This window comes from Heteronotia binoei, chromosome 15 (genome assembly GCF_032191835.1).
Source record: "Heteronotia binoei isolate CCM8104 ecotype False Entrance Well chromosome 15, APGP_CSIRO_Hbin_v1, whole genome shotgun sequence".
In the NCBI taxonomy this organism is placed as follows: Eukaryota; Metazoa; Chordata; class Lepidosauria; order Squamata; family Gekkonidae; genus Heteronotia; species Heteronotia binoei.
Window position 1 is genome coordinate 46,257,039 of NC_083237.1, and position 142,639 is coordinate 46,399,677.

Here is a 142,639-nt window from a genome sequence, read left to right on the forward strand (position 1 = left end):
TTTATCTGCAATTTGCCACGAATAATGTTCTGAATCGTGTGCTCAAGAGGCCATGGATCGTTTCCCTCATCCTGACCAGAAAAGCCACAAACTCAGAAATCCAAAATAAACAAAATGCTCTAGAAGCATCTTAATATACTCCCTCTTTTTTTTTTTGTCATTTTGCTTGCATAAGCTTTGAATTGTTGAGATATTTGTTGAGGCAGCCACCTGTTTTAGCTCCGTGAATGTTATACTAAAGCCAGTTTCCTTTCAGTGCCATGTTTGTAGATTCTTAATTCTTTTTTAAAAGCAAGTTTCGGGTTCTTACCACTGTAGAGGATATACGCATGCTGCTTCTGCTTCATGGTCAAAAGGAAGTTGCATGTGCCTATTCAAAGAACTGGGGTGAAGATACAGTACATCCGACACAGAAATGATTCCCAGTGTATCTTCGCTCTTTCCCCTACTCTTTCTTCTTCGCCAGTCTTTGCCACATTGTTCTACATTTTTGTTTAAAAAATCTTGGAATCGGGTTATTTTATGCAACACAAGCATGTATAGACAAATGTTTTGCATAATTTCTTTTGCAGACTGTACATTTTCTTGGCATAGAACTTTTATTTGAGTTTGTTGAGGATTGTGTCTTGTGAATGTCAAGATGTCCAGCCCTATGTGTGGCCTTCCTGTTGTTTTGGGGTTTTTTTTTTGGCAAATTCAAACTGATTTTATGTTCCAAAGTAGTATATTTTTTAATGTGTTTGTGCCTCCATAAGAATAATTCGTCTTGAGGAAAATCTTACAATGGATCAGAAGTCCCCAACCTTTTTGAGCCTATGAGCACCTTTGGAATCCTGACACAGTGTGGTGGACGTAGCCACAAAATGGCTACTGCAGGAGGCATAGTCAGCCACAAAATGGCTGACAGAAAATGGCTGCTGCAGGAGGCATAGTTAGTCACAAAATGGCTGATACAGCTTATCCTTGGTCACACAGTGAAGATCTTTGTTGCCTTGGCAATAGTTACCACCATTGTACATTTTTAAAAATCTGCCTAACCAGTTAGAAGCCTCACCTGGTTACACCTGCATTTTAAAAACACTTGATGGGCACCAGGAAAGGTATCAGTGGGTTACCATGGTTGGGGATCCCTGTGCTAGATTTTCCCTATGCTGCTAGGGATGTTGGCTTAAAGCCTTCAGCCCAAGTTTTTGAGAAGAAGGAACTGGTTAAAAATGAAGTGTTGACTGTGGTTATGCTTTGGTTTCATGATTTTCAGACTGGGTCCCAGGGACACTTTCCTTGGAAGCCTGTCAGAGTATCTCAGTGAAAAGATCATTTATACTCATGTGAGCTTCTTCTTCTTCGCCACTGTTTGCAACTGTGCCATTGAAGAGGACTTGTGTATCTTTCCCAAATACGCATCCACTATGTGTGGATGCTGGCAGATATTGATGCCCAGTCAACCTGCCCAGTATTCTTCATAAACTGAATATGTACTTGTAGAACAAGCCCCTGGAATTGTTGGCAGCTCAGAAGGTTGACGTACTCCTTAGAAGACATGTTGGCATCCAAAGGGTTCAATGATGGCAGAAAGTTTGGAAAATCATCTGTTTAGTCCCTTATGACCTATTGGATTTGTGATGTAAGTGGAAAAATAGAAGTGGATTCTAGATCAAAATAAGACTAAACTCTCCTTAGAAGCTAAAATGACTAAACTGAAGCTATTGTACTTTAGTCACATTTTGAGAAAGACGAGTCACCAGGAAAAGACAGTAACACCAGGAAAAGTTGAAGACCGCAGGACTCAATCAAGGAAGCTGTAGCACTCAATTTTGCTAGACCCGAGCAAGGCTGTTACAAATAGCATGGAGGTCATTAATTCATAGAGTCGCCATCAGTTGGAAGCAAGTTGACAGAACTTAACGCACACAAAACCAATTCACTCTGTCATCTAAGTGGAAGACCACGTACTGTCTATCAAAGGATGAGTTTATACGTTTGCTATGTATTGTTTTTCTGCTGTACGTTATCTAAATGAGACATGCAGAACTGTTGCTTTCTCTCTAACATCCCACCCTCATCCTTGTTCCAAAGTTCATTTTATAGTAAAAGTTTTCTCTGGAACCCATTCATGGTTTTTCTTCCTTTAGGTGGTGTTTGTTGTTATACTTACATTCTGTCACTAGGGGCCACTATAGTGCCTGTCATTTTGACATTAGTGCCCTAGACACATTAGTTTCCTCCCTATCACCGATGGTTTTTTTGTCTCTTTTTTCATGTTAGGCTATTCAGTGAGGCCTGGCTGAACTTGTTTCATGTACATTAATAGCCATTGGGGTACAAAAACAGAAAACAGATCAACTTGAGAAGGACCTTCAATGGAAGGCGACTGTTCCAGTGTTCAGCGGTGTTCCCTCTAAGCTGAGTTAATGTGAGCTAGCTTAGCTCATAGTTTTTTAGCCTCTGCCTTACACTTTTTTGTCTTAGCTTGGGAAGGATGGCCCCAGAGCAAAACTTATGCAGTAACCAAATCACTCGCTCACAACTTTCAAGAGAGGAATGGATAACATGGAGCAGAGGTCCATCAGTGGCTATTAGCCACAGCTTATTGTTGGAACTCTCTGTCTGGGGCAGTGATGCTCTGTATTCTTGTGCTTGGGGGGGGGGGGCACAATGGCAGGGCTTCTAGGCCCACTGGTGGACCTCTTGATGGCACTTGGTTTTTTTGGCCAAGTTTCACTTCAAGTAATAGTGCTATGGCTGCAGCAGCTGATAATGCTTCAATATAATTTTTAACATAATCGCAGTGTACATATACAGCAATGGAATGTAGAACAGATAGTTCACATTTCATTTAATTTGGTTTTGAGAGTATTTCAGAAGAAATACCTTGTGCTATGCCTTGCATGTGCAGGAAGAAAGATTGTGGGGAATATGGTTTTCACTTAGCACAAGCAGACACCAAGGATTAATGCTTCCTCTTATAAAAGGATTGTTATATATGTGACAGTCTGTCATGGTATCCACCCCTTGGGTAGACTCATCCAGGGTACCAAAAGAGAAAAAAAATCTAACTATATTTGGACCCAACCAAATTTTCTGCTGGAATAAAAGTAAGCAGGCCTTGAAGTCAGCAGGAGTTCACAGGAGCACAGCTCCTGAACCTTTCTGAAGGTCCCCCCTCCTCCCCACCTGTCTTGTCCATTGAACAGTAGGTGCAGCTGTATAACAATCCCTGGATTAGGAGAGCAGCCAGCCGGCCGGCCACCAGGAGCTTTGTCACACCCCCATCAGCCCTCATTAACCCCTGGAGAAGCTGGAGCCACCCTTTCTCCACTTCTTATGTGATTTTGTGTGGCAGGTGGCTTGCTGGCCTTTTGACTGGGTGGGGTGGGGGTGGCCAGGGTGAGCCCCTGGTGAGCGAGGCCTGCTTGGGCTGGCTGGATCTCTAGCCAGCCCAAGCAGGCCTCTCTCGCCTGGGGCTCTCCTTTCTTGCATAGGGTTGCTTTTGGCTGGTGGGGGTGGGGGCAGCTTATGCTAATGAGCTCTGCCACCTATGTTTCTACAAAATGACCTTTGAAAGTAAGGAATTATCTCCTTTGGCCACTCAAAAAAGGCTGTCAAGAGAATCGTGGGACCTGCATGTATGAAAGTCATGTCCGACGGGAGTGAACAAGTTGGCTGGATCAGCCCCTCTGTGCTTTCTTTTCTTCCCCCTGGAGCAATAAGTAAAAAGGATCAAATGATACTTTCCTGTTAGCAAACTGGCAGCAAGACCTTTAATGGAATAGGAGATGGTTTTGTGTCCACAGCTCACACTGCTCTATAGCAGTCTTTGGATACCAAGCATGACCCTTTGAGCCCACAAAGGCCCAAGTTAATGGTTACAGAACTGTACATGCCTTGTTCAAATCCTGAACAGCATTTAAACAGATTTCATTTAAAAGTGGGAGAAACAGTGAGTTTAGAACGGGGCATCTTAAACAAAGCTGTGTGCATAATAAAATATACTAAGTAGCCTCTAAGTCTGGGTAAAAAGGGAAGGAAGTCCCTTTAGTTTAGGGGTGTCGAACTCATTTGTTATGAGGACATAAATGAGACCTTGCTGGGCTGGGCCATGTGTGTCATAAAATGTAATGTCAAGTAGCAGTGATGTAAACTTTATATAGAGAAACACAAAGGCTTTTTAAAAACTTAAAATCAAACATGCTTAAAACATTAGCGCTCATTGGTCTTTAAGGTGCTTCCTTTGTATCTCTCTTGTGCAATCCAGGGAACTGGACAAAGGAAGCTCTGACTCTTTCCTTCCTTCCCCAGGACACTGTGGGGAGGCACCTCAGCCAATAGAAGAGAGGCTTGGCTCAGTAGCTCTGCTGTGTGATTGAGAGAGCCTGGTAAAGCTAGCCAATCCTCCTCTTTCTCCCCAAGGGAGGAGCCTCAGCCAATGGAGAAAATAGAGGCTTTGCTCTGTAGCTCCTGTGCCATTGAGCAAGCCTCGCAAAGCAAGCTGTAATATAGAAGGAAGGAAGAGAGAGGGAGAAGGAGGCAGATGACAGCCAGTTGCTCGGAGGCTTGATAAGAGCCCTCGGGGGCCTGATTTGGCCCCTAGGCCGCATGTTCAAAACCCCTGCGTCTCTGGTGAACTCTCCTTCACAAACTCCGAGAAACCTCTTTTTCTCACAGTTCCCTCAGAAGATGTTCCATAAGGAGTCAGGATCAAAGGACCATGCCGGAAGATGGTCACACTTCTACCAACCGCGTTTCTCTGTCGCCGCAAGTTTTACTTCTCAGGAACATCTCTTTCATACATTCTCAACTCCCACAGGAGAAAAATGCCCCAGCTTCTCCCTTTTCTTTCTCCTGGGGGCCCTCTCCTTCTTCTGTGGTTGCCAGGCAGCCAGCTTCTCTGTACAAATCCCCTTCCTCTGAAGTAGAGGACCCCAAACTTTTTAAGCACCTTTGGAATTCTGACATAGCATGGTGCGCGCAGCCACAAAAGGGCTGCCATAAAATGGCGGTAGCAAGACATGGAGCCAACTACAAAATGGTTGCCCCAGCTTACCTACTGTCACACAGTAAAGATCCTTGTGCTGTGGTGGCAGCTGCTGCCAAAGCAGTGTTTTATAAAATCTGTACAATGAATCGGAAGTCATGCTGGGCAAAAGCCCCCCCTGCTCCCCCCCCCAAACTTTCTAAGGAGGTTTCAGAACAGGCAGTGTTTTCAGACCAGGACCTACTAAGCTGGTGGAAACCTGTCACAAACCTTTTACCAACAAATAAGCATTTTTGCCAGGCTTACATAAGAAACAAATGTTACATTTCCCATTTACTAGGCTGAAACTCATACTGTTTGGGCAGTTGTGCTGGACACTGGCAATGCATTTCGTTCCCTCATGAAACCTCCAACCAGGCTCATTTTGCTTGGGCCATCTAGGTTTGTGTCGCTTTAATATCCTTTCCCCCCTCCTCAGTACTGTGGTGAGACATCCCGCCCCTTCTCCCCCCCCCCCCCCATAATTCAGTAAGTACAATGTAATTATTTTATGTGGCACGGAATTGCTTTGAAATGAGTGCTGGAGCTCTTAATTTAATAGATCTATTTATAATACAAGTGTGTTACTGTATTGGAGATGTATTGCAGGAACTGGAAAGAACAGCAATGCCTGCCTGTGCTCCCTTCTTCTTCAAGAAATGACAGGGTGTTTGCCTTGGGCAGGAAGTGTGGGGTGGATCGTGCTTCAGAAGAGGAGGGAAACCAGCAAGCGGGCCATGAAGCTGTGGGAAACAGCTGCAGCACTGTAGTCTTGTACAACTTTAAGAATGGGGATGGAAATACTCATTTCAACAATAACTTAAGCTTTAAATGCCACCAGGATTTGCCACCCTTTTCAGTAAACTTCATGCTTCTGGTAAAGTAAGTTTTCTATCGATGTTCATATAAAAATAAGGTCGTTGATTGCTTTGTCTGGATTACTCCAGTGCAAAGCCACAAGTGGGGAATGTGGTTTCTGAATAAAGAGATCATGGGCTGGATCCAGCATGAGGACTGGGCAAGGATCCCTGATAGTTCTGGTTTTTCACTTCTGACCCTGGTAAAGTTTATTCCTGGGATCACAGGGCCCATGTGGAGTCATTTCAGTCAGGAGACTGCAGTGGGGAGGAGGCTAAATGGTTCTCTGTGGACAGCTCAGCTCTACTCACGCAAGAGGGGAAGCCTCATGACTTGCCATGGGTATTACTGCACATGGGTCCTTTTGCAGGGACAGTGGCTTAGTGGTAGACCATCTGCTTGGTAAGCAGAAGGTGCCAGGTTCAATCCCTGGCATCTCCAACTAAAAAGGGTCCAGGCATGAAAAACCTCAGCTTGAGACCCTGGAGAGCCGCTGCCAGTCTGAGTAGATAATACTGATTTTGATGGACCAAGGGTCTGATTCAGTATAAGGCAGCTTCATATGCTTCATATGATTTGACTTAGTGCTTCCAAACTAGTTACCCCACCTCCATCGTTTGTACACTGTCTCCTTGTATGCAAATAACTCTTGTAACCTAGAGCAACCAGAGCATAACTGCTGGTGTGCTTTCTGGGCTTCTTACAATTCTACCACAGACAGTCCTAAGTAAGAATTTTCTTCTCCTTGGACATTATTCATATCCTTGCTGGGTTGCCTTCCTATAAGCCCTTGTGGAGAAAAGAATATGAGAGCACAGTGTTTTTATGTGCTACAGAATTTCAATCCAAACTCTTAATATCTCAAAGTTGCAACATATGGGAGAGATATTTGGTGGCAGGTGTTTTGTTTTCTATGGAGTTCCAAGGATTTGCTTTCTCTGGGGAGGACTGACAGACAAGAGGTTTTTTTTTTCTTTAGCTCAAATGTTTCTGTTCAAACTTTTCAGCAAATCCTGAGAGAAAGTGTGTGCGTGCGCTCTTGAGAAGTGGAGGAAACAGCACAAGAGACACGGGTTCAGAACCTTGTGTTTTTATTCTAAAATTCTAAAACAGCCAGCTGCTTACGCCGTCAGCTGCCAGTTAAGTTCCAAGCTGCACCAAAAGACTTGTCTCCTCACATAACTTAGCTTCCTGCAGAACGTGGAGAAAGGAAATATTAGGAAGGAAGAAAAAGATATTGGATTTATATTCCACCCTATACTCTGAATTTCAGCGTTTCAGAGTGGTCACAATCTCCTTTACCTTCCCCCCACACAATAGGTGGGGCTCAGAGAGCTCTTGCAGCAGCTGCCCTTTCAAGGACAATTCCTATTAAAGCTATGGCTGACCCAAGGCCATTCCGGCAGGTGCAAGTGAAGGAGTGGGGAATCAAACCTGGTTCTCCCAGATAAGAGTCCATGCACTTAACCACTACACCAAACTGGCTCCTGATGAAAGGAAAATGACAACGTGGGTTGTGGGGGTGAGGGGGATGGACACATGATAGAAGTTTATAAAATGATGCACAGGGTGTAGAAAGTGGACAAAGAGAGCCTGTTCTTCCTCTACTAGCACTTGGTGGCACCCAATGAAGTTGATAGGCAATAGATTGAGTTCAGACAAAAAGTTTTACTCAATGAGTAATTAAACTGTGCAGTTCACTCCCAGTGGACATAGCAGTGGCCATTACCATAGATGGCTTTAAAGTGGAATTGGGCAGATAGGCCCCTTTCATATTACCGTTCTAAACTGGATGTTGTCCATTGTTGGCCTGGTTCCAAGTAAAGCGATACAAGGACAGAGATTCTGGACATCAAAATTCATTCCACTAATGAGCCATCTCTAAAGCGATCTGGCCATTTCAAACAGTGCTGCACTCCCTCCTGACCTTTGTGCCACACAATCTTCCTTGAACTTTTTTTGAATATTGAGCACTAAGTTGAGCACTGCAGCACAAGACCAATATAGCACTCCTCACTGTATCTCATGGTGCCACTGTAGCACTGAAACGCTATATTGCTCTAGCACTGTAGCAAAGATGAAGAGCGGGCGGGGGGAGTGTGTCACTATTGGAAGGTCTGCAGACATTTTAAACAGCACACTATAGTGATTCAAAAGTGCAAAGAGGTGAAAATGGAAGAAAGCAGTTTACCTCAAGAATAGCTCAACCACGCTTTGCATGGAAGGGGTAAAATGGAAGCAAGCAGCTTCGTATGAAAAGGTAAATAAAATCCATTAGCAGCTGGTTGCTAAAATGGTTGTGTTGGCAATGAGACAACAAATATGTAGGCATCCAGCTACCAAGATGGATTACAAAGTCCATCTGAAAAGGGCCACATTATTCACATGAAAGCTTACATTCTGAATAAAACTTTGTTGATCTTAAAGGTGCAACTTGACTCTTGCAATGTCCTAAAACATCACACTTGTAGAGCCACTTCTCTGTGAATTCTGTCTCCCCTCAACAACAACAACAGATATTTTTCTCTGGCTGCTTCCAAAAGACACCTGAGCTGGATAGCCCAGGATAGCATGATCTTGCCAGATTTTGGAAGCTAAGCAGGGTCAGCCCTAGTGGATATTTGGATGGGAGACCCCCAAGGAAGCCTTGGGTTGCTATGCATAGAAAGGCCATGGCAAACAACCTCTCTTCATCTCTTGCCTTGAAACCCCTATGAGGCCATGCTAAGTTAGTTGTGACTTGATGGATAAAAAAATTAAAAACAACCCAAAGGGTTTTAATTAAACCAGAGGCAGGAACCAGCACCAAAGGTACATCTGCACCTCAAAGGCTGAGCATTGGTAGAAAGATCCTCCCTGCAGCAGAAGGCACAGTCCTTGCCATGCCTAAAGCATAGGCCAGACCAGGGGTTGTTTTGTAGAAAAGTAGTTGGTGGAGCTCATTCAGGGATTGTTATGCAGCTGCACCTACTACTCAATGGACAAAGTGGGAAGGAGGAGCTGGAACTCTCAGAAAGGTTCAGGAGCTGTGCTCCTGAGAGCTCCTGCTGAATCCAAGGCCTGGGCCAGACCTTCCTTTCCTCTCTAAGCTGCTCCAGAGCTTTTTGATAGAGCCTAATGCCTAGCATCCTCGCACCAGGGGATGCAGTTGCCAAAAGAAACAGCTGGTCCCAAATGAATGTGGGTCAAGCTATCCCTCCCAATCTAAGGCAATCTTTGTGACATTTGCAAGAGAAAGATGGCAAATGTTTCTTGTTATGCCACAGATGCTCCCATTGGCCCTTTTTGTACACAGGGAGTATGTAGGTGTGACTGGAGAAGTCAAATACAGACTCCCACCATGATTACAGTATCACACTGTATATTGGGGGGTGGGTAGTGATTTATGCAATTGTTCTCATGCATTTGCTCTGATGCACAATTCTGTGAGCATGAATGTGTTACTGACTGACAGCATGTGTCTGAGAGAGGGAGAGTGTGTGGGTGAGAATATTCACACTTTCTATGTCTGTGGAGCAACTGGATTAATTGTGTCTCCTGTCTACTTCCCTATGCTGGAGCAAACGGCATATTTGCCGACTGAAATATATATACTTAAGCCACCTTGTGGAAATTTGGCCACATTAAAAAAGTTAATTGTCTATTCTAAGAACTTGCAGTATTTAACATAAGCAAATTGCTAATGCTTGAGGGTGTTAGCATTTTCTCTCCTTAGCAGCTAACTTTAATTGCCTATGGGCAGTTGTGTGCAGGCTGCAGCATGGGAATCCTTATGACAAGGCATTCAGTTCTTGCAGGCATGATTCCATTTCTTGATGAGGTTTTCTTATCCCTCAGCTTTTGCCTTGGCAGGTCTGTACAGACACAGACTCAGTCGTTGATGGATTATATGCACTGAATGAATACCAGAAAGATCAGAGACTCCTTATCCTGCCCATTTAATTATGACTCAATGCTTATGGTTTTCTCTCTCTGATTACTGACTGTCAACCCCTCCCCAAAACACTGTGGGTACTCTGCAAGATTTCCCCCCTGTCCTGTCTTCTTCTACATATACGCACCACACACACACAAAGAGAACCAGTTTTTGGTTGATCTGGATGATTCTTCATACCTAATTGCTGGGTGAGAGTAGAAAGCGAGTGCTTTTCCTAAGATACTTCCTTGAATTCTGCAGGGTTGAAAACAACCAAGGCCACAAATTAGTCAGTGATGATATTTAGCAGTATTGATATTTATTTAGATAGTTGTGGGAGATCTCTAGGCCCCACCTGGAGGCTGGCAACCTTACTGCCATGGGAGCTTAGGCCAAAACAAAATGGCTGCCATGGTAGGGTTGCCAAGTCCAATTCAAGAAATATCTGGGGACTTTGGGGGTGGAGCCAGGAGACTTTGGGGGTGGAGCTAGGAAACATTAGGGGTGGAGCCAAGATCAAGACTGTGACAAGCATCATTGAACTCCAAAGGAAGTTCGGGCCATCACATTGAAAGGGACGGCACACCTTTTCAATACCTTCCTTCCATAGGAAATAATGAAGGATAGGGGCACCTTCTTTTGGGGCTCATAGAATTGGGCCCCCTGGGGGGTATTTTGGGGAGAGGCACCAGATGCTATACTGAAAATTTGGTGCCTCTACCCCAAAAAACAGCCCCCCCAGAGCCCCAGATACCCGCAGATCAATTCTCCATTATTTTCTATGGGAATAAATCTCCATAGAGAATAATAGAGTTCTCAGCAGACATTTCCCTCCCCTCCCCCCGCTTTCTGACAACCCTGAAACAGGGGGAGGGCCTCCAAACTGGGGGATCCCCTGCCCCCACCTAGGGATTGGCAACCCTATGCCATGGGGCCAGGACTAATCACAAATTGGCTGCCACATGGGGCCAATTGCAAAATGGCTGCCATGGGAGCTGGGGCTATTTACAAAATGGCTGCCATGGGGTGCTGGCTAGGGTTGCAAGGGTCCAGGTGGGGCCTGGTGTTCTCTTGGAATTAGAGATTACTCCCAGATTACAGATATTAGTTCCAGGGGAAATGGCTGCTTTGGAATGCGGACTGTATAGCATCACATTGCTGATGAGCTCCCTCCTCTCCCAAAACTCCATCAAAATCATCTGGAATTTTCCAAGTCAGCACTGACAACAAGCTAAATATTTCCTACATCAGAGGAAGGTTTTCTGAGGGAGTATTCCCAGCAAACTCAAAGGTGCTGCTCTCTAGGTTCTTCAAAGAGCACCTCTGGCTCCAATGAGGTGGAAAAAAGCCAGGACTGGCTGTCCAGTTAGGGGAAGAGATGCTGCAGGGAAGACGTTAATGGCTTCAGGAAATAGGCTTGCCAACCTCTAGGCATGGCCTGGAGTTCTCCTGGAATTGCAATTAATCTTCAGACGAAAGAGATCAATTCCCTTGGAGAAAATGGCAATTCTGGGTGGACTTCATTGTACCCTATTAATTCTAGGTGAAATCCCTCCTCAGTTCCCTTCATAGGCCTTGCTTCCAAATCTCCAGGAATTTCCCAGGCTGGAGTTGGTAGCCCTACTAGGAAACCTATTGGTGAGCAGAATGGTGTCCATAGGTGCCAAGGTGGTGAGGATCACTGAATTATATCCTGCTACCCAGCTGGGAACTGGACAACAACAAGAAGAGTAGGTTTTCATACCCCACTTTTGTCTACCTTAAAGAGTCTCAAAGTGGATAACTTATTCCCTTCCTCTCCCCACAACAGGGACCTTGTGAAGTTGGTGGGCATGAGAGAGCTCTGAGAAAACTGTGACTGGGCCAAGGTCACTTGCAGGCTTCATATTGGAGAAATGGGGGAATCAAGCACAGTCCTTCAGATTACAGTCCACTGATCTTAACCACTACACCATGCTGGCTCCTTGACTATTTTAGACAACCCTTTGTAGTTCCAAATCTGTGAAAAAGCATCCTTTCCCTCTCCAGATTTACACTAGAGACAAAGAGGTGGCAACTTTTGTGCTAAGAGAAAGGTTGCAGCTGTACCATCTGCTTTCCCCCCTCTCTCCATCTGTGGGAGGCTTGTTGTCACTGCCGAGATGTCGTCGCCTGACTTTGGGGAGAGATTTTTTGACTCCGTTGACAAAGAAATTAGGGCAGGCAACTTTTTTTGCAATAATGAACAGGGAGAAGGAAGGGGGGGGAGATGAAGGGGAGCCTTTGCAACGTGACACATGGGATACAAACCCTGCATAGCCCCCGCCCCCACCCCTCAGCTAATAACAAGGTTGGAACACTTTCTCGCCCACACACGAGCTTCAGAAATTGCCCCACCGGATTATCACATTCTCCAAATGCTGAGGAAAAATTACAAAATTAATTGCGCTCCAAAGGTCCTGTTTTTATTTGGAAATGTAAAGATTAAACATCTACTGTGAGGACTGGGAAGTTAATTAACTGTCTTTCTTTGTTAGGCACAGAGCAGACTGACTGGTGTATTCAGTGTGTTTTTGTGGGTTTTTAAAAACTTTACGTAAAGAATCTGCTATTACCAGAAGTCTGAAGGTCTAACACACAAAGGATGTGTGCCCTTCTCTGGCCTATATCTCAATACTGCCATATGTTCTGGTAAACTCTTAATAGGAGAAATGCCCGATGTAGCATTGCCACCTCATACATTGCCTCACTTTCTGTGAGACACAACCAATGACTGCAGCTGGGACACAGAAATGCTGAGTGTGAGGATATCCCATCATGCTTTGTGATGTAAGGTGTTACCAGGCAACTGTGGACCACCAGCAATGACACTTCCCCTATAACTATCTCATTAGCCCTAAAATTAAACAGGACAAATCTGCCTTTGAATGTAACCTCTGACTTGAATGGCCTTCTCTCTAATCACCAAAATTGGGGCAGAAGAGAAAATGAGATGTTCTGAACGTGCTCAGAATCATTTACACTGACGCAAATTCCAGGAATGAGCTCTGTTCTCAAAACAAGGCAGCTAGGCGATCCTAGGCTGAAAGAAAGCAGCAAGAAACTGAAGAGCCATGTTTTTGCCATGTGTGGGACCTTTCAGGGAAACTAGACATACATGACACATCCACCAAAGGGCAACATTAGATTAAAGCCTTAGCTTCTATGCCTTGTTTGTTGAACCTCCAGGACAACTGGTTGGCCATTGAGTAAAACACAATGCTGGTCTAGATGGACCCCTGGTCTGTTCTAGCAGGACTTTGTTTTGCTCTTGAGGAATCTAGCAGGTATGGGTTTGGTCACTACCCAGACAGAAGATCTATGTAGGTACCTTAAATGCTATGAATATGCATAAATAACCAAATAAACAAATGACTTTCTCCCCTCACTATACTGTTTTAGGGTTGCCAGGTCCCCTCACTGGTCCAGTGGAGGAATTTGGGGGCATTCTGGGGGTGGGCGGGATGATGCAGTGACATCACCTGGAAGTGACATCATCACATCAGGAGATGCTCTGTTTTTTGGGCAAACTCTATGATTAAATTGGGCTTCAGCCACAGAGTTTGCCCCCAAACAGTGTCCCGTGTGTGACATTGCAGATGTGATAATGTCACTTCTGGGTGATGACATCACATTGGGGATGTAGTGTGGTGACATCCCTGTGTAGGGGAGGGGTTTCCACTGCCTGCCAGCTGGTCTGCAGTGGGGAGAAGCCCCCAAAACCAGGGGATCCCCTGCTGGGATCTGGCAACCCTATTTTTACATCAGGAGTCCCCAACCTTTTTGAGCCTGCAGGCACTTTGGGAATTTGGATACATGATGGTGAATGCAGCCACAAAATGGTTGCCGCAGCTGACAGACCTACTCACAAAATGGCTGCTGCAGTTTACCTTTAGTCATACAGTGTAGATCCTTGTGCTGCGGTAGCAGCTGCTGCCAAAGTAACGTATTTAAAAATCTGTGGAACCAATCAAATCTCCAATGCTCAGTCAGAAGCTTTGCTGGGCAACACCCTCCTGTCTCTGCCCCCACTTTCTAAATAAACTTGGTGGACACCAGAAAAGGTGTTTATTCATTCATTCATTTATTTATTGTCAAATTTATATCCCGCCCTCCCCTAACGGGCTCAGGGCGGCTAACAACAGTTAAAAACCACATCGAATATTAAAAACAATATTTTAAAAAATCAATTCCACACATTTTTAACCATAAAACCCAAGATACACATCGTTTCTGAATATCTGTCTTTGTCCAATGGGATTGTCAGTGCTGTGGGGCATGACATCTGCAGACACCATATTGGGCAACCCTGGTCTACTTTATTAATTAAATTGAATTTTTAAACTGCCCTTCCCTGAGGAACAGGGCCCAGGGTGGTGTATATCAATGACAAAAACATTCATATAATTTAATCCACAGAACACAATAAAAGACAATTATCCTAATAAGATGGCACTGAACTATCAAAACATGCCACTGTCTTGTGGCGGTGGGGGGGGGGGAAGGAAAGGAAATAGGAGTGTCAAACCAATGAAAACCATCACTGTCCTCAACCAAAAGCCTGGTGGAACATCTCTTCCTTACAGGTCCTGCAGAACTACATTAAAGTCCCGCAAGGCACAGATGTTGTTTGGCAGAGAGTTCCACCAGATTGGGGCCAGGGTGAGGACAGCCAGATATGTCTCAGGCCAGGGACCACCAATAAATTTTACACTCTTCAGGGGTATACCAGGAGAGGTGGTCCTGTTGTCCAAGTTGTGGATTCCCCCCCCCCCCTCCCGTTCCCCAATCCAGTGATGCATGTGCAGCATAGTGGAAAAGCTGCCCTTACAACCAGTTAGGCATTAGAATCCTTTTGACTACTGTGATTAGAAAAATAAGCTCCATTTTGAGAAATAGGACCAAAGTTCCACTTGCCTGCCAATCTAACTCAGATTGCTTCATGTCGTAGGTTGGCTTGCGCTCTCTGAGCCTCTTAAGGATGCCCTGGTTCTCCACGGTGATCCTCACAAGTTCCCTGTTCTGCTGCTGTCGGAGTGGACTGCAAAAACCCAAACAGGTCCCACTTATCAGATTCTGAGGGAAATTGTACAGAGAAGCCATGGGGGAAGCAGCGGGCAAGAGGTTGGCTTCGTCTGATGATATACAGGCAGACTGGCAACCTGAGGAGCACTGAAGGATAGAAGTTTGAGAAGAAGTTGGTTAAGAATCTTAAGTTTCTTGATGTATTGAAGAGCCAAGGATATGGAATGAAACAGTGAAATGAAATGGGATTTTTATGCAGTCATGAGCTTCCTGCCAGGGTTAAAAAGCACTTACATTTCTTACTGGTACTTTATCCCTTGTTGGGGACTCAAAGCAGAAAATGGAAAGTACCACTTTGGTCACTTTCTTACCAGTACTGCATAAGGGGGGGTGGGCATAGAGGTTTATAAAATTATGCACAGGGTGGACGGACAAAGAACCTTTTCTTCCTCTCCCAAAATAGCAGAAATTGAGGGCACCCAATAAGCTGATGGGCACCAGATTCGGGGCAGGCAAAAGGAAACACTTTTTTATGCTGCAAGTAATTTAAATGTGGAATTCCCTGCCAGAGGATGTAGTGATGGCCACAGGCAGAGATGGCTTTAAAACCAGATTGGACAGATTCATGGAGCACAGGTCTATCGGTGGCTATTACCCATGGTGATCAACAGTCAGCCTCTGAATTCCAGTGCCACGAAGCAACATCAGGAAGGCCTTGGCCTCTATGCCTCGTTCGCCCTCCCAAGGAACTGGTTGGTCACTATGTGAGACAAGATGCTGGATTAGACAGACCTCTGGTTTGATCCTGCAGTGTTCTCCTTATGTTCTTATATCAGCCCATACTAGCTTACTTTCACCCCAATTTCCAACCTGGATCCAGAAACGATCTGTCTCAGGATCCCTCATGTCTGTCAAGATTGACTCTTGCCATGATGTATTCTGTAACCTTTTACACTTCGAACTGCTTTACTTTGAACCTCTCTCTTGCCCTGTAGTAACCTCCCAGTCTCAGCTATGCCTACTATCTGCTGCATTCGGTATTGTAACCATCGCCTTTTCCAGACACTTCAAGGCCGGGGAGTCTGGTTCACAGAGATCAGCTTGCACCTGTGCTCAAAGGGAATGCTGGGACTGAATACTGGGGGGGAGGGAATGCTTTTTGGTGCCTAATGCTTGAATGGCCTAATGGTTATCCCAAAGGTATATGTAGAGGTGCTTTGCCCTCCAAAGCCAGTTTTAGTAACACTGGTCTAGCCTGTCATGTCAATATGCCAATAAATTGATTCTTTAACCTACTTGAGTTATTTAATGGAGAAGAACTTGCAGGAGTTGACAATGTCCTGCAATCCCAAAAAATATTGAGGCAAGTCTCCCAGAATGAGTGCAGTAACATTCACAGCTGTAGTTATTCTGAAAATCCACCTTACAGGCGTGAGACTGATGCCCAGATGTGCCATTTATGTTAAATATCAGATCTCTTTTTTGGGGGGGGGGGAGCTTTCCACGATTGCATCTGAAAGAATAAGTTTTATGCCACTTTTGTCATTTATGATGAAGTGAATAAGAATTTGTAGTTATGAGATCAATAATTCTGTCTATTGGCATTCTCATAAAGAGAAAACAATATCAAGAGGAGACGAGGGAGCAGTCTGTCAAGAAATATGGCTGTAGCATTCTTATGAATGGAATGTTTTCCCATCAAAAAGCTACAGAGCCTGATTTTCTGAAGCAGAGAACAGAAGAATATGCCTTCTCCCATACATTCTTGATTGGAAATTAAGTTTGCAGGAGGAAGCCCTCCTGAACATCCCGCCACAGAAGTTCCTCTGGTGGGTAATTGAGAGAGGGCCTTCTCAGTGGCAGCTCCATAACATGGAACAACCTCCCCAGAGAGGCAACTGAAGATGGTCTTATTTAGGCCTGTGTTTAATTAAAGCAGTCCTAAACTGTGATTTTAAATGTTGGTTTTATGTTTCTTATGTAATCTGTTTTATGGATTTTATTAATATCATAAGCTGCCTTTAACTCCTTGAGGAAGACAGGCAGCTAATAAATATTCTAAATAAGCAAATAGACATGGGAGATTGCTGGAGATTGGTGGGGCAGTGCCTGGGGAGGGCAGAGTTTGGAGAGGGAGTTTCCACAGAATGTATTGTGTATACTCCCTGGTTTGTCCTCCAAAGCTGCCATTTCCCCCAGAGGAGCTGTAGTCTGGAGATCAATTAGGGTTGCCAGCCTCCAGGTAGGACCTGGAGATCTCCCGCTATTATAACTGATCTCCAGATGACAAAGATCAGCTCCCCTGGAGGAAATGGCTGCTTTGAAGGGTGGACTCTATGGCATTGCACCATGCTATGGTTTCTCCCCTCTCCTCTCCTCCCCTCCCCAAACCCTGCCCTCTCCTGGATCCACCCCCAAAATCTCCAGGTATATTCCACCACAGACCTGGCAACCCTATGATCAGTTGTAATTCCAGGAGAACTCTAGGCCCCACCTGGAGGTTGGTAACCTTGCAAGGGGATGTGGCTTGGCACTGACCTCTTCTTTGCATAATCGTTCCAGCAGTCCACCATGCCTGACCCGCGATATATGTCAGCCAGACGTGCTGAGATGCCTTTGTTTTCTCTTTCAATCAGACTAATCCTCTTTTGGACTTCCTGTAGAACGAGATGCAGTCAACGGCCCAGGTTTTTTTTTTTTATGGTATCACACAAGCTCATTCTTCCCAGGGACAGGCATCATAAATGCTCATATTTTTTTTTGGTAGCCAAGTATTCTTGCAAGCAGAACAGTCATCTCTTCTTTCTACCATCCTACCCATGACACACTTATTATCAAACTGTTACAGAACCATGCAGGAAAAACAAAAACAGCCCTGCTATCAATAATAACATTAGGACACAAGGAAAAGAATTAGAATTTGGAGAATCTGCTTCGATTTCCAACACCTGGTATACAGCCTTTCCACAATGCCCAAATATTTCAAATTGTGAACACACACAATTAAGACCATGGTGTTTAAAATAAAAACAGTTAGAAGCAGGAATTAAAATGCATCAAGAGGGCAACACTGTCACCATCATCTGCTGGAGATGTCCATTAGTTATTTCTACCAAAGGTGCATCTAAATAATTCCACTTTGCATCTTTTGTGGAAAAAAGAGAGTATAAAAACTTTCTGTACCATAATTTAGCAGGCTGTTCCAAAGCATGGGCAAACAGCCACTAAAAATAAGCATGCACAGACTGTACAAACAGAAGAGACTATCAGAAGCGAGATACTTTTTTCAGGTTTTCAAACTTTCTTTATTGAAATAACAATTAAGCTAGTTTAAAAAAACCTATCCAATAGAGTGACACAGACTATTACAAAGAAATGCAACCATACAATGCAGGACTTTTTTTGTAGCAGGAACTCCTTTGCATATTAGGCCACACACCCCTGATGTAGCCAATCCTCCAAGAGCTTACAGGGCTCCAAGAGCTTACTGTAAACTTCAGGAGGATTGGTTACATCTGTGTGTGGGTGGCCTAATATGCAAAGGAGTTCCTGCTACAAAAAAAGCCCTGATTAGTGTTAGGGTAACTGCTCTCAAAATGAGATTGGGGAATTAGATTGAGAGACAGCTGGCCCAATAGGAATCTTTGTTATCTGTGTATACCAGGCTCAACCATTCAGATAGTCAATGCTCAATAAACTGGACTCTAATTTAATAAAATCAATTGTAATTTATTCGAAACAATAGTTCTTTCACACAAGATACAAAAACAATCACACATTCACACAGGTCTAAAGAAATATAGAGAGATCGATAGGGGTACATAAAAGGATGGACATACAGGGTGATACTACCTCTCGCAGACTCCAAGGAAGACTCCGATGGCGACGAATGAGGGAATGGGGGAATGGACCCGAAACTGATCAGGAATCGGGGATGGATCTATACAGCGGGATAAGGGGGTTGCTGAATAGAGAGCACACCTGTGGGTAGCTAGTCCACAGGTTATATAGAGTCACCTCAGTCCTGAGGGGATGGGAGGTGACTGGGAGTGGTAATGGGAGGTTCCGCTGATGACCAAGAAGGCTGGACATCGGCTGGACCAATGGCGAGTCCATGGCGACACCTGATTGGGTGTATACTCCAACCAATGAACTTCTCCTTCATCCTGGGCATCCTGGAAACTTCCAAGTTGCGACAGGGCCTGGGGCGGCTCTGGTGATATCAGTATGGAAATGGTTGGGTGATTGGGATGAGATGGGATTAACTGGGAAGGTGACAATAGGAAATCAGATATGGACCTAGGTATTCCGGTGTAGACAAAAGGGCTTGGAGGTAGCAGGAGAGATCCTTCCTCTTTCTCATCATCTCCTGGGGGAGGACTGTTGTTCAGGATATTACTTAGCAATCAGGGTCAACAGTTGAGCCATTAATCCATTCATAGACTAGGTAGGTTGCTTGCGGGCTAGGAATGACTCAAGGTGTGTACGTGAGGTTCCCACTGAGAAGGAATGAAGCCCGACCAGGCAGGAAGATGACTACATGTGGTGTTAGCGAAACACAGTGGCTTCCATGCTTAGCACTTCAACACCGTTCGCCTGGACAGCTCCTTGGCGGCGTAGCCTCCTCCTCGCCATGGCGGACTCCACGCGGTAGCGGGGAAACGTCCGTGTGCGTCTGCAGACACTCTGTGCCTGTCTCAAGCACTTGTATAATTGGTGGTTGGTACACATGAGTCCTATGTAATTCCTGGATAGTTCTACTCGCATTCACTGGCCAGGCAGATGCAAGCTCACTTCTCCAGGCGCCCTGGCAACCATGTGTGTGACAGAGGGGTCATTTTCTCACATTAGTAACTATTCACGTATAAAGAAAGAACATTTACATAGTAACAATAAGTATTCTGTATCCTAATCTCTGATATAACTCTTACAATGATTATACATCAAACAAATTATAGCCTTTTCTGCAAATGAGACCATTTGATATAATTTTTTGATTTGCCAGATATTCTAGCACTGGATACCATTTTTCATCAAAATTTGAATTTTTAGGAACTTGCGCTGCTCTATTAACATGGTTGGTAATATTCTTTGTAATGTATTGATCCCACAGTTTTCTGAACTATGTAACGACAAGGATGGAGCCTTTTGATTCTTCCTCCTGGAAGCGATTGCTGTTCTAGCTGCTACTAATAATTTGTCTATTAGTTCTATATTTCTCAAAGGACTTGAACCCCGTGACCAGTAATTTAAGAACAATGTCTCAGAATGAAAAGGAACTTCACACCCTGTTATCTTTTTTTAATGCATGACAAGATTTCTTTCCAAAATTGTTGTATTACTTCACATTTATTTATTATTTATTTATTTATTCTATGACTTATATCCCGCCCTTCCCACAAAATGGCTCAGGGCGGCTCACAACAAATGATAAAACAATAAACAAAGTGCAAAATTATTACAATTAAAAAGTCAAAGCATTTAAAAACCATAAAATCTTAACATTAAAACTATACCGTATATTTCACTAAGGTCTGATAAGCTACATTAATACATGACCACCAACAGCGGGTATATGTTCTAGTTTATTTAAAGAAGAAGAGATTGGATTTTTACCCCGTCCTTCACTAGTCAAAGGAGTCTCAGAGCAGCTTATAAAACTCCTTTCCCTTCCCCTCCCTACAACAGACACCCTGTGAGGGAGGTGGGGGCTGAGAGAGCTCTCCCAGAACTGCTCTTGAGCAGAACAGCCTTGAGAGAAAACTTGTGGTTGACCCAAGGTTATATCAGCAGGTGTATGTGGAGGAGTGGGAAATCAAAGCCAGTTCTCCCAGATAAGAGTCTGTGCACTTAACCACTACACCAAACTGACTTTCCAACATTTCGGCCTATATTTTGAGGATATATGAGTGGCTTTGAGTGGTGTTAGGTACCACTTTGTTATGACCTTAAATGATTGAAGTCTGAAAAGTGAGATGCTTTTGTTGACTTTAGTTGGCACATGGGATAATAATGAGGGAAAGTGGTCCATAAAGGACTCTGCTCCCTTAGCTCCACACTTTAACACTTTCATTCTGACTTTTGGTCCCACAGATCTGTCCATCAGCACATGTGCTCTTCCCCTTGACCCCACCAAGCTAGGATTGGCAGGCGTCCCCCCCCCCCCAGTCACAGGTAAGGTGTAGCACGGCAGGGTTGCCAAATCCAGGCTGGGAAACTCCTGGAGATCTAAGGATGGAGCACCAATACAAGGAAGAAGTGGCATACCTGAATCTTAGATCCAGGCAGGGCTTTTTTTGAGCAGGAAAGCACAGGAACACAGTTCCGGCTGGCCTGGCATCAGGGGGTGTGGCCAAATATGCAAATTAATTCCTGCTGGGCTTTTTCTACAAAAAGACCTATGTGAAAAATGGTGATGTCAGGGGTGCGTGGCCTAATATGCAAATAAGTTCCTGCTGGGCTTTTTCTACAAAAAAACCCCCTGGATCCAGGTGACCCTGTTATCACACCTGAGAGGAGATATGACAACAGGGTCAAATAATCACACTTAAGAGTCTTAACACTCTGAGACACTATAATGACCTTATGAACTTAGCTTGTTATTTCTGTTTACATCTGTTAAAACTTTTCAGTATATTGTAAGCTGTTCAACCTCCGCCATGAAAGAAAGAAAGAAAGAAAGAAAGAAAGAAAGAAAGAAAGAAAGAAAGAAAGAAAGAAAGAAAGAAAGAAAGAAAGAAAGATCTGATACACTGTTTCCATCCTGTTTGACAAAGTGTGCATGCATATGAAAGCTCACATCTTGAATAAAACTTTGTTGGTCTCTAACTTTGTCTCTTTATTGGACTCTAACTTTGTCACATACCTGAATCTTAGAAACTTTGAAGTAGTGATGGGGCTGAGCACTTGGAGCTTTTGTATCCACAAAATGCCTGCCTGGAGAAAGATAATAAACTATGTATTTATTTGGTATTATCCTTTCTCCCAACATTGACAATGAATTCTGGATAAACAATCAATCGAGACAGTAGGAAAAATCCATTATTTTCACTATTCCTGCTGTTTCTCCATATCTCCTCCCTTTAGGCTTGCTAGTTTTGGGTTTGGAAATATCTGGAGTTTTATCAGTGGGGTGGAATTTGGGAGGGGAAACACAGAAATCAAACTAGACCCAGAACACCACAGCACTTTCCAGTGGTTTTGGAATGAGAGACAAAGCAGACAGAAACTCTAGGGATAAGAACTATTTGCCACACACCTTCTGGACTGGACTCAGGAGCAACACAGGAAGACACACTGGAACCCATGAAGCTGCCTTATTACTGAGACAGACCCTTGGTTTATTCAGGTCAGCAGTATTGACTCTGATTGGCAAAATGCTTTCCAGGGTTTCAGGGAGGTCTTTCACATCACTTGACCTGCTACCAGATGCTTCAAACTGAAGATCGTTGGTGTTTTTTTTGCCATCAAGTCATAGTTGATTTATGTTGATCCTGTAAGGTTTTCAGGGCAAGAGGCATTCAGAGGTGGTTTGCCACTGCTTGCCTCTGAGTTGCAACCCTGGTATTCCTTGGAAGTCTCCCACCCACATACTAGTCAGGGTCAACCCTGCTTAGCCTCCAAGATCTGATGAGATCAGGCTAGCCTGGGCTACTGAATCTTACTATTGACTTTGGGACTTTCTGCAGGCAAAGCAGGTGCTATGCCACTGAGCCATGACTAGTGTTCCCTATAAGCTTAGTGTGAGCTAGCTCACAGCTTTTTAGCTTCCAGCTCACACATATTTGTTTTAGCTCAGGAAAAACGGCCCCAGAACAAACTAATTTATGCAGTAGCTCACACAAATTTAATGGGGAGGGACGGTGGCTCAGTGGTAGAGCATCTGCTTGGGAAGCAAAAGGTCCCAGGTTCAATCCCTGGCATCTCCAAAAAATGGTCCAGGCAAATAGGTGTGAAAAACCTCAGCTTGAGACCCTGGAGAGCCGCTGCCAGTCTGAGAAGACAATACTGACTTTGATGGAGCAAAGGTCTGCTTCAGTATAAGGCAGCTTCATATGTTCAATGCCAGTAGCTCACAAAGTAGAATTTTTGCTCACAAGACTCCACAGCTTAGATGGCCCATGACCCTTCCTCAGACATCCTCAGTGTCTTGATATTACAATTGAAAACTCTGTGGACTAAAGAATCAGAGAACAGAGAAACCTGCCAGGTTCTCTCTTCTGAGGCCTTTTGGCATCAAATGAATATGCATTTGTTTCATCTGGTCTTCACATAGCTTTTAATCTAACACTGCTACACTTAATGGTTTCATTCTGGAGTGCTGGTTTTTTTTTTTAACAAAGCAATGATTTCAGCTGAATCATTCATGTCTTTTCATGTTACCATTTTTGTTAAATTGCAAGGAACTTTGAACATCCCCTCTGTAAACAAGCGGTCTAATATTTAAACATGAAACTACAGCAAAGTCATATCTGCAAACTTTGATATAGGAAAGTGGGGGTATATAACGATGATGTAGACGGAAGACAATGTTAGCAGAAGGATCAGGACTCTGCTGGAAAGGTACAGTTGCCAGCTCTAGGTTGGGAAGTACCTGAAGATTTTGGGGATGAAGCCTGGGGAGGGCAGAGTTTGGGGAGTGGCGTCCTCAGTGGGATCAGGGCTAGTCCTAGATTGTCTGGCCCCCTAGGCAAGGCTAACTTCTGGCACCTTCTCCCCACACTGATAACATCACTGAGTCACACGGAGGGCACCCAATTTGGTGCCTTAAAGACCGGCACCCTAGGCGACCGCCTAGTTTGCAATTGGCTAGTGTCAGGGCCGGCCCTGAGTGGGGTACAATGCCATGGAGTCTACCCTCTGAAGCATCCATTTTCTCCAGATGGTTGTCTGGAGATCAATAATAATAATAATAATAATAATAAATTTTATTTCTATCCCGCCCTCCCCACCTCAGCAGGCTCAGGGCGGCTAACAACATTTTATAAAAACATACAATAATAATAATAAAACCTTTAAGTTTAACAATATAAAACATCAACAATAAACTTAATAACATTAAAAACCAGTTCAATAAATACAGTTATTCTGCGGTATAGTTCTTCAACCGCGTTGGCGGCTCCTTAATTTCTGATCTTCCTAACAGTCCGGGTGTGCAAATTTGAAAAGATCAATTGTAATAGTGGAAGATCTCCAGGTGCCACCTGGAGGCTGGGAACCCTAAGTAGGAGAAATTAACACTGGAAGGAAGACAAGTCACTTTGTTTAATGATGATTGGGGAGTGGATAATGGCTTTCACAGCAGGAAAACATAGGGTGGTTTGGAGACTCTTGCAATACCTAGCAGGCATGTATTTGGTTTTTTTTTCCTGCCATGTGGCTTGGCTGGCTGATGATCTGTGCTCTTCAGACAGTTTTCTGGCAGGCACCAGCTCCCATCTCTAGATGGTAAGTTGCAAGGCGACTGAATTTCAGCAGGGGGTTGGCTTAAGGGTCAGTCTTCACATTATAAAGCACTTCTGTTTGCCTGAGTATGACAGAAAAGCTTTTCATCACACGGGCAGTGGGAGTTTTCTGACTTCCCAGATATATGCTGGCCACTTTCTGTTTGCAAGCATGGTACTGTTTTTGTGTCGTCAATTGGCCCCATTATTGGCTCTGCTGCAAAAATCACATTACTTTTGAGGCTACATATTTTTACAACGGCACCAAAAACAGTTCCATAGGGCAATCTGACGGGGATGAATGACCCATTGGTGCTGCAGGCTTAGTTATTAACTCAGAGGAGAGAAGTTGTGAAGCAGCCAGAGCAGGGGTGGCTAAAGTTGCTTAACATAACAGCCACAAAGAATAAATGTCAGATGTTTGAGAGCTGCAAAACATGAATAAATATCACACACATGTCTTTATTAAAACTCCTAATACTTTCTTTGCACAGAAAGATAAAATACATATCTATTCCCTTTACAACACAACCATGCTAGAAGACTTTTTAAAAAAACTGGAAATAACAGTTCCCATAAGACCAGCATAGGGTAAGGTTAGGGAATTTTTTTTTGGCACCAGTGGGAGAAGGCAATACACATGTACCATATAAATCACTGATCATCATTTGCATCATTACGCATCTTTCTTTGTCTTGACACCAAGGTTAATAAATACAGCTCCTACAACAGCTATTAAATTAAAGGGGAACCCTGCACTGCCCTCTTTAATTCTGTCCCTCTGTCCCTTGTCTCTTGCTCTCTCTTTCCCTGCTCTAGGTCTCTGGGTGACCTCTGTGGTGGAGGAGAAGAGCTTGCAAGCCTGCCTATTTCCCCTTCCTTCCCCACTTCACACATGGTTAAAGTAGCTGCCTACCTTGGGTCAGCACTCAGAGGCCGACTGAGGTCCTGATGTTAAGCATGCTTGCTTGAGACTAAAGCCTGCATTAAGTTCCTCCTTGACCTCTGGGAGCTACACTGTAGGTGCAGTCACACTCACCATTAAATCCATCTGCAATGCACCTCTATTATAATCCGCACAACCAATTTTCTGATCAGGCAACAGCCAGGCTCCTGTTCTATCCCATGTGGGTCCCATCGCTGGTCGATCAGAGTGCTCTACTGGACCTCGTTTCATGAGACGTCAATCTGCATTAGCGCAGGCGCAGTGATGCCCACTATCTGCAGCGCGTCGCTTTTAATGGGTCGGATCACTAACAGTTTTGCTAGTCCGTTGGCACTACTTTTCCAGCAAGAGCACTACGCATGCAGAAAAAACCCCAGGAATTCAAATCAGTTCACATCAGTTCACATCTACTTTCAAAAGTGAGTTTTGTTTCCGGACATAGGGGTGGGTAAACGATTTATTGAGCCAACATTCGCTCGCTCATTCACTGGCGCAGTGATATCACTTGCAGGGGGCTTTGGGCGGGAAGCAGTGGTGCGCTTCTGACGAGTCGCCAACGATGGAGCGTTCAAACAGAGAAATTCCGCTCAGGAACCATCAGAAGAATTTTGTTCCGGATTTAAAGCAGTATCAAATTAGTCCGCGCCCCAGTCGTCTCAACGCGGGGCTCGAACGAGCTAACCACAATTCACAGGTGCTGACATTTGGACAACCGCTTAAAATCCGACATGATTCCGGACTCCATTCATGCCCGTAGTGGGATTTTATGAACGTCTGACCTCACCCGATATGTGTGAAAGAGCCTCATGTGGTTCCTGAAGAACAGTTTGGCTACCCCTGAGCCAAGTATGGCTTTTCCCTGCATGCCACAATTGTGAGTAGGAAAGTGCCAGCATACCTTTGGGAAGCACAAAACTCCAACTGCATGTGCACATGCAGCGAACAAAGATTGTGCAGCAAGGAGATTGACCCTTTGTGAGGGGATATAGGATAAGGTATCAATGGGGGGGCGGTCTATAAGATTCTAGTACTAAATAAGTTTAGGATTACTAAAAGCCTACCCAGTTCCACTCTGTAAAAACTCTGCTGTCCCCCCCCTGGATGAGACACCTTCTTCTCGGGGGCAAGCCTGTGCCTGGAATCGGCAACGACCACAGGACAGGTGAAGATTTCCAGATTGCTCATCTTGGCAGTGCCACCCAATGGCTGGTCTCAAGGTAGAAAAGGGTCAAGCATGAGGCTCAGCCACTGAGATGCTCCTCCCACTCCTCTTCCCCTCCCCTTCAGGGTTGTCATAGATGGCCTGGCTGTGACATCATCAGTTCTGAGCCACTGGATGCAATAAGCCAATTGACACACAGCTTAGAGACCCAGACGTAGACTGGTTTTTAAGAACTGCTATAATAGGACAGAGAAAAACGTTCCCTCTTGGCTTAATGTTCTGCCTTCTTCAAGAGGCCAACCCAGAGGACTAGGATAATTCACAAGCAGGACATATGGCTATGTCCACTCTGTTGTGGGTAGTCAGACTATACTGTAGTGTCTCTGAACTACAGGTTGCTGTTTTGGCTGTTGCAGCTGTTAACTACCAGTTCTGAATAGGGATGGGCACAAACTGACACATGGATAATGGATAATGATTTGTGCTAAAAATGGCTGATTTGTGTTTCTTTTCATAAGAACATAAGAGAAGCCATGTTGTATCAGGCCAATGGCCCATCCAGTCCAACACTCTGTGTTACACCGTGGAAAAAAACAGGTGCCATCAGGAAGTCCATCAGTGGGGCCAGGACACTAGAAGCTCTCCCACTGTGCCCCCCCCCCCCCCAAGCACCAAGAATACTGAGCATCACAGCCCAGACAGAGAGTTCCAACCATACACTGTGGCTAATAGCCACTGATGGACTTCTGCTCCATATGTTTATCCAATCCCCTCTTGAAGCTGTCTATGCTTGCAAACTGGTTGGTCTAATCCTGTGGCATCTGAACACAAACACCAACTGCCTTTTTTCCTTGGTGTGTCATTTGGTTAGTGTTTTGTAACCGTTTATTAATTGTGATGACAACGTTATGCTTTTTAATGATTTTTAAATCATATTTTACTTTGGAAAGGCAGCAGGAAAAGAGGAAGACCTGACATGAAGTGGATTGACTCAATCGAGGGAGCCACACGGCCCTTAGTTTACAAGACCTGAGCAAACTGACCTCGGAAGGATGGAAGGCTGAGTCAACCTTGAGCCAGCTACCTGAACTCAGCTTCCGCCGGGATTGAACAGGTTGTGAGCAGAGCTCAGACAGGGTCCCCATAATCAGAAGCAATATGATGGCATTTAACACACACACACCATCTTGAGCAGGTGTCTGGAGGGGCAGCCTATACGTTTTCTAAACAAATAAGTAATGACAATAGGATGAAAATTTTCTGCAAAACTCTGTACTTTTTTAGTCAGGACACTTTCAAATGAAGTCCTCAATCTTCCTTTGGCTTTAAGAATGTAGAAACTTTTGCATGTTTTGAGATTGGAGGGTTGGGGCGGGGGGTTGGTTGAAAATGACAGCCATTCACACCATCATGAAATAATTAGTGGAGGCCTCATATGGAACAAAAACACAGAACAGATGATGATAAAGGTAAAATGAAAACCCAACTTCTCTCTCAGATTTGCTCTTGAATAAAAATGTTTATGGAGTCCAAAGTTTAGGTCCGTCTCCTGTATATGATACACCATTTTTTCTGTTTAGCCTGTTATCAGGTTCTGGGCTACATTTCTACTGAAGTAACATTCCTGGGATAAAATGTGATCTGCCTACTCCTTTAGATGCTAGCAAAGCCAAACCTCTTGCCCTGTTCCTGTGGAAACGGTCTGGAATCTGCAGAGGTTTGCCAACAAGCCCAGCAGCCTTATCTTGGGGGGGCTCTTGGCTCGCTAAATGTGTGTGAAACATTGTTCTCCAAGGTTAACCTAAACCAAGCTGGGGATGTTTGTCTAAAAATTTCCAGTTCAGAAAGATGCCTTGACACGATCCCACATTCAGACATTGCTTTGGAAAGTAGGATTGCTACACTTAGGATCTTATTTACTTTTATTTACTTTACTTATATCCTGCCTCACCTCCCCCACAAGGGACCCAATGCATCTTACATCATTCTCCTCTCCTTTTTATTCTCACAACAACCCTGTGAGGTGGGTCAGGCTGAGAGCGTGTCACTGGCCCAAGGTCACCCGGCAAGCTTCCATGGCACCATTGGGAATTGAACTGGGATCTCCCTAGTTCAGCACTTTAAACCACTAGACCATGTTGGCTCCACTGTGAACATTCAGCCAACTGGTTATCCATGTATTCAGTTTGTATGCCCTCAAGATGTACACCTGAGACACAGTACAGCCATGTGGGCATTATCTTGGTAGGGCACTGAAACAGAACACAGACGAGGCTGTCTATGAGGTATGCCAGACCTGAGCTACTTGGCTTGAAGATGGTGGAGGTTAAGCCAGAGGACAATATGAACCACAGCCGGGTACTTCTTGAAGCACGCTGTCCTCCATCATTTTGACTCCTTCCCGTCTCACATCCCAAAGTTCCGGAGTCTGCAGGATCCTCACAACGGCCTCCTCAAAGGCACTCTGCACGCCCTCCTTCCTTTTGGCACTGGCTTCTAGGTAGAAATAAACAAGAAGAGCCTTCACCGCTTTGCACAGATTGTGAAGCAAGGCATGGTCACTTTGGATTACCTCAGACTGTCCATCGAACTATCTGCCAACAACTGATGAGGGGAAGAGAGTTATCCAATTTAGGTGTGTGTGTGGGGGGGGGGGGGGGGGGCTGCAGGGCTCAAAATGACATCTGACTTCAAGAGCTATGAGCAGGACTTCACTGTGCTCATTGCATAGATCACGAACTGCATCGGGAAGGTGCCCAAGTTGTGGGGGTGGGGAGGTAACTTACAAAAGAAATGGTGGAGCTCGTCTCCCTCTTGAGCAATGCTGCACTTGTTCAGAGTGGCAGTTAGTGGTGGTGAGCAAAGGGGGCAGATTAGAGGCCCTCCAATGGAGGGGCCATACAGATGGAAGGGAGGTTGAATGGAGTGGCTTGCCCCCCCCCCGGCCCCACTGCAGCTATGGGCCTGAGAAGATACCTTTTAAGGTTAACCCTGAAGGTTCAGATTGTAAGTTATCTCGCTTTTTGGGCAGGGATGCCTCTTATCTCCTATCTCTGAGCCCCCATGGGGTAATGGGCAGAAAATAATAATATTAATAATATGTCATAAAGATGGGGAAATCCCCTCCCAATATAGTTTTCATGATTGTTCAAACTATATATCCTGAAGCAGTGTATTTTATTTGCTTGTTTTTAATGAGCATTGGACTCAACATCAAATTCAAAGTTTCCATAAGGGTTTTGTTTTTTTTTTTTAAACAGCAGTTTGTCTGTGCTCATTTTTTCATTAGAAGTGTTGAGAGATGTTCTGTCACTGGCTCTTTCAGAAATCCACTGTGGATGTTCGCCTTCACCACACGGGGGCATATTTGCACAGACATTAGAGAGGCTTCTAAACTTACAGTTCAAAATGCATGTTAAATAGTGAACATAGAAGAGCTTTGTTTTTTGAGTGGTCCAAATACTAGGAAGAAAAGTCTGTCAAAAGTGATGTCCAAATACCATTCACAGTGGGATGGGGGCATATAGAAGACCAGGGGTATGTATCTGTGCAGGGGTCATTTTGTGGAAAAAAAGGTGCAAGAATTCAGTAGCATATCTCATTTGCATATACCCCGGGATTCGTGTGTAGCAGTGAGAGAACTCCCCACTGCATGCAGACACTTGCTGGAGGTTCAGGAGCTGCGCTCCTATGAGCTCCTGCTGAATTCAAGCCCTGTATCTGTGTATGCTCACATGAGAGGGAGAGAGAGTAGATCTGCTTGCAATTCCCAGGGATTTTGGAAGATCGTTTTCCATAGCCAGGGCTTTTCTTCTGGAAAAAGAGGTGCTGGAACTCTCAAGAAGGAAATGAAGGAGAAACACACTGGTGCCCCTCATGAACTTTAAAATATTTTTTTTAGAGAATTTTGTTTCCATAAAGAGGTTCTGGAACTCCATTCCACCGTGTTCCCTTACAGAAAAAGCCCTGCCCATAGCCAACATCCTTGCTTATTTTGCTGTTCTTAGTCACCTTTTTTCCTACTGCGTCAGTCCCTGTGCCTTTAAGACAAGCCTGGGCATGCAGAAATGAAGCCAGGGATATAATGTGGTGAGAAGACAAGCTTCTCCTGCTTTGGTTTTATATTTCATATTTATATCCTGCTTTTCTCTCTAGAAAGAGCCCCTTGGCGCTGAGTGGTATAGCTGCAGTCCTGCAGTCCTAAGCTCTGCTCACGACCTGAGTTCGATCCCCGGCGGAAGCTGGGTTCAGGTAGCCGGCTCGAGGTTGACTCAGCCTTCCATCCTTCCGAAGTCCATAAAATGATTACCCAGCTTGCTGGGGGGAAGTGTAGATGACTGGGGAAGGCAATGGCAAACCACTCTGTAAAAAGTCTGCCATGAAAACGCTGTGAAAGCAACGTCACCCCAGAATCGGAAACAACTGGTGCTTGCACAGGGGACCTTTCTTTTCCTTTCCTTTCTCTCTAGAGGGCCCCAAAGCAGCTTCCAACATCATCCCTCCCTTCTCCATTTTATCCTCACAGTCACAACCCTGGGAAATTGGTTAGGCTGAAGAGAGAGAGAGTGACTGGCCCAGCAACTCCCAGCTGGTTTCTGTGGTGGAGAGGAGATTCAGGTCTGGACCTCCCAAATCCTAGTCTCACACTCTAACCCCTACACTATACTGGTTCTTCAGTCATAAGGTTGCCATTAATTGTAAAAAGACAGTTTCTCAAACTACCCCGTTCCAGTATTACAGCACAGCAAACCAACCAACTCAGTTCCAGGTTTCCTTCACCTACCTATGAAAAGCATGGAGTGAGTTCGAGCAAACTGCAAGCCTTCCTTTCGGTCTACCTCACGGTCAGCCTAGGGGTAAGGAGAAAATGCTGTTAGAGCTCGTTGGGTATGCTGAAACCCTCAAGCAGGGTTGCCAATCCCCAGGTGGGGGCAGGGGATCCCTTGGTTTGGAAGCCCTCCCCCCCCCTTCAGCATCATAAGAAAGCGGCAGGGGGAGTGTCTGCTGGGTATTCCATTATTCCCTATGGAAATCAATTCCCATAGGGTATAATGGAGGATTGATCCACGGGTATGTGTGGCTCCGGAGAGGCTGTGTTTTGAGGTAGAGGCACCAAAATTTACAGCATAGCATCCAATGCCTCTTCTCAAAACACCTTCCAAGTTTCAAAAGGATTGGACCAGGGGGTCCAATTCTATGAGTCCCCAAAGAAGGTACCCCTATCCTTCATTATTTCCAGTGGAGGGAAGGCATGTAAAAGGTATGTGGTCCCTTGATGGCCAGGACTCCTTTTGGAGTTCAATTATGCTTGTCACAACCTTGCTCCTGGCTCTGTTCCTTCACCCCCTAAGTCCCCAGATATTTCTTGAATAGGACTTGGCAACCCTACCCTCAAGAGACAGGCTTGCGGCTGCCGTCTACAAGAAGTCACTGTGGTCCAATGCATATGGGGTTCATTGGAACCAGGACCTATGACTGCTGAGGTGGCCTCTGACAAAAACTGAGTGCTTTCACACGGCAACTGTTTCCAAGTGGATTTTGCTATTCTTACACAGTAAAAATCTGGTTGCAAAGTGCGTTATTTAGTGTGTGTGAATGCAGCCACTGATGCACCCAGGTCTCACCTGGAGGTTAGAATTCCTGTTTTTGGACACTATTGCCTATGCCTAAAATGAAAAACTGGCAAACGTGCCTCCCCAGATTGCTGCACAAATAAACATAAGAAAAATTGCAGAACATTTTACAAAGTTGTTAAAAATGCAACAGTTGATTTCAGGGCTTTTTTTGTAGCAGGAACTCTTTTCCATATTAGGCTACTCCCCGCCCCCCCCCCCCCGATGTAGCCAATCCTCCTGCAGCTTACAATAGGCCCTGTACGAAGAGCCCTGTAAGCTCTTGGAGGATTGGCTACATCAGGGGTGTGTGGCCTAATATGCAAAGGAGTTCGTGCTACAAAAAACCCCCTGGTTATTTTGATTGGAATAATGACTGGATGCTCCTGCCTGCATTCAGGGCCAGCCCAACTGCTAAGCAAACCTAGGCCTTCGCCTAGGACACCAGATCTTGAGGGTTGCCAGAAGGTGAAAGAAGCCTCCATCAGTGCTTGAAGGGAAAAACTGGGAACTTTGACTCTGGAAAACTTACACCCTGAAACTTTTGTTGGTCTCTGAGGTTCTGCTGGACTCCAATCTAACCATTCTCTTGCAGACCAACACGGCTGCCCTCCTGAAACTACTGACAATAGCTGCCTATTAGAATCTCGGGCTTTCTATAGCTTCCATGATGGAACAGAGAGAGCTTTGAAAGAGTTTTTTTAAAATTTTACATTTGAGAGTGACCAGTAAGAAAAGCCAGTTTGGTGGAGTGGTTAAGAGCAGAAGATTCTAATCTGGAGGACTGGGTTTGATCCCCCATTTTTCCACATGCAGCCAACTGGGTGACCTTGGTTCAGTCACAGTTCTCTCAGAGCTGTTCTCTCAAGAGCAGTTCTCAGTCAGAGCTCTCTCAGCCCCACCTACTTCGCAGGGTGTCTGTTGTGAGAAGAAGGGAAAGAAGATTGTAAGACGCTCTGAGACTCTGAGTGAAGGGTGGGGTATAGATCCAACTCTGCCTCTCTTTTAAAACTTTTCCCTCTATGAAGATCTACTCTGTCCAGTACTAGAAGTAGCTTCTTGTTGTTGCTGTCAATCCCTAGTGGGGTTATTGCGCCCCCTAGTGGGGTTTTCAAGGCAAAAGGCATTCCTAAGTGATTTGCCATTGCCTGCATCTATGTTGTGTGACTCTGGTGTTCCTTGAGGGTCACCCGTCCAAATACTAGCCAATGACCTTGCTTAGCTTCTGAGATTGGGCTAGCCTGGGCTATGCAGGTCAGGGGCCAGAGGCAGTGTGTCTCTTTAAATCAATTGTTGGGTAGCACAGGCGGGATAACACTGTTGCAGCCCTCCTGTTTGTGGGTTCCCTAGAGGTAGCTGGTTGGCCACAAAACACGGTGGGGTTGCTAGGTCTGTGTCGGAAAATACCTAGAGACTTTGGGGGTGGGGCCAGGAGAAGGAGGGGTTTAGGGAGGGCCATAGGGCAGTAGTCCCAAACCTTTTTGGCACCAGGGACTGGTTTTGTGGAAGAGAATTTTTCCATGGACTGGGGGGGATTCGATGGTTTTGGAATGATACAATTGTGCACGGACTCTTCTCTGGGAAAACCGGGTTTGATTCCCCACTCCTCCACTTGACGCTACTGGAACGGCCTTGAGTCAGCCATAGCTCTCGTAGGAGTTGTCCTTGAAAGGGCAGCTGCTGTAAGAGCTCTCTCAGCTCCACCCACCTCACAGGGTGTCTGCTGTGGGGGAGGAAGGTAAAGAGGATTGTGACCACTCTAAGTCTCTGAAATTTGGAGTGGAGGGCTAGATATAAATCCAATATTTGACGGTGGCTCAGTGGTAGAGCATCTGCTTGGGAAGCAGAAGGTCCCCGGTTCAATCCCCGGCATCTCCAAAAAAGGGTCCAGGCAAATAGGTGTGAAAAACTTCAGCTTGAGACCCTGGAGAGCCGCTGCTAGTCTGAGAAGACAATACTGACTTTGATGGACCAAGGGTCTGATTCAGTATAAGGCAGCTTCATATGTTCAATGTCATCATTATTATTATTATTATTACTACATTGTAAAATATAATGAAATAATTATACAACTCATGGCCCAGTTGCTAACAAGCTACGGACCGGTAATGGTCCATGGCTCGTGGGTTGGGGCCCCCTGCCATAGAGTCCACCCTTCAATGCAGCCATTTTCTCCAGGGGAGCTGATCTCTGCCAGCTGGAGATCAGCTGTAAAAGCAGGAGATCTCCAGGTCACCCCTGGCGGCTGGTAACCCTAAAACTAGGTTGGACTTCATGAGCCTTTGGTCTGATCCAGAATGACTTTTCTTATGCTTACTGACTGGTGTGTGTCAAAGTCACTGTTTGATTAGGGTGCCAAAATAACCCAGGGCCAATCCTACATGCACTGGCTATGTTGGAAGCTGATGGTATTCCCAGTAGTAATGTATGGTTGTGAGAGTTGGACCATAAGGAAGGCTGAGTGCAGAAGAATAGATACTTTTGAGCTGTGGTGCTGGAGAAGACTCGTGAGAGTCCCTTGGACTGCAAGAAGATCAAATCAGTCAATCTGAACGGACTTCAGATTTGAAATTTGAACGGACTTCAGAGGATGGTGGAAGACAGGAGGGCCTGGTGTGACTTGGTCCATGGGGTCGCAAAGAGTCGGACTTGACTGTGCAACTGAACAACAACAAACGAAGAGAACTGGTAACAAAAAACAGCTTGAGGAGGGGGCTTTTACATCCCTAGTCAAACAATGGCAGATTATCATCTCTGGGAAGTGCCAAGTTCACAGTTAGAAAGATGTTAGTCTGTGAGTCACCGGCAAACAGCCTGGAATTCCTCACATGGGCTCACCAGAGACTGCTCTCTTGAGGCGGCAGAAACGAGAGCTTCAGGATCTTATTGGTGTGAATCTCCCACAGGGATCACCAAGGGAAGGAGGAACGGAAGCCTTTCTGACTTTCCCTTTCTCCTTCCTGCCTACTCGAATCTATTCTGGGCACATCACATGTATCTTTGACTTTCTGCATTGAAGCTGCTGGCAACTGGCATGTGCAGATGGTGGTGCGGTATTTTAAACCTCTTGAATTGAAGGTCTTGCTGGTTGCCTTGTGTGGGGTCAGGAAGGAATTTGACCGCCAGTCAGAAAGTTAGTAATGAATAATCCCAGGTGGTTTCATTCTGGCATTCGGCTTTCCTTGCCCTGCGTAACAACTCTGCAAGGCAAAATTCTGTTGCCTCCTTTTGTATATTCTGGGTTTTTTTGGCTTGTTCTCTGAACAAAACACCAGTTAACACCATATGGAGAAAACATGTTACATCTGGAGTCCTCAGCCCAGTAGGTGTCCCTGTCTGTCGCCTGTTGCCCCACTGAGGGCTGGAGAGGGAAATTTTTTTTTAGCAGCATCATGCCAAGGTCATAGCATCGCTTCTGGCAAATACCTGGAAGTGACACCACATCACCAGCAGGATATTGGTGCAATGGTCTAGGATCTGGACAAAACTGTCAAAATCATACATCGTTGCACTGATGTTACCCTAGTGTGAGGTCACTTCTGGGTATCTGCAGGAAGTGACATAATGTCATTCTCCTATCCCCATCCCTTCCTTTGGTTGCCAAGCCAACCAATGGCTGGCAACCCTAGTCCTTAACTCCCATGTGAGGGTTGCCCGATTTGGACAGTGGAGAAATGCCTTCAACTTTCCAACCTGCTTTCCCAATTTGAGTGTGAGGTTGATTCCCCAATGGGCCAAACAGTCATCTCAGAACACTTCAAGTTGGAAAATGGTGTGTGTGTGTGTGTGTGTGCATGTGTAGGCTGAAACTCTATTTGCACCCCAGTCATGTTCTGAATTGGGCAACCCACCTGAAACAACTGAGAAGAACTCACAGCTCACTGCTGACAGAGTGGGGGTTGCCAGCTCTGGGTGGGGTGTATTTTTTGGGGGGGAGGAGGGATTGGGGAAAAGAGGATGAGGAGCACAGGGTTTGGGGAGGAGAGAGGTTTGTGGCCTAAGATGCAAAGGAGTTCCTGTTTCAAAAAAAGCCCTGGTTTGCATGCGCTGTATAGTTTTTAGAGCAGGAGTGGCCAAACTTGCTTAACATAGCCACATAGAATAACTGTCAGATGTCTGAGAGCCACAAGACAAGAATGTCAAATGTCTGAGAGCTGCAACACAGGAACGTCAGATGTCTGAGAGAGGGAGAAAAGAAGGAAAGAGGGAATAGATGGGCAGGGAGGAGGTAGGGAGAGGTGTAAAGAAAGCAACTTTAGCTTTAAATGCGCTCTCCAAGCTGCCAGCCAACAGGGCAGTGGGGGCTTCAAGAGCCACACAATGGCTGAGAACAGATGGGCAATCTGGGGTGGTAGAAAGGCGGCCCAAATCGGGATGGCTCAAAAAGAGCCGTCCCGGAGCCTCCCCATGCTCACCCGCATCCCGTCCGTGAGGCGGCTGGGTGCGCCGCATGGGAAGGCAACCCGGAAACCGAATTCCTTTGTTTTTCCTGGGGGGGGGGGGGAAGCGCTGGTGCGCATGAGTGCACTAGTGCTCTGATTGGTCTTAATAAAAAAAAAAAACAGCAGAGCTTGAGGCAGCTTGACAGCTCCAGACTGCCCAGTCGCCTTGCGTGCGCCCTTCCCTGTCCAGATGGCAATCCGGCGACTGATGGCCAGCTCAAATATCTGCTACCACTTTCAGTGGTAGCTTTTTGAGCCGGGTGGAGTGGCCAGAAGGACGGGGTGAGTGCGGGATGGGGACACCCAGCAGATGTTTGCGTGTGGAAGGATTTTTTGGGCCGGCTTCAGAGGCATCTCTGAGTCAGCCCAAAGTGTTGGTCTGTAATCAGCCAATATGTGTGAAAGAGTCACATGTGGCTCCTGAGTCACAGTTTGGCCACCCCTGTTTTAGAGGATTGTTCTCTTATGTTGTAAACCAGTTTTGTCAATTGTGGGTTATGCAGCTCTTCTTGCAGTTTTAATGCTGTAACCCACCTTGAGTCTCAGAAAGAAGTACAAACAATCTAAACGAGTAAAGATGCTGGTTGCAGGTTGCCTCCTCTCTGTTCACACCTTACAGAGTACACAGGTTGGGTCTGGGATCCCCACCCTCTTCAACAGTCAGATGTGCACTACGGGTTCTCTTCCGTTCCTACAAATAGGGACACTTTTGCACATGGAAACTGAGGAGGAGGAGGAGAAGAAGAAGAGAGTGGATGAAGATGAGAGACCTTCACTCAGAGCAGTTTACATCTCCTTTCCCTTCCCCTCCCCACAACAGGTAAGTAGGGCTGAGAGAGCTCTGAGAGAACTTGTGACTGACCCAAGCTCACACCAGCAGCTGCACGGGGAGGAGTGGGGATGGGGAATCAAACCCGGTTCTCCAGATTAGAGTCTGCCGCTCTTAACCACTACACCAAACTGGCTCTCTCATGTCTGCTATACTGTGCAGGGAAGCCCATGCTGAACGTGTGCTCTCTTTCAGGAGAATGAATCACACCATCCATGCCCTTTTGCTAGCCTTGGACCCAATCCCAAGTGGGTGACTGTTTCCCAACTGACCTTATCGATTTTGTTGCCCACCAGCATCTTCACAACATTTTTCTTTGTGGTATACATCTCCAGCTCCCGTAGCCAGCTCTCCAGCCCCACAAAAGTCTCCCTTCTGGTGACATCGTAAACTGGTCGAAAGAGAGAGAGAGAGAGAGCGATAACACACATGCAAATCTGTTTGAAGCGTTTCAGTAGGAATGGAAGGGGAGGGTGTCACTTCAACACATGTGAGTCCATCTTGCTGTGTTGGAGGTGTTCCCCTCAGCATTTTAGGGACTAGGATCCTGATGCTATCTCTAAGGAAGCCCTGAGTGTGTATTTGGGAGAGTTCTAGCAGTCACTGCAGAATAAAGTTGCCAATTGCCCACCTGCTCAGACAAATTCCTGCCCCCCACCTGTTACTGTGTATTTTCAGGCAACCGAGAAAGGGATCATGGTGCAGCTATGGCAACACCACTTCGGGTCACTGTGTCCCTGACACTCTAGGAATTCTTTCAATCTCAATAGTCTTTAACACAGAGATTGGGGATATTCCTAGAGTATTGCTTATGTGGTGACATCACAACCAGGAGATCACCTGGAAAGGAAGTGACATTGCTGGTCAGTGACACTCCTCCCCCTCACTCTCTGCACCCCCCCTCCAATGTCCAAGGGGTTTCTGGCATAAAGACTGGCAACCCTATTGCAGAAGTTGCCCCAAGTGGTTGGCGTGTCACTTCACATATTGCTCTAAGGTAGAGTTCCCAGCCTTATTGAACCTGTGAGAATTTTTGAGATTCTGAGAAAGGGTAATGGATGCCACTGAAAAATGGCTGCTGTGGGAGGTGAGAACAGCAACAAAATGGTGGAAGTGGAGTCTGGGGGCCTATCACAAAATATTGGCCATTTCCAAGCCAAGCAGACACTACACTGAGGTCTCCTGGGCTCTCCTGAAGCACTTTCTACTCTGATGAGATGAAGAAAAGCCAAGAACAGCTCTTTGGGGAAGAAGCAAATGGACACCTGGAAACACATCAGTGAGTACCATGACATCTATGGTACCTATGACACTGGGAATCATTGCTCTGAGGCCTTTGTTCCTAAAGGCTGCGCTTCTGATGTAGGAGCAATACATTTTTCTGAGTATTCAAAGTACAGCATTTGTACCTGGGGGCCTTGAAATTGCAGTATGGAAAAAGAATGTTGTGAACTTCACAGGCTCCTTTTGGATGTAATTAGTATTTGGTGGCACAACTCTAGCCTTTTTGGGTTGAATCCTTTTAGCTGGGTGTGTTTGTGCCTGTCTTTTTAAAGAATGAACGTTGCAAAAAAAAAAAAAAGGTTATAATATAATCAGGGGCTCGGTTTGCGTGGGAAAAGGCTCTGCATGTCTGAAAGTCAGTTTGCTTAACCCGACATCAAATGGAAATGCCTGCGAAGCCGAGCTAAAGGGGCTTTGGCTTTTTCACTTTAAACCCTTTCAAGTAGCTGATGTTCTTTGCCAAGAAGAACAACAACCAGCCATCACCCTGTTGGTGTGGGAGTGCAGGAGTATTAATTGTTGTTCTAACTCTGTCAGCAGCCTTAGAGAAAGAGGAAAGAAATTATTTAATTTACTTCTCCTTTAAGGTGATTCGACTTCAGAGTTGCGCTAATTACAGCCCTGGGATGTCTGCCACCTACCTAAAATTACACCTTGAGCGCCACGGTAATAACTAGGAGTCAACGTTCGAAACCGCTCTTGCCCTGCTGTGTCCTACAAAAGGGGGAGGGGGACAAAAATAGGCATTTAGGACAAAAAAGATGTTGAAAAATCCGTGGTGTAAATGTTAAAACAAGTTAAAGGTCACGAAGACCCGAACACTTTCTGTACAGAGTGTTCCTTTGCAGGGAAGTTCTCTAGATTTGGAGTGACACAGGGCAATGTTGTGAAGATGGATCAGGGCTATGGCTGCCAACCTCCAAGCGGCACCTGGAGATCGCCTGCTATTGCAATTATATTTCCAAGTGGCAGAGAGCAATTCCCCTGGAGAAAATGGCTGCTTTGGAGGATGGCCTCTATGGAATTAGAACCGGCTGAGGTCTCTTCCCTCCCAAATCATGCCCTCCCCAGGCTCTACCCCCCAAATCTTCAAGTATTTTTGAACCCAGAGCTGGCAACCCTAATTAGGGCTGTCACAAGTGGGGATTGAGGAGGGTCTTCTACTGCCTGGCACCACTCTGGTAAAGGTCTGTCTGGGAGGGCCCAAAGCACCCACCCAACCCCTGTCTTCCTTCTCAGCAAGCACCTTTTATCTGTGACCAAAGAGGCATGCAGACCTAGGCAGGTGGTTTTAATTATTAGTACAACAGTGAAAGTGAAACAAACAGTAAAGCTTGTGGAAAGAAAATAAAAGCCCTGACACGACTAACTATACGTTCCCTTCCTTTTGCTTCTAACTGACTCACCACTCTTTGAATGATGGAACCCTCCTGACTGCAACCTTCTCTCCAGCCTTGCCTTTCCAGAGAGAACTCTCCTGACTGTAGCCTCCTTCTCTCACTGGGCCTTTTATTTCTTTCCTTCCAGGTCCCACCCCTCTAGTCTCCACTGGGCAAATGTTCCCTCAAAAACTGCAACCCACCCAATCAGAGGGACCAAAGTGATCCTGGAAAATGTAAGCCCTGTAGCTACTCTGATATAGGCTTCCCTGGAGCCTGTATGCCTCACTAGGCCTAGGATCATGGCAAGGGCTCATCCACACTATCTGCAAATGTGTACCCCCCACTGGATTTTAACCAGCTTGGCATGGGAGGTCCAACTTCTAAATCTTTAACTAATAAAATCAATGATAATTTATTAAATAAGAACATAATAATGGTACTGGGGGGGGCACAGTGGGAGGACCTCCTGATGGCACTTGGTTTTTTTGGCCACTGTGTGACACAGAGTGTTGGACTGGATGGGCCATTGGCCTGATCCAACATGGCTTCTCTTATGTTCTTAAAAGAAGAGACCTGCTGGATCACAGCCCTGGTCCATCTAGTTTTTTGTGGCAATTTCCCTCCTCCCTCTGTCTGCCAATCAAGGGAAGGCTTTCTTTCTCTCCTCTGTGAAGCAGTGCCTCAGTCCTCAGGCAGCGGAACACAACAAACCTTGATTGATGGTTTGACAGTCCACAGGTTGATGCAGCACAGTCCCAACCAATCAGGGTGCTCCATTTTGCCACCACGAAAGGGCTTTTATTATATAAAGGATGACTGCCTGTCATTGACTGATGGTCATTTTGACAGGCACAGGTTCAGGGTCCTGTGCAAGCTAGAGACATTAAAGTTACAGGGGACCTCCCCCAGATGCTCCTCTACATGGCCCCCCTGGAACTGCTATGAACAACTGGAAAGTTTGTGCTGCTTGACCTGCCACAAACTTCACCTTGTGAACCATGAACTGGCCAAAATCCATCACAGATTTTGGTCTGTAAGCTGGTTTGTGCCCATCTCTACATTTGGGATGGGGGCTGTATTAAGGAGGGGAACTGATTAAGACTGAGGGAAAAAGCTGGCTGAAGCTAGCCCAAAAGTGGAATAAAGAGTGCTTTCTTTAGCTGCTGTTGACTTTTTTTTCCCTTCCAGGAGACAGATTTAATTCCTCATGATCAGCATTCCAGTTTTTCACAAGGACTCCAGATGTTGCTTACCCATATTGCCAACTGCAGGGGAAGATCCCCGACAACCATCTTCTTCACTTTAAAATCAACACCTGGCAAGTGAAGAGACAGAGGTATCAGACACACATGTGGGTGAGCACCTGTTTCCTTGGCCTGCTACAGCGGAAAGTCAAGGAAACAGATGAAACTTTTCTCATCTCTGCTGTAGGAAGAGTAGCTGTGAAAGGGCCAAGAAAATAGAATTTGCAGGTCTAACTTAAATGTCAAATATTTGCCCATCATAGGATTGCCAGCTCTGGGTTGGGGGTGGAGCTTGGGGAGAGCGGAGTTTGAGGAGGGCAGGGACATCAGCAGGGTATGTATGTTTGTTTGTTTATTTATTTATTTGTTTATTTCTGTCAATCTGTAGTCCGCCTTTCCCATGGTGGGCTCAGGGCGGATTCCAACATAGTAAACCATTCAAACTAATAATAAGCAATCTAACAGATAAATAGTAAAACAATCAAACAGTTAAAACAGATTAAAAGATTATGCCACTGAGCCCACCCTCCAATCAGCCATTTTCTCCAGGGGAACTGATCATGGTAATCTGAAGACAGGGATGCCATCCTCCAGGTGGGACCTGGGGATCTCACGGAATTACAGCTCATCTCCAGGCTACAGAAATCCATTCCCCTGGAGAAAATGGATGCTTTGGAGGGTGGACCCTAGGTCATTGTATCCCACTGAGGTCCCTGTCCTCCCCAGGCTCCATCCATATTATAATATCAAATTGATCTAATTACTCTCCCCCCCCACAAAAAAAAGACCAAATAATTGGACAGATTCAAAGTATATATTTAAAAGCTGTGCCAGGTGAGTTACTGTGCCAGCAAATAGACTCTTCGAAAGGAAAGGTTCCCTGTGCAAGCACCAGTCGTTTCCGACTCTGGGGTGACGTTGCTTTCACAACGTTTTCACGGCAGACTTTTTACGGGGTGGTTTGCCATTGCCTTCCCCAGTCATCTACACTTTCTCCCCAGCAAGCTGGGTAGTCATTTTACCAACCTCGGAAGGATGGGAGGCTGAGTTAACCTTGGGCCAGCTACCTGAAAACCCAACTGCCGCTGGGGATCGAACTCAGGTAATGGCATTGTTTTGTCCAATATACTCTAGATATATATTGGACAAAATAAATCAATAAGTTACAGCTTGAGGGCCACAGAAAAAACAGGTATGAAGTTTAGGGCTGTATCCCATTGTGTTGGCTAAATAGGATGATCTAGCTCCTGTATGCCATTCATTCCTGAGATTTTGCATATCGTATTTATTAACCAACATCAAATATCTATAAATAAATATTGTAGCCTATGCTTTCTGCATTAATACAGCGAGAATTAACAAACAACTCAAACACAGTCACTTAGGGGCAGCAGTGAGTGCTTTCACACATTGACTGATTGCAAGTGGATTTTGCTATTTTTATAGAACAAAAACCCATTGCAAAGTGTGTTATTTAATGTGCATGAATGCATCCAGTATATTTACAGCAGCTTCAGAGGCAATGTGTGACTGGTAGAGTTGCTAATCCCCAGTTGGGAGCAGGGGATCCCCTGGTTTGGCGACCAGGGACATCAGAAAGCAGGGAGAAGGGGGGTTGAATATCCGCCAGACACTCCATTATACTCTATGGGAACTGGTTCTCCAAAATGGAGAATAGATCAGTGGGTAACTCGGGCTCTGTGGGGGGGGGGGAAGCTGTTTTTGAGGTAGAGGCACCAAATTTTCAGCATAGCATCTGGTACCTCACCTCAACACCCCCCACAAGTTTCAAAAAGATTGAACTAGGGGGTCTAGTTCTATGATCCCCAAAAGAAGGTGCCCCCATCCTCCATAATTTCCAATGCACGGAGGGCATTTAAAAGGAGCGTGGTCAATTAAAAGTCCTAACAATCAAACTGCCTTTGGAGTGCCTCGAAATACCACTAAAGATGGTGCCCAATACATTTCAAACAGCTTTTCTGTTTTTCGCACATCAGAAACCTGCTAATCAAGCACTCGTTATTCTGCCTTCTTTTGTGTTATTCACACATCCAGCGCTCAAAACCCCTGTAAAGCGGGATATGTGAATTGGGCAGCAGCTGGTACACCAGTTAAGAATAAACTATTGATTTTTAGTTGTGATAACTGGAGAAAGAAGGGGGGGATATTCCCTCAAAGAAAGGGACAAACATCAGTTTGGTTTGAGCTGAACCTAGGAGAGCTTCTCGAATCCCTAGCAAAATCTTGTGATATTAAAAAGAAGTCAGTTGAACGTTGATTAGGGACAAAGGCTAAAAACCCTTTGAAGCAAGGGACATCAAATCCACTATTTAATCAATGGAAAGAAGCTGCAGTTAAGAAGAATTGTGGGTCTTGAGGGTGAAGGGGTTCATCTGCAGAATAGCTCATACATATCAAAGTGCCCAACTAATGAGAGTTCTGTTCTTTTAGCCAAGAAGCAGGAATTTTCTTTTGCTAATGTATAGTGTGTTAATCATTCTTGGCAGGGGACATGCATACGATCTGTAAAATATTGATAACATTCAGATGCATACCTGTCTGGTCATGTGATTTTCTCTTCCTCCAAGGTATTAAAAAAGGTAAAGTTAGTCCCCTGTGCAAGCACCAGCCGTTTTCGACTCTGGGGTGACGTCGCAGCACGATGTTTTCACGGCAGACTTTTTTACGGGGTGGTTTGCCATTGCCTTCCCCAATCATCTACAGTTTCCCCGCAGCAAGCTGGGGACTCATTTTACCGACCTCGGAAGGATGGAAGGCCGAGTCAACCTGGAGACGGTTACCTGAACCCATCTTCCGTGAGGATCAAACTCAGGTCGCGAGCAGAGTTCGGACTGCAATACCGCAGCTTTAAAAAGGTAAAGGTAGTCCCCTGTGCAAGCACCAGTTGTTTCCGACTTTGGGGTGATGTTGCTTTCACAACGTTTTCATGGCAGACTTTTTTATGAGGTGGTATGCCATTGCCTTCCCCAGTAATCTACACTTCCCCCCCCAGCAAGCTGGGTACCTACCACTTGGCAAATAAATGGCAGCCAAAACCTGATGCTGAAGTTAAGGGCCAGACTTAATGTTGCCAACCTCCAGGTGGCAGGGGAATCCAAAGCACAATGCTACCGCAAAACCAGCCTCAAAAACCAATATCGGGTAAGAACGCCATACACTTCAATACACTGAATAACACTTCAGCGTGTTATTCAATGTGCTAATCACGTTGAAGTGTTTTTCAGTGTATTGAAGTGTATGACGTTCTTACCCGGTTTTTGAAACTTTGTGAGAAACTTGAAGAAGCTAATGTGAAACAAGGGCACCATTATGACCTTGTCACTTTCTTGGACTGCTGGTTGCATATCTCAAAGAATTTTGGATTGTATGGACTGAGTTACCATCTATTATTGATTTCTATTTCACTTGGATTTTTCTACTGAGAACCGGCATTAAGTTGCCGAAAAGAAATGGGACTGGTTTTGTGGTGAATACATTCCTTGCACTATATAGAGAGACTTTTTGAATTAGTTTTCTAACAATGTTTGTATAATATGTTGAAGTTTTTGATAACTTTGTATTGGTTTTGCGGTAGCGTTGTGCTTTGGATTCCCCTGCCTGTTTTTGCTGTGATTCTCTGTTTGGCTTACACAGCCATCACGTGGCGGCTGGAGATCTCTTGCTCTCACAAATGATCTTCAGTTGACAGTGATAAGTTCATTTGGAGATAACCATTTTGGAAGATGGACTCTATGGCATCCTACCCTTTGACGTCCCTTCCCAAACCCAACCCGCCTCAGGCTCCACCCCCAAAATCTCCAGTTGTTTCCCAACCCAGAGCTGGCAACCCTAGCCTGACAAGACTAATGCCGAGACCTATGATCACAATCCCTGGTCATTTCTTTTCAGATCAAAAAACCATGGTGAAGCACCTGGAAATCTTCTGGAACTGGTCTCATCTGTTCCCCTGCAGAAAAGGACTAGTTTGGTGGGTTGACTTAACAGAGGTCCCTCTCCAAAACGTGTCCTCTCCAGGCTTTACCGTGGAGTGGGTAACCCTACCCCCCATTTGCCTCGCCTGGGAAAACACACACAAATACCAATGTTTGCTGATCTGATTGGAGTCTGTGAGTGGCTCTGATTGGATCTGAACAGTAGGGGCGGATCTAACTAATTGAATCATCCTGTATAATCTGATCTGAATTTTCTAAAGAAAGAGCACCACAGAACCATAAAAAAGGAAAACAAGGGCCCTGACCTGGATAGTCCAGGCAAGCCTGATCTCAGAAGCTGAACAGGGCCAACCCTCGCAAGCAGGGGTGGAATTCTAGCTGGAGCTCCTTTGCATATTAGGCCACACCCCCTGATGTAGCCAATCCTCCAAGAGCTTACAAAAAAGAGCCTTGTAAGAAAACAGAAGATGATGATATTGGATTTATATCCCGCCCTCCACTCCGAATCTCAGAGTGGCTCACAATCTCCTTTATCTTCCTCCCCCACGACAGACACTCTATGAGGTGGGTGGGGCTGAGAGAACTCTCACAGCAGCTGCCCTTTCAAGAACAACCTCTGCCAGAGCTATGGCTCTTGGAGGATCGACTACATCAGGGGTGGGTGGCCTAATATGCAAAGGAGCTCCTGCTAGAATTCCACCCCTGCTTGCAAGTATTGGATGGGAAACATCCAAGGACTACCAGGGCTGGGACACAGAGTCAGGCAATAGAAAGCCACCTCTCTGAAATGTCCAAGCCCCACTAGGGGTCATCAGAAGTCAACCACGACTTTCAGGCATGTGTGCGCGTACACAAACACACACATTTTTTTTAAAAAAAATTTAAAAAGAAAACAAGGGACTTTTTTTTTAAATGTGTCTAAATCAGGGATCTTGAACAACAGAGCACCTCTAGAGCTCAACCCTCCCTCGAAGTCATGCAGCCTTTCCCTGCTCCGTCAGTGTCCACAGAAAGGCTCAGAAGCAATCGCTTTCTTTCACAATCTACCAGGCAGAGGAAAACAGCTTCCGTTGCCAAAAAGATGATCCCTCGTGTAAATTAAGCCCTGGAGATGGCACTGTCATCAGTCACAAAGGATAGAGGCAGCCAGCAATGCTCACCAATGGTTGGGTTGAGATAGGGTTCAAAGTGGTCTTCTGTGAATCTCAGCAAGAGGCTGTGAAAGGAGACAAGAGAGAACACAGGTGAGCTGTATGGGAGCAGTGGCTCTCCATGGAGCAACACCCTCAGCCCTCTTCCCACACTGTGGGGCACTCCCCCCTCTCAGCTTGCACCTGGATTTCCCCACCGCACTGTCTCCGACCAACAGCAGCTTCAGGGTGGGCAGTGACAGGGAGTCTTCTCGCGCCATGGCGAACCCTGTCAACAGAGGCACCACAGACTTTGGCAGAGGGAAAACGAGGGCTCCACCCTCCACACCCCAGCCAAGAACACAGGGAGGAGGAACCGGAATATAGGTCACTCTCACCACCTCCTCCACTAGCAAGGAGCAAAATGTTAAGGTGGAGAGGCAGAGAGCTGCATTGTGGGGAGTGAAAAATCATTTGTGGGAAGGCCCATATTCTCCCCCAACATTCGCTTTTGCATTGCGTGACTTCTTTCCTATAAATAGGAGCAAAATTGCAAGCGGTGGCATCAGTCCAAATTCCTGAAGTTGTGTAAGACCTTTAATAAAAAGCAACCAGTTTCAAAACCTTTCATCCACCTAGACTGTCGAGTGTACAGTACAAACTCTGTCAAAACAGGAAAGGCAAGAAATAATAATTGCAAGAGGAGGCATTGATACCCAGGACATGATGGCAAATATAGGCGCTTCTCTATTCTTCAGACAACTCCCAAACTTTTTTTTTTGTTCTTTGCATTGAGCCGCCAGCCTCCTAATGGGGAGTTCTAGAGAACTCTGCACACTGTCCTGTGGGTTTTTTTGGTTGAATCTTTTGAAAAGCAGGGGTGAAATTCCAGCAAGGGCTCCTTTGCATATTAGGCCACACACCCCTGATGCAGCCAATCCTCCAAGAGCTTACAAGCCTCTTTTTCGTAAGCTCTTGGAGGATTGGCTACATCAGGGGTGTGTGGTCTAACATGCAAAGGAGCTCCTGCTAGGGGAGGGATGGTGGCTCAGTGGTAGAGCATCTGCTTGGTAAGCAGAAGGTCCCAGGTTCAATCCCCGGCATCTACAACTAAAATGGGTCCAGGCAAATAGGTGTGAAAAACCTCAGCTTGAGACCCTGGAGAGCCGCTGCCAGTCTGAATAGACAATACTGATTTTGATGGACCGAGGGTCTGATTCAGTATAAGGCAGTTTCATATGTTCATGTATGTTCAATTCCACCCTGTATGAAAAGCATTCTGCTTCCTCTGTTTTAACAGTAAGAGGTGTCGTACTCTATCACAGCATTGCCTGGCGGTTAAGTTTCCTAATGTGAACACAAGTGTTGGTTAAGCAGCAAAAAGTACTCTGCACATGCTCAGAGGCATGGCTGCATCTCTTGGTTGAAACTTTGCTCAAAACAGAGGACCAATCCACATCTGGGAATCTTCATATTCTCACAAATGAAGGCAGATATCAGAAAGTTATTATTATGACTTGGTCCCCAAACTTATTTTCATTCTCAAATGTTAGCTTTGAACATACCTGATAACTGATAATATGGGAGAGGTTTTATTGTCAAGAGACAAAAAGGCTCTTTTCCACTAAGACATTTGAGGGCAATGAACACACTAGACATGAAGGAAAAGGGTTTTTATTGAAATCTCTATAATACAGCGATATCAACATGCCACAAGCATAAATAGGGATTAGAACAGAAAATATACTCCTTGTGCTACAGGATCCTTCCTGACTTCACGATCCCTTCTGCTACAAGAGACTCCTGAAGTTGGACAGTAAGTATTATGGACTGAGATTTTGCATCGAATCCAGGTGCATCCTGCCCCCATGTCCTCTTCAGGAAATGACAGAAAAAACACTCTCCTTGTTACAAAACAATATCAAAATATAATTACAATACTTTCCATTACACCATTGTGTTACGATATAAATTCCAGTGGCAAATACCACCCGAAGCACACAACTCCACTACTGTCCATAAAATGATATCAAATTCTTTCAAAACAATACAGTCCTGCGATGATGCAAAACCAGTCTGTTCTTGTTTCGGATCCTTATGATCCTTCCTCTGGAACCATCTTATTGATTTGGAATGCAGTAGTCTGATGGTGCCTTATTTCTTTACTATTCACTGTTTTCCAGGCTTTCTCTAATTTATTTCATTACTAGAACGCTACTGTTCTTTCTCCATCTCTCAGCATTTCATTGCAATTAATAGGCTAGAAAGAGTTGACAGAGACATTTTTCTTCCTCTCCCAAAATACTAGAACTCCATGGCATCCAATGAAACTGAAGGGCAGTAGGTTCAGGACGGACAAAAGGAAATACTACTTTATACAGACAGTGATCAAAATGTGAAATTTGCTGCCAGAGGATGTAGTGATGGCCCCAGGAATAAACAGCTTCAAAAGGGGATTAGATAGATTCATGGAGGATAAATCTATCATCATTAAAGAGCCAAATGCTGTCAAAATTCAGAGATTGTGGACCACTCACAAAAAGCCATTATCTTTTCTTGTGTGTGTGTGTTATTGTTTCTTGTGTGTTTCTCTTGAACAGGGCTTGTTTTGTAGAAAAATAGGTGGTGGAGCTCATCCAGGGATTGTTATGCAGCTGCACCTGCTATTCAATGGACAAGGTGGGAAGGAGGAGGTAGAACTCTCAGAAAGGTTCAGGAACTGTGCTCCTGTGAGCTCCCACTGAATCCAAGGTCCGCTCTTGAAGAAGAAATTGGATTTATATCTTGCCCTCCACTCCAAATCTCAGAGCGGCTCACAATCTCCTTTATCTTCCTCCCCCACAACAGACACCCTGTGAGGTGGGTGGGGCTGAGAGGGCTCTCACAGCAGCTGTCCTTTCAAGGACAACCTTTGTCCGAGCTATGGCTGACCCAAGGCCATTCCAGCAGGTGCAAGTGGAGGAGTGGGGAATCAAACCTGGTTCTCCCAGATAAGAGTCTGCACACTTAACCACTATACCAAACTGGCTCTTGTGGCTTCTTTTTGTTTTTGTTTTTTGTTATTGTTTCTGGCTGAAACTGCCCCCCCCCTTTTTGCTCGACTAAAATTCAGAGATCAGCATAAGACAGTCCTTCTGCATAACTGAAAATATACAATTTTTTCATTACATGTTGATGAATAAACCATAATGTATCTGCATCCCAGACTCTGGTTGACAAGAATCCTTTATTTAAAAGCAGCACACACACACACACAAGTCTTACAAGTAAAAAATATACACTGGAGTACACTGTGCAGTTGTGTTAGCACACTGGTACAAACCTACACAGGGCTCACACAGGGATTACTGGCAGCTTTTCACCTGCTCACTCTTTCCTTTTCTGCGCAGCATCTCTAAGAAGCCCTTTAGTCCTATAAGATTCTGTCTGCCATTCCCTTCCTGTACTGGTTATTCTAGAATTACACCTATTCCTGTGATATACCTTAAGGATTTTCTTTTCTTCTTAAAACAGCTGAGCTACATTAGATTCTGGCTGATTTCTGGAAGGAATGCAAGAGTTCTAGAGAATAATGATGCATGTAATTCAACCCTATGGCTGTGATCACACACACTAAATAATTGCACTTTTCAACTGGATTGTGCCAATTCACACAGTAAAATCCAGGTGGAAAGTGCATTGAAAGTGGATCAAAAGTGCATTATTTACTGTGTATGATTGCAGCCTAAGTATATATCTACATTTTAGAAGAGGCAGCGTGGGGTAGTGGATACAGTGCCAGACCAGGAATGTGTGTGCAGGGGACAGCCAGTACACAAATCTCTGGTCAGTAATGAGGCTAATCTTTTATCTATCCTACTTCACAGGGTTGTTGTGATTGTTGGGGCTCCTATAGACACCATTCTGTGTTTCTTGGAAAGATGGCTAAAAAATATAATAAATTAAAAACATTCTTTGGGAAGCAACTCAGTTGGCTTCTCTGAGTAAACGTCTGGCTCTTTTGCAATGTTTAAGCTTTGAGAAGGCTTCCAATTTGTATCCTGCATTAGTAATATTTCTACATGCCCTGAACTGGGCCAAAGAAGTTTAAAAAATGCTTGTGAAAACTTTTTTTGACAGTTTTGGGGGAAGAATTCTAACGTACATAACAATGCAACTCAGAAACGAATCACACCCTTCTAAAGCCATTGACGTTAATAGATTTATAAGGTCACAACTTTGTTTAGGAACGCGCTACACGTCTGTGAATTCGGGCATAGGGGAAGGGTCACTTCTAAATTCTCAGCTGGAGACACATTTTTTCAACATCCCCTCTCATGCTTCTGAACAGAACCGGATTAACAATTAGGCCAAGCAGGCACTGACGTATGGGCTCCCACGCCTTTAGGGACCCCTGGATGGCTCCCCCCCCCTGGTTTTCCCCCTGCTTGCAGCCCTCCCAGTCTGATTGTGCAGCCAGCAACTGAACTGCTCTTTGCTCAAGTTGCCTGGTGTGGCTGCTGCTGGCATCGCCAACTTTGCCTCTCTCCCACAGCTCAGTAGAAGGGGCTTTTAAGAAGAAGCCTGCAGGCTGGAGCTGGTGGTGGAGCAGGCGCTCATAGAATCATAGAATTGGAAGGGACCTCCAGGGTCATCTAGTACAACCCCCTGCACAATGCAGGAAACTCACAAATAAAGGTAAAGGTAGTCCCCCTGTGCAAGCCCCAGTTGTTTCCGACTCTGGGATGACATCGCATCATGACATTTGCACAAATACCTCCCCCTAAATAAGAGCCCCGTGGCGCAGAGTGGTAAAGCTGCAGTCCTAAGCTCTGTTCACGACCTGAGTTCGATCCCGGTGGAAGCTGGGCTCAGGTAGCTGGCTCGAGGTTGACTCAGCCTTCCATCCTTCTGAGGCCGGTAAAAAGAGTACCCAGCTTGCTGGGGGGAAAGTGTAGATGACTGGGGAAGGCAATGGCAAACCACCCCATAAAAAGTCTGCTTTGAAAACGTTGTGAAAGCAACTTCACCCCAGAGTCGGAATCCACTGGTGCTTGCACAGGGGACTACCTTTACCTTTAAATTCACAGGATCTTCATTGCTGTCAGCTGGCCATCTAGCCTCTGTTTAAAAACCTCCAAGAAAGGCGAGCTCACCACCTCCCCTGGAACAGGCTTTCTCGGAGGTTTTGACTCAGATAATTTGTGAGGGGCTCCCCTGGATTTCTACTGCCTAGGGACCTCCACAGGGTTTAATCCGGCACTGCTTCTGAACATGTGCAGAGTGCCTTTTCTCCCGCACAAAATCCAGAGTCCCCTGGCGCGCCCCAGAGGAGGACTTCCCAGTCGTGACACCTGTAGCTTTAGCCAGACGCAGACGTGCGAATCCGGACAAATCAGCCCAACTTGTGGTTCGGGGAGGGGACCCGAATCCTCCCGAACGGGTGCGACGCCCCTCCCGATCCGCTCAAGCCACTTGAAAGCCCGGGCGGGGACGGGGGGAGGTCGGGGCTCTCCCGGTCTCCCCTGGCGGCGCGCCCAGGGCGCACCACCACCCCTCCCGGCCTGGCTGTGAGTTGCCGGCCTCGCACCAGCTGATCGCGCCGCCCCTCCTCTTCAGGCAGGGCCCGGGGAGGGAGGCAGGGAGGCGGCCCTGCCCAGATCGGCGCGGGGGCGAGAGCGAGCCATGTCCGAGTTCCAGATCTCCGTGGAGGAGCTCAACGACCTGCTCGCCAACGGCAGCGGCTGCTACAGCCTCCCCAGCGCGCACAGCAACGAGGTGGCGCCCCGCATCCACGTGGGCAACGCGTGAGTCTCCCGCGCCGCTTCGGCTGAGCCTCCCCGCCCTTAGGCGGCTGCTAGGCCTGGGAACGAGCCCGAGAGCCGCCGGGGGGACGAGCCCGCTGCGCTAGGGCGGGGTGGGGCCGGGAAGTGGGAAGGACGCCGCTGGGCAGGGAGGGGGAGCCCGGGAAGGGCCGCTGGCCCAGCAAAAGAGCCGGAAAGCCGCCGGGGCCCCACCCCGCCTGTTTGCTGGAGTTCTTTGGCTCCTTTCCCTTGAAATCAGGTGGATGGCTCTTTCCCCCTCTCCTAAGGCTTTCACGGGAAGGCTCCTTTGACTCGTCTTGGCAAGCTCCGCTGTCTGTCTGTTGCTCCTATTCTACAGATTGGAAAATCGAGGCCCAGGGTTGCCCATACCGTGTTGGGGAAACATCGGGAGATTTGAGGGGTGGAGCCTCAGGAGGGCGGGGTTTGGGGCATCATACCCTAAAGGCCGACTTCCAAAGTGACCCTTTTCTCCAGGGGGACGTTTCTCAGTCGCCTGGAGATAGCTTGGAACAGCAGGATATCTCCAGCCGCCACCTGAAGTTTGGCAACCCTGCCAGAGAGAGGAGCTTGGCCGGAAGCCACCTGGCACGTCTGTAGTGGTGTGGGAAGGAGAACTAGGGATGCCAGCCTCCAGGGGTGTCCTGGGGATCTTCTGGAATTACAGCACATATCCAGACTACAAAGATCAGTTCCCCTGGAGAAAATGGATGCTTTGGAAGGTGCACTGTATGGCATTGCACCCATTGGAGGTCCCTGCCCTCTCCAGGATTCACCCTCAAATCTTCAATTTTCCAACTTGAAATTGGCGACCCTAACTTCCCCACCCCTGGCATCCCTAACTGGAATGCAGTTCCATAAGGTTATTTGATCTGATTCCAGGAATCAGTTTTTTGGGTATAATTTCTCCCTCCCTGGAAGTTTATCTTCTGCAACTCTAGCAGGGAGTTCAGTAGCACCTTTAAGACTAACAAATTTCATTGTGGCATAAGCTTTCGAGAAACACAACTCATCTGACAAAGAGAGCTGTGTTTCTTGAAGAAGAAGATGTTAGATTTATATCCTGCTCTATACTCTGAATCTCAGAGTCTCAGAACGGTCACAATCTCCTTACCTTCCCCTCTCCACAACAGACACCCTGTGAGGTGGGTGGGACTGAGAGAGCTCTCACAACAGCTGCCCTTTCAAGGACAACCTCTGCCAGAGCTGTGGCTGACCCAAGGCCATTACAGCAGGTGCAAGTGGAGGAGTGGGGAATCAAACCCAGTACTTCCAGAAAAGAGTCTGCACACTTAACAACTACACCAAACTGGCTCTCAGCTTGTGCCGCAATAAAATTTGTTAGCTTTAACGGTGCTACTGAACTCTTTGCTATTCTTGCACCAGCAGACTTACACGGCTAACTCCTCTGAATCTAACCCCAGCAGGTGGTTGTGGGCATTGCACAGCGAAGACAAAGCTTTCCACAGGTGATTCTTCTCTACAGTACATTACTGGGGCTCATCCTGATATTGGGAAAAAGGGGTCAGAAGGCTGCCTTGTGTTTTGTTCTGGCATGTGGTAGGGATCTATGGGCTGAGAGGCTGGGGGCTAAGAATGGTGGTGGTTGAAACAGCTGTCGTCACCTCTGACTTCTGACAACCCCTGGAGGGTTTACAATGCAGGAGAGGTTCAGAGGTGGTTTATCATTGCCTGCCTCTGTGGCATGACCCTGGACTTCCCTGCTGCTCTTGCACTACTGATCAGGGCCGACCCTGTTTACTTTCCAAGATCGGATGAGATCACACTAGCCCGGGGCCATCCAGGTCAGGGTTAGGCTTAAGACTCACATCTGCCCAGTTAAAAAGTAGTGTTTTAGGGCCCCACTGCGGGGGAGAGAAATCATTTCCAAGCACAGAGAAGAGAATATGAGGGCATTAATGAGATTTGGCAGTGACTTCCCCAGTGGTTGTTTGACACCGTGAGTGGCCGCGGTTCCTTAAACAGAGTTTTGCATTCTTCGTATGAGTAAACTTTCCTCTCCTTTTCCTGTAAGGCTGCAGCTCAGGGGCTTCCAGTAGGTTGGCAGTGGATTCCAGGGTGGATGAAAGGAAATGCTGCTTTACTCAATGCATTATTAAATTGTGGACTCCAGTGCCAGTGGAGGTAGTGATGGCTATAAAAAGAGGTTCGACAGATTCATGGAGAATCGATCCATCATTGGCTGCGCGGCGTGGTGACGAAACGGAACCTCCTCATTCGGAAGGAGAAAGCCTCTTAAGTACCAGTGCTAGGAGCAACGCATCTGTGCCCTGTTTATTGGCCTCCCGGGGCAACTGCTCATCTGCTGTGTGAAACAGGATGCTGGACTAGATGGGCCACAGGTCCGATCTTGCAAGACGTTTCTTATGTTCGACTGCACGCCAAGCTTTCTGGGCCAACATTTTTCTTTGGTTCTGGCTTTGCATCAGGAGGCTCATAAACCTGGGCACCGCTTACAAACACATTTTAAAATGTACGTGGAGGAAATGAGCTGGGAATAGCGTCGGGGAGGAAGGGAAGCCAGGAGCTTTGGCTTGCAAAGGTGCCGATCCCACTTCTCCTTTCCCCAACCAAAGCCCTGTGGGATGCTTTTGGGACCTCCTGATTCCAAATGAGACCTGCCCTGCCCTCTCCCATCCAACATCTTCCTTGCGGTTTGGTCTTTTTGCAAGGAAAAAAATTTGTCGTCTTACTCTTTTTTTTTTCTTTTTTGGGGAAGAGTAGCCTGGAGTGGCTGTTGTAGCATTGTCCAGGCCAGCTGGCTGACTGTGGTAGGAAGCTTTGTAGGCAGCAGCCCAAAGAACGGTCTGAAAGTACCTGCTCTGGTTCCCTGTCTGGAGCTAAGTATAGGGCTGGGTAGTATGAGTGGGAGGACTCCCGTTTTAGGTGCTGGGAGCTCCTTTGGAGAAGGGGAGTGCATCGGCCCATCCTTTGGCTTTCAGAGGGGTTGCAGATGTTTAATCAGCTGGTTCCAAAAAGGGTGTGACACACAATATGGAATATATAGTTTCAGCCCAGCATCCCCACCCTACGACCTGTGTAATGCCATTTGTGTGTTCTCTTCAGTTCCTGTGTGCGCTGTGCCCAATTTAGATCACAACTGTGGCATGGTCTGCAGGTTTTCCTCCCCCCCACCGTGGGGGCGTTAGCTGGTTTGTTGGGAAAATGTATGGACGTATGTGCTGCTTTCCTCAATGGGCCGGATAACACACTCCTAAGACCACTGCAAGTTTGGAAGATGGTGCAGCAGGGAAGGCCGAAACGCCTTCTTCACATCTGTCGCAGTCACAGTCTGAATTGGGCACTGCAAGTTTGTAAGACTGTTCAACAAAGAAGGCTGAAACTTCTCGTGTGCCGCAGTCACAATCTGAATTGGGCACTGTGTGCATGGGAATTGAGGTGAACCTTCAAGTAATATGTGACTTTTACACAAGACACAGGTTGTGGACTCTGGACTCAGCCTGTGTACTCTGTAATGTGTGAAGAGATCGCTTCTGCACGGAGATTTCTTTTCTCCACCTTGGCTTCCAAACTGGAGCCCCCCCCCCCCTCTTTTGGCATCAAGACAGGGTTGTGCTTGCATCGTCCTTTCCCTGTCCTCAGGCTGTTCTTTCCCAAACCTGCTGTGCTCTGGTCTTTTTTGGAAAGAGCACGTTATCGTGCCATCTGGACAGAAAAGTGCACGTTTTCTTGTTCTGCAGAGGAACTGTCCGTTGGATATTTCCCTGCCATCAATCTCTCATAGCTGCTGTTGTCAAGGGGGCTTCTTAGTGATTTGTAGCCATTGGTGGCTTCTTGTTTGTTGCCACAGGGGTTTTTTTTTTCAAGGACTTTTAAAAGGAGTAATAATTGCTATAAGACTACAGTAATTACTGATTTTTTTTTCTTAAGCATTCAAACTCAGGTGTACACTGGGGATAAAATGCTGGAAAAGTGGAGGCTGGGAGGGGTTGATAGAGGAAATCGTGCACAAAATTCCTGTGTGGAAGCTCTGTTGTCATTGTGGGTGCAGTTATGCGAGAGATTTGGCCCGACCTAGCCAGGCCTCCCATCTGGAATTAATGTGCTTGATCACATGAGCACATCTGCCACCTGGGTCCCGCCTGTACCTGCCTCGTCTCAGGATGGGCTAGAACCGGATTAAAAAGCTACTGGGAACATCCAGGTAGCAAACCTCTAAATCATGTGTAGGGTGCATTTCCCAGCTGTCTGAACATCTGGGTGTGCACTGCACCCACCCCACACCTGCTCGGCATGCGCATGAACAGTCTGAACACTCCTCTTGTGCATATGCAGCCGGTGCCTGTTCTGCAGGGCAGGGGCTGTGTGAATGCCAGGGCATGGATGAAAGCGAACTGGCTTTTTCAGAGCCAGGATAATCTCCAGTGTGATCGCACCCTGTGTGTGCCTCTGTGTTCTCCAAGAGAGCAATGTGGAACGTCTTGACCATCTGGAAGCAGCCCAAGTAATGATCGTAAAGGATACAAAGGAGAGTAAACAAAACTATCCCCTACGCCAGGGTGGCCAAACTTGCTTAATGGAAGAGCCGTGTAGAATAAACATCAGATGTTTGAGAGCCACATGACATGAACATTAGATGCTTGAGAGTTGGAAGGAAGGAAGGAAAATAGAGAGGGAGAGGTGGAAAGAAAGCAACTCTAACTTTAAATGCATTTTCCAAGCTGCCAGCTGGCTTGGCTTGGCAAAGTGATTTAAAGAGAGAAATGCCTTTTCCAAACCTGCCAATAGGATGGCGGGGGCTTTGAGAGCCACAATAAGTGTGAAAGAGCCACATGTGGCTCCTGAGCCACAGTTTGGCCACCTCTGCCCTACGCTCTGTGTTGCCCTGATTTGGATAGCCCAGGCTAGAAAGACCTTGACGGATCTCCAAAACTAAACAGGGTGTGCCCTGGCAAGTATTTGGATGGGAGACTGCCAAGGAATAACAGGGTTGTGATGCAGAGGCAGGCAATGGCAGGCAACCTCTGAATATGTCTTGCCTTGGAAATCCTACAGGGCTGCCATAAGTCACCTGTGAGTTGAAGGCACTTTCCAGCACCGCACCATGTATTGCTCTAGTTCAGGGGTGGCCAAGTTTGCTTAATATAAGAGCCACATAGGATAAACATTAGTTGTTTGAGAGCTGCAAGGAAGGAAGGAAAGAACATCGACGGATGGAGGAGGAAGAGAGGGGTGAAAAAAACCAGCTTTAACTTTAAATGCGTTCTTCAAGCCACTGGCTAGCTTGGTTTGGAGAAGTGATTTAAAGAGAGAAATGCCTTCTTCAAGCTGGTCGACAGGGGTCTTCGAGAGCCACATAGTATGTGTGAAAGAGCCACATGTGGCTCCTGAGCCAGAGGTTGGCCACCCCTGCTCTAGTTGAAACAAGAAACAGTAGAGATAGGATTAGGCTCAATTCACAGCGTCATCATGGGCCAGTATGGAAGCTGACCCACAGTTTGATCTTTCAATCTACTGAACAGTCCTAGATGACCAAAGATAATTGCAGAACCAAACATTACAGGCATCCTGTGCAGATGTTCAAAGAGGTAGCAGTAAATGTATAGGGAAGGTATGGAGCATCTCGTCTTCTGACCCCATCCCAGATAAACAGAGGGGCCTCTGCTGTGCATCGGCTCTGAATGTGTACATGTTTGTGGGATACACAGGGCTTTTTTTTGTAGCAGGAACTCCTTTGCATATCAGGCCATCCGTCCCCCCCCCCCCCGATGTAACCAATCCTCCAAGATGTTACAGGGCTCTTTGCACAGGGCCTACTGTACGCTCCAGGAGGATTAGCTACATCAGGGGTGTGTGGCCTAATATGCAAAGGAGTTCCTGCTACAACAAAAGCTCTGGGGATAAAGATTGCTGAGGAGCAAACAGGTGTGCCGCGGCTGGCACGGCCCAGGTGCAGGGGGGGAAGTGAAGGGAAGGGAAAGGAGGGGTGGGTGGCGGCAGTGGTGGCGGCGGGTGGGTGCGCAGTGAAGGCAGGCAGACTAGGCGCTTGCCTGGGGCACTGGGGAGGAAGCCCAATTTGGGGGGCCCACCCCCCTGGTGCCCTAGGCAGCCGCCTAGTTTGCCTAGTGGGTGAGCTGGCCCTGGCTGTGTCCACTCTGACATAATAATTATCTCTCATTTTCTTGTGCATTATATCGGTGAGGGGTGTAGGCCCCGGCCAGTCCTGCTGAATTTTAGTTCTCGTGTTGCCAGCTGGCATTGTTCTCCAGCATACTTCAATGATGATGCATCTGTAGCCATCGGCTTCACTGTCTGATTCATGTGCTTGCTGAAGGTGCCTGACATCTTAAGCAGAATTTCTCACATCTTAATCCATAGCTCTGCATAGGATTGTTCTGTAAGGTGTGCTCTCTCTGCAGTGGCAGATTGTCTTGGGGTGGGGTGTCAAAGCTGTGATCACAAAGCTGTGGATTACAGAGTTCCTCCTGCTTGGTTGAGAATCCCTATAGAGCATCCATTTTTGTCTGCCTTTCAGAATGACCTGCTGTGTAGAGGGCAAAGGTGCCATGCTTCCTGCCTCTCTTTGCATGCGTGCCAAAAATAGCAGCAGGCAGTGTGGTGAGGTTACTCGGGCGGAGAAGGTTGCTGCATGGCTCTTGCCCTTTTCTCCCTATGGTCCATTTCTCTGCACTTGGACTGTTTTTGTGTCCTTGGGCTTTGGTTTGCTGTCCATGGTACCATGGCGCAGAGTGGTAAAGCAGCAGTACTGCAGTACTGTGATCTGAACTCTCTGCTCACGACCTGAGTTCTATCCCAGTGGAAGCTGGTTCAGGTAGCCAGCCCAAGGTTGACTCAGCCTTCCATCCTTCTGAGGTTGGTAAAATGAGTACCCAGCTTGCTGGGGGCAAAGTGTAAAAGACTGGGGAAGGCAATGGCAAACCACTCCGTAAAAAGTCTGCCGTGAAAACCTTGTGAAAGCAACGTCACCCCAGAGTCGGAGACTACTGGTGCTTGCACAGGGGACCTTTCCTTTCCTTCCATGGTCCTGGTCCCAGTGCCAGTGAGTCCTAAAGTTGGGTTTTCCTTCTTCCTGTCATGTGACCACCCTGATGCATTTAACTTCTTGTCATGTGCTTACTGCTGAGTGAGTCCCATGCTCAGCAGGCCCTGAGTGTGTAAAGAATGTAGAGGTGTGTTATTAATAAATATACAAATACAGGTTGCAAAAGTCCTCTCTCTCTGAAACCTGTAGTTAGAAGATTTAATCACAAACCTCATTGTAATTCAGTGCTCTTTCACTTTATAATGGTGTGCCCTTTATATTCAGACCTAAGAAGCAGATTCCTGTCTGGAATTTTAAGCCAAGTATACAATTTATCCGACAATGAAAAGTTGATTTTTTTACCTTTGTCTCACACAAAGTAGTGCTTTTTGCACTTGCAGCTAGAAAAGTTAGATCCAAGGCAGCTCCTAGTAATGCACTGTATTGAGCTCTATAGTTCAGCATAGTTATTATGATTTCATATCAAATGATGTATTCTTGAAATTTTAGAAGTGTATAGTTTTAATCTGAATAGTTGTTTTTTAAGTATGATGTTTTTGAATGTAAATCTTTATACTGATTTTATATTGTAACGACCAATGACCACATACAATAAAACCATTAATTCATTCAGTGCCGTATGCGTTCTTTAGAAACTTTAAGTGATACACAGTCTTTATGACATGAGATATAATGAATATTTACTTTTTTGCAACATATAATATGTATTTACTTCATTGGCAGAGGACTTCTGAGCAGTGTTTCTTCTAAACCCATTGACTTCAATAGATATAGGTTTAAATCTTCTTTGGATTTATTTATTCATTCATTTATTTATGGTACTCTTCATTCTATAAGGGACAGTTGCCATGTTCTTACTATTTAGTTGTTGGTGGAAAGTACAGCTGATTTATGGTAACCCCTTATGATTTTCAGAGCTTGAGACTTCGGAGGTGGTTTGTCATTGGCTGCTTTTGTGTCATGACCCTGGCTTTCCTTGGTGGTCTCCAGGGCTTTTTTTTGTAGCAGGAACTCCTTTGCATATTAGACCACTCACCCCAGATGTAGCCAATCCTCCAAGAGCTTGCAGGCTCTTAGTACAGGGCCCACTGTAAGTTCTTGGAGGATTGGCTACATCAAGGGTGTGTAGCCTAATAGGCAAAGGAGTTCCTGCTACAAAAAAAGCCCTGTTGGTCTCCCATCCAAATACTGCCCAATACCATAATGATTTGCCCATGCTCATGCAGTGTCTCCTGTGTGGAGGAGGGGGCTTGAGGCTAAGCAGTTGTTTAGAGGGATAATATCACACTGGTTCTCAAGTAACTATTTGGAAATTGGATTTAGAAGAAAACAAACTAGAGGATCTGCTGTGGCTCAGTGGCAGATTATCAGCTTTGCACACAAAAGATCTTTGGTTTAGTCCTTGGTATCTCCAGGTAATAAGAACAGGTAGTAGGTGATATGACAGACCTCTACCTGAGACCCTGGAGAGCTGCACCCACGTGGAGCAGACAATGCAGAGCAGAAAGTACTGACCTTGACAAACTAGGAGGCTGACTCAGTAGATGGCAACTTCATGCGTTCATGATGCAAAAACTGGCGAATAAGATTCCTCTGCCCCCTCTGTCTTGCTTCTTTAAAAATAGCCTTCCAGATTTTTTAAAAGTCATCGAAGGTACTGTTTGAAGAAGAAGACATTGATTAGTACAAATGCTGACAAGGTCATTGATACAGGATTGCTAGCTAAGCAGGGCATCGAACCCTGTGCATTTTAATGTGCTCACATAGAAAGGTCAGACGGGAAATACAGGCCAGGGAACTGCAACATTTGCAAAAATGGGGTGCGAAATAGGGGAGGACAAGGCCAAGGAGGATTCTAACAGTATTAAAAAGAAAAGTGAGATCAGGGTGTCCTCCAAGAGGCAGAGTTTGCTTTACTTCTGCAAATCTACCTGCTGCCTTTCCTCTGCAAATCACAGCCACAGTGCATCTCTCCAGGCCTTTTGGCGCGTGCAGTCAATGTCCTGACAACTGTTATTGATCTATCGTGCTGGATTTGGAGGCCTTGCTTCAGAGAAGTATGGCAGTTTCCCAGCATGCTGTTGGAATGGGATCCCTTACTTGCCCACAAGTGCCTCCTCTTGCGAGAGCTGTGTGAGTCACTTGCGAGAGAGTTGTTCCTTTTAGAACAGAACTTGCGATGTCACTTGAGGTGTGCAAAAACGTGACCCCTTCATCACACACACAAGCTGGTCTTGGGCATGCCAACTGATGAACTTATTTCTAAAAGGTTTATTTTCAAAGTTTGAGCATCCCAGCATGGAAGCAGTTAGGAAGCACTCTGTTAGTGAGTTAACCCCCTCTCCCCCTGTTATGGATTGCTATTTAGTAGATTTTTTTCCCTTTAAAAAGTCCCATTCTTTAAAGGCTGCGTGCCCTAGTTCTGTAACACTAGAGCAGTGGTCTCCAACATGGTGCCCATTCAGGGGTGGAATTCTAGCTGGAGCTCCTTTGCATATTAGCCCACACCCCCTGATGAAGCCATTCCTTCAAGAGCTTACAAGGCTCTTTTTTGTAAGCTGTTGGAGGATTGGCTACATCAGGGGTGTGTGGCCTAATATGCAAAGGAGCTCCTGCCAGAATTCCAGTCGTGTGCTCATGAGTTTCGTGGTGCCCGCTAACACCTTTCCTGGTGTCCACCAAGTGTTTTTAGAAAGTGGGTGGGGGCTTTTGTCCAACAAAGCTTTTGATTGGTCACTGAATGTTTGATTGGCTGTGCAGATTATTTTTTTTTAAACATTGCTTTGGCGGCAGTTGCCACCACGGCACAAAAACTTTACTGTGTGACTGAAGAGAAGCTTTGGCAGCCTTTGAGCAGCTGGCTCCGCCTCCTGTGGCAGCTATTTTGTGGCTGTACCCACCATCCTGGGTCGGAAGTCCAGAGGTATCCACAAGCTCCAAAAGACTGGGGGGCTCTGTACTGGCATGTACTACTTTTCAGATTTGGGGAGTGGGAGAGGGATTGTAAATTGTAACCAGAAGCACCCCAGCCTCAAGTCTGCTTTTTTATGTGAGGATCGGGCAACATACTGTTGACGTTATTTATTTATTTATTTGACTTATATCCCACCTTCCCTGCTGAAGCAGGCTCAGGGTGGCTTACATACCAATAAAACTGTTGTGTATGTGGACTCATTCGTATGTTCCTCATTAGTGTTCCTACCTGGCTCCTTGAAGCCCTGAGGACTGAGCTTGGAGACCCTAAAACAATGGGCAGTAGGATCCAAATCCCTGCTGCCCTGGTCCAACCAGAAGCCCCCTGCTGGTTCAAACGATCCAATGGCGTTCTAGCGTGGGAACCCAGGACTGTATATAGTTGGCCCCGTTGGCCCAGTTAGGCAGTCTTCTTTAGCTACTAGTTACCATGCTGTAACCCAATAAAGAGCTATGATCACTGCAACCGCGTCTCCTCTATGCATTGAACCCACTATATTATAAAAACATTACATAAAACCCATTAAAAAAGATACAAACAATAATACATTAAAACTTTAAGATAATGCAGGTGTTATAACAAACGATCTTAAAAATGACGGTATATTTAATGATGGCGGATAACAGCATGTTAGATGTTCATGCGCCTGCACATGGCACTAAGGAAAGTGTGTGTTTAATGATTGGGAAGGGATGGCATGAATTCATCTGGGTTGAGAAACAGAACAAACGTGGGAGTCCCACATAGATCATAGACCGAAGAGGGCTTTTGATATTCCCTTCCAGCTTTCCAAACACCAGTCTTTGTTGTTTGATTTCTTGAATGTGGTTCACCCCATTCTATGTAGAAACCCATGTTCAAATTATGCATTCTAGGTAATGTCTGTGGCATATTATCTTTAAGCGTGTTAACAGAGCTGCTCCTAGATTAGTGGAGTTTTGCATGCAAAAAGAATATTTTTTGGTCAACACAGTGTCATGGGTGCTGGGGGCCCTGCAGAAGAAGCCGAGCCTGCAGAAGAAACTGTGCCCCTGCCACCTGCACCAGTGCCCCTGCCTCCTGCTGGAGAAGATCCAAGCCCCTCTGCCTCGCCCTCTCGGGTGGCTCATGTGCATGACCGCCTTCGTCAGGACCTCAGGGATCGGAGGAGGCCGGCACGCTCACGAGCAAGACGCTCCCTGAGCCCTGAGTTTTGAAAGGATTCTGGCCCTTCCAGGAGTGAGGGTGCTTGAGTCTCAACAGGATCCTGGCTGCCCTCTGAGTCAGCAATTAGCCCAAATGGGCAACAGACAGCAGAGGGCTATATAGCTGTGGGCTTTGAGAGAAGGCTTTGTGGAAGCAACTAGTCACTTACCTGACGTTCTAGCATCCACTTCGGCTTCTGACTTTGGCTTCTGGACCCCCTGACTCTGGCATGGACTTCTGGACCCCCTGACTTCGGCTTCTGAACCTCTGACCTGCGATACCTGGACGGTGATTCGGTTTTGGTGCTTTGGACCCTCCTTGCTACCCAGCTACAGACCTTGGACTGCCCCTGGACTTTGCCTGGCCTGGCCCCAGCCTGTGACACACAGATCCAAAACTTAGGTGATCTTTGAGTAGATTATGATTTCACCCTGTCATTCTTATCCATGGTTTTTCCTTTTCAATGTTATCCTTATAGCAACCCTGTAACTTTGGTTGGGGTAGGGGTAACTGGCCCACAGTTGAGTTTGATCCCGGCGGAAGCTGGGTTCAGGTAGCCGGCTCAAGGTTGACTCAGCCTTCCATCCTTCCGAGGTCGGTAAAATGAGTACCCAGTTTGCTGGGGGTAAAGTGTTGATGACTGGGGAAGGCAATGGCAAACCACCCCATAAAAAGTCTGCTGTGAAAATGTCGTGATGCGACATCACCCCAGAGTTGGAAACAACTGGTGCTTGCACATGGGACTACCTTTATCTTTATGGGAGGAATGATGGCTCAGTGGTAGAGCATCTGCTTGGTAAGCAGAAGGTCTCAGGTTCAATCCTTGGCAACTCCAACTAAAAAGGGTCCAGACAAATAGGTGTGAAAAACCTCAGCTTGAAAAACCTCACCTGGTAGCCACTGCCAGTCTGAGTAGACAATACTGACTTTGTTGGACCGAGGGAGGGTCTGATTCAGTATACGGCAGCTTAATATGTTCAGTCACCTAATGAGCTTCACAGCAGGGTGGGGATTCCAACCCATGACACCCAGATCTTTATCTGCCAAATGGCACTGTCTCTTGTGTTCAAGCCAGGTTTGGCTTGGAAGCAAGACTTATTGTTTGCGATGTCCATAGTTTTCCAGCTTTGGACACTGCAGCATTCTAGATAATCGTGAGTGACAATGTACCTGTTTTATTCAATCATAAAATTTATATTCTGCCTTCCAAGGTCAGATTCTAAGCAGGTCTGAACAGCTGCAAGGTTGCGAGACTGTAAGGGGAAGTGGGCAAGGAGGAGCAAGCCCATGTTTTGGAAAGATCTGAACTCATGTTTCTTGCAGCCATGTAATGGTTTTGCAGGCATTTTATGATCTGCTAATAAGCTTCTGGTGGCTCCTGGGATAGTAAATGGAAACAGCTTTTTTTTTTTCCTTATTGAATCAGAGGATTTGACTGCCAGCAAGGAAGCCACAGAGGTTGTGTGGATTTTCCAGACTTGTTACTATGGCTACCTGTTGTAATAGTATGAACATACGTTGCTCGTCCTTCTTGCAGGCTGTGGAAGTCCACTTCAGTAGCTAAAAGCAGGATTTATGTGCTAGTGTTTATTTATATATATGTCTTCTGTTGTAGCCTCTAAGATTATCCATGCATCTGGTTTATACATTGAGGCAGCACAGCCGAGTAACATTTAACAACTGCTATGCAGACTTTTATAAAAATAGGAATTTCTTTTTATGAGAGGTTATCTTGCCTTCTGGCCCCTAAAGGTATATTCTTATGGGTTAAGCACTAAGTCCAGTCTTCTGCAGAGTTTAAATCTGGGAATATGAACTAACCGATAACGAGGCTCTCTTTAGTTAGAGGGCAAATGGGAAAAGCTCAAATTGGGCATCACACAAAGCCATGGTTTGCGCTAGACATGGTTCACCACTGGCAAACCATGGTTTTGATCTGCTCATCTGCTTTCATTTTCTAATTGTTCGTGGCTCCTGTTTGTATTGCACAGAAACCTCTGGAGGCAGAACAATGGCCACACCTGTGGTTTGTCAATTTCGATGTCACATCAAGCCATAGTTGGCACAAAGCATGCTTTGCAAGCCCTGTTTGTCGGCTGTTTGTATGCTATGACCTGTCAATTCAGATATAATACCAAACTAAAATTCACAAACCAGGGTAAGGTGCAGGGCTGCCATCCTCCAGGTGGGTTCTGGAGGATCTGCTTTTACAACTGATCTCCAGACGGCAGAGATAAGCTGCCCTGGAGAAAATGGCTGCTTTGAAGGGTGGACTCTAAGGCATTGTACTATGATGAGACCCCTTCCCTCCCCAAACATCACCGGCTCCCAGATCCACCTCCAAAGTCTCCAGGTATTTCCCAACACAGACCTGGCAACTCTAGTAAGGTGCCATGTCTGAACTGTGTTATAGTTCACCATGACTCACATTAACTCAGCATAGAGGGACCACTGTTCACACCTCTGTCCATGCCCTGTCCATGCTCAAGTAAATATTAAAGGGGGGGGGAAGGTTAGGGAGAGACTCTATATTTATTTATTTACCAATGTAATTTATACCCTCCCTGCCCTTCTCCTCAACAAAGTACCAAAGCTTACATAGTTTCCCTCTTCTCAATTTTGTCCTCAGTGCAACCCTGTGAGGTAGGTTTGGCTCTGAGTGTGCAGCTGGCAAGCATCCATGGCAGAGTGGAGATTCAAACCTGGGTCTCCCAGATCCTAGTCCAACACTCTAATTACCTTACCACACTATGTCACCTCCACAGCTGTGGAGAAAATAAGGAATAAACTCTGTGCATCTCAGTGTTGTTGTTATTATTATTTATATGATTTATATCTCACCCTCCCCACCAAAGCAGGCTCAGGGTGGCTCACAGCAATCAAAGTAAAACAATAGATAAGCACTAAAACAATAGATAAGCATTAAAAAGGTAGTAAAGGTAGTAATTTCTACCAGTCTGTGCAAGCACCAGTTGTTTTCGACTCTGCGGTGATGTTGCTTTCACAGCATTTTCAAGGCAGATGTTTTACGGGGTGGTTTGCCATTGCCTTCCCCAGTCATCTATAAGCTGGGTACTCATTTGACCTCAGAAGGATGGAAGGCTGAGTCAACCTGGAGCCAGCTACCTGAACCAGCTTCTGCTGGGATCGAACTTAGGTCGTGAGCAGAGGGCTCCGACTGCAATACTGCAGCTTTACCACTCTGCGCCACGGGGCTCTTAGATTCGCATTAGAGTTTAACAATTAAACCAAGTTAATAATAATAATTAAATAGTTTAAAACAATTTAAAACAATTTTGATGCTAGTATCATTAATTTCAGTATGTTCAGCGATGCTGGGCATCCTCTTGTTGTGGCCGTTTATAAACCGGAATGTGTGTTTTGTCTTTTTCCATCTCCTGAACTTGTGGTGGTTGAGGGAAGAATTAATTCCAGTTCCTTGGAAGGGATGAATTTGTCATTTTTTCTGTCCCAGAGATGTTGCTGAGATTCATCTAACTAGTAGCGGTCAGCCTCTTGCTAATGTAATATTCTGCATAGGGTAAAATTGATTCCAGGGTCTGGTGTAGAGTTACAGGCCTCACAGGGGTGAGTGCTGTATTTAGAGCAGGCAGGATTCCAAGATTTTCCTCAGGGACGATGGCAGAGAAACTTTCTCTCATTTCTCTCCTCCACAGCTTAGTGGTCCTTGGCTATTTATTGTGAACATCTACAGTTTTTAAAGGATTCCTTTGTTGATGATTTTAGGCTGGAGCGACAAAAAGGAGCTTTTACAGATCACGTCAAAGCCGCCCCTTCGCTTTAGATACCTTTATTGGATCAGAGGATGTATTTCCACACGCTTTTAATCTTTTGTGGTTAGCTGAGATGGGAAGGCCTGAGGGGAAAATATGAAAGAAAATAGTGGCTCTCCCCCCACCCCACCCCAGAAATGGAAGAAAGAGGTTGGAACCTGGCCCCTAGTCTCCGATTCAATATTATCAATGAGACATGAATCTAGCCAATTGAAGTTTGAACCTTTGAACCTTTTTGAAGAGCAGACTGGTAGAAATTTGCGACTCAGACCTGTATCTTTTGGGGCTCATAGCTGGCCTCTACTGCTACCATTTTGCAAAATATTATTTATTTATTTAAAACATTTTATGCCACCTTGCCACCCAATTAGGGTCCATAAATTCTGCAGCTGAGGGTGATGAATGAAGTGGTAGTTTTGAATACAAAAGGAAACTTTTTATCCAGGAGAGAAACACAAACTCTAAGAGATGTGGAGACAGGGAAAATGCTAGTGGTGGTAGTGAGGCTGTGAGATGTAGTGGTATACGCCGGCGCCCAAGGTTAAAAGCCTTTGGGTGCTCCTGGGTCCCTCCTTAAATATGGAGGCCCAGGTGGCGGCCACTGCCAGATCAGCCTTTTATCACCTTCGGCTGGTAAAGCAGTCGGTCCCCTACCTTGAACAGTGACTTGGCAACAGTGATCCACACTATGGTCACCTCAAAACTGGATTACTGCAATGCCCTCTACATGGGGCTGCCCTTGTCTCGAACCTGGAAGCTTCAACTAGTGCAGAACGCGGCAGCCAGGTTGCTATTGGGCCTTCCCTTACGGGAGCATATTCAACCTGAGCTGAAGGTGCTGCACTGGTTGCCTATTGCATACCGAATTTGTTTCAAGGTGCTGGTTCTTACCTTTAAGGCCCTATATGGCCAGGGACCTGCATACCTTAGGGACTGCCTTTCCCCACATGTTCCCTAGAGAGTACTTTGGTCGCGGTCACAAAATCTCCTCTCAATCCCCGGCCCAAGAAGGCCAGGCTCATGGCTACTAGAGCCAGGGCCGTCTCTGTGGTGGCCTCACGATGGTGGAATGAGTTGCCAGAAGAAGTTAGGACCCTATGAGAGCTCATACAGTTCCTCATTTGCTAACTAGATTGCTGGCCACTATAATTTTCAGGAAACATCCAGCCCACCTCTTGCAAGCTGCTCTATAGAAGCAGCGGAAAGAACCATCTAAGACTCGCTTACAGAAAACATAAATCTGATTGGAAGATCATAGCACCGAAATGTAGAAATGTAAATGTTTATGTCTTACAGTTGTTAAATTGTTGTATGATTTTTATCCTATTTATTATATGTTATACCCATGCATATGCATGAATATGTAAGCCGCCCCGAGCCCGCTTCGGCAGGGAGGGCGGGATATCAATGGAACTAAATATATAAATAAACCTACTTGGGTACATCTTCCAGAGTTAAATGAGTGCCATTGAGGGTGTAAAGTCTCACATTGTGCAGTAATTCTAAGTATGTTAGAAGGATTGCCAGGAACATGCCTGCAACCCTGAGGAGGTTTTGGGGGATGGGCCAAAAGAAGATGTTGTGTATGTGTCATGTCACTTCCAATATAAACGTGGAAGTGATGTCACCATTGCTGTAGGATTATATGTGTTGCAGTCAATTCTGGCAAAATCAAGAAGTGATGTCACGCTCTAGGATAGAGTGTTGGTGATGTCATTTCCAGTCATCAGCAGCAGATCACCTGTCAAAGTGAGTGAGATGGAAAGCCTATGTGTCAAAAAATCCCAAGCTGAAGTGTTTGAAGCTGACCCAAATAGAAGCAGGATTGGATCCAAAGGTGCTTTTTTCTTGGCCATAAGAGCAGGGAGGAGAAGGGGGGAGTTTTGCTGATTTCTCTCTCATTCTGTCTTCTGCTGTTTCTTCACTTCCCTTCTGTTGTTGTGGGTTTCTCTGATCCCTTGCACCCAGGAGTAGAACTTCAGGAGGCCTCAACAAGAGGCAGGAAATTCCCAGGGCTTTTTCTTTTTTAGCAGGAACTCCTTTGCATATTGGGCCACACACTCCTGATGTAGCCAATCCTCCAAGAGCTTACAAGGCTCTTCATACAGGGCCTACTGTAAGCGCCAGGAGGATTGGCTACATCAGGGGTGTGTGGCCTAATATGCAAAGGAGTTCCTGATACAAAAAAAGCCCTGGAAATCCCACAAACAGAGCAAAAATAGTCTTGCATTGGATCTGGACCATTGTCACTGGTGTGGGGCTTGTGTTATGCTGTGGCTATGGCTTATACCAAGGGTCCCATATCTTGTTGAGCCTATGGGCCTGTATTTAACTGATGCAAGGACCAAACTGGAATAAGAAGCTTGGTTTGTATGGTCACAGTTTCATTCCGGGTGGGAAACATAGTGAAATAAGTGACTAAATTTCAATGTATCTGAAGAAGTGTGCATGCACATGAAAGCTAATACCCAGAATAAAACTTTTCTGGTCTTAAAGGTGGACTCAAATTCTGTTCTGCTGCTTCAGACCAACATGGCTACCCACCTGAATTGATAGGTACTATGTTGGCACAATTCATATCTCTGGTTCTGCATTAAGACTTCATCATAAGAACATAAGAGAAGCCATGTTAGATCAGGCCAATGGCCCATCCAGTCCAACACTCTGTGTCACACAGTGGCCCCCCCAAAAAATTATATATACACACACACACTGTGGCTAATAGCCACTGGTGGACCTCTGCTCCATATTTTTATCTAACCCCCTCTTGAAGGTGGCTATGCTTGTGGCCGCCACCACCTCCTGTGGCAGTGAATTCCACATGTTAATCACCCTTTGGGTGAAGAAGTACTTCCTTTTATCCGTTTTAATCTGTCTGCTCAGCAATTTCATCGAATGCCCACGAGTTCTTGTATTGTGAGAAAGGGAGAAAAGTACTTCTTTCTCTACTTTCTCCATCCTATGCATTATCTTGTAAACCTCTATCATGTCACCCCGCAGTCGACGTTTCTCCAGGCTAAAGAGTTCCAAGCGTTTCAGCCTTTCTTCATAGGGAAAGTGTTCCAGCCCTTTAATCATTCTAGTTGCCCTTTTCTGGACTTTCTCCAATGCTATAATATCCTTTTTGAGATGCAGCGACCAGAACTGCACACAGTACTCCCAATGAAACTGCACCATTGATTTATACAGGGGCATTATGATACTGGCTGATTTGTTTTCAATTCCCTTCCTAATAATTCCCAGCATGGTGTTGGCCTTTTTTATTGCAAATGCACACTGTCTTGACATTTTCAGTGAGTTATCTACCATGACCCCAAGATCTCTCTCTTGGTCAGTCTCTGCCAGTTCACACCCCATCAACTTGTATTTGTAGCTGGGATTCTTAGCCCCAATGTGCATTACTTTGCACTTGGCCACATTGAACCGCATCTGCCACGTTGATGCCCACTCACCCAGCCTCAACAGATCCCTTTGGAGTTCCTCACAATCCTCTCTGGTTCTCACCACCCTGAACAATTTAGTGTCATCCGCAAACTTGGCCACTTCACTGCTCGCTCCCAACTCCAAATCATTTATGAACAAGTTAAAGAGCATGGGACCCAGTACCGAGCCCTGCGGCACCCCACTGCTTACCGTCCTCCACTGCGAAGACTGCCCATTTATACTCACTCTCTGCTTCCTATTACTCAGCCAGTTTTTGATCCACAAGAGGACCTGTCCTTTTACTTCATGACACTCAAGCTTTCTAAGGAGCCTTTGATGAGGAACTTTATCAAAAGCTTTCTGGAAGTCAAGGTAAACAACATCTATCGGGTCTCCTTTGTCCGCATGTTTGTTCACCCCCTCAAAGAAATGTAACATGTTAGTGAGGCAAGATCTTCCCTTACAGAACCCATGCTGAGTCTTCCTCAATAACCCATGTTCATCAATGTGCCTACTCATTCTGTCCTTGATAATGGTTTCTACCAACTTTCCTGGTATTGAAGTCAGACTGACTGGCCTGTAATTTCCCGGATCCCCTCTGGAACCCTTTTTAAAGATGGGGGTGACATTTGCTACCTTCCAGTCCTCAGGAACGGAGGCAGATTTCAATGAAAGATTACAGATTTTTGTTAGAAGATCCACAAGTTCAACTTTGAGATCTTTCGGAACTCTCGGATGTATGCCATCCGGACTCGTTGACTTATTAGTTTTTAATTCGTCTATCAGTTGTAGGACCTCCTCTTTTGTCACCTCAATCTGACTCAGGTCTTTCAACACACCTTCCAAAATTAGTGGTTCTGGGGCGGGCAAAAAGTTCTCATCTTCCTCAGTGAAAATGGAGGCAAAAAATGCATTCAGCTTCTCAGCCATTTCCCTATCCTCCTCCAGTAATCCTTTTACCCCATGGTCATCCAAGGGCCCCACTGCCTCCCTGGCTGGTTTCCTGCTTCTAATATATTTGAAGAAATTTTTATTGTTGGTCTTTATGTTTTTTGCAATACGCTCCTCATAGTCCCTTTTTGCCTGCCTGATCACAGTCTTGCATTTGATTTGCCACAGCCTGTGTTCCCTTTTATTAATCTCACTTGGACTGGTTTTCCACCGCTTAAAGGAGTCCTTCTTACCTTTTACAGCTCCCATTACTTTGTTTGTTAACCATGCAGGCCTTTTCTTATACCTGTTTGTAACTTTCCTAACTTCTAGGATTATAGTTTTAAATAGTCTCCAAGCTTCCCAAGGGTTTTGACCGTATTTACCTTTCCGTTCATTTTCCTCCTCACATGCCTCCTCATCTCAGAGAATTTACCCCTTTTAAAGTTAAGCATGGTTGTGGCGGTCTTTTTGGGCAACTCCCTATTTATACAAACGGTGAAATCAATAACATTATGGTCACTGCTCCCAAGCGGCGCAATCACTTTTACATCTCTCACCAAGTCTTGGGCATTACTTAGGATCAAATCCAGGATCTCCCCACCCCTGGTAGGTTCTGAGACCATCTGCTCCACAGCACAGTCATTGAGAGCATCAAGAAACTCCATCTCTTTCGACCAGAACACATATTGACCCAATCAATCTGCGGGTAGTTAAAATCACCTATTACGACACAGTTTTTATGTTTAGCTGCTATCTTTAAGCCTTCCATCATATTATAATCGTCCTCTCCCTTTTGATTTGGTGGGCCATAACAAACTCCTATAGTTAAATTTCCTTTGGGGCCCTCTATTTCAACCCAAAGCATTTCTAAAAGTGAATCTAATTCTCTGACCTCAGTCTTACTGGACCGTATATCCTCTCTGACATACAGAGCCACCCCACCTCCAACCCTTCCCTCCCTATCCTTCCGATATAACTTATATCCAGGAATCACCGTGTCCCACTGATTCTTTCTGTTACTTGAGACCCTGGAGAGCCGCTGCCAGTCTGAGAAGACAATACTGACTTTGATGGACCAAGGGTCTGATTCAGTATAAGGCAGCTTCATATGTTCATATGTTCATATGTGTGTGCATGTTAGAGTTGTGCGTCTGCGAGGCTTTAGTCTAGAACTGCACTGCTTTTCAGCCTCCCTGCCCTTGGATACACAAGTTGTTCTTGGCTAGAAATCTGCCTCGTCGCTTTGAGAGCAACTGGCTCCTATCAATACCGCTGTCTCAGGTGAAAGAAGACATAGCTGACTCGATCGTTCAGAGGCAACTTTGTTTTTAATGGTGATCGGTGCTGCCATTCCAAGTTTTGCACACTGGCACTCTGTGTTTGTCCCCTGGCACTGCTTTGGAAAGTTGGGGGAAAGGAGAGTTAAGGTGCAAGTTGCAGCAGAATTGGGGAATCATGCAGTGATCAGAAGGGCGGAGGCTACAACCCTTAGATCAGCAAAAAAAAGCCAAGGGCCGTCACAATCACAAATTGCTAATCTCTAAAGAATTACAAAATATAATCAATTAGCCTATATTTCATTTACTGCCTGCACATAATGCAGCATCAATAAGTGACTTTACATTTTTCAGGGTTATATAAAAATATAATGATGCAAAAGTCCATAATTTTCTTTAAAAATCCATTCAGGGTTTGGAAATAATCTCATCACTCTTTAAGATTCCTTAACATGGTAACGATTTCAGTAGAAGCTGATAGAAGGAACTAGTAAACAAAAGTCTTCACATAGAAATTAATCCACACTCCAGGAACTTCAGCCTTCCAAGAGGAAATTAATCCTAATTCCCAAAGTCTTTCCTTGGGCTGTTACTTCACCCAGATATTCACAGTTGTATTGTTTAGGAAGGCAAACCATATCTCCTCCATCCTGGCCAAACCCAGTATGGTGCAAGAAGAGATCAGGGGCCCTGTGGGTGGCTGTGGAGCCAATAGGTTAATGTAATCGAGGCACATGTTTCCAGGGGCAGGCAAAAACCAAGCCAAGGACTAAGGGCTCAGCTGTACGGCAGGCTGGTGGTTCTTCAAATGGAGCTTCCAGCCATATTTTACTTTGAAAAATTAGGTGTATGAAGACACTTGGATAAGACCTACAGGGGGAATTTACATTTACCCTGTTCCATTTTCACAAGGTGATACTGCCCCGAGGAGCTACTGTCTGTTCCTATGGGGCAAGCAGAACCAGCATGGTGGTTAGAGTGTTGGGCTAGGATCTAGGAGGCCTGGGCTTGAATCCCCACACTGCCAGGGAAGGTTGCTGGGTGACCTTGGGCCACTCACGTTATCTCAGCGTAACCTCACAAAAGTTGTTCTGAGCGGCAGAAAGGAGGAGAATGTAAGCCCCTTTGGGTCCCCATTGGAGAGAAATAAAGTAAAAATATTACCACCTGTATTAGTACCAGTATATTTCCCCATAGTGGCTCCAGTTTGGTGTAGTGGTTAAGTGTGTGGACTCTTATCTGGGAGAACCAGGTTGTATTCTCCATTCCTCCACTTGCAGCTGCTGGAATGGCCTTGGGTCAGCCATAGCTCTCACAGAGCTGTCCTTGAAAGGGCAGCTGCTGTGAGAGCCCTCTCAGCCCCACCCACCTCACAGGGTGTCTGTTGTGGGGGGAAAAGATATAGGAGATTGTAAGCCACTCTGAGTCTCTGATTCAGAGAGAAGGGCGGGATATAAATCTGCAGTCGTCTTCGTCTTCTCCTCCTCCTCCCAACATCCATTTTAGAAAGGGAAAATGGACCTGAGGGGGAAGTTTAACACCCATGCCAGTTGCAGCATGTTCCCACATTAAGGTCCCCACACTTTTTTTTGGTTTTCATATTTTCTGCATTTGTGCGTGTGTGTGTGTATGCGCATGCATGCGTGGAAGTCATGTCAACTTCTGGCAACTCCTGCTGGGGCACGGAGGACATCCAGAGAAGTGGCTTGATACAGCCTGCCTCTGCCTCCTGCTCCTGGTATTCCAAGGAGGTCTTCCATCCAAGTACTTGTCAGGGTTGGCCCTGCTTAGCTTCTGAGATCTGATGAGATCGGGCTTGCCTTGATCTTCCAAGGACAAAAACACTGGGAACTCTGTTCACAGACCCTCCCATATTACAGGCCATTGAAATGAGGATAGAGGCACAGTCAGAGCATTAATCCCAGTATGGATTTATGCTCAACCCCCCCTTCCCCCCCCCCATCCCATTTGCAAACTCCAATACTGAACTGCGCTTGGAAGCAACCAGTTTTCCCTTATTGTAGTGCAAACTGACCGGGCAGGGCACATAGCTGGGAAGCCTTCCTGAAAATCAAAAAGCTTTCAGAAAGGTCTGCTTCCAAAGCACAGAACCTGCACTGAAGAAGAAGAAGGCTGCAGATTTATACCCCACCCTTCTCTCTGAATCAGAGACTCAGAGAGGTTCACAATCTCCTATTATCTTCTCCCCCCACAACAGACACCCTGTGAGGTGGGTGGGGCTCACAGCAGCTGCCCTTTCAAGGACAACTCCTGCGATTGCTATGGCTGACCCAAGGCCATTCCAGCAGCTGTAAGTGGCAGAGTGGGGAATCAAACCTGGTTCTCCCAGATAAGAGTCCGCTCACTTAACCACTACACCAAACTGGCTCTACGCCAAACGGAGTCCTTCCGCAGGGCTCAGAAATGACAGAGTGCTCCCGAGAGCGGAGCAGCTACCCGAAATGCTTCTCCCTGTGCCCTTGATGTTCAGCCTTGTAGACTTGGTTATTCATGATTATAGTATATAATGCTAAATATGAATTGCTTCTAAATTATCCACCTACCCTGAGGGCAGCCTAAAAATATAAGAGATGCATAATTACTAAGTGAAATGAGTTGAGCCAGGGAGGCAGTGAGCTGCTTTTTATTGACTAGACTGAAGTTCAGAATGTCCGAAAAGTGGAAGCGTTGCTGTCGCCCAGAACTCTTGTTTGAAAACAGGCTGTTTATTGGACTGCCAGTCTCCAGGTGGCGGCTGGAGATTTCTTGGGTCTACAGCTGACCTCACCTGGACAAGATGGCTGCTTACGAAATCCTAACCATATTCATATGAGCACGGATTCATTGAGTTGATAACTTGCAGAGCCTTACACCTGAGCTCCAGTTGGAGCTGATTCTACCGGACCAGAGCCAGGGCAGAAAAAGCCCTGGCCCTGGTTGAGGCTAAGTGGATGTCTTTTGGGTCAGGGATAAGCAGTAGATGTCGATCCAGTGAGGACAAGGCTCTTCAGGGCACATATGGGGAGAGGCAATCCCTCAGATATGTTGGCCCCGGGATTGAAGGTTAATACCAAATGTGGCTTTTTTGTATAGCGGCATTGTTTTAAAAACTGCACTGGCTAAGTAGGCAAGTATGAAAGGCTCAGTGCTTGAAGTGTAATCTTCTGAGCTATATCTGGCATGGGTGTAGTGTAGTTAGAGTGTTGAAAGAGAATCTGGGAGAGCCTGGTTTGAATTCCCACATCCCCCTGGAAGCTGGCTGGGTGATCGTAGGCCTGTCACTTTCCCTCTCAGACATACCTACCCCACAGGGTGGTTGTTGTGAGGATGAAATAGAAGAAGAGGAGAGTTCGATTTTGGGTCCCCATTGGGGAGAAAAATAGAGTGTAAATGCCCAAAGGAAATAATAATACTTAGGACTCTTCTTTGGGTGTTTGCATTCTCTCTTATCCCACTGAGATATCGACACCTGTGTCTGTATAGAAGAGTTCTGTTTGATTAAAAAGCTTGCATTGCTAGCATTCGAAGCCATAGCTTGTCAAATAAAAGACTGCTATATCACTGGATCCCCCTGCCCCCCCCCCCCCAAAAAAAATAACAAAGTGAGGAAATTTAATACTCTCCTTGCCATTTTCAAGTTTCTCAATGCAGGGCTCAACGAAGGTTGTTCAACATTTCCTGGTTGCTCAGCATTTCCCAATTGTTCAGCATTTCCTTGAAAACTGACATGCCAATTGCTGCCTAACTTGCTTTTCTTTTTGCAGCTTCATTGCCAAGAATGTTATGCGGCTGCAGCGCTTGGGGATCACCCACGTCCTGAACGCAGCGGAGGGCAGGTCTTTCATGCACGTCAACACCAACGCGGAGTTCTACGAAGGCACCGGCATCACCTACCACGGCATCAAGGCCAACGACACGCAAGAATTCAACCTCAGCCGCTACTTTGAGGAGGCCGCTGATTTCATTGACAAGGCACTGGCGCAGAAAGATGGTGAGATGCCCCCTCTTTGGCTCTGCCGTGTGAATTCATTGGTTGTCAAGGTTGGCAGCTTTAGGGTTAGGGGTGTGTGCACTCTCGTCAATGTTTTTTTGTTGGCTGCTGTTTTGTTCAGCCCTGTTTATAGCTAGACAGCCATGGGTTTCAGGCGGTAGCTTTGGGTCTTTGATGGGATTGCAGGTCTGCAGCTTGGAGACCACATTCTGGTGTCTTTGACCGACTGAGTATTCTAGAAATACATAGGCAAGGACCTGCAAGACTCATGGTGGGAGGCAGGGCTTTTTTTAATAGCAGGAACTCTTTTGCATATTAGGCCACACACCCCTGATGTAGCCAATCCTCCAAGAGCTTACAGGGCTCTTAGTACAGGACCTACTGTAAGCTCCAGGAGGATTGGCTACATCACAGGGGTGTGGCCTAATGTGCAAAGGAGTTCCTGCTACAAAAAAAAGCCCTGGTGGGAGGATTCCATCCTCCTCTCCTGTAGCTCACTTACCACTCCACCTTTGCTTTGGTCTCCCACTTGTAGAACGTAATGAAGTTTCAGAAGACAGGGGGATGAATGAGACCTGACTGAGCTTTTCAAAGGTCACCGGGTTTTATTTGTAAAATATATGGGCTGCCTCTCCAGAGACAGGCTTGAGGTGGTTCACAAAGTGAAATGGTGACAATAAAGTCACACAAAAAAAAGTTATAAGACTGTCAGTCATAAACAAGCCGGGCTATACAAAATATCAAATATAATATTCTGAAGCCTAAATGTTTTGGAACTCCTTCCTCCATTAGCAGAAGCAAACTATAGGATACAATGTAATGAAATATACGCACATTTGTTTCACTGCATAACGTGCACCAGTCTAGTCAGATCTCTTAGCTAAGTAGGGTTGACTCTGGTCAGTATTTGCATGGGAGACCTCCAAGGAGGGACCAGGGTTGTTATGTAGAGGTAGCAGGCATGAAAAAACCTATGGGGCTGCTATAGGTCAGCTGTGACTTGATGGCAAAATCATCATGATAATGCACCATTTGTTTTGCTGTGTAATGTGCGCTTGCCAGAGAATGCAGGTTATTTTTAGTGTAGTTGGTGGGTTCTCTTAGGGAAGACTTATTTTATGCATCGCCTTAGGGTGCTTTTGCACCCAACTTCGCTTCTAAAGTCCTAGCTAACAGCTGCAGCCAACAGCGTTGCTTCCCCCCCCCCCCCCCCGCAGCTCCATCTTTATACTTTTAATTGCATAAACATGCCCAAAGGTACAGTTTTCTATACTAGGTTGTAAAGGATGCATTTTGTTAAAGCAGTAAAAAAACAAATTTAGGTCTAATAGGAAAAAAAACATTGCGTACGTTTCAGTTTTCCCTCAAATTCTTTTTTTTTTTAAGTCAGTAAATGTCTTTTCTTCCCTGTGGATTTAGACTTTTTAGAAATGTTCATCTCTATGGTAACCATAAGAGCCCGTGGTGCAGAGTGGTAAAGCTGCAGTACTGCAGTCCAAGCTCTCTCCTCATGACCTGAGTTTGATCCCAGTGGAAGCTGGGTTCAGGTGGCTGGCTCAAGGTTGACTCTACCTTCCATCCTTCAGAAGTCAGTAAAATGAGTACCCAGATTGCTGGGGGGAAAGTGTAGATGACTGGGGAAGGCAATGGCAAACCACACCATAAAAAGATTTCAGGTTTTCACGGCTGGTAACATCATTAGGGTTTGTAGAATCTTTCGGGCTCAAGTGCCGTGTTCTACTGGAGAAAGTTTTCCTTCCAGACGTTTCGTTCTCAGCTGCGGAGAACATCCTCAGTGGCGTTGCAGAGCGCCTGCTCAGGCTGCAACGCCACTGAGGATGTTCTCCGCAGCTGAGAACGAAACGTCTGGAAGGAAAACTTTCTTCAGTAGAACACGGCACTTGAGCCCGAAAGATTCTACAAACCCCAATGACACCATAAAAAGTCTGTTGTGAAAACGTCATGATGCGACATCATCCCAGAGTCAGAAACAACTGGTGCTTGCACACCTTTACCTTTTTAAGGTAGCCATAGTACACTGTTGTGGCAACACTGGAGTCCTGGCACCTGGAAGACATTGACATGGATCCTATGAACAAGTCCCAAACCTGATGGACAGTTTCTGCCAGGGAGTTCATGCCCTCTTCTGATGGCTCCTCCTTTTGCAGGGGCTCACAGAAAACCAGTCTTGTGCAAATGTAGGTGCTAGCAGAAGAGGAAGCAAGATCTACGGTGGAGGATGTCTAGTGTGTGTGGGACTCATTTGTGGTACCCAAGCCTAAGCCATTTTTATTCTAGCTTTCATGAGCTAGCGATTGCTTTGTTGGATACATAGCTAAAGGGGCAATTTGCCCTAATTTCTCGTTCCCCGTGCAGCTCCCCCGCCCCCCCAAGTGTTGTTCCTCAAGGGCCCCTATCCTCCAGGGGCAGCATTTCATGGAGAGTGGAGTCAGGAATATTCCATGTATAAGTTTAGCCTGGATCCAGCCCAAAGTGCAGTTAGTCCTTGGATGTCATCTCCAGAGAGCCAGTTTGGTGTAGTGGTTAAGTACGCAGACTGTTATCTCGGAGTACAGGGCTTGATTCCCCACTCCTCCACATTCACCTGCTGAAGTGACCTTGAGTCAGTCACAAGTTCCTACAGAGCTGTTCATCTCAAGAGCAGTTTCTGTCAGCTGCCCCAGCCCAACCTACCACACAGGGTGTGTGTTGTGGGGAGGGGAGGGGAAAGGAAACTCCTTTGGGTAGTGAAATGTGGGGTATAAATCCAATTTCCTCTTCCTCCTCCTCCGGGATGCATGTATATGCTATGCATTTGTATGTATCTAATTATTTAAGCCCTGCTTTTCTCCTCAGAGCAGCTTACGCTACCATTCTCCCCTCCCTCCTCATCTGTTTCTTCTTTTTGTCACTCAGGCCGGGTGTTTGTCCACTGCCGCGAAGGTTACAGCCGCTCGCCAACGCTGGTCATCGCTTACCTCATGCTCCGGCAGAACATGGATGTCAAGAGTGCCGTGAGCATGGTGCGGCAGAAGCGGGAGATCGGCCCCAACGATGGCTTCCTGAGGCAGTTGTGTCAGCTGAACGAGCGACTGGTGAAGGAAGGCAAGGTGAAGAAACCTTAGCTGCCTGGCCTGGCCTCCGTCCCTCCCTCTCTGTGGCTTGCCGGAATGCCCTCCGTCGCCAGCTCCAACTGCCATGCTGTGCCAGGGGGCCAAAGAAGCACAAGAGAGCTGCTGCACTATCCAAATACCCGTAGAGGAAGACTCCAACCACTAGGCTTTGGCTCATCTCTTGGGTCTTTAGCTGTGGAATCTGCCTGTTGTAATGTCTTTGTGTGTGTGTGTGTGTATGTGTGTTTGGAGACACTGGGCACTTCTAATCAGCTATGAACACTTTGAAGATTAAAAGCTTTATGTTGCCAATTTCCTGCCAGCACATCAAGCTGGTGCTATCCCCATATTTCTGCCATATTTGGGGGGCACCCACCCTGTGGCCTGGCCTTCCCCCTCACCTTTCTGAGGGATTTAAATGCGAGTTTTCTAGCTGACCTGTTGAAGGCAGTCTCTCTGCTCACTTATGTATCATGTCAAAGGTTATGGCTGGAGAGTGTGCCATGTGACCCACAGGCAGAGTCCCGCTGGGCTACTATTAATGTGTCGGAAAGATGGTCGAACCCATGATGTAAGCTGTAGGCTTTAGGCAAGTGAGCTGGTTGGCTCCTGCCCCTAGCAGGTGGGTTGCAGGACTGCTCAGAGGGTCTCTGGTTGCATTGTGGGTTAATGAAGGTGGGCAAGTCATGTGTCTGGCACCTTAGGCAAGGCTAACTTCTGGTGCCCCCCTGCACCGATAACATCATTGAGTCATATGGGGGGTGTCCAATTTGACACCCTTAGAAGGCTGATGCCCTAGGCAGTCACCTAGTTTGCCTAGTGGCAGGGCTGGTCCTGTCCTTAGCGTAGTTGCATTGGGGGTCAGGGTGATGCTAGCCGAGATTTCCCCCCAGGCATATTTGTCTGAGGTTTTAGGGTGGGGTCTCCCTGCCCGGACCTTTTGTGGAATGAGCTCCAGCCCTCTAATCTGGGGAGGCATTCAGAGACAGATAGCCTTACCTATTGGAAAGCCTCCCTTCTCCTTTGGGCCCATCCTGATGCTTTATGGTCTCGTTCTCTGGGCAGCATCCTCCTGATTGTGTGTTTGTCATGGAAACAAGGTAGCTCTCAGGGGTTATTTTTGGGAAGGTGCCCCAGAAATTGTGGCAGGGTGGGGGGGCAGCCAAACGTGGCATGAAGAAAGGGTTGCAGACTCAGACAGCTGGCCTCACACATTTTTTAATCCTGTTTCTCTCTCTTAAGTGCATGCTTGAAAACTGGTGCCTAGTCCCCTTGGTCGAATGGACTGTAAATATACAGAAGCACTTTCTTGTAAACTTTTTTGTTTTTGTATAGCTCTGTGTTTCATAGGAACCTGTGGATATATACATAATATGATAATATATGTAGAGTCTGATAATATATATATCTATATATATATCTATATGCACTCAAGCAATGGAGAAAAAAAAAGCCATTGGAGAATATGCTGTTAATGCAAGTAACCTTTTGTATATATTTATATAGCCATGCTTACGTTTTTGGTGTCAACAATAGCCTTTTTTAAAAAATGTGGCAGAAGCCCAATATCCTGTGGTTGGAGTCATCCCAGATCCTGGGTTGGATCTTGTGGGAAAGATCCACATATTCCGGGGGGGGGGGGGGGGGGCGCAGTTCCCTCCCTTCTGTGGCAGCCTTCCAGTTTCCCCTTCATGTTGCATCTGGGGGTCCCAGCATTTTAGGGAGCATCTAGGGCTGCTTGGGGAAGGGGGCAAGGCAGAGAATTTGTGCTGCTTTGCAAAGAAGTTAGATGGAATCCAACCCGGTGGGCACATCTGTGGCCACTGCTGTCTTGGCGACTGCTGGCTAAAACGTCACCAGGATGCTGGCTCTGGCTACAGGTTGTGATGGCAAACACTGCTTGGCTCCATTCAAGATGGCAGCTGTTGGCTTGCTGTTAAGACCCCAAGGGTATATTGATAATCTGTTTCCTCCCCTTCGGTCTGCCAGTTTGGTGTAAATAGTTAAGAGCGCAGACTCTAATCTGGGAAAACCAGGTTTGAGTCCCCACTCCTTCGCGTGAGGCCTGCTGGGTGACCTTGGGTCAGTTACAGCTGTCTCAGAAGCTGTTCTCTCAAGAGCAGTTCCCTTGGAGCTCTTTTCCCACCTAGCTACCTCACAAGGTGTCTCTGGTGGATACAGGAAGGGAAGGAGATTGTAAGCTACTCTGAGAATACGAGTGAAGGGCGGGGTATCAACCCAATCTCTTCCTCTTTTCTTCATCTCTTCTTCGTCACAAGAATTTTCTGGCCATTTTTAAGAAGTTTAACCAATTAAACTGGCATGTCCAGATGCATTTGGTTGGTGTTTGGGTGGCCTGCAGTCTGGGGTTTTGGAGGTATAGCCTTTGTGGAGAATCTGACCAATTTCGCACTCACCTTACGCCGCTCTCCTGTTCATCTCCTCAGCGTGCCTGCCTTTCGATTTCACACTATCTGCCCCAGGGCTGCAACAAGTGTTGGCATTTTTGTGCAGCAAACATAAACTGGTTTTTAGTGGTTTCTGTTTGCTGTGCAAAAATGCCGATGCTAACTGCAGCCTTGGGGCAGATAGTGTGAAATCGGAAGGAATCCGCGCTGAGAAGACGAACGTGAGAGCAGCGTAAGGTGAGTGTGAAATCGGTCTCAGCCTTTTGAAGAGACTGTTTCCCTGAGAGGGAGAAAAAGCTGCTTAACCAACTGGCTCTCCACGCGGTTCCTCTTTCTCTCCTCCAGGGTCTCTAACACAGTGCTTGTAGGTATCATATACTTGCCAGCTCTTTCCTGGTGCCCACCACATGTTTTGAGAAAGGGGGTGGGGCCTTTGCCAAGTGCCCTTTGGAAATTTGATAGGCTGTGCCGATTTGTCAAAAACGTTGTTTTGACAGCAGCTGCCACCACAGCACAAGGATCTTTACTGTGTGACTGAAGATAAGCTGTGGTAGCCATTGTGTGGCAGGCTCTGCTTCCTGTGGCAGCCATTTTGTGGCTGCACCCTCCATACTGCCTCAGAATTCCAAAGATGCCCACAGACTGAAAAAGGTTGAAGACCCCGGCACTAAGGTGTATGTGTGCATCCAACATAAAAACATGGAAATTTCAACTGCCTATTTTTATGCCAGACATACAATAATGTAATATGGATTTGACCACTAGAGGGTACAGAATGCACATGGAAAAGGAATAGGAATAGGAATAAAGCAATAGAAATACCTAATAGGAATAAAGCAATAGGAATACCTAAGTGACAAAAATGAGAATTCAGAAAAGCCCAAAGTAACGAAATCAAAAGTGCCTCTGAACCAGTGCAGAATACCTTTTCCTTGTATATGAGTGATCACATGTCCCATGCATTAGAAAGAAACTTTTTTTGGCGTGAGTGTGTGGCAAGGGGGTTCTGATCTGAGTGAAATGTGAACAGATGTTCTCATAACACTAAAGAATATTGATTGATTTCTGTCCCACTTTTCCAAATCACTTTGGCAAAAAGCAGCTAACAATCCATTAAAATGGTTGAGCAAATAGACTAAAATACAATTTTAAGTAACCCAGATCAGTAACAGATCAACAGTGGCAAAAAAACCCAGAAAGCAAGAGAGCAGTTTTAATGACTTGGTAGTTAGTGCATATCTTTTGTTCACTGAATAAGCTAGACAGGTAGTCTTAATGTCTGGTAGATAAGGTAGGAAATGGTCAGGAGTTGAGGCTGAGGATTTTTTTTTCTTGCTTGTGTTTGGAGAGGGGTCATTTCATAGAAAAAGAGGTGCCAGAGCTCACTAGCATAACTCATTTACATTTGCATCTGCCACACACCCCTGACATCACCAGAAAGTATACTAAATTCTATCAGCTGAGCATCTACCTTAAAATGCTTCTTGAATTCTAATTGTCATAATAAACCCTTACTGCCATCATACTTTTTAAATGAATTTCTCCTACATGGCTACAGTGGAATGTTGAAGATTTCCATTTGTCTGCTTTATATGTTTTGGTAATTTCCCCTTTTTTTTGTGGGGAAAAATCTTAAGAGTCCAGCAAAGTTCTCATGGGGGGGGGGGGGGTTGAACAATGGAGCCTTGAAGCAAGTATTTTTTTGGGGGGTGGTGGTGGAAAGAAAGAAAGAACACAATAAAATTTAGAGGTTCCAGAGTTCTGCTGCTGTGAGCTCCTGCCCAAAACGAGGCCTGTGTTTGAGGCTGAGATGAGGCTTGAATCAGGGTCTTCCAAGCCCATACTCTTGGGCACTGTGCTACACTTGGCTTGTTGAAATTTAGCAAATGATGCATGACAATCCACAATGTTAGAACAACAAAGTCTTGCGGTCTGGGATGGTGCAAACTGCCTTTTTCAAAGCACTGGGACATTGTGCACGGCGGCTTGCCTCCTTTCCCCTAGCCTTTCTCCATGTTTCTCTTCAAAGCATTGGCCTCCTGGATTATGTAATCCATATCTTGCTTGCCCTTCAGAAGGGTGGATGATCGTTTTACCCATTTTACAGATGAGGCAACTGAGGCTGAGAACATGTATCTGGGCTACCCAGTCATAGGAGAACCTTGCAAGGCTTTTGTTCCCATGCAGCTCCTCTCCAGAGAGCGACTGGATCTTCTTTTGATGCCAGGAGGCCTGGTCTTTCCATCTAGGAGAGCTTGGAAAATTTCTGCTCCACCTTTGCTAGCGGATTGCCATCTCCTTCCTGATCTTCATCAGGAGTCTTGAAAGGACTGCTTCTGTCCCCTCTTCTCCATCATCTGCCATCTGTTGGGCTGGCTTTGAAAGTTGAGAGCCAGTTTGGTGTAATGGTTAAGTGTGCGGACTCTTATATGGGAGAACGGGGTTTGATTCCCCACTGCTCCACTGGCAGCTGCTGGAATGGCCTTGGGTCAGCCATAGGTCTCGTAAGTGTTGTCCTTGAAAGGGCAGCTGCTGTAAGAGCTCTCTTGGCCTCACCTACCTCACAGGGTGTCTGCTGTGTGTGTAGGGGAAGATAAAGGAGATTGTGACTGCTCTGAGATTCAGAGTATAGTGCAGGATATAAATCCAATATCGTCATTACCACCTTCTCCTCCTCCTCCCTGATCTGATTTTTGCTCACTGGGACATTCCTGCTATGTTCCCTCATGTGGCTTCCCCAGGAGGCCGGCTCTGCACTTGAGTGCGTTTGTATGTAACATCAAGATGCATTTATTGTTGGATCTATTTTGATATTCCTACCCCACTTTTGGGGATCCCAAGAGGTTGATGACATCAGTTTCCTGTCCCTCCCTTTGGTCCTCCCAACGATAACTCTGTGAAGGAGCTTAGGCTGAGAGGGTGTGACTGGGCCAAGGTTGCCTAGTGAGCTTCCAATTCAGAGTGGGGGTTTGAACCAGTTTCTCCCAGATCCAAGTCTTCTGTTCTAACCACTGCTGGAATCTGGGCAAAGGGGAAAAATATTTTAGCAGAAGCCAATTTTAAAATGAAGAGGCTTTTTTAAAAAAAACAAACCCAGATCTGCAAGATGTAAATTAGAAGCCTACACTCTGCACGGCCCTTCTGACCACACACAGAGTGCATACTTATCTTGGCCCTTGTGACCGAGGTTGGAGTTTCCTGGTTTGGGTGGTTGGTTTCCAAACCACCTCAGGCTCCGGCATCATCCCTTGGAGAGAACTTCACCCACTGCCAACAGCTGAGACCTTTCGGCCCCAGTTATGCCATGTTTCTTGCCACACTCTTTTTCCTTCCACGGGGCCTTTGTTAGCTGTCCAGAGCTCACATCTTCCAAGGGGAAGAGTCCATCCCAGGGATCTCTGGTTAAAAGGATCTCTGGGGGAGCCAATGTCCAACATCTCTGAACGAAACAGACAGATGCCTAACTCTTTGAAGGGCAGCTTTGTGCGTTTATAAGGGAGCGGACTCTTGGTATTGTTTTAAAATCTGTCCTTATCCATCTCTCAAGAAAGGAATCCTGGCTGAGACTTTGCTTATGCAGAAGGGAATGGCGTTGACATCAGGGGCAAAAGTCAGTTTTAATTTCTTACAGGTACTTACTGTCATGTGGGTTTTGAAGCAGGGCTTTTTTGTAGCCGGAGCTCCTTTGCATATTAGGCTACACCCCCTTGATGTAGTCCTCCAAGAGCTTATGGTAGGCTCTGTAAGAAGAGCCCTGTAAGCTCTTGGAGGATTGGCTACATCAGGGGGGTGTAGCCTAGTATGCAAAGGAGTTCTTGCTGCGAAAAAAGCCCTCTTTTGAATCTGTAGCTGCTATCTTAGTGCTGCTGTCTGGGGCAAAAACAGCATTGGCCTGTTTTTGCCCCGGCTTTGACTCTAGTAGGGTATTGTGCAGGCTTTGAGTTTTGGGTCTGGTGTGTGGCCCATCCTTGTGTGGTCTCGTTTGCGGAGCCCCTGAGATCAGTTGTAGCCCCTGGGAGTGAATTGCAGGCCTTTGACTTGAACGTGTGAAAACTTTATCTGTCACAGAGGAGGTACTCCAGTGGAAATGGAGAAATGGCAAAGTGGGGGGAGGACCCTCATTTTACAGGGTTGCAGCTTTGTGATAGAATGTATGATTTACATGCTGAAGGTCTCAGGTTCAATCCTTGGCGTCTCCAGTTATTTGAAAAAACCCAATGGGGTGGGTGATGTGAAAGATCCTGGAGATCTGCTGCCAGCCAGAGTAGACAAAACTGACCTTGGTAGACCCAGGGTGTGACATTTAGGGGAAGACTTGAGGCTCAGTGGTTGAGCATTCATCTTGTCGGCAGAAGGTTCCAGGTTCAGTCCCTGGCATCTCCACTGAGAAGATCTGGTGATGAGCAATGGGAAGACCCCTGGAGAGCTGCTGCCAGCCAGAGTAGACAATACTGACTTTGATAGAAGGGGCCTGACTTAGTATACGGCAACCTTGTGTATTGCCAGGCTGCACTTGCAATTCTGAAAAAAAAGACCAGCTTGAAGAATGTTCTGTGTTCTGTCAATTTCTCACTGATTTCTGTCAGTGAGGGTGGTGGTGAAGAAGGGCTTATAAAACATTCAGTAAAATCTCTCTCTCTGTGATGTTGGGTTGCCTTTGAGGCATGGTCTTAGCCACTTCTGAGGGGGAAACTGGAGTGGAGAAATGGACAGACTGGTTTTACTGTAAGCATCACATGTTTTGTGAAGAGCTGTCCTTCATGTCTGTCTGGGAACTTCAGCTAACTTGGAACGAATGCAGCAGCCTCTTTCCTTGAGCAGAGAGCAGAAGATGCCAAAAAGGCTCCAATGTCTGCTTGAACAAAGGCACGCCAGGCTGTTTTGAGGCCCAGATGTTCCCTAAGCACACCCCCAAATTTCTTCTCCTCAGAACTGATGCTCTATTCAGTTGTCATAAGTCCATGATAAGGCCAGGGTTTATGAGACTGCCTTTCCCTTACGCTTCCCTTTATGCTCAATATTTTGTGATTATTTATGTTGATCTGAATTAAAAGCCACATTATTACGTACTGCTGTTTTGTTTGAGTTTTTCCCCCCTTCACGGACCAACACAGCAACCTTCGGTTTCTGCTTTCTCCTGCCATCCCATCATGCTACCTTCCAGTGCAATCCTAAGTAGAGTTATGCCCTTCTAAGGCTGTTTAGATCAATAGGCCTAGATGGGCAGGGCTTTTTTTTTTAAAGCAGGAACTCCTTTGCATATTAGGCAAAAAACCCTGATGTATCCAATCCTCCAAGAAGATGATGATGATATTGGATTTATATCCCACCCTCCACTCTGAATCTCAGAGCGGCTCACTTTATCTTCTTCCCCCACAACAGACGCCCTGTGAGGTGGGTGGGGCTGAGAGGACTCTCACAACAGCTGCCCTTTCAAGGACAACCTCTGTCAGACCCAAGGCCATTCCAGCAGGTGCAAGTGGAGAAGTGGGGAAGCAAACCCAGTTCTCCCAGATAAGAGTCTGCATACTTAACCACTACACCAAACAGGGCTCTTCTTACAGGGCCTACTGTAGACTCTTGGAGGATTGGCTACATCGGGGGGGGGGGTAGCCTAATAGGTAAAGAAGTTCCTGCTACAAAAAAAGCCTGTAGAAGGGTATTAACTCTTAAGTTAGCAGTGTTCGTAGCAGGTCACTGGCAGCTAGCGTTACCAACCTTCATCTGAGGTCTGGAGATCTCTCAGAATTACAGTTGATCTCCAGAGATCAGTTCCCCTGGAGAAAATGGCTGCATCGGAGGGTGGGCTGTATGCCATTATAACCCACTGAGGTCCTTCCCCTCCACAAAATCTGCCCTCAGACTCCACCCCCAAATCTCTGGAAATTTCCCAGCCCTGAGCACTACAGTTCAGGTCACAGCCCCTCAATAATGTACAGTTCTGGTCACCACACCTCAGAAAAGTGTACAGAAAAGGTGTCTAAAATGAGCAAGGGAAAGGACCAAGCCTGAAGAAAAGTTGTGGTTACCTCAAAAGGTCATGCTTTTTGTGTGTGTGTGTGTCAATTCACATGATCCAAACAAAATGTGTTATTCAGGCTGAATAGAACAAAATTGTAAAACAATGGGATCAGGGAAGCAGATTTTTTTCTGTCGTGATCATATCATGACCTGATTGTGGATATTACAACTTGGTTGCTGGCATCCTCAATAAAACACAGGCAAGCCAAGAGCTAAACTTTACCGCTGGTCTGAGTTTACAGCACATTCTCAGAGAAGTTTGTCACTGGAGATTACCCCAATCCTGAGCATCTTGTGAAAGTTTTTAGATGTTCCATTCTCTGGAACAACCTTCTGTGGTTTCTTATTCAACATCTCCTGTTTATTACTTTTAATTGGGTAATCTATGCATGCTTGTAAACCCCATCTCTGGGCCTTCACAGGCTGTGGGAAATTGTGAAGGAAAACGCATAAATGACTTGGTGGCTCTATAGGGCTAAGCTTTGTATTCCTGGTCTTCCGTGGAGTCGCTGGGGGGAACTGGAAAGGGAAGCAGAGGAGCGGAAGGGATTTCTTTACCATCGCCACATCAGGATGTCAGGCCTCAATCTCTGATGCTTGAAGCCAGTAACTTCAGAAGTTTCAGCAAACACATGTACAATCTATTTACAGCTGGATCCTTAAAAATGTATTTTTTATGTGCATTGAGTCTTTCTCATGTTACACTCTACACATGGACATCTGAACATGTGATGCAGACCCCATATTTATCTTCATAGGGCTCTGGTTCGAAGCACCAAGTGAATGCATGTTGGCCCTTTCTTACAAATACGTGTGCCTGCAAGCTTGCCTTGCATTCATGGAAATGCAAAAAAGGCTAGTTCCCAAATGGTCCACACAGTGGCAGTATTTTACAAGTGTAGAAGGATTCCACAGAGCATATAGACTCAAATGGTGGGAACATCTGCCATCATTGCAATTTTTAAAAACTTTTAAAGTATTTTACCATATTTCACAAAGATTGATGGTGAATAACTTACCAATGCACTGAATCCATGACAGGTCCAAGTAATAATCCTGTGTGTAGCTGTGTCAGGCACTGTGATTTAGAGTGATTGTAGCATTGTGTTTTTAAAATATAAAAGCAAGCCCCCCTTTCATTCTTTCTGTTCTAAAGTTCCTGTTGACATTCAGAATCTGTTCATTTAAGGATTTTTGCACAGTTGTCAGGTTTCCGCTTTGAAACTTTAAACTCTAAGAGATGTTTGAACTATGGTTGCCTTCAAAATTCATCAACAGATTATTTTCCACCTCTAATGTTTACTCAATTTGTTTCTGAAATCCCTAAAATAGACAATTTCCTAGCCACCCCTAACTTGGCAATTACTGCAGTTACATGAACTTACCAATGAGTTCTCCTTTGCCTCAAGTTAGTCAGTCAGTCAGTCAGTTTATTGCGGCTCTAGGCCAATCGACAGCAACAACACAACTCATCAATAACAGTACAACACAACACCAAGTTGAAATATAACGTAACAATATAAAACTTGTACATCCATCAAAGTGGTAAATAAAATTAGCTGACGTAGGCAACACTTAACTAAAAGCATCTTCTTTCAAATACAGACAGCATTAAATTTCTTCCTGTCGAGGTCGGTAACATATAGAAACTTAGCAAGATCCAAAGAAAGTTGATCACTCCCATCCCCTAAGAGGAAGTAAATGGTTTGGGCCTGATTTAAAGATTCAGCTAGCATTAGATGGTTCCGCAAAAGTCTGTACCTTGCCTCTGTATGGAAAAGACAGTTCAGAATAAGGTGGGAAACCGTATCGACCTCCTCCAGGCCGCTCAAGTTACTTGAGCACTTTCAGGATTGCGGTGGGCCTGTGGCAGTAGCGTTGTATGCAGAAGGCTGCAGGGGCAGTCTCTGCCATCTTTCAGGTGATGTTGTGAAAGAACCTCTGCCTGAGAACCAGGAGGGCTGCAGGCGGTCAGACTAGACCAGGGGTGGCCAAACTGCGGCTCAGGAGCCACATGTGTAGGGCTCATTTTGTAGCAGGAGCTCCTCTGCATATTAGGCCACACCCCACTAATGTAGCCAATCCTCCAAGAGCTTACAATAGGCCCTGTACTAAGAGCCCTGTAAGCTCTTGGATGATTGGCTACATCAGCAGGGTGTGGCCTAATATGCAGAGGAGCTCCTGCTACAAAATGAGCTCTGCACATGTGGCTCTTTCACACATATTGTGCGGCTCTTGAAGCCCCCACTGTCCCATCAACCTGCTTGAAGAAGGCATTTGTCTCTTTAAATCACTTCTCCAAGCCAAGCCAGCCAGTAGCTTGAAAAATGCATTTAAAGTTAAAGCTGCTTTCTTTCCACCTCTCCCTCCCTTCTTTCCACATCTGACGTTCATGTCTTGCGGCTCTCAAGCATCTGTTGTTTATTCTATGTGGCTCTTGCGTTAAGTAGTTTGGCCACCCCTGGAGTAGACAATAATGATCTTGATAGACTAGTGGACTGATGGAGTCATGTGATTTTACTATGAGTTTTCTAGCCTAATGCGAATTCTATCAAATAACACATCGCTGAAAACTCAGAGGATGGGAAATCTCACCTCATGCCCCATTTATGTTTTCCAAATAACAGAAGTCTGCTGATTACGCTTTTTACACTTTTTCTCCGCTCCTCATGGTGATAGAACAGTGCTATATTTGCACCTACCACTTTTGGACACCAGATGGCACTTAAGTTCTGTGTTTTTGGGCAATTTGCTTTACCTTTTCACCCAGGTGATCTTTGTCCGTTCTACTGTGGAGCAGGCAGCAGTGGCCCAGAAGACGTCCAAGCTGAAGAGCATCTTCGGGTGCAAGTGTATGCACAGGCTCCATACGTATGGATGTGCACGTTCAATTGCAGTCTTCCCATGCACACATGTGGGCAAGTTCTGTTTTGGAGTCCAGTTGCAGAAATTATGGAGGAGGTGGAAATTTGATTGTATGTATGCTTTCAGAAAAAAAAAAAACCATATATGCCACCTCTCCAGAGGCCTGGTGGAGGCAGTTCACAAAATAAAACACTAGACAGATCATAAAACCAACATAAAAGTATTAAAATGAACTGTTAAAACCTGGCCAAAAGGTTTTTTTTGATAGAAACCTGCTCTCTTTTATAAATGAAATAAGGTCAGGTAGAAAACCACTTTTGAGTCTTCACTCCTTCACATGCAGCTGCTGGAGTGACCTTGAGTCAGACACAGTTGTCAAAAGAGCTGTTCTCTCAAGAGCAGTTCTCAAAAGAGCTCTCTCAGCCCCACCTAAATCACAGGGTGTCTGCTGTGGGGAGAGGAAGGGAAGGAAATTATAAAGCAATCCGTGGCTCCAAGTGAAGGGCAGGGTATAAATCCAATTTCTTCTTTTTCTTCACCTGGTGAAATGAGATCTCTAAACACAGATCAGGTCAAGTGTATCTATAGAATAGAAGCTTAAGCGTGTGTTTTATTTATGCCTTTTCCCCAATGGAGATCTGAAGCAGCTTATATTGTTCTCATATCCTGCTTTTTCCCCTCATGACCCTGTGAGGTACATAACGCTAAAACAGTGTGTGACCCAAGTTCAGCTAGCTTCCATGGCAGAGAGGATTCTCAGACCTTAGTCGGATACCCTTACTGCTGCAATGCACTGGTGTAGTGTAAATTGTGTTCTCCACACTCAACCACCACACCAAGTTCACACTCAACCACCACACCAAGCTGGTTAATGGACACAAACCAAATCTTAGCTGTTTTATTCTTTCTGAAACTCAGCATTGACATTTCCAGTCAGGGCCATTCCCGGACTTACATCAGTCAATTGGTAAGGGCTACATGCAACTGGGGTTGTGCATGACCACACGGAAAAGATTACTGGCAAATGGATGGTCAATTTCCTGACGCTGTCATCTGAGGAAAGTGCAGATATGACCCCATAGGAGAACCCAGCTTGCTTCATTCGGGGTTTTCCCATGCACAAAATTGAAGGGGGGCTTCGTTATGTTACTTTTTTCATTCCTAGAAGATAAACTATTGGGAAATGACTAGCCGATCATTTCTTCTTTATCTCTATGTGCTGGACTCCTGAATTTCTCTACTACAGCATGCTGCCAGTGCGTATGAAATACTGTTCCTGTGGTTTTTCCAGATGGCCAACAGAGACTGGGCTCTCCTGAGGTCTTGGCCAGCCTTATTTGATGTCTTTCAAACAACACTGGGGTATCTGTATTCAAGAAAACTAATTTCTCAATCTTTCCAATTTAACTATTGTAATAGACTCATCAAAATCATTTCCCCAGCTTTTCACTTGAGATTATCTGATGCTCCTTTGGCGAGGGGCCTTGGCTTAGTGGTAGAGCATCTTCTTGGCATGCAGAAGGTCCCAGGTTCAATCCCCCGCATCTCCAGTTTAAAGAATCTGGCAGCAGATGATGTGAAAGACCTCTGCCTGAGACCCCTGGAGAACCACTGCTAGTCTGAGTAGAAAATATTGACCATAATAGACCAAGGATCTGATTCAATATAGAGCAATGCACTAATATATTTTTGTTAATGGGAGGGAAGGGGGCGTAGGTCAGTGGCAGAGCATCTGCTTAGCATGCAGAAGGTACCAGATTCAATCCCCGGCATCTTCAGCTAGAAGGACCAGACAATAGCTGATGGTAAAGACCTCAGCCACTGCCAGTCGGAGATGACAATATTGACCCTGATGGACCCAAGGTCCAATTCATTATATGGCAGTTTCATGGGAGCTTTATTTATACTCCCACTTTTCTTTCCAGCTGGGGACACAAACTGGCTCGCAGTGTTCTTCCCTTCTCTATTTTATCCTCACAACAACCTTGTGAGGTAGGCTAGGGTGAGAGTTCACTCAAGAAGTAGATTCAGTCCTTGTCTAACCACACAATACCAATGTGATGTTTTGTTGACTGAAGAAATAGAACAGTGAGAAGAAGAAGAAGAATTGGATTTATATCCCGCCCTACACTCTGAATCTCAGAGTTTCAGAGAGGTCACAATCTCTTTTACCTTCCCCCCTCCCCACAACAGACACCCTGTGTGGTAGGTGGGACTAAGAGAGCTCTTAGAGCAGCTACCGTTTCAAGGACAGCTCCTACGAAAGCTATGGCTGACCCAAGGACATTCCAGCAGGTGCAAGTGGGGAATCAAACCTGGTTCTCCCATATAAGAGTCCATGTACTTAACTACTGCACTAAACTGTCTCCGGAAGGGAAGCAGAGGATGCCCTCTTAACTTGGCATGTTGCTGTAGATCAGGGGTGGCCAACGGTAGCTCTCCAGATGTTTTTGCCTACAACTTCCACCAGCCCCAGTCAGCATGGCCAATGGCTGGGGCTGATGGGAGTTGTAGGCAAAAAACATCTGGAGAGCTACCGTTGGCCACCCCTGCTGTAGATCATCATGACTATACTTACCAAACAGGAGGGGAGGAAAGGTGCATTTATGTTTATGTTCTGCTATGCAACAACAGAATGCAAGGTATTCGTGGATCAGAGGGAACTCTGCAGCTTCTAGAGTTGACGTTGTGGGGCTAGAAATTCAAGTGGGTGGATTGAGGTTTCTAGGGCACCAGGGCTTCAGCGCTTGATCAGGTGGGCCTTATCAAGGGGAACTGGCTGTGTCATACCTGGTGGAGCTCTAAAATTCCACATATTCCTATGTGGATGACTTTCATAAGAACATAAGAAGAGCCGTGCTGGATGAAACCAGAGGTCCATCTAGGCCAGCATCCTGTCTCACACAGTGGCCAACCAGTTCCTCTGGAGGTCCAGCAACAGGGCATAGAGGCTGAGACCTTCCCCTGATGTTGCCTCTTGGCTCTGAGATTCAGATTGGTGCCTCTGAATGTGGAGGTTCCCCTCAGTCACCATGGGTAGTAACTACTGATAGACTAATCCTCCATCTACCTAGTCCACTTATAAGTGCATAAGAAAAGTTCTGGAGGATCAGCCCAGTTGTCCACCTAGTCCAGCATCCTACTCACATAGCAGCAAAGCAGTTACTCTGGAGGGCCAACAACAGGGCATAGAGGCTAAGCTCTTCCCCTGATGTTGCATCCAGGCGCTTGTATGCAGAGGTTTAGTGCCTCTTAATGTGGAGGTTATCTTCAGTCACCATGGCTAGTAGCCATTGATAGACTTATCCTCCAGGAATCCATCTAATCCGCCTTTTGAGCTGTTTATTCCTGTGGCACTACATCCCCCCTCTCTAGCAGATCTGCCTTGGCGATGTATTGGGCTGGTTCTCCTGAAAGCATCTGCATGTTGTAGAATATAAGAGTTCAATCTGTCTCTGAGCGAGCAAAACATGGCATTTTAACAAGACAAGGGTGTGTGGTTCTTTTCTAAAAACAGAGCTGATCAGTACGAAGAAGAAGATATTGGATTTATATCCCGCCCTATACTCTGAATCTCAGTTTCAGAGTGGTCACAATTACCTTCCCCCACAACAAACACCCTGTGAGGTAGGTGGGGCTGAGAGAGCTCTTACAGCAGCTGCCCTTTCAAGGACAACTCCTACGAAGGCTATGGCTGACCCAAGGCCATTCCAGCAGCTGCAAGTGGAAGAATGGGGAATCAAACCCGGTTATCCCAAATAAGAGTCTGTGCACTTAACCACTACACCAAACTGGCTCTGAGAGACAGATTGTGGTGAAGTCTCCTGAGTCCATGTACATGGAAGGGAAGGTATGCATGGTCCTCCTTTCTCCTGATACATTTCTGGAATGGAAGGTCCATTTGAAAACTGTCTTTTGTGCAGACCATTTGGAGGGAATCATTGACTGGGGGGGCGGTTCCTGTGTTGATGCCCCCATGCCCACTCAGCTCTGCCTGGTCTCCTGGGGCCTTCCATAAAACTTCCATAGAGCTGGAGCTCCTGGTTATGCAATGGGGTGTCAGGGGAAGAATGTCTAACTTTCCCATGGATCACCTGTCCTATTTTGTGGGGCTTGTCATCCTGAGATCATAAGAAGAGGAGTCCTGTGGGATCAGACTGTCTGGTCCAGTATCCTGTTCCACCCTGTCCAGTGGCCAACCAGTTGCCCTGGAGGGCCAACAAGAAGGCATGGAGGCCGAGCTCTTCTCCTAAGGTTGTCTCTTAGCTTTGGTAGTGAAGGGATTCCTGAGTCTGAATAGGGAGGTTTCCCTTATTTATCGTGGCTAGCAGCAGCCCCTGATGGATCTCTCCTCTATGAACCTGCCCAGTCCTCTGTTAAAGTTCTGTGTGCTCATGGCCATCGCTACATCCAGTACCTGTGAATGCCACCATTTAATTATCCATTGCCAATGGACTTTGGGTAGTAAATTCGACCTCTTTTATTTTGTTGCTTGTATTATACCATCAATGGACTGTCTAAGTCTCTATTTTCATATGTGTATTTGCAGTTGGCTAGTTGCCTTGAGCTTCAAAAAGGCAGGATGCACATTAAAACAAAAACAAAAAAGTTGAAGTCCCTTAATCCCAAACTGAAGTCCCTTAATCCCGAACTATAACATAGAATCCATTTTTCATTCTATGCTATGGATTCCCTATTTCTTCTTTTTTTCACAAGAAGCCAATGTGACCAGATGTTCAGAAACAGCATGTTTCTTGACCTGAAAGAGAGGCTTTTGGTCCTGCTTGCCATGCAGGAAAGAGTAGTTGGTCGTCGTCGTCGTCTTCTTCTTCTTCTTCTTCTTCTTCTTCTTCTTCTTCTTCTTCTTCTTCTTCTTCTTCTTCTTCTTCTTCTTCTTCTTCTTCTTCTTCTTCTTCTTCTTCTTCTTCTTCTTCTTCTTCTTCTTCTTCTTCTTCTTCTTCTTCTTCTTCTTCTTCTTCTTCTTCTTCTTCTTCTTCTTCTTCTTCCTCCTCCTCCTCCTCCTCCTCCTCCTCCTCCTCCTCCTCCTCCTCCTCTTCTTCTTCTTCTTCTTCTTCTTCTTCTTCTTCTTCTTCTTCTTCTTCTTCTTCCTCCTCTTCTTCCTCTTCTTCCTCTTCTTCCTCTTCTTCCTCTTCTTCTTCTTCTTCCTTCTCCTCCTCCACAATGTGAATGAACAGCCTGAAATGAATGGGTTTACAGCTTGCTTTGTTATGTGCAATCACTATTGGCATTGTTCTAGTGCGTCAGAATTCAGCATACTTCCCATGCCCAAACAACCTTGTAAGGTAGGCCAGGGATACTGTTCCCCTGTATGACAGATGAGCAACCCAAATAGCCCAGATTAGCCAAAGCTCATTAGAGCTCAGAAGATTACCAGGCTCAGCTCTGGCTTGTACTTGACGGGAGACCACCAAGGAGAACCCTGGGGTTGCTCTGCAGAGGAAGGCAATAGCAAACCACCTCTGCTCACCTCTTGCCTTGAAAGCCCCATGCCATTGCAGTTGCCATGAGATGGTTGCAATCTGAGGACACAGTTACTATTAGTCTATGACAGATGCGGTGTGTGTGTGTGTGTGTGTGAGAGAGAGAGAGACAGATGAAGAGTTTGTGGTTTGCCTGAGTCATCTAGTAGGTTCCTGGCAGAGCGGAGATTTGAATCAGAGAGCTCCTAAGAACTGTTACTGCCCATCAGCTCTGAGGTGTAGGGAACTAGCAATTCAATGAGCTAAAAGCTGATCTGCTTCAGGACTTGGCTGCTCTTTCACTGTCCTCTCTCCCTCCAGTCCAGGTATCAGTTCACCAGATAATGCTTCACAGAGGAAACAGGGGAGGGGGCATGGCTCAACGGTGAAGCATTAGCTTTGCATGCAGAAAGTCCCTGGCATTGAGGGTTGACAGCCTGGCTCATGCAATAGCAGGGGTTTATGGGGGTGGGGGGCTCTCAAAGCCCCTACCACCCTGTCAGCCAGCTTAGAGAAGGCATATATTTCTTTTAATCACTTCTCCCAGTCAAGCCAGTCAACAGCTTGGGAAAAGCATTTAAAGTTGCTTTTTTTCTACCTTTCCCTTCCCTCATCTTTCTTCCTCTCTTGCAGCTCTCGAACATCTGATGTTCATTTCTTGTGACTCTCAAAAATCTGAAATTTATTTGATGTGGTTCTTAATGTTAAGCAGTTTTGGTCTCCCATGGTATATGGCAACTTTGTGTGCATTGATGGTACTCCTACCCTGCCAGGTTGTTTCCTATGATGACCTAAACCAGATTTGGATAACCTTTTAGAGCTCTTCTGATGGTTGTGGAGATCAGCTTCTCTCCTACTGCTTCCTCTCTGCAAATCATCTCCTTCTGGCATCGCTTTCTCCCCAGAAGTGGCTGCCAAAGGGGTTATGATGCATATATGCATGTCACACGTGCATTGCTCTTCAGTAGCAGCTGCTTATTCCTTCTGTCTTCCAAAGTAGCCTCCCTGCTCCCCTCCCCCGATTTTGCATTGTCCATCAAGGGAACCCATTCTGATGTTTTGAATTATATCCCCACTTATGTTCCCAACTGAGAACCGAAAAAACAGATGTTTAATTCGCTCCTTCCTCCGCCTCTTCCCTCCACCTTGCACCAGACGGCTTCCCTTGTGTTTATGTGTCTGGAGGTGTTCCCTTTTCGCATCCTGTTTCTCTGTGACTGAAACTCCCTGTTTGTGCAATGATTTTGCAGGAAATCATCCATTGATAGAAAGCATCCTCGGCAGGCCAGCTTTCCTCAGACATTTATGTCAACATTCCATCACCCGTCTTTCCTTTCCCTATTGAATAGGGCTGCCAGCCTCCAGGTGGGACCTGGGGATCTCCCAGAGTTACAGCTCATCTTCAGGTTACAGAGATCAGTTCCCCTGGAGAAAATGGCTGCCTTGGAGGGTGGACTCTATGGCACTATACCCCACTGAGGTCCCTGCCCTCCAGGCTCCATCCCCAAACCTCCAGGAGTTTTTCCACCTGGATCGGGCAACACTACCCCTCCCATTCCCTGCCAGTGACTAGGGGGGACCTGGCAACCCTACCTTGGAAGTAGACTTCATTTTCTCCCAATACATTCACAATAAAGACCAATCAAGCAGAAGCAGTCTCATTACACAGCCCCTTTGACAAAATGGTCCATTTAGTTATCTTTTATTTGTCTTCATTTATAACCTTCCTTCTCCCTCATGAAGATCCAAAGCAGCATATGTTTATTCTCCTGTCCTCCATTTTATCCTCACAACAGCCCTGTGAGGTAGAGTAAGCTGCATTTGACTGGTCCATGGTCACCCAACAAGCTTCCAATGGCAGAGCGTGGATTTGAACCTGGGTCTCTCAAATCCTAGTCTGACATTCTGACCCCAGACCATCCTGGTAAAAATGTTTATGTGTTTCTATTAGCACTGACTCCTTTCTGAAAAAAAGAGCCCCGTGGCGCAGAGTGTTAAAGCTGCAGTCCTGCAGTCCTAAGCTCTGCTCACGACCTGAGTTCGATCCCTGGCGGAAGCTGGGTTTTCAGGTAGCCGGCTTGAGGTTGACTCAGCCTTCCATCCTTCCGAGGTCAGTAAAATGAGTACCTAGCTTGCTGGGGGCAAAGTGTAGAAGACTGGGGAAGGCAATGGCAAACCACCCCGTAAAAAGTCTGCCATGAAAATGTGAAAGCAACGTCACCCCAGAGTCGGAAACGACTGGTGCTTGCACAGGGGACCTTTCCTTAACTTTCTGAAAAGGCAGACTTTTGCATGATCAGAGACACTCTGCCTCTTCTTCTCCTTCTCCTCCTCCTCCACCATCACCACCACCACCACCACCATCATCATTTTCACATAATCTAAAGCTCAGCCCTTCCACTAAGGTTGCCAGCTCCAGGTTGGGAAATACCTGGATATTTAGGGGGTGAAGCCTGAGCAGGATGGGATTTTTTTTTCCAGGGAGAGATCTCCAGCCACCAACTGGAAGTGGGCACTCAAAAAACCTGGCACTCAAAAAACAAATCTCAGGACTTGAAATTATATCACGTAGTCTGATCATACCACATTCCTAGGCAATTTTGCATGGGCCTGTGTTTCCCTGAAAAATTTTATGGGGACAATAATCAATTTTGCTTTTTTTAGAATATTTCTTAGAAGAACACAACATAAATGCCTATAACCACCTCTTGAGAACTTTAAGGAAAAGTGCAGAATTCAGTTCAATATACTTCAGTTTCTCAGAGTCTACAGCAACGAGAAAGGGCTGTTTGTATAGCTGCTAAGGGGGTTTCATGTACAGCAGCAGTGAAAATTCGTGCATTAGGGAAGTGGCTGAAAATAAAGTCAATACTATTGTAACTCGCTTGGATAGAGTGATAGTGATTCCACTTCGTTTAGAATATGGTGTGACCTTCCCATTCCACATCATGCTAAGAATAATTAAGCAGCTACCCGGTGGTCTTGGCTTCCCAATTAATCAGTCGAGAGTTTTTGCAAGAGTGATCTGGAATTTTAGACATAGGTCTTTTCCTGATCATCACGATCCTTCTCATTTTTGCTCTTACTTTTCCTAGAGCTTTCTACCAACTAGCTACCTTGCAAAATTCTTTAAAACAAACATTTCTACTCTTGACTGTCAGAAATTCTCCTGGGTCTCAGGTCTTTTGCAATATCACTTGCTACCTGATTCTGGTGACCAGTGCTTTGGTTGTAGAAAAAGCCTGCCAGGAACTAATTTGCATGTTAGGCCACACCCCCAGGCACCAAGCCAGCTGGAACTGTGTTCCTGTGTGTTCCTGCTCAAAAAAAGCCCTGCTGGTGACACTGCAAAATCATGTGTTCTAAGCAGAGTCCCTACTGTTCAGCCATAGCTCCAGCTCAGCACACACAGCTACCTTGTATGGAGTATAGCCCCTGATTGGTCTGTCAAGATCAGCATTGCCTGCTCTGACTGGCAGCAACTCTCTAAGGTGGAGGTCGCCTGATCCTCTTAGCTAAAGAATAACAGAGAGTGATTAAATGTGGAATTTGCTGCCAAAGGATGTAGTGAGGGCCACAGGAATAAACAACTTTAAAAGAGGATTAAATAGATCTGTGGAGGATAAGTCTATCCTCCATGGGGACTGAGGGGAACCTCTGCAGAGGCAGTAAAACCTCTGAATCCCAGAGCCAGGAGGCAACATCAGCCTCTGTGCCCTCTTGTTGGCCCTCCAGAAGAGGAAGAAGAAGAAGAATAGGAGGAGGAGGAGGTAATTGGATTTATACTCCACCCTTCACTACCCGAAGGCGTCTCAGAGAGGTTTACTGTGTCTGGAGAGCCAGTTTGGTGTAGTGGTTAAGTATGCAGACTCTTATCTGGGAGAACCGGGTTTGATTCCCCACTCCTCCACTTGCACCTGCTGGCATGGCCTTGGGTCAGCCATAGCTCTGGCAGAGGTTGTCCTTGAAAGGGCAGCTGCTGTGAGAGCCCTCTCTAGCCCCACCTACCTCACACGGTGTCTGTTGTGGGGGAGGAAGGTAAAGGAGATTGTGAGCCGCTCTGAGACTCTTCGGAGTGGAGGGCGGGATATAAATCCAATATCTTCTATCTTCTCCCTTTCCCTTCCCTTCCCCAAAACAGGCACCTTGTGAGGTAGGAGAAGCCAAAAGAGCTCTGAAAGAAATTGCTCTTGAGAGGAACAGCTCTGCGAGAACTTGTGACTAACTCAAGGAACTGGTTAACCACTATGTGAGACAGGAGGCTGGACTAGATGGACCACTGGGCCGATCCAGCGGGGCTCTTGTTTTGTTCTTAAAGCAGAACTACAGCCTCCTCTCCCTCAGCTCTTAGTTTTAAGGAGCCAGCCATTTAAATATTTGCAGGAAACACCTGAAGATTAATACCGAGCCAGTGAATAATGAAGTGAAATATAATGAAATGAGTCAGAACAAATGTTGGTCTGGATCGATCCACCTGTGCACCTCCCAGAGCCACTTGGGATTTCAACCACCATATGGGCTTTCAACTGGAAACCATCATTTTCAAAGATGAGTCTGACATGTTACAGTAGAAACTTTGTAATTGACAATTAATCCATTTCTGGAGAAACAAGACCAATTAATACGTCTGTTGAGCATGTGGTTGCTACTTGGAAATCCTACATGTGTCATCCTTCTCGCTTGCGGTTGTGTGTTGCTGAGCCAAGGGGAGATCTGGATTGTGTCTTCATGGCCCTTGGAACTGTACAGTCCCATGATTCTAATTAGCACTTTGTGCGGTATGGCATTGGAGGGTGGGGCAACATGGGGACGGGTCCCACTGGTGTTGGTGAGCATGGAAAGAAAGGTCACACCTGAACGCACAGGAAGCTGCCTTATACTCAGGGCTTTTTTTGTAGCAGGAACTCCTTTGCATATTAGGCCACACACCTCTGATGGAGCCAATCCTCCTGGAGCTTACAGTAGGCCTGGAATAAGAGCTCTGTAAGCTCTTGGAAGATCGGCTACATTAGGGGGATGAGGCCTAATATGCAAAGGAGCTCCTGCTACAAAAAATCCCTGCTTATACTGAATCAGAACCTTGGTTCATCAAGGCCAGTATTGTCTACTCAGACTAGCAGTGGCTCTCCAGGGTCCCAGGTGGGGGTCTTTTCCATCACCGACTCCCTGATCTTTTTAATTGGAGAAGTCAGGGATTGAACCTGGGACCTTCTGCGCACCAAGCAGAGGCTCTTTCACTGAGCCACAGTCTTCTCGTGAGTCCTCCTTTCCATAAAGGGGCTCACGGGACCTGCATGAACAAATCCATCTAGGACGGGAGCTGTAGTGAGAACTGGCGAAGGCGGAGTGAGAAGGCTAGCCCCTGGTTTTAAAGATTTGGAAAGCTATTAAAGTCAAGGAGACAAAAACAGTTTGCGTTTTTTAAACCGGGGAAAAAAGTTATTGCAACTGTGCTGAGGAAATAGTAGCTGCTCTGCTCCATCCTCCTTTGCCTCAGCAGTCCTCCCTCCCCCCGCTTCTTGCTGTTGTCCAGGAATGAAACAAGTGAGCAAAGTTTGTGTGGAGAGAAACAGTGTTTGGCAAGTTCAGGCCACAGACAACCTCCCAGCCGCCCACAGGATTCCTGGCCTTCTGCAGACAAATTGGTAGGAAGCCGTCCCTGCCCCCCTCCTCTGAACACACACACACACACACACACACACATACATGGGGGCCCTTCCCACTCCCCGTCATTGGCTGGCTGGTTTCTAAGAAGCAATTTAAAAAGGAGAATAATGTTGCCTCGCTGAAGATTCCTGAGGACCTGAGTGCTGGAGAGGAGACCTTCCCACGGCTGCCGGCTACTATGCAGACCTCCCAGGCTGTTTGCTCTGTCTGCCTCTTGTTCCAGATCATCTTCCCTGTTGGGAAAGGGTGGCAAGTGCTGAAAAACGATGCCACGGAGATCATCCCTGAGTACACCGAGATGCCAGCGGAGGAGCAGCAGCTCTACACCCCAAGCGAGAACGACACCATGAGCAACCGGGCGCAGCAAGGAGAGAGGCACCCCCAGCTTCCGCTGGGCCGGATTGGTAAGGGAAACAGAGGCACCTTTGGGCTTTCTGGTGTGGGAAGACATCTCGACCGGCTGGGCTGCTGTGGCAAGGATGGTGGGAAAAATGTCATCGGGTCACAACCGAACTTACGGTAGTGACCCTGTAAGGTTTTTCAAGGCAAGGAAGATTCAGAGGTGCTTTGCCATTGCCAGCCTCTGTGCAGCGACTCTGGTGTTCCTTGGAGGTCTCCCACCCAAATACACAGCCAGCCCTGCATAGCTTCTGAGATCTGACAAGATCGGGCTAGCTTGGGGCTGTAACAGGACAGAAAGTTCTGGGGATGGGCAGGTACCTTTTGTGGTGGTTAACGGTTTGACAATAAGAGCGCTTTCTAACTGGAACGCTGTCATCAGTTGCCATGCTCAATAAGAATCTGACAAAAAACTCTGTGTGACACAGAGGCTTTCACATTAAGTGACCCAATAAAATGGTTTTGCCATTTTTTTTGGGGGGGGGGGTCATTGATGAACCAGCATCACCCGTGAAGCTATTCTGGCAAATGTCACCATCTTCTGCAAACCTAACTGCAGAAAGCTCAGTTGCATAACAAAGGGCTCTCCTTGGCTTTCTGTTTTCCATAAGAAATGGCTAGGTGTTAATAGCTCATGGCCTTGAATTTCATATGACACAGTGCCTTCCAGTTAGGCTGGGTCAGCACTCTCTTCTTCCCCTGGTCTGGGATCTGCTAGTGTTTATGTACCTTATCTTGAGCTCTTGACCTGTTAAAGCTCTGCTGCTAGTATTTATGATGGTTTGGCATGAAACAATTATTTCCCCAGCAGTAGAAAAGAGCAAGAGTCCCGTAGCACCTTAAAGGCTAACCACATTTGTGGCAGAAGATGAGCTTTTGTGAGTCACCGCTCACTTCTTCAGATACAGCTAGAATGTGTCTGTTTGTCCTTATATCTCGGAGAGCGGAGTGATTTCAGAGGCCAACTAACACCCATCTTGAGTTATTTCCCTGTAATCCCCCACTTGCTTGCTGAGGAACTATGTTTTTCCTCCAGTTTGAAGCCTCAGAGGGGAGGCATGGTGGTGGTGATCATGGGTCGTTTTGTAGAAAAAAAGGTGCAGGAGCTCAGTAGCATATCTCCATTTGCATGTGCCCCAGGATCTGTGTGCAGCAGGAAGAGAACTCCCCACTGCATGTGGACCCTGGCTGGAGGTTCAGGAGCTGTGCTCCTGTGAACTCCTGCTGAATTCAAGCCCTGGTGGTGATAGCAGAGGTGGTGGGTGGATTGACAGAGTTACTAGATTCAATACAGAATAGTAATCACAGGGTCGGACTAGGATCTGGGAGACTTAGGTTCAAATCCCCACTGCCTTGGAAACTTGCTGGGTGACCTTGGGCCAGTCACACACCATCAAACCAACCTACCTTGCAAGGTTGAGTTGAGGATAAGAATGCAGGAATGCAGAACAACGGAAGCCACTTTGGGTCTCCACCCCAGAGAAATGAAGTAAATAGATAAATGCTAGTTAAGGGATGAAGCTGGAGCACTCTACCTTCACAGGAGCAATCTTCCTTGCAAGCAGATACCCTCCCCTAGCACCAGTTCTGCTTCCCCTGTTGGCGCGACATTTTGGGGTGCTTACTCACAAGCAATTCATGTGTTGCCTTATGAAGGAGCAGGCGGTAGGTGTGCAAAACACAACCAAAGTTTGCATGCTGTCTTTTGTCCCAGAAGGAAAAATGAGCGAAAGAGCTGGATTTTAGGAAATGTCCTAATAATAACTTTCTGCATACTTGGTCTGCTGATGTGGGAAAAAAACCCCCAAGGAAAGAGCATAGTTATTTGTCTTGCTGAAGCTGAGCCACCCCTCTGCCCAGGGTTGAGAGCCAGTTTGGTGTAGTGGTTAAGTGTGCGGACTCTTATCTGGGAGAACCAGGTTTGATTCCCCACTCCTCCACTTGCACCTGCTGGAATGGCCTTGGGTTAGCCATAGCTCTTGTAGGAGTTGTCCTTGAAAGGGCAGCTTCTGGGAGAGTTCTCGCAGCTCTACCCACCTCACAGGGGGTCTGTTGTGGGGGAAGGAGATAAAGGAGATTGTAAGCCGCTCTGAGGCTGATTCAGAGAGAAGGGTGGGGTATAAATCGGCGGTCTTCTTCATCTTCTTCAGAGACAGCAGGCACTAAAGGAGCCTGGATCCCCCCCCAAAAGCTACATGTCAGAAGGTTCCCTAGGAAACTGGGCATTCAAGGAGAGCATCAGCATAGACAATTGTTGCTTATGGAAGTAGTCTGTTGCAGAAAGAAATCCAGTTGATAGGAAATGGAGCTGCTCGTTAATTTCATCATAGGTCTTTTACCAGGGGGCATTTATTTTGGGGGGGTTTATAAATGTGGCAAGAAGGGAAGGCGGCACGGTCTGCCCTGATCTCGTCATATCTCAGAAGCTAAGCAGGGGTTGGTACCTGGAAGGGAGACCACCAAGGAAGGCTCTGCAGAGGCAGGCACTGGCAAAACACCTCTGCTTCTCACTTGCCTAGAGAGCCCCTTGCTGAGGTCACTATAAGTCAGCTTTGACTTGATGGCACTTTACACATACACACACACACAGGCCAGTTTTCCTAATCTGTGTATCCTCCCAACATTTCTAATCAGAATCCCAATTGTGAAAGTACTGAAAACAAATAAAAGTACTGAATGAATTTCAGAGTCCAACTGATGTTCTAAAACCCAACAGGTCAGATTGTGCAAGAGGACCAATTTCAAAGCTGGTCGCGGCTTTTGAATTCGAATGATCTGGGTGGGAAAAGATCTGTAATCATCTTTCCTATTTAGCTTGTAGAACATTTCCTTTCCTCGATCCTTCTACTGGTTTATGCAACATCAGGGGAAGCCCTCAACCTCTATGCTGCGTTGTTGGCCATCCAGGGAAACTGGTTGGCCACATTTTGGACTGCCTTCATTGGATAGGATCCAACCAGCTGTTCAGCTGGTGAAGAATGGAGGACAGAGTCTCTTCTTTGGACACCCAAAAAACACTTTGTTGGGAATATGAGAACCTGCTTGAGCCAGAGCTTTTTGCACTGAGGGGAGGATTCAATAAAGAGAGACATTAGGTAGGGTTTAGTGAAAAAACTAGCAGGATCCAATCCTTTGGTTCTAACTTAGTGAACCACCTTTTGATCCATACAATGACTTTATGCTCTCCATCATCTATTGTAGATTGATCAAGATAGGTAGTGATGTTAGTCTGTCTGTAGAAAGTAGAAAAGAGCAATAGTTCAGTAGCCAGGGGTGGAATTCTAGCAGCAACTCCTTTGCATGTTAGGCCACACCCCCTGATGTAGCCAATCCTCCAAGAGCTTACAAAGCTCTTTTTTGTAAGCTCTTGGAAGGTTGGCTACATCAGGGGTGTGTGGCCTAATATGCAATGGAGCCCCTGCTAGAATTCCACCGCTGCCAGTAGCACCTTAAACAAAGTTTGTGGCAGAGGAGGAACTTTCATGAGTCACTGCTCACTTCTTCAGATTACTTTGTGACTCACAAAAATCATCCCCTTCCAACAGATTTTGTTAGTCTTGAAGGTGCTACTGGACTCTCCTATTGTAGGTATTTCTCCTTCCCATTCAGGGTTGAAATATCAACAATCCTTGCTGCCATTATTTGGAATGTTAATAATACCCTGTATTTATTATTTGTACTTTTCAAAGGTCGGTAGAGATATAAATAGCTCTAGAGGACATTTCAATTAGTTTCCTAACTGCTCTAGCAATATTGATGCAATATTTCATAGTAAGTGGTGAATCTACCGTAAATGGTCAGATATTTTTTAATATTTCCGGAACAAGGGGCCATAATCTCGCATAACCTTTGCTGAAGGCTACGTATCACCTGGTTATTACTTCATAACGGTTTCCCCCATAAAATGAGTACAAAATGGACCCTTTCCTTAACTCAGTAGCCTATCAGTGGTTAGCTGCCTTGTCAGTATAATGGTGCTGTGGGGGTGGCGGGAAGTGAAGTCAAGTTATAGCGTAGGAGGGCTTTTTTGTAGCAGGAACTCCTTTGCATATTAGGCCCCACATCCCTGATGTAGCCAGTCCTCCTGGAGCTCACATTAGAGCCCTGTAAACTCTTGGAAGATTGGCTACATCAGGGGTGTGTGGCCTAATATGCAAAGGAGTTCCTGCTACAAGAAAGCCCTGTAGCTTACTTATGGCGACCCTGTAGGGTTGTTCAAAGCAAGAGATGAACAGTGGTGGTTTTCCAATGCCTGCCTCTATGTTGCTAGCAACCCTGGTCTATCTGAATACAGTGGGGTCGCAAGGAGCATGTTAAGTGGGGGTTAGGGCTATGGTGCTAAGGAAAAGGCAGTTCTTCATTTCCCTGATCCAAATGCCCTCTTTGGCAATTTTTAGCCTCTGTGTGTGTGGGAAAAAAAGAAAGAAAGACAGGCCAGGTAGTTTCAGTTCCACTTTTGGCTGGGGAAACAGCACATCAGCAACCCAGCCTCACTCTGCATCACTCCCACTTTGTGACTGATTTTTAAGGTCAAACTGCGCTTCTAGAATTCCAGTCACAGGAATGCAACATCACATGTAGTCTGGCCGTAAGCATGTAAGAGTTGCACCATACTTTCCATACAGCCATCCAATAAAGTACTCACAAGTGGCTGCTGTCTCAATTGTAGCTTGCCTTCCCAGTTTGCAACATGAACAAAATACTCCTGGACTACATTACAGAGTTATAAAACTTAACATGTCAGCCCCTGTCCTTTATCATCAATATGATGATAATAATCCTGTTCTACTCAACAGAAGTGTTGAAGGGGTTATTAAATTAATGCATGTGAAGTGCTTTGAACACTCCAGAGTGCATTACAAATGCTAAGGAAGATAAACAGGACATGCTGAAGCCCCCCAAAACATGACCTGTTAGCAATTAAATCAGGTGTAAGGAGCACAAGGTTTTTTTTAAAAGTGGCAGTGCGGTGATTTAGAAGACTTATGGGACAACTCTCTTTGGACATATTTCACTTGAGAGCTGGAGTTTAGAGATTTCAGCAACTCTACACCACTATTTAAGAGCTCTGTCCATTGCTGGAGCAACATCTAAGTTTGTTGGGAGCTCTCCAAGGTCCTGTAAAGACTAAGGCAGGTCTAGTTCTGACAAGCAGTGGGTGAAGTTCTTCTGTTTCTTTAGCCATGCCATTTCAGACCACAAGGGGCTTCTAATCTAGTCTTTCCCATGACATCTAGTGTTTCTATATGCAAGGCACTGTTTTTCCATAGTGAGGCATTGCACTGTGTAAGCTCTGAAATGGTACAACTCAGAAACTAGAGTTTCTCCAGTTGTATTAAAAGAAAAGAAGTATCTTGAGAGTCCCTTGGACTGCAAGAAGATCAAAGCAGTCAGCCCTAAGGGAAATCAACCCTGACTGTTCCCTGGAAGGTCAGATGCTGAAGCTGAAGCTCAAATACTTTGGCTACCAAATGAGAAAGGAGCACTCACTGGAGAAGACCCTGATGCTGGAAAAGACAGAAGGCAAAAGAAGAAGGGGACGGCAAAAGATGAGATGACTGGACAGCATTACTGATGTAACTAACATGAATTTGAGCAGACTTTGGAGGATGGTGGAAGACAGGAGGGCCTGGCGTGACTTGGTCCATGGGGTTGCAAAGAGTTGGACTGTGCAACTGAACAACAACAAAAATTAAAAGAAAGCTGGCGACATTCATTCCATTTCAGTCAATGAATTGAACAGTGTAGTTACAACTTGAAATAAAATATCTGATTCAACTTTCTCCCCTATTTGTGTATCTATTCTGGCCCATAAGAGACCTCTCACTGAATATTCAGAGTGCCACAGAATATTTACCTAGTGAAAAGTGCCAACATTTAGGTAAAGGGTCTAGGAAGGATCATGGCACAGCATGTAGAACTCATTTAAGAGTTCAGCAAAATGTTTTAGGGTGATTCAGCATTTTCTATGATTGGTTACATCTGTGCAAATTTAATCCCTATTGACTGAACTTGTGAACCTTTACTGAGGTCTCTGGTCTGGTCTCCTGCCTGGTCCCTTTGTTATGGTTGCCACAGTATTCCATTCTGATTTCCACCCAGCTAATGCAACCACATGAGAAGATGGTTGACTAGGGGGCTCTTTCACATCAGGTGGTTCCTCATTTGGATTTTTTTTTTTTGGGGGGGGTTAAGGGCATAAGAACATATGAGAAGCCATGTTGGATCATGCCAGTGGGCCATCCAGGAGGTTCACCAGTGGGGCCAGAACTTCAGAAGTTCCTCATGTTCCCAGAATACAGAACATCACTGCCTCATACATAGCATTCCACCTATACATGGTGGCTAATATCCACTGATGGACCTCTGCTCCATATGTTTACACTTCTCTCCTGTCAGCTTTCATATTTTGAACACTGGAAAAACGAATGAGTGAAACATATCTTCCAATAGTGGATTGGCTCCAAATAGCTGTTCCTCTGGTGAAAAAGCTTGGCATCATAGCATCTGTATGGGCAAAGCCATGTGGGAAAGGGGCTGTAGCATGGAGGAGAATTCGGTAAGATCAAATAGAAAACTTGCTGGATCCACCCAGTGTAGTCTCTAGGAAAGTGGGTGGGATTTCTTCTGTAAAGCAGCTGTCTGGTAGTCATAGTTAGGAACAGGCTGGCATTTCCTCTATTTGCTTCTCACAGTGCATCTACTCTCTCTTTGCTGGGGCTTATGGTACACTCTGGTAAGGACTGCATCAGCTACCGTTAGGATTGTCACTCCACTCAAGAACTCTTAGACAATGAATCATGAAATGCTGGGCTGGGTAATCAGTAACATCTGCCTGTATTTGCCTGTGAACACAACAATAGCCTCCTTCTCTTTGTTTTGAGAAGAAAGATGTTTTCCTTGTTTTTAGAAGATGTGTCACAGCAGGGTCCATCTTAGAAGAGGCATTCCCTGTTGTGTGTGAGAGATGTGGGGATGTGTCTTTTAAGATAGTTCTTGTCACCTGGGTTTTTTTTTTGAAATTATTAAAAATAATTATTTCTAATTTTTAAAAATGGCCACCCCATTAATCTGAGACACCTTAATTGGGGAATGGTTTTCAACCAGTTAATTTAATAATAAGCCTGAGATTTATAACATAGTGCCACCAGCACTACTTTAGAGAGACCCTGACATGGATAGGCCAGGCAGGCCCAATCTCATTAGATCTCAGAAACTATGCAGGGCTAACCCTGGCAAGTTCTTGGATGGGAGACCTCCTTGAAATACCAGAAGTTGGGAGGACAGGGGCAGGCCTTATCTGAATATCTTCCAGGCCCCCAGTAGGGGTCAGTCACCAGAGGTCACCATGACTTCCAGGTGCACACACACACACACACACTACAAAAATTCCAAAAAATGCACACTCCTTTAGAGAGTTTCACAAGCGAGAAGACACCAGTCCTACATTCAAAGAACTTATGATCTAAATTCATAAGATGCTCTTGTCCTGAAGCTGATAGCTGGATGAGATGTGGTCTTATCCAGTTTGTATTTTCTGTAACTGATGGTGTGCTCTGATTCCTTGTTTTCTACAAGATGGCTTAGCTGACAGTGTACCACTTCTCTCTAAATAATTCATTTTTTTCCCTTCCAGAACCTCAGGAGTTCACCTGTCGGGAGATGTATTCTACCCGCTATATCACCAACGGTCTGTGTCGCAGCATTAAGCCAATCAGGGAGCTGATCTGTTCTGGGCAGTGCCTCCCTTCCCATCTCCTGCCTAACTCCATTGGCAAGGGCAAATGGTGGCGGCAGAACGCGCTGGATTACCGCTGCATCCCTGCACACAGTCGCCCGCAGCGGGTCCAGCTTGCCTGCCCCGACGAGGACACTCGGACGATCAAGATAAGAGCCATCACCTCATGCAAGTGCAAACGGTACACCCGCTACCACAACCGTTCCCAGCTCAAAGATTTCAGCAAAGAGACTGCCCGGCCTCAGAAGAACAAAAAACCACGTCTCTCAAGGGTCAGGGGCAGTAAGGCCAACCAGCCAGAACTTGAGAACTCCTACTAGCATGAGAATTTTTGTTTTGTTGAAGAGTAGAGGGGATTTTTTTGCCTGACACCCCTCCCTTTTGGATGTCACCAGGATCAAATGGGACAGAAAGAGGGGATAACGATGGGCACAGTGGTTGTCCCCCTCCAATACTGAAGGCTGATGCTGTCAAAAGCTATCAGATGTTCCTTGAATAGCTGGATGGGTAGCGGGGAGTGGAACTGAGCTCAAGGAAGCAGCCATCGGCCTAAGGGTTTAGCATGGGGGGGGGGGGTGGGAGGGTCATACAATCCACCAAAGCAAAAGAGGGGTGGTTCTTGTATACCACTACATTCTTCAAGACTTCCTTGCCCTTATTTGGTCTGACCAAGGACCAACACCTCTCTGTTAAAAGAAACACATGTACATGAGTTTAGACTGGCACTACATCTGTAAGGACTGCACCCCATAGTACATTGCTGTCCTTTGCTTTTAACTGGGCTGTATATTAATGCATTGTTGCACATGTGGTGCCTTGTTGCACTGCAGCATTGTCCAAGATATGCGCTTTGTACTCTGCTGACGGTACATGTTCACTTTCTCTTCCTGCAGTCATTGGGGAGCCATTTTGCAGAAATGCAAGGGCCAAGGGAAGAGGATGTTAAAGTCATTGTACAGAGCTGGAAGCACACCTCTTTGTAGACCACTCTCTTTACCTAGGGAGTGCATGGGACTGAAAAGCAAAAGAAAGGGGCCAACTTCTCTTTGAAATGGTGTCTTTGTTAGGGAGAAGCGCATGCAACACAGGAGAAGAAGAGAGGCACATCAATGAGATGGGTGAACAGATGGATATAAACGTTACTGTACATTTAAAAAGATCATTTGATGAAGGTAAAGGAAGAAGGGTAGGATGTAGACCAGGCTGGCTAAGGGCACAGTAGAGTCTAGTACTAAGGAATGTTACAGAAAGCATATGTTGGACTGACAGCTCCAAATTGGAAAATTCCTGGGGATTTGAAGGTGGAGCCTGATGAGGGTGGAGTTTGGGGAGGTGAGATGTGATGTCATAGAATTTGCTCTCCCAAGCTGCCATTTCCTCCCAGGGTAAATGAGCTCTGCAGCCTGGAGATCAATGGTGATTCCAGAAGACCCCCAGCTCAGCTGGAAGGTGGCTGTCCTAAGCACTTGCCTCTTTTCTGGGGAACCAAAGGCCACTCACATCCCTGTATCTTTGACACCATGTTTTGGCTGTTGTGGGAGAGTCACTACTAGCAGGGCTGCATGGTGTCAAATGCAAAGTGTTGCGACCCAAAAAACCAACCCCTGATGTCTTTCCCCATCCCCAGTTACTCATGCTTTGTTTGATCGTCTATGCCTTTGGAAAAAAAAACAACTTCAATGGGTTTTTGCTTCTATGCGGGACCGGCAATGAACACGGCAGTGAAAAAAATTCTATTTTCCAAGACTGAAAGGCATATTTATTTCCCTGTAAAAAGTATTTATGCTATTTGTGTCTCTGGTGTTTTCCTCTCCTTATAGAAACTAGGCAACACTGCTCCAGAGTTATTTAGCCTGTTTCAGAGTTATACAGATATAAGTATTAAGATATAAGATTAAGTATTAAATTAATAAAGTTATGTTTGTGAAAAAGATGAGTGATGATTTGAAAAAAAGCAGAATGACATTGTGAGAATTAGGAGGCAGGAAGGGATCATGTGGTCTACTGTTCTTCTAATATCCTGCTAGGGTTGCCAAGTCCAATTCAAGAAATATCTGGAGACTTTGGGGGTGGGGCCAGGAGCAAGGTTGTGACAACCACAATTGAACTCCAAAGGGACTTCTGACCATCACATTTAAAGTGACCACACACCTTTTAAATGCCTTCCTTCTATTAGAAATAATGAAGGATAGGGGCACTTTCTTTTGGGGTTCACAGAATTGGACCCCCTGGTCTAATCCTTTTGGAACCTGGAGGATGTTTTGAGGAGAGGCATTGGATGTTATGGTGCAAATATTGTGCCTCTACCTCAAAAAATAGCACCCCCCCTCGAGCCCCAGATACCTGTGGATCAATTGTCCATTATAACCTATGGGAATAGGTCTCCATAGGGAATAATGGAGTGCTCAGCAGACATTCCCCCCCCCCACTTTCTGATGACCCTGAAGTGGAGGGAGGGTCACCAAACCGGCAGATCCCCTGCCTCCACCTGGGGATTGGCAACCCTATATAATGCTCTGGGGAAGAATCTGTTTCAGCCCTACATAAACCACACAGGGGCACGGGTGGGTGGGGGACAGGGGCAAGGAGAGCTGATTGCCCCAGCTGTTGCCTAATCAGGTTTCTCCAGGGAGCTTGAGCAAGTGAGCCAATTCATATACTGCAGGGAAAGTTCAAAACAATCACATTGCCATCAGATGCCAAAGTTCTGCATTTGAGCACAACGCATCAATCGCATGAGTAAAAGATGGGAGATACCAGGCTTGGCAGCAGCATGGATCTTGGGTTTGCAGTTGAACGTGAGTCATTGGCGTGAGCAGCCACAAATAGGCTGTGATTTCAGACTGCATCAATACAAGCACAACATCCAAGTCAACAGAAGTAGCTGTTTCATTTCTCTTTCATGCTAGACCAGGGCTGGCCAAACTGCAGCTCACATGTGGCTCTTTCATGCATATTGTGTGCCTCTCTAAGCCCCTTCCCAATGCCCTGTCGGTTTGTCTCTTTAAATCACTTCTCCAAGCCAACCAGTGGGTTGGGGAATGCATTTAAAGTTGCTTTCTTTCCACCTCCCTCCCCCATCCATTTGCCTTCCTTCCTTCCTGTCTTGTGGCTCTCAAACATCTGATGTTCATGTCTCACAGCTTTCAAACATCTGACATTTATTCTATGTGGCTTTTGCATTAAGCAAATTTGGCCACCCCTGTGCTAGACAAATCTTCGGTTGGATCCAGCCAGCTTTTCAGCAGCTAGAAAAGGAATGAGAGGCCCATCTTTGACTATCCTGAAACACTGTAGTGGGGATCATTCCTGGAGCATGACAAAATCCTGTGGGTTGGGATTGTGATACAGAGGGCTTTGGGTCAGGACTCAGTGAAAAAAATGGCCAGATCTGACCCTTCATCTAGAGCAGGGGTGGTCAACAGTAGCTCTCCAGAGGTTTTTTGCCTACAACTCCCATCAGCCCCAGCCAGCATGGCCAATGGCTGGGGCTGATGGGAGTTGTAGGCAAAAAACCTCTGGAGAGCTACCGTTGATCACCCCTGATTTAGAGCACCATGCCTCATTCAGTTCTGTAAGAAAATACTGTTTTGGATTACTCAGGTCAAGCTGAATTCAGATTTAGGCATGGACTTCACAAACCCTAGGTGTCTAGCTAATTTCTATTAAAAATAGTAATAACTTGGTTCTCATACATATGAATATATTTTGAGCCTCAATCAACATGCTCCCATCTGTAAATACTTCTGTAAAGGTGGACATTCTTGCCATTCTCAGATATTTCTGAACCTGGGCCTTAACACAGCTGATATCTTAACACAGCTGATAATTAGGAGGTTTCTCATCTACACACAACCATATTAGGTGGGTATGCAGGATTTTATTTCACAAGGCCAAAGGTCATAACAATATATCATAATTGTTGTTGTTCAGTCGCACAGTTGAGTCTGACTCTTTGCAGCTCCATGGACCAAGTCACGCCAGGCCCTCCTGTCTTCCACCATCCTCCGAAGTCTGCTCAAATTCATGTTAGTCACATCAATAATAGCTGCCCAGAAATAAATATCACAGTAAAAACACAAGGTTAAAAACAATGTTAAAATGATCAGGACCAGAACATAATGCAGAATAGAGCACGCTGAATATCAGGGTGAAAGTTTTGCATGGATCTTCTTGGCAATCAAGTGACATCATATAGGTGACATAACGGTCATCATCAGATAAGAGGTTGATACGTTACTACTTTGTTTCTTTGCCCCTCTCCAAGGCTGTTCTAATCTGGATTGCTAAACTCCCTTTTTGACATCTTTAGCTAAGAGGTCAGGCTAGCTTTGTTTCTCTGTGCAAAGACATCCTCTATGATCTTGTTGGTCAAGACCAGCAACTGCTCCCTTATATTTCTGGATATATCCATGACAACGTGATCACTCAGGGCCTCTGACTTGGAAAATTCCTGGGTATTTAAGGGTGGTGCCTGGGGGGGTGGAGTTCTGAGAAGAAAGGTAACTCAGCACAGATGTGATGACACTCTAGGACTTCTGTTTCTCCTACGCTCTACAGTATACCATAGAGTCTGCCCTTCAAAGTTGTCATTTACTGCAGGACAAATTATCCTTGTAGTCTGGCAATCAGTAGTAATTCCAGGAGAACACAAGGTCCCAGCCTTGAGAATGATACTCCCACTACTGATAAAGCATGTATTGCTGGATCAGGGTGGCTCAGCAGTACTGCTCCTATTAGACCTGTCGGCTGCATTTGATACAGTCAACCACCAGCTGCTGTCTAGCCATCTTGCTGATGTGGGGATACAGTAGGTCTGCCTTACAGTGGCTCTCCTCTTTCCTCCAAGGTCGGGGACAAAGGGTGGCGATTGGGGAAATGCTGTCTCAGAGACACCCACTTATCTGTGGGGTGCCCCAGGGGGCAGTTCTTTCCCCAATGTTGTTTAATATCTATATGTGCCCCCTTGCCCAGATGGTCATGAGGTAGGGGCTGGGTTGCCATCAGTATGTGGATGACACCCAGCTGTATCTATTGATGGGTGGCCGGTCCGCCTGTGTGGCGGAACCGGCCCGATTCTGCCTTCAGACCCGGTCCCGTCAGCTCCCTATTGAGTCGCCAACTCCTGGAGGGAGCTATTTCTCCTCCTGCCCCTTGGGCGCGCTGCCACCACCTGCTCAGTCCCGGGGTTCAGATTGAGAGGAACAGGACTCCCAATCCCCCTCTCCAGCTGTGAGGCCAGGCCTCAAGGTCCTCTGCCACCCTGTACTTGGGTTTCACAGAGACCTCAGCGCTTCTTTGGGGCACCCCTGGAGGATTGGCACCTTATCCAACTGCATGCCTTCCCCCCTTCACCTGGGGCCCCCTTCTGGAACCAGCGTGGTCTAAAGCGGTCTGGGGATCTATGTGGTACAGAGATTGACTGCCAGTATTTAAAACAGAAAAAACATTTATTTAAAAGGAGAAAGAGATAGGAAAAGAAAAACAAAACAAAAACAGTTGCGTTTAAAAGGTTAGCACAGCACAGCACACGCACAGCAAACAGCCTGACAAACAAAATGTGTTATAAACGCGTCCTGCTGGCCCTGATCTAAACTTGCCCTGTCTTGTGAATTACTTACTTAGTCTGCCTGCCTGGGGGCCCCCCAGGCAGGAGCCTCCATTGCTCACCACATGCTTGCTCGAGCGCTGGCTTCCAACTGCCCTTCTCTTCCTGCTAACACACATGCCAAGAACAAAAGCACTTCCTGCCTCTCTAGGAGATTTTCCCCCTAGCGTTGTTGGTTTGGCTCTGGAAGGGAGGGGGGGAGTGAGGGGAAGGCTACAAAGCCGGCTGAGGGATTTACTGACCCCTGCCAAATGAAGCACCACCACTGACTGAAATGGCGTTTCTCCACAGCCTGCATCCCAGAGAATTTGAACCTGGCGCTTCAAGCCGTGGTCTAAAGCTGAATTAAACAAAGACGGAGGTTCTCTATCTAAGTTGCAGCGGCCCGGGAAGGGTGATTGCTCTACCAGCCTTCGATGGGGCGCCATTGACGCCAGCATCGAGGGTTAAGAGCTTGGGAGTGCTCCTGGAGTCCTTCTTAGCTATGGAGGCCCAAGTAGCAGCCACTGCAAGAGCTGGTTTTTTCATCTTCGGCGAACATGGCGGTTGGTCCCCTACCTTGAGCACAGCGACTTAGCAATGGTGATCCATACCTCAGTCACCTCAAGAATAGATTACTGTAACACTCTCTACATGGGGCTGCCCTTGACAGATTCGGAAGCTGCAGCTGGTGCAGAATGCTGCCGCCAGGCTACTAATGGGGCTTCCTTGTCAGGGGCACATTCAGCCTGTGCTGAGAGCACTGCACTGGCTGCCTGTTGCATACCGAATCCATTTCAAGGTCCTGGTATTAACCTTCAAAGCCCTATATGGCCTAGGACCTACCTATCTGCGGGACCGCCTTGCCCCACATGTTCCCCAGAGAGCACTGCGATCAAGTTCTCAAATCTTTTGGCTGTCCCTGAGCTTAAGGAGGCTAGGCTTAATTCCACCAGAGCAAGAGCCTCCTCGGTTGCAGCCCCAATACTTTGAACACCCTTGCAGAAGCCATCAGGGCCCTGCAGGATTTATCGCAGTTCCGCAGGGCCTGCAAGACTGAACTGTTTCGGATGGCATATAGCATCTAATGGGAGAGGGCTGCCACCACATCTGGATCCATAGCGCTTTTATTACTAACTGCCCAGGATCTGTGCATGTGAGAAAGAAAGTATTATATGATCTGCCTGAAGTAGCACCATTGTTATTTATCTGATTGTTTTATTGTTTTTATATTGTTTTGTTTACTGTCTATTTTATGCTGTTAGCTGCCTTGAGTCTGTATGGAATGGGCGGGATATAACTATAAAGAAAATAAATAAATATTGCAAGTTGTTAACACCCAATACTGATAATCAAAGGATTATTTCCTGTGAACATCAAGCCATTGTAGCTAATAATGGATATAGCCTCTATGACAAAAGTATTGGTGTAGAAAGAGGCCATCCAGTAGAACAGTGGGATTTCAGAGAGAATTCTCTGAGCCACTCAAAGTTGTCACGCTCTGTAGGAACGCACACAGCACCTCGGTAGCACATGAGGCTGAATCAGACTTATCAAGGACATTATTGTTTAATCTGAGTGGAAGCACCTCTCCAGAGTTTCAGACAGAGGTCTTTCACATCACCTATGAGATGGTGCTTTTAAGTGGAGATGTCAGGGATTGAACCTGGGACCTTCTGTGTGTTGAGCAGATGTTCTACCATTGAGCCATGGCCCAGCCACAACACAACTAGAGCTGATTCTGCACTCACCTTTCTCCAGGGCAGACTTCCATTTCTGAGCAGAGCAAACTGGCGACTTCACACCAATTGCTCTGCGCAGGCATTTTGTGTGGGGCAAACCCACGATTTGCCCCACCGCAACTGGTGCAAAATCGCCAGTTTGCTCCACCCAGAAACGGAAGCCTGCCCTGGAGAAAGGTGCGTGCGGAATCAGCCTAGGTCTTTACAGATTAACAGAGCGCAATCATGAAAAAAAATAGATTAGAGAGGCAGGGGGCTGAGAATATGCGCCCTTTATGAATGATCCTCTTAACAGGTATATTGGCAGTGGCATTTGCTTTCTGGAATATGACTGTGATCACAAAGCAGTTAAATGCATATGACATACTGGCAGAACACGATTGCTTCTTTTCCTCACCTGTAAAAGTGGAAGCATCTTCTTCAAAAATGACAAAAATCTGACCAAGTTTCTGGGAGCTGTCAAATGGCTTAGAGGGCCAAATCTAGTCTACTACATGTCCTGTGATAACTGCACCTGTTTGTAGGCCATTCTTTCCATAATGCCTAAAATGGAGATGGGAAACGTGCTTTTTTTTTGTAGCAGGAACTCTTTTGCATTTTAGGCCACACACCCAAGATGTAGCCAATCCCCTAAGAGCTTACAGGGCTCTTCGTACAGGGCCTACTGTAAACTCCAAGAAGATTGGCTACACCAGGGTGTGTGGCCTAATATGCAAAGGAGTTTCTACCACAAAAAAGCCCTGGTCCTACTGGGAGGGAAACAAAGTTAGCTAGGTCTTATACACTTGCTGCTTGCCAGCTAGCAAGCTCATCTCCATTTTCTTTCTTGCCATCTATATCTCATCATGGCTGAAAATTTGAAGGAGAGTTGGATTTATACCCCACCCTTTACTTGAAGTCTCAGAACCTCTTACAGTCACCTTCCCTTCCTCTCCCCATAACAGACACCGCCTGAGGTAGGTGGGGCTGAGAGAGCTCTGAGAGAATTCTTGAGAGAACAACTCTGAGAGAACTGTGGCTTACACAAGGCCACCCAACTAGTTGCTTGAGGAGGAGTGGGGAATTAAACCTGGTTCTCCCAGATTCGAGTCCGTACACTTAACCATTACACCAAACTGGCACTTTGTCTTCATTCATCACACTAGTGTTGCCAGGGCTCAAAACTAGTTTGCAGCTCTTGCTGATGGCTCTTTGATTTCCTCCACAGTGCCTGGAGCTCTCTTCACAAATCCCCTGAATCCCAGACTTAAGACAGCAGCCTTCAGCATGAGGCCTGACTCATCAAAAAGAGCTTGACCTGTCCTTTAAACAAACAAAAAGTGGTAGCTTGTAGAGACCTGTGATTGGTGTTTATTTCTTTAGAAAGGAGTCACGCCAAGCCTCAAGCCTGCATGAATGTCATGCCCTCATGCCTTAATCCCAGAGAGATCTGTGGGGCCGGTTGTGCTGAGTCAGGATGTAGCAACATCCGCTTCAATGTGTACCTTTGGTCACTTACAATCTCCCTTTGCTAATTGCAGAGGGAGAGGGTACAGCTGCCTCATTACCTGGGCAGAGGTGACAAGTTCTTGCCCACAAACATGTGGTTGGAGCTGCCCCGCAGGATATTTTAAAAAATGCTATCCACACTGCAGGTGCATGCTCGGAATCATCAGCACTCAGCACAGTCTCAGAGGCCCCTTTCCACTGCCCGGAGTCTGTATTTAAGCATTTGTCTAGAAAACAAACCCTGTCTGTGAATCCTGTTGTAAGGTTGGGGTGGGAGGGATTTTGCTCCCAACTTTCCCTCCATCCCTCAGTTCTAAAGCATCTTTTTGGAATGCAGAAGGTCCCAGGCCCAATATTTAGAACCTCCAAAAGGTTCAGGTGATGTGAAAGATCTTCGCCCCAAACTCTAGAGCAGGGGTGGCCAAACTTGCTTAATGGAAGAGCCACATAGAGTATATGTCAGTTCTTTGAGAGTCCCAAGACATGAACAACAGATATTTGATAGCTGCAAGGAAGAAAGGCAGGCAAATCGAAGGGGGAGAGGTGGAAAGAAAACAACTTTAACTTTAAATGCATTCTCTAAGCACCAGGTGGCTTGGCTTGGAGAAATGATTTGGAGAGGGAAATGCCTTCTCCAAGCTGACCAATGGGGCTTAGAGAGCCACACAATATATTTGAAAGAGCCACATGTGGCTCCTGAGTCACAGTTTGGCCACCCTGGCTCTAGAGTAACAGCTGCTTAGAGTGGACAATAACTGACCTTGATGGACAGGGTGGCCAGCTCTGGGTTAGAAGATACCTAGAAATTTTGGGGGTGGAGCTAGAGGACCGCAGGGTTTGGGGGGAAGAGGGACTTCAGCAGAGGATCGTGCCATTGAGTCCACCTTCCAAAGTGCCATTTTCCCCAGGTGAACTGATCTCTGGAAGATCAGCTGTAATCCCAAGAGATCTTCAGCCACCCCCTGGAGGTTAAGACAAATGGATACACAGACGTATTTGTTCCCTCTAAGCTGCAGAGTCTTGTGAGCAAAAATTCTACTTTGTGAGCTATTGGTATTAAAGTTGTGTGCTACTGGCATGAAAGCTGTGAGCTGCTGCATAAATTATTGTGTTCTGGGATCATCGTTCCTGAGCTAAGACAAAAATGTGTGAGCTGGAGGCTAAAAATCTGTGAGCTAGCTCATGCTAACTCAGTTTAGAGGGAAAACTGATTGTAACCCAGAATAACTAACATAACAGCCGCATTACAACACTTAGAAATGTTTCATATCAATAAACTTTTATCCAAAAGCCTCAATATGTTGTAGACTTATTTCTAGGGCTTTTTTGATAGAAAAAGCCCAGCAGGAACTCATTTGCATATTAGGCCACACCCCTGTCACCAAGCCAGCCGGAACTGCGTTCCTATGCATTCCTGCTCCAAAAAAGCCCTGCTTATTTCTTTAAAAATATAAATATATAAAAGATATAATTTCTCAGGGTTGAGGTTTTTGGATAAAAGTTTATTGATAAGAAACATTGGTATGTGTCATAATAATGCAGTGTTGTTCATTATTCTTGGTTATGATACCTCTGGGTATTCATTTGTCTCCACTAGAGTGTAACCCTTCCTCCAGATTTCTTTAGAAAGCCAGTTTGGTGTAGTGGTTTAGTGTGCGGACTCTTATCCGGGAGAACTGTGTTTGATTCCCCACTCCTCCACTTGCACCTGCTGGAATAGCCTTGGGTCAGCCATAGCTCTTGCAGAGGTTGTCCTTGAAAAGGCAGCTGCTGTGAGAGCCCTCTCCAGCCCCACCCACCTCACAGGGTGTCTGTTGTGGGGGAGGAAGGTAAAGGAGATTGTGAGCCGCTCTGAGACTCTTTGGAGTGGAGGGCAGGATATAAATCCAATAGCTTCTTCTTTACCGCCTGGAGATTGGCAACCCTATTTGATGGACCAAGGGGCATTTCCAGCTTTGCTCATGAAAAGCGGTGGACTTAGCCTGACTGGCATTCGAGGCATTTCCATCTAAACCAGTCCACTCCTGTCCTCTGTGACCTTCTCCCCCCAACCAGGTAGGCCCGGCCAGTTTTGTTTACATGGTGGGTTATCGACCCCCCCCCCCCGTTAAAACAATAAGACTCTTTATCGCTTTGCCAATTCTTGTAGTGCTTGTGGTGTGAGGTTATTTCCATGGCTTAAGCAAACAGCTCCCGCCTGGCCAGACAAACAGCCGATGAGGTCATCCCTCGTTCAGATTCTTCGTCGCAGCAGAACACCCCTGTGGGAACGGCCTCGGGACAGCGTGGCTCCTCGGAGACTATTTGTATCTAATCTTTGCTTCCTCCTTCCCTTCCTTCCGCTTCTCCATTTCCTTCCTCCCGTCGCGCTGTAAAACAACTGGGCTGCCTTCTCGTGCAAATCCAGCACTGCCAAAAAAGCTCGGGCTGTCGTGGTTTATCTCTCCTAACCTCCATAAGTCTGAAATAAGTCTCCAATTGAACATAATTACACCTTCATTTGGAGGAGGGGGGGAAAAGAATCTATTTGTGGGGACTCAAGCCTCGCTGACTGCTCTGGCAAGGAAAGGAAAGGGTGTCAGGGGGACAGGAAAGTAGAATCAAGGGCTTCAGCCTTCGGGATGTTTCAAGAGGAAGGTGGCTCGGTTTGTGCCTGTGGGAGAATATTGATACACAGTTTGGCTGTGCATCATGCACATTGGAGGCTGTGGATATATGAGAGCACCTATTCACAGTTTGGTTGCCCTTGGATGGATATTGGAGCTTGTCCTGACCTGGATGGCCCAGGCTAGCCTGATCTCGTCAGATCTTGGAAGCTAAGCGGGGTCAGCCTTGGCTAGTCTTTGGATGGGAGGCCACTGAGGAAGCCCAGGGTTGCTATGTGGAGTCAGGCAATGGGAAGCCAATTCCAAATGTCTTTTGCCTTGAAATCCCTACGAGGTTTCCATAGGTTGGGAACAACTTGATGGCATTTTCCACCAGCACCATACTGGAACTTAGATCTGTGGGACAGTTTGGTTGCATATGGATGTTCATTGCAGCTATCACTGTGCTAGCAACATATCCATCTGTCCAGGGCTCACTTTGTAGCAGGAGCTCCTTTGCATATTAGGCCACACACCCCTGATGTAGCCAATCTTCCAAGAGCTTACAGGGCTTTTCTTACAAGGCCTACTGTAAGCTCTTGGAGGACTGGCTACATCAGGGGTGTGTGGCCTAATATGCAAAGGAGCTCCTGCTACAAAGTGAGCCCTGCATCCATCTGTCCATTACAGTTTGGTTATGCATGGATGTATATTGGAGCTTGGGTCTACAGGAGAACTCAGTTGTGTATGGATGTGCACTGGAGCTTTCTATGTACTCATGCACAAATAGCTCCAATGAACATTCAAACACAACCAAACTCTTCCATAGAAACAATCTCCAGTTCACAGTTGGCTTGTTCATTGATGAACACTGGAGGTTGCATTTATGCCATAGCACCCACTCACTGCTTGGTGGCGCATGAATTGGGTTGTGCATGGGAAGCCGTGGAAAGTTTGCTTCTGTTTGGGCGTGCACTGGCGCTATCTATGCTTTCACACCCATATAATGGCCATGGATGCACATTGGAGGTTGGTGTGTATATGAGCATCTATTAACACTTTGCTTTGTATGCTGCCTCTGCGTCATGACCCTGGTATTCCTCGGTGGTCTCTCATCCAAATACTAACCAGGGTTGACCCTGTTTATTTATTTATTTTATTCCATTTCTATCCCGCCCTTCCCACCAAGGCGGGCTCAGGGCGGCTTACATAGACATGCAAATGCATGAGTAGACATAGTGGTATGACATTAAAACCATAAAACATAGAGTAATATAAAGCATAAAATACATAAAATATTTTGGTGCTATGATCTTAAGCTTTCAATTTTATAATTCTCTGTAGAGCAGATCTTAAGTTCTCTCCGCAGCTGCTGTACAACAGATTTTAAGGGGTGGTTCGTATGTTGCCTAGAACTGTAGTAGCCATCAGTCTAGTTTACAAATGCCTGATGGAAGAGTGCTGTCTTACAGGTCCCTGTGGAATTGTATAAGCTCTCGCAGGGCCCTGACCTCTTCCGGCAACTCATTCCACCAGTGTGGAGCTACTACAGAGAAGGCTCTGGCTCTAGTTGTCATGAGCCTGGCCTCCTTAGGGCCGGGGATCGTAAGTAGATTTTGTGATCCAGACTGAAGTGCTCTCTGGGGAACATGTGGGGAAAGGCGGTCCCTAAGGTATGCAGGCCCCTGGCCATATAGAGGTGAGAACAAACACCTTGAAATGAACCCGATATGCGATAGGCAACTAGTGCAGCACTTTCAGCACAGGTTGAATGTGTTCCCGTAAAGGAAGGCCCATTAACAACCTGGCTGCTGTGTTCTGCACTAGTTGAAGCTTCTGGGTTTGAGACAAGGGCAGCCCCATGTAGAGGGCATTGCAGTAATCCAATTTTGAGGTGACGGTGGCGTGGATCACTGTTGCCAAGTCGTTGCGTTCGAGGTAGGGGACCAACTGCCTTATCAGCCATAGATGATAGAAGGCTGATCTGGCAGTGGCTGCCACCTGGGCCTCCATATTTAAAGAGGGATCCAGGGTGTGGATGTAAGTAGCACCCTGTCAAAGGTCGGTAGTAAGACCTCGGTTCCAAGACCGCCATGACTTAGATACAGGACCTCCGTCTTCGTTGGATTCAACTTCAGTTGACTCAGCCTGAGCCACCCTGCCGCAGTTTGAAGCGCCATGGTCAGAGGAATTGGACTGGCCACCCATCAGTAGATAAAGCTGAGTGTCATCCGCATACTGATGACATCCCGGCCCAAACCTCTGGGCAATCTGGGCAAGGGGGCGCATGTAGATGTTGAACAACATTGGGGATAGAATTGCCCCTTGTGGCACACCACACACAAATGAGTGCTGTTGAGACAGTTCCTCCCCTATCACGACCCTTTGTCCCCGACCCTGAAGGAAAGAGGAGAGCCACTGTAAGTCCAACCCCGCATCCCAGCGTCGGCGAGGCGGCAGGTCAGCAACTGATGATCGACCGTGTCAAACGCGGCTGATAGGACTAAAAGCATCAGTACCGCCAAGCCACCTCTATCCAGATGCCTCTGGAGGTCATCTATGAGAGCGACCAGAACCGTCTCTGTCCCATGGTCGGGGCGGAACCCAGATTGAAAAGGCTTAGTTTATGAGATCTGACACAATTGGACTAGCCTGGGCTATCCCAGTCACAGAACCCTCTATAAAGCACCCTCAAACCTGTTGATCTTTCATAAGTGGCAATTCAAGTGGAAACAGGATAAGCCTGAGTTAATCACAAGAAGATACCATAGTTTTCCCCTCATCTTTCCTCTTGCACAAAAGCTCTAGCCCAGGGGTGTTGAACTCATTTGTTATGAGGGTTGGATCTGACATAAATGAGACCTCGTCGGGCCGCAGCATGTTTTTCATAAAATGTAATGCCAGCTAGCAGAGATGTAAAATTTATAAAGGGCACAGACAAACGAAGACTTTTTAAAAACTTAAAATAAAACATGCTTAAAACATTAGCACTCATTGGTCTTAAGGGTACTTCCTTTATATCTCTCCTGTGCAATCCAAGGAACTGGGCAAAAGAAGCTCTGGCTCTTTCCTTCCTTCAACCAGGGGACCAGGAGGGGGAGGAGCCTCAGTCAATAGAAGGAAGAGAGGCTTGGCTCAGTAGCTTTGCTGTGCGACTGAGAGAGCCTGGCAATGCAAGCTATTCCTCCTGCCTTCCTCCCCAAGGGATGAGCCTCTGTCAATTGAGAAAATAGAGGCTTTGCTCTGTAGCTCCTGTGCAATTGAGCAAGCCTGGCAAAGCAAGCTGCGATGCAGAAGGAAGCAAGAGAGAGGGAGAAGGAAGCAGATGACAGCTAATTGCTCAGGGGGCTGCTAGGAGCCCTCCAGGGCCCCTGGGCTGCATGCTTGACACACCTGCTGTAGCCCAACATGAATCCAACCCAATTATTTCTCTCTGAGCATGGGTGAGTGAACAGAGCTTTGAAAAGACTCAATGGTCGCTTTGCAACATGGAAGCTTGTTTTTATTTGGACACTGTTTCAGAACTTGTGTGTGCATCTCAGTTCCTAGAAGGCAATTTAGCACATCCCATTCCCTTTTTGAACCAGCACTGGGCCTCCTGGTTTCCATCTTTCGGGTAATGTCTTCTGCAGTCAGGAAGCATTTCCTCCATTAATCTTGGCAGCTTTTTTCTGCTTTTCGGGGGGTGGGTGGGTGGGTGGGGAAATGCATGGTGGTTGTGAAGTAAGCCAGGCTGTTGTTGGCCCTGCAGAGGAACTGGTTGGCCATTGGGTGAGACAGGATACTGGACAAGATGGACTATTGGCCCGATTCAGCAAGACTCTTCTAAATGGAAGTGAGCTGAAAGGTAGAGTCTCAGCAGTGGACACTGGAGATCCTGGACATTTTGGGGATGGAGCCTGAGGGTGGGGTTTGGGGAGGGGAGGGGCTTCAATGGGGCATAATGCCATAGAGTCCACCTTTAAAGTGGCCATTTTCTCCAGGCGAATTGATCTCTGTCACCTGGAGAACAGTTGTAATCTCAGGAGATCTCCAGTCACAACCTGGAGGTTAGTGAAACTATAGGATCTTAGCATACAGTTGTGTAAATAAAAAAACCGCTAAGAGATACCATAAATTTTAAACAACAAAACAGTGTAATGTAAAGGTCAATGGTGTCCTGACAGAGCTTGCACATAGAACTTCAAATAGACAAGAGCATGTAGCAAGAAGACATTAACGGAAGACAGTTCAAAAGCAGTCTTTCCAATCACCAAGGAGTGACAATTTACCAGTATTTAGTTCATGGAACTAAAGAAGCCCTTCCAAAGATATCTGTTCTAGTTATCAAGACGTTTCATCTGTCTTTCTTCAGTTTGGAGGCTTATTTATCACTGGAACCCAATCTTTACAATACATTCACAGGAGACCAACAAGATTCAGAACATGTCTGTAAGATTTCTAGGTTCTATTTGAAGACATGCTCTTGTCTATTTGAAGTTCTATGTGCAAGCTCTGTCAGGACACCACTGATCTTTACATTATGCTGTTTTGTTGTTTAAAATTTATGGTGTCTCTTAGCAGTTTTTTTATTTATACAACCTGGAGGTTGGCAACCCTACTTCAGTCCCTGAGCTCTTCAGTTGAAACGATTTCAGGCATTGGGAAAAACCCTTCTGTTCCAGAGAGCCACTGCTCCATACACTAGACAACATTGACCTGTAAAATCAATGTTGTCTACTTGTATGATTTATCTTCATATCACCTATGCACTGGTGGACAGTCCCAGCATATTTTCCAACTTGGCTTCAACTGTCACCCAGGGAGCAGCTGCAGGAAGTTAGTTTCTTCTCCCTCTGCCTGCCAGAATGAATTTCCTACTCATGGACGCTCTGTCCTGTCTCAGTGACTGGTTGCTGGGTAGAGAGGGGGTTTTTTTGGTTTGCTTGTAGGGCTGCCAAGCCCCTGGGCCGGGTGGGGTTTTTTCTGCCCTGGAGGTTTCTAATCCGCTGGCCTACATTGAGCTGGCAGGGGGAACGTCCCCTGACATTGCCGGCATGATGATATCACCCGCAAGTGATGTCATCGTGCCGGCGACATTGTGCAACGACCGCTCTAGCCATTCCTGGGAAAACTTTATGGTTTTCCTGAACGCTCTTGCAATTTGGGAGGGAAAACTCTATGGTACTGCCAGAGGACGTGGGGAACTCGGCAACCCGATTTGCTTGCTTGGTATTTTATCTGTTGTTCGCATGCCACGTTTGATCCAAAGGCAGGGCATTAATCTTAAACAAATGGCCAGTTTGCTATATGGTGATGATTGTCATATTAAAACAAGGAATTAATTTCTGCAGTAAATCTGAGCACACAGTGAATGTGCAGTAGCGGGCTGTCTTGGACTCTCTCTGACAGATGATGTGGAGTAGGGAAATTATGCAATAATTGCATCCATTCGATCTGTCACATTTTTATCCCACACTTCGTCCCAAATTTATGGATTTGTTTACTTCATTTATATAGTATCCTGTTGAGTCCTGGCTAGCCCGATCTCCTCAGAGCTTGGAAGCTAAGCAGGGTTGGTCATGATTAGCACATGGATGGGAGACCACCAAAGAAGATGGGAGTTGCTTGCGACATGAAGGAAGGCAATGGCAAACCACTCTGCTTGTCTCTTGCTGAGGAACCTCCACGAGGTGGAACTTCATGGGATCTCCATGAGTTGGTTGCAACCTGACAATTGCTTTTTTGCCATCAAGTCAAAACAACTGATGGTGACCCCATAGGTTTTAAGGTAAGAGATGTTCAGAGATGGTTTGCCATTGCCTGCCTCTGTGTAGCCATCCTGGACTTTTTTGATAACAACTCATCCAAGGACAACCTTGGCTGACCCTGCTTAGCTTCTGATATCTGATACGATCAGGCTAGCCTGGGCAGTTTAAAGAAATATCATGGTCATGATGCAGAGGCAGGCTATGGCAAACCACCTCTTGCCTTAAAAACAAGTCTAGTTCACCACCTAGTGGTGCATAACACTAAAAATTCTAGAACTTCTGGTTGCCAAACAATCTTAGGATCTCCTAAATATACTACACACATTGCCATGCAGTGATGATGATAATGATGATAATTTCTTTAAATGGTGTAAATTGAACACATGAACCTGCCTGATGCCGAGTCAGACCAGCATCCGATTACAATCAGAATTGTCTACTCTGATTTGGCAGCTGTTCTGGAGGTATTTTTGTATCAGCTGATCTTTTCACTGGAAATGCCAGGGATTGAACCTGGGACCTCACTGTCACTCCTCTAAGCATGAACACATGAAACTACCCTTTTCACTGAGTCAGAACACTGGTCTGTTAAGGACAGTCTTGTCTACTCAGAATGGCAGAAGCGTGCAAGAATCTCGGGTATAGTTCTTTCCCACCATGTTCAATTTGACCCTATTAAGTAGAAATGCCAGGGATTGAACCTGGGGCCTTCTGCATGCAAACCAGATGCTCTACTGCTGAGCTACAGCCCCTCCACAAAGACTCATACTTTGCCTTTTGATGCAGTGAGCCTCAAAGCAGCTTAAGAACAATGGATTAAAAGCAATGCCCCCAAAGCTCTGCCCTGTACAATGCTTGAAGCTCTAGTTGATGGCAGAGGCCAGGGTGTTGTTTCTGCGACATCCATGGGCACAGAGTGTTCTTTCTGGGGAGTGGAAATTGGGAAGAAAACTCTCTACAGCTGCTCCACTTCAATCTGGTGACTGGGACAGGGACTGGTATTGTGGGCTGAACATCTTTGGATAGACCTGGGCAGCTCCAGGTCTTTTCAAATAGAGCAGCGGTCCCCAACCTTTTGGGCACCAAGGACCAGTTTTGTGGAAGACAATTTTTCCTTGGGCTGGGGCGGGAGGGTGCGATAGTTTCAGGATGACACAATTGTGCATTTTATTTCTATTAGTCTGGTGTAGTGGTTAAGTGCACGGACTCTTATCTGGGAGAACCAGGTTTGATTCCCCACTCCTCCACCTGCACAAATGGCCTTGGGTCAGCCATAACTCTCACAGAGTTGTCCTTGAAAGGGTAGCTTCTGTAAGAGCTCTCTCTGCCCCACCTACCTCACAGGGTGTCTGTTGTGGGGGAGGAAAATAAAGGAGATTGTGAACCACTCTGAGACTCTGAGATTCGGAGTGGAGGGTGGGATATAAATCCAATGTTGTCTTCTTCTTCTTACATTGTAATATATAATGAAATAATTCTACAGCTCACGGCCCGGTTGCTAACAGGCTACGGACCGGTACTGTTCCACAGCCTGAGGGTTGGGGACCTCTGAAATAGAGGGCTACTTAGACCCTGATTTTCAGCTTCTTTGCCATGGCACACTAAATCTGGGTGCATCATTTTGCATCAAATGCCCAGCTTTGTTAACACACCGGGTGGAAAGCCAGCCTGGATCTGCTTGGCCCTCCTTTGCCAAGCCGGTTTGGTTATGTGTAGGGCTGGCCCTGCCTCTTGGCAAACTAGGCGATTGCCTAGGGCACCGGTCTTCTGGAGGTGCTAAATTGGGTGCCCCCCTCAAAATGATTCAGTGACATTATCACTCCGGGGTGGAGCATAAATTAGCCTTGCCTAGGGTGCCAGACAGTCTAAGGCCGGCCCTGGTTGTGTGGCTCATAAGCACTCCAAGAATCGATAGGAAAGCAGAGCAGATAGCACCATTCTGGGTATAAACTGGTTCTCTGTCCAGATGCCCTACTGCAGTGGTCCCCAACCTTTTTGGCACCAGCGACTGGTTTTGTGGAAGACAATTTTTCCACGGACTGGGGGTGGTGGTGGTGATTTCAGGATGATAACAATTGTGCACTTTATTTCTATTATTACATAGCAATATATAATGATATAATTATACAACTCATGGCCCGGTTGCTAACAGGCCATGGACTGGTACTGGTCCGTGGCCCCCAGAGGTTGGGGACTCCTGCCTTACTCCACTGATGCTCCATTTTCCTCCCCTTTAGAGAAATGAAGTAGCTTACAACAATTCTCCCATTCCTCATTTTATCTCCACAACAGCCCTGTGAGGTCAGTTAGGGTGAGTGTGTTCGATAGGCCCAAAGTCACCCAGTGAACTTCCATGACAGAGGAGGAGTTTATACCTGAGTGTCTCCCAGACCCTGGCCCAATATTCTGACCACTACACTTGCATTGGCTCTCTAACAGCAAGAATCAGCAGGGTGAATCCACTGGGAACATCAGAGCATATGGAACCAACCCTAAGTTTCTAGCCCTCATGGCTGCAAGGAAAAAGACATTACACTTTTTATTTTAGATATGAACTTTACAAGAGGGGGAGTCAAGAGGGAAGGAAAAACCAGTTCCCTTCTCCACTGCTCCCTGCTCTCTTCAATCTTCTTTTGAAGAAGGAAGGAAGGAAGGAAGGAAGGAAGGAAGGAAGGAAGGAAGGAAGGAAGGAAGGAAGGAAGGAAGGAAGGAAGGAAGGAAGGAGAGTTAGATTTATACACCCCCTTTACTTGGGGTCTCAGAGTGGCATACAATCTCCTTCCCTTCCTTTCCCCACAACAGAGGCCCAGTGAGGTAGATGGGGCTGAGAGAGCTCTGAGAGAACTGCTCTTGAGAGAACAGTGACTGGCCCAAGGCCACCCAGCAGGCTGCATTTGAAGGAGTGGGGAATCAAGCCTGGTTCTCCCAGATAAGAGTCCAGTGCTCTTAATCACTACACCAAACTGGCTCTCTTTGACTCTTCTTGGCCACCTAACTCTGCTCTGGCTCTACTTCTCCCCCATGCCCACCCCTCCTCAGCATTCACTCCCCCAGTCTTGTTCCCCCCTCCCCCTCCCTTGCTTAACTCTCCACTCCGTCCTTCTGTAATGTACTGAGACAGGAGACGTTGGTAGGGCAACATGCTTTAATGGAGGCACGTTACAAGAAAGGGAACACGCGGGCCGGGTCCCGCTTATGTACAACTCCGGGAACCTCTCTCCAGACAGGCCAGTCCAATCCTGGCCTGTTGAACTTCCCGCCACAGCTGGTGATTGGCTGGGAGTTCGTGCCCTGCGCTGAGCAGCCTGGGGACAGCCCGGTCGCTCCGCGCAGGGTCGCGCTGGCTGGTTTTATGTTATTGCGTTGTATCGTTATCTCGATACACTACACCTTCTCCCCTGAGAAGCTCATCCCACCTGCTGTTTCCTTCCTCTTGAGTCACCCCACAGCTCCAGCAGCTTTTCCTTCCCCTCTCCCTCCCCACTCTGGCTTCCCTTTTAGCTCACCTCCTCCCGTAGCTGGGCATAAATTTAAGACCCCTACAGCTACCCAAAATGCCACCAACTTTCTTTTTAAATAACCGCTGTTGTTACAACTGTGATTGTACAGAGAATACCTTTACTGCTGTGACTTTTTAGGCTCCCCACTTTTCATGTTTTCCCTGAAAACCAGGGATTTTCCCAAGCTTTGCAGAAACATCTCTCAGCTGGGTCGGTGTGCCCCTCCCCTTGTGAGCTTCTGGAGGGAGGGAACTGTATTTGGCTCTTAGAGATCTGACATTTCCAAACATTAAATGCCTGTGAGCCTTAGGGAATTGGACTGCTGCAGCCAAAGATTTTGATTGCTTCCTATGTACAAGCCTGTCCTTATGGATTAAGGGAAATAATGCGCCTATAGCTGGAAACGCCACAACAACTTCTGTATAGCACATTGGCACACAGAGAGGACATGGGAAATCACAGTGGCATGCCACTATGAATGTATGCTCTTGCCTCTTCATTTCATGCCAGCATCCATGTTTTCAGGGAAATAAACCTCATGCCCCCATGAGATGAACTCTTTCAGGTACTCCCTAGAAAGTTAGGAGCTCAATTCAAAGGCCCTCGAGCCTGAGATGCTTCCAAACCTCATGGCCAAAAGTGCTGGAAAATAACCCTGTCTGAAGCCAGGCAGGGAGTTCAAACAGATTTCTGCGAGAAGGCAGCAGCTCCAGAACTATTTTCCAGTTGTTGATACACAGACGAACCTGCCCACATCCCCCGTGATTCCAGCCGCAGGCACGAGAAGGCTCTATAAATTCTTTCCTGTGGGTTTGTGAGGAGAGAAGATGCCGGACTGCGGTCGACAAATTATTTTCTAGTTTGCAAATGGGAAGTGTTGCCAAGGACAGGGGGATGCTGTCTCAGGGTAATAACGGCTAGGCAGGAATGATGCATAACGGTCGTTTGAGTCTGTGTGTTTTGCTATAGCAGATACGAAAAAGGATGATGAGAAATGTCCGTAGTGAACTGATCTTCATTGAATCTGACTGGAAGGTGCTCCTGTAACAGAAAAGAAAAAGAAGAGTAGTTTTTAAAATACCCTTCTTTTCTCTACCTTAAGGTGTCTCAAAGCACCTTCCAATCACCTTCCCCTCCTTTCCCAAACACAGCCACCTTGTGAGGTAAATTGGGCTGAGAGAGTTTTGGGAGAACTGTGACTGGCCCCCGAGGTCACCCAGCTGGCCTCATGCGTGTCAAAATGGCTTACAGTTGCCTTCCTTTCCTCTCCCTGCAGGACACCAGATGAGTAGGGTGGGACTGAAAGAGTTTTGGGAGAACTGTGACTTGCCCCTAAGGTTATCCTGCTGGCCTCAAGTGTTTCTCCTTCCTTTCCTCTCTCCACAAAAGGCACCTTTTGAGGTAGGTGGGGCTGGAAGAGTTCTGAGGGAACTGTGGCTGGCCCAAGGTCACCCAGCAGGCTTCATATGGAGGAGGAGAGGGTGGGAATCAAACCCTGTTCTCCAGATTAGAGTCTGCCACTCTTAACCACTACTCTATTCTGGCTGGATTCCAGAACTTTCCATTCACTCCCTGTAACGTACTCGAAGCGGAGACGAGAGTAGGGCAACATTGTTTATTAGGAGCACGTTGCAAGAGAGAGAACACGCGGGCCGGGTCCCACTTATATACAATCCCCGGTACAGCCTACAGGGTGGGTCAGGCCAATCCTGACCCGTTGAACTTCCCGCCACAGCTGTTGATAGGCGGGGAGATTCGCGCCCTGCGCTGGGGCTTCTGGGACGGCCCAGTTGCCCCTGCGCCCGGTCGCATATTATTTACTGATACACTACACCCCTCCCCCCCTGGTTAATGAACATAGTCTTGCAGATATGCGGGAGGTCGGCGCTCTCTGGTGGACCGTCTGAGGAGGTCCTGTGAGGGAGGCACCGCCACCGCATCTGATGCAGCGGGGGACCCCGGTGCGGACGGTGGCGGCCGGACTGGTTCTTCGGCACCTTCGGGCTCTGGCGGTTCCGGTGCTACCTGGGCCGGCGTTAGGGGTGATGGGGCCGCGTCCTCCGGTCGGTCCCCGGTGAGCTCCTCTCCGGCTCTTGGCTCTTCTGTGTCCGCCAGTTCCTCTGGTAGCGTACGGCGCCTCAATTGGTCTATGTGCCGCCGTAGTACCTGGCCCCCCTCCGTTGATATGTCGTAGTGGCGGGACCCGGTGACTCGTAGCACTCGGCCCGCCACCCAATTGGGCCCCCTTGCGTAGTTCCGGGCGTAAACCGGGTCGCCCGCGAAGAAACCCCTGACTGCGTCCCGGACCTCAGGGCTCTAGCGGGTGTCTGACGCCCGGTCAGGGTGTAGTCTGCCCAGCCGGGTTATGAGCTTTCGTCCCATGAGGAGCTCGGCCGGGCTAACCCCTGTGACCGGGTTGGGGGTGATCCTATTGTCGAATAGGAATGCCGCTAATCGGTGATCCCAGTCTCCCTGTACAATACGGCCCAGGGCTTCCTTGGTGGTGCGGACCATCCGCTCTGCCTGACCGTTGGTGGCTGGGTGGAAGGGGGCCGACCTTATGTGCCTAATAAGGTATCGCTGGATGAACGCCTGGAAGTCTGCGGACGTGAAAGCGGTCCCATTGTCCGAGACTATGGTGTCCGGGATCCCGTGTGTGCTTAAGACCCTGCGTAAGGCTCGGATTGCGGCTGCGGACGAGGTGGACCCTACGGGGATGACCTCGAGCCACTTGGTGTAGGCGTCCACAATTATCATGAAGATCTGCCCCTGGAATGGCCCCGCGAAGTCGAGGTGGAGTCTCGACCATGGTTTCCTGGTGGACTCCCACCTAGTGGCGGGGGCGCTGGGAGGCTCGGGCCGCGACTCCTGGCACGTCTGGCACCTGCGGACCCAACTCTCTATTTCCCCGTCCATTCCCGGCCACCAGACGTAGCTTCTGGCCAGGGCCTTCATACGAACTATGCCGGGGTGGGTCTCATGGAGGGATTCTAGAACACGCCTTTGCAGCGGGGGCGGAATCACCACCCTACTTCCCCATAGTAGGCACCCCTTGTGGGCCGCTAGTTCCTCCCTCCTGCCCTTATAGGGTTTGAACTCTTCCCCCATGTTCCCCTCTGGCCACCCCCTCACCACCCAGTCGAGCACCCGTGCAAGTGTCTTATGTTTCTGGGTGGCCTTGGCGACCTCCGCTGCGTGAAGGGGCGGCTCTGGGAGGCTTTCCATCAGCATGACCTGGTGTGCGGGGGCGGGGTCTGGACCCATTTCCGGGAGCGGCAAGCGGCTGAGCGCGTCAGCGTGACCCATAGCCTTGCCGGCCCGGTGTACTAGTGTGTAAGTGTAGGAGTTGAGGAATTGATTCCACCTCAACATGCGCTGTGACAGGATTTGGGGGGTTTGTCGATCTGGGGCCAGCAGACCTAAGAGGGGCTTGTGGTCCGTGGCTATGGTGAACCTCCGCCCGTACAGATACTCATGGAACTTGCGGACCCCCGCCACGATCGCCAGAGCCTCCTTGTCTATCTGCGCGTAATTGCGCTCTGCCGGTGTCAGTGTGCGGGAGTAGTACGCTACCGGCACCTCCCTCCCGTCCGGGAGTTGGTGCCCCAGGACTGTTCCCACCCCATACAGCGACGCGTCGCAAGCCAAGATGACGGGGAGGCCCTCGTCAAAATGGTGGAGCACCGCGTTGGACACCAGAACGTCCTTGACCGCCTGAAACGCGGCGGCTTGTCGTTTGCCCCAAACCCAAGGGGCTTTTTTATCCATTAGGCGGTGAAGGGGCTCTGCTAGGGCTGCCTTGTGGGGGAGGAATGAGTGATAAAAGTTAAGGACCCCCAAGAAGCTTTGTAGCTCCGCTTTGCAGGTGGGGGCCGGAGCTTGCACGATGGCCCGTGTCTTTTCTTCCGTGGGGTGGATTCCTGCTGCGTCCACGGCGAAGCCCAGGAACTCCACCCGCGGAACCCCCAGCAGGCACTTCTCCCTCTTGACTTTGAGCCCCGCAGCCTGGAACCGGCGGAGCACCTCTCTTAGGCGGTTGCCGAATTCTTCGGGGTCCGGGGCGGCGACTAAAACGTCATCGAAGAACGGCTGGACTCCGGGGATCCCTTTAAGGAGAGCGTCCATTATACTCTGGAAGATCCCCGGAGCGACGCTTACCCCGAACTGTAGCCTCCTCACCCGGAAGGCCCCCCCTGTGCGTTACTATCGTTTGGGCTTCCGCCGTCTTAGCATCTACCGGGAGCTGTTGGTAGGCCTGTGCCAGGTCCAGCTTCCCGAAGATCTTGGACCCTGCTAGGGCAGCCAGAACGTGGTTTACCACCGGCACTGGGTAGGGGTTATCCTGCAGTGCCTTGTTTATCGTGCATTTATAGTCTGCACAGATACGCACCTCCCCGTTTGGTTTGATGGGGGTTACGATGGGGGTCTCCCAGGTTGCATAGTCCACAGGCTCCAGGACACCCTGGGCTGTGAGGCGGTCTAGTTCGGCCTCTATTTTTGGCTTTAAAGCGAACGGGACCCTCCTTGCCTTGAGCCGGATCGGCCTGACCGTGGGGTCTAGGGGCAGGGAGATGGCCGGCCCCTTGTAGCTTCCCAGGGACCCATCGAATACTTCGGGGAACTCTTTGCAAATCTCCCCGAACCCGCTGGGCGTTAGGGTTTGCCCCACCCCCTCCACGCGTATCCCCAAGGGTTTGAACCAATCCAGCCCCAGCAGGGTGGCAAGTTGGCGCTTTACCACCAGGATGTCCAGCGGCCCGTAGAAGGACCCCCTCTCAACTTGCACGTGCGCCCACCCCGCAATTTGCACCGGGTTCTTCTGAAAGTCCCGGAGTATGAAATCCGCCGGCCGTAGTTGCAGCCGCTGCCGGGGGCACAGTTCCCTCAGGGTCTCCTCCGCTATGAGTGAAATGGAGGAACCTGAGTCCACCTCCATTTGGCAGGGGTTCCCTTCGATGAGGACTGCCACTTTAATTTTATCGGGGGTGGCGTGGGGCAAGTTCAGTACCTGTAGGGACGTGGAGTCCACTGAGTGGGACTCCGCTGACTCGTGGTGCGTGGTCGGCCTCCGGCGGTTGAGCTTGGCCCGGCAAGCCCTGGCGATGTGGCCGGTCTTCCCGCAGCTCCGGCAGTCCCAGGTCCGGTACTGGCAGTCTCTCCGATCGTGGGAGTCGCCGCAGCTGGCGCACTTGGTGGCCGGAACCCTCTCCGACGCCGGTGGTCGATCGGCCGCTCGGGGGCGTTGGGCCGCTCTGTTGGGTGGGCCGGCGGGGTGGCGCAGCTGGTAGGCTTCTCCCTCTTCCGTGCGGTTGTGGTCCAGCTCCTCGTGGTGGACGGCGTCTGACCGGGTCTTGGGAAAGGTCCTGGAGGTCCTCTCGAACGCCACCGCTTCGCTGAAGGCGCTCTGGAGGGTGAGCTCTTCTTTGGCGAAGAGCTTCTGCTGGAGCCTCTCGTCGCGGAGGCCCCACGTGAATCGGTCGGCCAGGGTGTCTTCCAGCTGGGGAAAGTTGCAGTTCCCGGCGATCTTGCGGAGGGCTGCCAGATAGTCGGCAGCCGATTCTCCTGCTGCCTGGTCCCTCCTGTGGAACAGGAATCTGCGAGCCACCCGTGAGGGCTGCGGCAAGAAGTGGCCCGTGAGGAGTCTGATGATCTCGTCGTAGGATTTCTCCGCCAGGCGGGCGGGCGCCGAGAGACCCTTTGCGATCTCGAACGTGGCAGGCCCGCATACGCTCAGGAGAACATCCCGCTTTGCTCCGGCGTCGGTGACCTTGTTGGCCCGGAGGTAGAACTCGACCCGTTCCGAGTAGGACTCCCAGCCCTCTGGATTTGCCGGGTCGAAGGGCTCGAGGTAGCCGGTGATTCCGCCCTGGTTGGCCATGGTGGCGGCGGCGGTCGTGACCGGTCGTTCGTTGCCCAAGATCTCCGTCGTAGCCGATAAGGCTAGAATCCCACCTTCGTCGCCAGTGTAACGTACTCGAAGCGGAGACGAGAGTAGGGCAACATTGTTTATTAGGAGCACGTTGCAAGAGAGAGAACACGCGGGCCGGGTCCCACTTATATACAATCCCCGGTACAGCCTACAGGGTGGGTCAGGCCAATCCTGACCCGTTGAACTTCCCGCCACAGCTGTTGATAGGCGGGGAGATTCGCGCCCTGCGCTGGGGCTTCTGGGACGGCCCAGTTGCCCCTGCGCCCGGTCGCATATTATTTACTGATACACTACACTCCCCAATGAGACATTAGGTGATATCCTGCCATTTAATTCAGCTACACGTGGAGCATTTCTCCAGCTAAACTCACTCCTTCCTTCAGAGGAAGGTCCTTTGAGCCAGAGATGGAACTGCATTTAGCTAAGAAGAGTGGAAGGATATAACCTAACAGAATGAGTCCATGGAAAGCAGGGAAGAAAGTATCAGACTTGGAGGTCCCCCCCTTGCCGAAATCTCCTCTCAGCCATAAAGCTCACTGGGCAAGCTTGGGCTGGGTCTACCATCTCAGGTTAATTAACCTCACAAGGTTGTTGTGAAGGTAATATGTAAAAGGAGGAATGTGAGCTCTTGGTAGGTTTGCCATTTGCCCGCCTGTGGCAGATCAACCCCCACCTTTGAGAAACCGAGGAATGGGAGAAACATGGCCTCCATAGTGATGTTCTAGGAATTTCCTCCTATCTCTATGGTCATTATAATAGAGATTATTGGAAATTCCCAGTGCATTACTCAGAAGTGGCATCATAATCTCCCCCAAACTCCACCCTTCCCAGGGACTCGTGCGTAGGCATGGTTGTTATTCCCTCTGGTCTGACTGTTTATGCCTCTGGAGTAATACAATAGGATCTTTCCCATGTAGGAAAGTTTTCCTTGCTCAAAGAGTGGAGCCATTTTTGCAGACTTCTGGAACTCTTGGCTCTTTTCAAGTGCTGCCAACTCACTACAGAAGTGTGTAGAAATCCTTGAGTGCACAGGATCACTGTGCTTTGGACCCTGCCTTTCGCTGTTGCTTTCAAAATAAGGTGGTCTCAGATTTTTTAAATTATGGATAGCCATGCAGGAGGGTAGATTTACAACTGCACTTTCACCTTCCTGCATTCCCCCCTTTGTGTTAGATGCATTCTATCTGAACTGTATTTTCAGTCATCCATGGACTGTTTTCTCCGGAGTCCCATGCATTTGGGAATGACCCGTTAACCTCCTTCTTCCTGTACAGAAACCTCTCTCATGAACAGATCCGGCTCCCTTACCAATTTATCTTCCTGCTTTATGAGACAAGGCTTCTGTGTCAGGGCTGGTTCCTTCCCCAAGCTCTCTTACCACCATTCCCCTTACTAAAGTCTGGTAAAACTGACAAGATCTGGTGTAAATTTCAGTCTTATTTCTGTATCCTACCCCCTTCAAAAGTACAAGGACCCCAGCTTTGGTCAATTTTGCTGTTGATCAGCCTGAGAGAATGAAACTAGTTAGTTGGTGAATCTAGCAAGGCTTTCCCACAACCTTAGGAAAGGAAAGGTCCCCTGTCCAAGTACCAGTTGTTTCTGATTCTGGGGTGACATTGCTTTCACAACATTTTCACGGCAGACTTTTTATGGGGTGGTTTGCCATTGCCTTCCTCAGTCATCTACACTTTCCCCCCAGCAAGCTGGGTACTCATTTTACCGACCTCGGAAGGATGGAAGACTGAGTCAACTTGGAGCCGGCTACATGAAAACCCAGTTTCCGCTGGGGATCGAACTCAAGTCATGAGCAGAGCTTAGGACTGCAGTACTGCAGCTTTAACACTCTTAACAGTGTCACTAAACCAGACAGAACATAAGAACATAAGAGAAGCCATGTTGGATCAGGCCAATGGCCCATCCAGTCCAACACTCTGTGTCACACAGTGGCCAAAAAAAAATTATACACACACACACATATTATACACACTGTGGCTAATAGCCACTGATGGACCTCTGCTCCATATTTTTATCTAACCCCTTCTTAAAGCTGGCTATGCTTGTAGCCGCCACAACCTCCTGTAGCAGTGAATTCCACATGTTAATCACTCTTTGGGTGAAGAAGTACTTCCTTTTACCTGTTTTAACCTGACTGCTCAGCAATTTCATTGAATGCCCATGAGTTCTTGTATTGTGACAAAGGGAGAAAAGTACTTCTTTCTCTACTTTCCCCATCCCATGCATTATCTTGTAAACCTCTATCATGTCACCCCGTAGTCGACGTTTCTCCAAGCTAAAGAGCCCCAAGCGTTTTAACCTTTCTTCATGGGGAAAGTGTTCCAACCCTTTAATCATTCTAGTTGCCCTTTTCTGGACTTTTTCCAATGCTATAATATCCTTTTTGAGGTGTGGTGACCAGAATTGCACACAGTATTCCAAATGAGACCACACCATTGATTTATACAGGGGCATTATGATACTGGCTGATTTGTTTTCAATTCCCTTCCTAATAATTCCCAGCATGGCGTTGGCCTTTTTTACTACAATTACACATTGTCTTGACATTTTCAGTGAGTTATTTACCATGACCCCAAGATCTCTCTTTTGGTCAGTCTCTGCCAGTTCACACCCCATCAACTTGTATTTGCAGCTTGGATTCTTGGCCCCAATGTGTATTACTTTGCACTTGGCCACATTGAACTCCATCTGCCACATTGACGCCCACTCACCCAGCCTCAACAGATCCCTTTGGAGTTCCTCACAATCCTCTCTGGTTCTTACCACCCTGAACAATTTAGTGTCATCTGCAAACTTGGCCACTTCACTGCTCTCTCCCAACTCCAAATCATTTATGAACAAGTTAAAGAGCATGGGACCCAGTACTGAACCCTGAGACACTCCACTGGTTACCGTCCTCCACTGCGAAGACTGCCCATTTATACTCACTCTCTGCTTCCTATTAATTAGCCAGTTTTTGATCCACAAGAGGACCTGTCCTTTTACTCCATGACTCTCAAGCTTTCTAAGGAGCCTTTGATGAAGAACTTTATCAAAAGCTTTCTGGAAGTCAAGGTAAACAACATCTATTGGGTCTCCTTTGTCCACATGTTTGTTCACTCCCTCAAAGAACTGTAACAGGTTGGTGAGGCAAGATCTTCCCTTACAGAACCCATTCTGAGTCTTCCTCAATAACCTATGTTCATCAATGTGCCTACTCGTTCTGTCCTTGATAATGGTTTCTACCAACTTTCCTGGTATTGAAGTCAGACTGACTGGCCTGTAATTTCCCGGATCTCCTCTGGAACCCTTTTTATAGATGGGGGTGACATTTGCTACCTTCCAGTCCTCAGGAATGGAGGCAGATTTCAATGAAAGATTACATATTTTTGTCAGAAGATCCACAAGTTCAACTTTGTGTTCTTTCAGAACTCTTGGATGTATGCCATCCGGACCTGGTGACTTATTAATTTTTTGTTTGTCTATCAGTTGTAGGACCTCCTCTCTTGTCACCTCAATCTGACTCAGGTCTTTCAACATCCCTTCCAAAATTAGTGGTTCTGGAGCAGGCAAACACTTCTCGTCTTCTACAGTGAAGACGAAGGCAAAAAGTGCATTCAGCTTCTCAGCCATTTCCCTAGCCTCCTTCAGTAATCCTTTTACCCTTGGTCATTCAAGGGCCCCACTGCCTCCCTGGCTGGTTTCCTGCTTCTAATATATTTGAAAAAAAATTATTGTTGGTCTTTATGTTTTTTGCAATATGCTCCTCATAGTCCCTTTTTGCCTGCCTGATCACAGTCTTGCTTTTGATTTGCCGCAGCCTGTGTTCCCTTTTATTAATCTCACTTGGACTAGCTTTCCACCGCTTAAAGGAGTCCTTCTTACCTTTTACAGCTTCCATTACTTTGTTTGTTAACCATGCAGGCCTTTTCTTATATCTGTTTGTGCCTTTCCTAATTTGTGGTATATATTTTATCTGAGCTTCTAGGATTGTAGTTTTAAATAGCCTCCAAGCTTCCCCAAGAGTTTTGAGGAAGGACAGACATACAGGTGGGCAGGGAACAAGTACAGTCAGATTGTCTCTAACTGCATTATGAGCTGAGAGTACTTACAATGAAGTTGCCAGCTCCTGGCTAGGAAATACCTGGAGATCAGGGACAGATTAACAATTAGGCCAAGTAGGCACTGGCCTATGGGCCCCCAACCCTTTAGGGGCCCCAGGCTGACTTTGTCCCCTGGTTTCTCCCCTGCCTGCAGCCCTCCCAGCTTGCATGTGCAGCCAGCAACTGAATTGCTCTTTGCCTGACTTGCCTGGTGAGGATGCTGCTGGCGTCATCGCCAAGTTTGTCTCTCTCTGCCTTTCCCCCACAGCTTTGTCAAAGAGGCTTTTGAGAAGGTGCCTGCAGGCTGCAGTAGAGCTCTGACTCTGATCATTCCTGAGGGCCCCCCAAATATTTTGACTGTCTAGGGGCCTCCACAGGGTTTAATCCGGCACTGCTGGAGATTTTGTGGGTGGAGTCTGAGGAGGGCAGGGTTTGAGGGGGGAGGGACTTCTTCAGTAGGGTACAAGGCCAGAGAGTCCACTTTCCAAAGTAGCCATTCTCTCAAGATGAACTGATCTCTGTCACTTGAAGATCAGTTGTAACCCCAGGAGATCTCCAGCCAATACCCTGGGGCTACAAACTAGGGAGGAAGCCATGACACTAAAACTGGAAAGAAGCTGTAAAGCTCATGAGCGAAATTACTAAAACTCTAATCAACAATAAATACAGTTCATAAAGTGAATTTATATTATTTCCACATGATTTATCAAAACATGCAAAAGGCAAGACCACTCAAAAATTGTCCATAACTTTTATCAACTATGACTCGAAGGAGGAAGCCCCCCTGGGATTAAAGAGCTTCCTTGCAGAAAAAAGTTCAATGTACACAGAATGCTCACAGGACCATGGTAAGTGTAGCTTTTTATATAAAGACTCCGAGAGTTTTAGTAATTTTGTCTGGCCCCACTGATGGACCTCCTGATGCACTTGGGTTTTTTGGCCACTATGTGACACAGAGTGTTGGACTGGATGGGCCATTGGCCTGATCCAACATGGCTTCTCTTATGTTCTTATGCTTGTGAACTTTACATCCTCTTTCTGGTACTACCTGCATACTGGCAACTCTAGACAGTTGGCGATAGATCTGGAGAAAATTGTCCTGAGTCTTTGACAGAGGCTTAATGTGTAGAAATGGGCAGGGGCAGCTTTTTGTGGAATGCAGGTAAAAAAACACCCGCTTTTAAGCCTCTATCACGAGGACAGAGCCTTTTGTCTCCAAGCAGTGGGCAAAATGTAATCGCCCCGCCAGGCACTACAGGCCAGCATCAGGAAGGGATGCTATAAAGAGGAGCTCTCACGCTGATCTAAGGGAACATGGTGACAAATAAAGAAGCAAACAGTAATACAGATCAACTGAAATTGAGAGGGGGAGGTAAAGACAAGAATTCCCAGGAGATAATTGTTGTGAAGACTGTTTTAGAAGTTCCTGCCTGGCTCATTGGAGCCATACGAACTGAGCTTGGGGACTTGGGAACAATGGGCAGCAGGATCCAAATCCCTGCTGCCCTGCACCAGTCAGAGACCCCCGGCTGGTTTGAATGAACCAATATCGTGCTAGCGCGGGAACCCAGTGTTGTATATAGTTGGCC

General features: G+C 46.7%; 4 protein-coding genes across 5 annotated transcripts; 2 read left to right on the forward strand and 2 right to left on the reverse strand.

Moving 5' to 3' along the window:
* Positions 1-14,632: 14,632 nt before the first annotated feature.
* Positions 14,633-26,478, reverse strand: LOC132583613 (sperm axonemal maintenance protein CFAP97D1-like). Its single transcript, XM_060255234.1, has 4 exons — positions 26,282-26,478; positions 21,697-21,767; positions 17,370-17,488; positions 14,633-14,847 (listed from the first exon to the last, which is right to left on the reverse strand). The coding sequence occupies exons 1-4, from the start codon at positions 26,403-26,405 to the stop codon at positions 14,634-14,636; spliced, it is 528 nt and encodes a 175-aa protein (XP_060111217.1). The 5' UTR covers positions 26,406-26,478; the 3' UTR covers position 14,633.
* A 1,808-nt stretch (positions 26,479-28,286) lies between these two features.
* LOC132583900 (ras-related protein Rab-18-B-like) lies at positions 28,287-46,654 on the reverse strand. Of its 2 annotated transcripts, none has more exons than XM_060255640.1 (7): positions 46,463-46,654; positions 46,289-46,344; positions 41,185-41,246; positions 39,191-39,263; positions 37,538-37,656; positions 31,166-31,232; positions 28,287-28,875 (listed from the first exon to the last, which is right to left on the reverse strand). In XM_060255640.1, the coding sequence occupies exons 1-7, from the start codon at positions 46,537-46,539 to the stop codon at positions 28,709-28,711; spliced, it is 621 nt and encodes a 206-aa protein (XP_060111623.1). In that variant the 5' UTR covers positions 46,540-46,654; the 3' UTR covers positions 28,287-28,708. The 2 variants fall into 2 exon arrangements, with proteins under 2 accessions (XP_060111623.1, XP_060111622.1); XM_060255639.1 differs by having other exon boundaries at positions 28,287-28,878; positions 46,463-46,646.
* A 5,216-nt stretch (positions 46,655-51,870) lies between these two features.
* On the forward strand, positions 51,871-81,309 carry DUSP3 (dual specificity phosphatase 3). Its single transcript, XM_060255682.1, has 3 exons — positions 51,871-52,044; positions 76,455-76,681; positions 79,598-81,309. The coding sequence occupies exons 1-3, from the start codon at positions 51,923-51,925 to the stop codon at positions 79,804-79,806; spliced, it is 558 nt and encodes a 185-aa protein (XP_060111665.1). The 5' UTR covers positions 51,871-51,922; the 3' UTR covers positions 79,807-81,309.
* A 21,080-nt stretch (positions 81,310-102,389) lies between these two features.
* On the forward strand, positions 102,390-110,703 carry SOST (sclerostin). Its single transcript, XM_060255837.1, has 2 exons — positions 102,390-102,639; positions 110,271-110,703. Exons 1-2 carry the CDS (start codon positions 102,414-102,416, stop codon positions 110,690-110,692), a joined length of 648 nt encoding a protein of 215 aa, XP_060111820.1. The 5' UTR covers positions 102,390-102,413; the 3' UTR covers positions 110,693-110,703.
* Positions 110,704-142,639: the final 31,936 nt, after the last annotated feature.

Bases quoted from the DNA above. Each gene is read 5' to 3' on its own strand.
- DUSP3 (XM_060255682.1), top strand. From the start codon at position 51,923: ATGTCCGAGTTCCAGATCTCCGTGGAGGAGCTCAACGACCTGCTCGCC. The intron at 52,045-76,454 runs GTGAGTCTCCCG...TTCTTTTTGCAG, and splicing joins CGCATCCACGTGGGCAACGC to CTTCATTGCCAAGAATGTTA. The intron at 76,682-79,597 runs GTGAGATGCCCC...TTTGTCACTCAG, and splicing joins GGCACTGGCGCAGAAAGATG to GCCGGGTGTTTGTCCACTGC.
- LOC132583613 (XM_060255234.1), bottom strand. From the start codon at position 26,405: ATGAGCAATCTGGAAATCTTCACCTGTCCTGTGGTCGTTGCCGATTCC. The intron at 17,489-21,696 runs GTATGTGACAAA...CTCGTTCTACAG, and splicing joins TCAAAGTTTCTAAGATTCAG to GAAGTCCAAAAGAGGATTAG. The intron at 14,848-17,369 runs GTCAGTGCCAAG...GGGTTTTTGCAG, and splicing joins AACGATTATGCAAAGAAGAG to TCCACTCCGACAGCAGCAGA.
- LOC132583900 (XM_060255639.1), bottom strand. From the start codon at position 46,539: ATGGCGCGAGAAGACTCCCTGTCACTGCCCACCCTGAAGCTGCTGTTG. The intron at 41,247-46,288 runs GTGAGCATTGCT...TTCACTTGCCAG, and splicing joins CTATCTCAACCCAACCATTG to GTGTTGATTTTAAAGTGAAG. The intron at 31,233-37,537 runs GTCAGTTGGGAA...CCTTACCCCTAG, and splicing joins TGGGCAACAAAATCGATAAG to GCTGACCGTGAGGTAGACCG.
- SOST (XM_060255837.1), top strand. From the start codon at position 102,414: ATGCAGACCTCCCAGGCTGTTTGCTCTGTCTGCCTCTTGTTCCAGATC. The intron at 102,640-110,270 runs GTAAGGGAAACA...TTTCCCTTCCAG, and splicing joins GCTTCCGCTGGGCCGGATTG to AACCTCAGGAGTTCACCTGT.